We start from the raw sequence: 140,089 nt of genomic DNA, 5'->3' as shown, positions 1-140,089 counted from the left end.
GCTCTGGAGGGATTTAAACCTGCGAACCCGAGGGCCAGAACAGATAGGGGAGTGGTTGCGGGAAAATATATATTGTTAAGACAGAAGTAGGAAGCTTGATCTTGGAGGGAATAATGTTCTAAGTTGCATCTATTTCAATGTAAGGAATACTGGAGGAAAGGCGGATGAGCTTAGAACATGGATTGGCATGTGGAATAACAGGCACGTAACCTTTTATCCGAAATTCTGGAAAACTGAAAATCTCCTAAAATGGATTTTTTTTTAAAAACTGCATGTACAGTCTATTTTCAGGTGTTTATCTCAGTTTGAGCCTCTTTAAGATTGAAGTTTTATGTATGTTTTACTTAATAATACAGGATTGTCCTCCAGCAGAATTTGAGCATCCCCTCTGGAAGGGTATTTGACAGAGGGAGTGGCTCGTGGGGGGGGTGGGGGAGAGGGTGGCAGGGCGGGTGGGGCAAGTGAGTGGGGAGAGAGTGGTCTATCCTTATCTTTCTTCATTTACCACCCCCCCATCCAATGCCACCGCAAACCCTTCCCCCCACCCCCCAAAATTACTTAAATTAGAGCCCTTTTAATATTATTCTGTTAACCAAAAGATTCCGAAATCCAAAATTTGTCTGGTCCCAAGGATTTTGGATAAAAGATTAACCCAATAGTGAGACTTGCTTGCAGGAAGGATAGGGCTGGCAGCTCAATGTTCTTGGATTCTTTTGGTTTAGATGTGATAGAGAGTAGGGATGCAGTGCTAATTTCTTAGGTGCCGGAACTCACCAGTCACGGTGACAAACCAAAATTAATTCTCACCTTCCTCTCATCATGTCCAATTAACAACTTGGGTCTGGCTTCCCCCTCTCCCATTCTTCCCCCTTTCTCTCCCCAGTCTTTCTTCAGACACCTGCTGCTTTTTGCTTGTAGCTCCTACTCAACACTGGCCGAGTTCCTCCAGCATTTCTGTGCGTTTCTACTACAATTACAGCATCTGCAGACTTTTGTTTTTCACTGAGAAACTATAGACCTCCTGATCAGTATAGCGATGTTGGCCAAGGTAGAAATGAGGAAACTAGAGGTCCATATCAAAGAGGGACTTTCATGTAATGTAGACAAACCAAATTATATATATATATAGAAGATGAATTCTTGGAATGTACAGGACAGACCTCAATATATTGGGGAACAACTTGTTTTAGATCCAGTACAGTACAATGAATAATGTTCTTGTAAAGAGCTCCAGGGAAAGAGTGGGCATAAAATGATGGAATTTCACATTAAACTTGAAAGTGGTAAAGTTTAATCTGAAACCAGGGATTTAATTCCAAAGTAAACAAGGTAGATTGTAAAGTACATTCAAGGGTATGGCAGTAGACAGGTAGCAACACAAGGTTAAATAATAATGTCCAAAAAATATCATTTCCTTAAGGCACAATGACACCACAGGAAGAATAATCAGAACATGGAATAAAAGAGAAATTAAAACCAAAGAGAAAGTTGCTGAAATAGCAGCAAAGTTGGGGACTGAGTGTATTTATAATCTGTTGTATTTATTTATTTATTTCTATTTAATTTACCGTGTACTATTGTGGTTTGCTCTTTTTAATACGAGTACCAGCTTGGCTGCATCATAACACGTACCTAAACAAAGATCTGGACCCACTGCAATTCGCCTATTGTCACAATCGCTCCACAGTAGATGCAATGTCGCCGGCTCTCCACTCAGCTCTGGTCCACCTTGTAAACAGTAGTTCATGGGTACACTGCTCTTCATCGACTACAGCTCAGCCTTCGGCACCATTATTTTCTCAGTACTGGTCAAGAAGCTCCAAATTCTAGGCCTCTGCACCCCACCACCCCCCCTCCACCCCCCCCACCCGACCCTGCCCGCTGCAACTGGATCTTTGACTTCCTCATCAAAAGACCACAGTCAGTATGAATTAGAAACAATGTCTCCTCCTCACAGGTGGACCTCAAAGATGCGTGCTCAGCCCACTGCTCTACTGGCAGAATCACAAACGGCAATGAGGAAGCGTCCAGGAGGGAGATAGATCAGCTCGTTGCATGGTGCAATGATAATCACCTTGCACTCAACATCAGCTAAACCAAGGAGATGATTGTGGACTTCAGGAGGAAGTCAGGGGAATACGACCCAGTCCTCATCAAGGGCTCAGTAGTTGAGAGGGTCAAGATCTTCAAATTCCTGGGTGTCAACATCTCCGAGGATCTGTCCTGGAGCCTCCATATAGCCGCTCACTCGCGGCTATACTTTGTGAGGTGTCTGAGCAGATTCGGGTCTGTCATCGACGACTCTAGTAAACTTCTACAGGTGTACCGTAGAGAGTATTCTGACAGGATGCACCAGTGCCTGGTATGGAGGCGCCAACTCTCAGGACAAGAATTAACTCCAGAGTGTTGTTAACTTGGCCTGCAACATCACAGACATCAGATTTTACTCCATCGAGGACATCTACATGAGATGGTGTCTTAAAAATGCAGCCTCTATCCTCAAAGGCCTCCACCACCCAGGCCAGGCCCTCTTCACTCTGCTACCATCGGGAAAAAGGTACAGGAGCCTAAAGATGAGCACTCAGCGGCACAAGGGCAGCTTCTGCCCCACTGCCATCAGATTCCTAATGATCAATAGTTTTGTGAACCCAAAGACACTCTTACTTCTCATGCACTCACAATGATGTAGTGAGGTGATATAAAATGAATGTACAAGTATGATGCTGGCACACAACACATAGAAACATAGAAACATAGAAGATAGGAGCAGGAGTAGGTCATTCGACCCTTCGAGTCTGCTCCGCCATTCAACGAGATCATGGCTAATCTTAAAGTTCAGTACCCCGTCCCCGCCTTCTCTCCGTAACCTTTAATACCCTTATACTGAAGAAATAGATCTAATTCCCTCTTAATATATTTAATGAACCTGCCTTTACTGCCCTCTGTGGCAATGAATTCCACAGATTCACCACCCTCTGGGTCAAGAAATTCCTCCTCATCTCGGTCCTAAATGGTTTGTCTATTATCCTCAAACCATGGCCCCGGGTTCTGGATTTTCCCATCCTTGGAAACATCCCATCTGCATCCATTCTGTCCGATCCTGCCAGAATTTTATATGTCTCTATGAGATCCCCTCTCAATCTTCTAAACTCCAGCGAGTACAATCCCAATTTGCGCAATCTCTCCTCATAAGTCATTCCTGCCATTCCAGGTATCAGCCTGGTGAATCGCCTCTGCACTCCCTCCATTGCAAGAACATCCTTCCTTAGATAAGGTGACCAAAACTGCACACAATACTCCAGGTGGGGTCTCACCAAGGCCCTGGACAGCTGCAGTAAGGTATCTTTGTTCCTAGACTCAAACCCTCTTGATATGAAGGCCAACATACCATTTGCTTTTTTAACCGCCTGCTGTACCTGCATGCTCGCCTTCAGAGACTGGTGTACAAGTACCCCTAGGTCTCTCTGCACTTCCCCATCTCTTAATCTATTGCCATTCAAATAGTAATCTGCCCTCTGGTTTGTATTATCAAAGAGGATAACCTCACATTTATCCACATTGTAGTGCATTTGCCATGTATCTGTCCAGTCCCCCAATTTACACCAAATTTCATCACTAACTCTCGACTAGAAATTATGATTTTGATTCTGACTTTGAATGTTGGTGCATATGTACATTGTCTGATGTGCATGACAATAAACTCATGTTCATATGATGGGTTTAGATCGGTTGTTTTTTCCACTCACATACCACCTTAAATAATCCCTTACTAACCACAGAGCACACGTGGAAAAAGATGCCATAGGTATTCTGTGGTTAGTAAGGGGTGACTTAAGTTGGCATGTGAGTGGGGAAAAAAATGTTGAGGACCACTGGTGCAGATAGAACAAATGCAAGTGGGCTTTTTCCACTGAGGGTAGGCGAAATACAAACCAGAGGACATGGGTTAAGGGTGAAAGGGGAAAAGTTTAGGGGGAACATGAGGATGAACTTCTTCACACAGAGAGTGGTGGGTGTGTGGAATGAGCACCCAGCTGAATGCGGGCTCAGTTTCCACATTTAAGAACAATTTAGACAAGTGCATGGTTGGAGGGGTATGGAGGGCTATGGGCCGGGTGCAGGTCAGTGGGACTTTGGCAGAATAATAGTTCGAAACAAACTAGAAGGGCAGAAGGACTTTTTCCTGTGCTGTCAAGTTCTAAAATTTAGCAAAGGTCGTGATTCTGCTGGAAAGGGTGCAGAGGAGATTTGCCAGGATGTTGCCTGGATTGAGGACTTCAATTTCAGGGAGAGATTGGTTAAATGAAGAATTTACAGGCGCAAACATTGCTATAAATTACATTAAAAATAGAAGAAGAAGAAGAAGAAGGAAGAATGAAGGAAAAGATGAAGATGAAGGAAGAAGATAGTGAAGGAAGAATTGCCTTGCAATGAGCTGCTATTGTCTACAGCCCCCTCCATTTGCCCTTCTGCTTCTCCCAGGTCTGAGCAGGTTGCTGGATCCTGCCCTGCCACTTTGCGTGAATGCATGTGCACACCAATTTAAATTTAGGCATGAGATCATTGAACAGTCCCAGATTTCCCGCATCCGGCAATTGGAGCATTCCACTGCCCTAGCTGTCTCCATTAACTATTCTTTGTTTAAATACAAAGATCTTACCTGGCTTTACCTTATTGGGAACAAGCAGGTCCTCATGAGCCAAAGCCTCTAAGTCCCACACCTACCCTGAGCCACTCACACACTAGCTACTCTGCTTGAGCTTGCCCTCCTTTGATTTGCCACTGCCCCTTATCTGTAGTGCTCACTCCCACCAATCACTGTTCTGTTTAACCCTTAAATTGCCCTCCACTCCCTTTTTAAATGCACTCACCAAAAGCTGATTCCTGACACTAACAGTTCCCCTGAGTCCCTCGCTCCTCCTCTTTCAGCGATGGTTCCGAAATTGTAACGACCCGAGCCCCCGGCTCCACTCTCTTTTTAAATACACTCACCAAAAGCTACAGTGATAAATGAACTTGCCAGGCTGCAATCTTTTGGAGTGTGGGAGGAAACCAGACCATCTGAAGGAAACTCATGTGCTCTTCTCTCTCAGTCTCTTCATTTGACTTTACTTTCCCTCTTTACAGTTATAGAAGCTAGTCTTCCATTTTATTTTCCCTTATTTTACCATTTTCATGGTCATCGTACAGTCTTGTAGTCACGGAGTTGTATTTTATAAAATTGGCCCATTTTTTTCCCATTTATACTGAACTCCTTTGCCCACATTAGGAGTGGAACATGAGAGTCCGCAGACACTGTGGTGGTTGTGGGAAAAACGTGGAAATGCTGAAGTAACTCAGCAGGTCTCGCAGCGAGCGTCCATTGAAGGTAAAGATATACCACTTGTGCTCCAGGACTGAGCCTATCTTCAAGGTGTGAGCAAAAAGCAAGCAGGCACCTGAATAAAAGGGAGAAGTGTGGAAAGGGAGGTGGGGAAGGGTGGGGGAGGGGGGAAGCACAGGACAACAGACAAAAGGCGATAAAACCCCCTATTTCCCCTTTCCTTCAGCTGTCTCTCTCCCTATTTCCCTTTCCATCTGTCTCCTTTCCTCCAGCTCTGCCTTCACAGAGCCAACCCTCCCCCAATCAATTCTCCCCTTCCTCTCCTGTCTTCCTATCCATGTTCAGTTATCACCTTTTGTTTGCTGGCCTGTGCTCCCCTGCCCCACCCTTTCCTCCCTTCTCCCCCCTAGCCCACCCCCACCAGCCTTTTTATTCACCATCTGCCTGCTTTCTGCTCAAACCTTGATGAAAGACTCAGTCCTGATACGTTGGTGATATCTTTACTTCCGGTAGATGCGGCAAGACCTGCTGTGTTCCGCCAGCATTTCTGTAATTATGTAATTACATCACTAGGTCACCAGGGGTGATCCCAGTGACCTTGTCTATAAAGCAGTCCAGAGCTACAATCTGGCCTTCCAGGTTTGTCTTGCAAAGAGACAATACCTCTTAGTGCACATATTAGTTTATTAAAGCTGTCTTATACTTGCACTGTTGTTGTGGTTATTGTCAGTACAATTTAATAAACTAATATGATAGCTACTAGGATGGAAGCTGCTTCTGCTCCAACGTGCATTCCTGACCACCTGGAGACTCTTCCTGAGGAATGGAATCCGGGAACGACTAGCACGCACGTGCTTCCGAGGACAGAGACGGTGAGGAACCGCTGTACTGGAATCGTGGTGGAATGCAGGGAAGACCACAGAAGTACGATAGGGCAGGTAAGAAACAGCCAAGAGCCCTGCCTGTCTGTGGGTTCTCTGGTACAGATGCCGCCAACACTAAACCCCGGTCCAATCAGAAAGGGGCCACTACAAGTACAGGTGGAAGGATCTCCACAAGTTGTGCTCCCAATCACCACATATGTGCAGAATTCAGGGAAAGCAGACACCGCTACCGTCACTCCCCCAGCAGCAGTTTCCCCATTACCATGGAGACCTGATGCTACTGCTGGGATCCCCCCCCCCCCCAAACCTGCTGCAAATGTCCCAAAGCGAGAGACTCGTCCAACAGCCCCAGGCACCCAGGTTACTCCTCCAGCACACACAAGCCCCACAGAGGCTCTACCAGCAGCTCCCAGTACCCCAGGGTCCACCCTTGCTACACCTAAGGTACCAGAGACTGCTGCTTAGCCACGTGCTGCGACCAGACAGGCTGGAGCTCGACCCCAGAAATCCTGGAGCCGGCACGCACTTCGGCCGCTTACAGAAGCTTTTTCTGTGGACAAAGAAAGCACCCCAGAGCCCTCTGCCCTGCCAGAGAAAATGTCTGTTCCAACTGTGGAAAACGTGGGCATTATGCAAAAGTCTGCAGAAGCCCCAAGGCCACAGCCAAGGCCCATTTTCATGCTAATGAGAGGTGGGAAAGCTCTTCTTTCTCCACAGACAACAGAAGAATTACGTGGAGGGTGCTGAGGCATCGGATAAAGAGCTATTAATGCTGCTGTTAGCCCAGCTGGGAGACCACCCTTACTTACTCCCTTATACAGGATGCCAGGTCCTACCAAGAGGCAATGAGCACTTTACAGAGGCAATTACAGTGCACAACAAGTAAGGGAGTCTGCCAGATACTTTATACACTCTGTCTGAAAGACCTGGCGAGAGGCTGCAACTTTAAAGCTCAGGAATATGTGGAGGACCTTATTAGGGACAGAATTGTTGTGGGCATACGGTCCACTGAGATGAGACATCGATTGCTGGAGAAAGGAATGGTGGGGCTAGATGAGGCAGAGACTATTGCAGAAGCTTTTGAAAGCACTAGGAAAGAATTGGAGGAGTACTCACAGGAACCTGCTGCTTGGACAAACGTCACACTGTTGGACTCTCTAGCCCCACAAAAAGAAAAGTATGCTGCCTCACAGGAATTCACACCTTGAGGGTCCCAAGTGTTTTTTCTGTGGACAAAGAAAGCATCCCAGAGCCCTCTGCCCTGCCAGAGAAAATGTCTGTTCCAACTTTGGAAAACGTGGGCATTATGCAAAAGTCTGCAGAAGCCCCAAGTCCACAGCCAAGGCCCATTCTCATGCTAATGAGAGGGGGGAGAGCTCTTCTTTCTCCACAGACAAACAAAAGAAGAAGAATGCCATGTGCAGCCAACCATCTTGGACAAATGCTACAAAGCAGAGGACACAGTCTTCAGGAGATGAATATGATGCCGAGTACTATTGAATGGAAGGACACGAAGGACACACCAGACTTGCTTCCCTACGTATGAATCAGACGAGTCCAAACAATTTATTTGACACCACTGTGTGCATCAAAATTAATGATGTGAGGTTAAATTACTTAATAGATAGTGGAAGCACTGAAAATTTTATTGACCAGGGGTTAGCCAATCGCCTTGGCCTCCCCACATGCCCGAGTGAGCACCAGATCCTGTTAGCAGCCAGCAGCCTTGCGGCTGAGGTAAAACAGTTTTGCAGGGTTAGAAATCTAGAAATCCAGGGCACAAAATACAAAGGGTTCAAATTACTAGTACTCCCTCATCTCTGTGCCCTGGTACTATTGGGGTTAGATTTTCAGTGCCAGTTAGAAAGCATTACAATAGTGGACAACGGGCCTCACCCCCCACTACGCCTTAGGAAGAAACAACACTGCAGCCTGTCTGTCCTGAACATAGAACCGCCTCCGCTGTTCACACACCTGACCCCAGAATGCACACCAATAGCCGCAGAGAACAGGAGATAGAGCCCGAGGGATAGAGCCTTCATTAGGACAGAGGTCCGCAGGTTACTTCAGGAGGGCATCATAGAGCAGAACACCAGCCCCTGGAGAGCCCAGGTGGTTGTAGTAAACTCAGGAGAAAAACTGAGCATGGTAGTGGATTACAGCCACACAATCAACAAATTTAGACAACTAGATGCCTACCCCCTGCCACACATAGCAATAACATGGTCAATAACATTGCGCTGTATAAGGTGTTCTCCACCATAGACCTGAAGGCAGCATACCACCAACTGCCCATGAGAAACAGCGATAGCATTTACACGCCATTTGAGGCAGACGGCAGGCTATATCAATTTCTGCGACTCCCCTTCGGTGTCACCAATGGAGTGTCCCTGTTTCAGAGAGAAATGGACCAAATAGTAGATGAGTTCCAACTGAAAGCAGTGTTCCCCTTCTTAGACAACGTGACAATCTGTGGCCACCCTCAGGAGAATCATGACACAAATTTAAAATGCTTCTTCCAGGCAGCTGAGGAAAGGAGCCTAACGTACAACAGGGACAAATGCGTCTTTCGCGCCAGGAAGTTGCCAATCCTGGGCTACATAGTGCAGAACGGGGAAATCAGCCCAGTCCCACCCCGTATGCGCCCTCTCCTAGACCTCCCAGTGCTGAAAGCACTAAAAAGGTGTTTGGGGCTGTCCGCTTACTACGCCCAATGGGTCCCCAACTACGCCGACAAGGCCCACCCTCTTATAAAAGCCTCAGCTTTCCCACTGTGCCCAGCAGCCACCTGAGCATTCAGGGACATTAGGGACAATATCGCTAAAGCTACCATGCGGTCGATAGATGAGTCAATCCCGTTTCAAGTAGAAACGGAAGCATCCGATGTGGCTCTGGCAGCCACCCTAAACCAAGACGGATGACCGGTGGCCTTTTTCTCGCGAACCCTACAGGGGTCAGAGGTAAGACACTCAGCAGTAGAGAAGGAGGCCCTAGTCATTGTGGAAGCAGTAAGGCACTGATGACATTATCTGGCGTGCAAACATTTCACCCTCGTCATGGACCAACGGTCTGTGGCTTTTAAGTTCGATAACCAGAGCAGGGGGAGAATTAAGAATGACAAAATCCTGCCCTGGCGGATAGAATAGTCTACATTTAACTACAGCATTCTATACCGCCCCGGGAGACTCAACGAGCCTCCGGACGTGCTGTCCAGAGGCACTTATGCTATCCTTAACCCCACATCCCAGTTGCAGAACTTGCACAATGAGCTGTGCCACCCAGGGGTCGCTGGACTGTTTCACTTCATTAAAAACCAAAACCTCCCATTTTCAGTAGAGGAAGTGAGGTCAGTGAACGGAATGGAAACGCAATTTTACCGGCCAGACAAAGCCACCCTGATAAAAGCTACCAAACCTTTTGAGTGCCTCAGCCTTGATTTTAAAGGCCTGCTCTCATCCAATAATAGAAATGTCTATATCTTAAACGTAATAGATGAATATTCCCGTTTCCCCTTCGCAATCCCGTGTTCTGATGTATCAACAGCCACTGTTATAAAATGCCTCCAACCCATCTTCAGCATATTTGGGTACCCGAACTACATACACAGACAGGGGGGCTGCATTCATGAGCGCAGAAGTACAGCAGTACCTGCATGAGAGAGGGATTGCTACCAGCCGCACTACGAGTTACAATCCCAGGGGGAATGGACAAGTCGAAAGGGAAAATGCCACTATCTGGAAAACAGTCCTCTTGACTTTAAAAGCAAAAGACCTGCCTGTTACTAGATGGCAAGAGTGTTCCCAGAAGCCCTACACTCTATACATTCTTTGTTGTGTCCTGCCACTAACATGACCCCACATGACCGTATCTTTTCTTTCACAAGGAAAGCCACGGCGGGCACAGTGCTGCCCAAATGGATGATGACACCAGGACCTGTTCTCCTTCGTAAGCACTGCAGACCCCACAAAGTGGACCCGCTGGTGGATCAAGTGGATTTGAGGCATACGAACCCTCAGTACGCCTTCGTCACATTCCCAGATGGAAGAGAAGACTCGGTGGCCACCAGGGATCCCGTGTCGGCCGGATGTGTGAACAACGCGGAGGAAACACAGATGTCTACGGATCAACAAGGAGCGCAGCAGCAGTCACTAGAACAGTCGTCCATCGAGTCTACCCAGAGGACTCTACCACCCACCCCGGAAATCAGGACCCTGGGTACGCCCGCCCCACAAAATATCACTACCCTAGACTTGATGGCAGGACCTAATCCCATACAAGAGGATCCCCAGCCCATACGGCCATATGACCAACCAGTACTTCCCACTCCCACACCTCCACCAAGAAAGGCCGAAAGGCAGACCGCACTCCCCACCCCATACCACTACCGAGGAGGTCCAGAAGGCAATGGAAACCACGAAAAAGTTTGGACATGAACTTACAAACAAGGGAAGGAGGTCAGGGTGGTGGGGGGGGGGGGGGAATAACATTTTTTTAAGGGGGGGTGAATGTGGTGATATGTAATTACACTACTAGGTCACCAGGGGTCATCCCAGTGACCTTGTATATAGAGCAGTCCAGCCTTCCAGGTTCGTCTTGCAGAGACAAGACCTTTTAGTGTACATATTAGTTTATTAAAGCTGTCTTATACTTGCACTGCTGGTGTGGTTATTGTCAGTACAGCCCACATTAGGACATGTTTTGTCCATTGAAGTGCCTGTCTTTTAAAGTAGTAATTGGGAATGAAGACTCCACTCCTTTGGTAATTTATTCCAGCTATCAAGCACCCTGTTTGGAAAAATATACCCCTCAGATTACCATAAAACCATTCCCTTTCATTTATTTTTAATGGTAGAAAATCTTGATTATCTACCTTATCTTTGCCTCTCATAATCGTATCATATATACTTCCGAGATGTCACCTTTCAGCCCTCTTCTTCGAGAGCCAGGGAGAGGAACTTCAACTACACTTAGCTTAATAATAACCTCAGGGCATCAAAATCATACGTTTTTTCACTGATTCTGAGATTCCTAAAAAAAATGGCATCTTTGCCAATGGAATTTTTTTTAAACAATTCTCAGATCTTTTCTAAATCAAGAATTTGATCCTTAATTTACCATCATCAAATCAATGCTGCATTGACAAATATGGCGTTTGTTGCATTTTAAAGTTGACCTCAGCAGGAAATATAGAAGCGCTTTTATGTTAATACTGTTTGTACCTGCATGGCTGGCCCACCCCTTACTGATTGTTCCCGTGGCTCCACCCCTCTGATTCCCCAAATAAAGGTGGCAACTTCATAACCCGTGCCCCAGGACAACCTCAGGTCTCGGGTCAGCAACATGAGATGTACTTTCTGTTTATGGTAATAAAAGCCGATCAGTTTAGTCTTTGGAGTTATTGATAGCACAGATCTGAAATTATTCAAATCTTTCTATCCTGAGTTGTACATCATTTTAACTTAATATACTGCAAGATTTAAGTGAACTAGATTGAGATATCAAAGTGTCAGTAGACTGTGTAGATCATATATCTAAGAGTTATATTGGGGCAGCACAGTTAACATAGCAGTTAGAGCAATGCTGTTGCAGCTCCATTGACTGGGTCTGGGTTTCAAATCGTGCAGTGTCTGCATGAAGTTTGTATGTTCTACCATGTCTGCTTGGGTTTCCTCCAGGTTGCCTCCCACCCTCCAAAATGCACTGGAGGCTATTGTTCGTGTTCATGTGGGTCCCACAGGTTAAGAACCAGACCAAAGTGCAGGTACAAAGTGCACGTTTATTTTAGGGAATAGAGCTGTAGACAACAGGGTCAATATGCCAAGGAAACTTCTATACATACACAATCTTCTTCTTTGGCTTGGCTTTGTGGACGAAGATTTATGGAGGGGGTATGTCCACGTCAGCTGCAGGCTCGTTGGTGGCTGACAAGTCCGATGCGGGACAGGCAGACACGGTTGCAGCGGCTGCAGGGGAAAATTGGTGGGTTGGGGTTGGGTGTTGGGTTTTTCCTCCTTTGCCTTTTGTCAGTGAGGTGGGCTCTGCGGTCTTCTTCAAAGGAGGTGGCTGCCCGCCGAACTGTGAGGCGCCAAGATGCACGGTTTGAGGCGAGATCAGCCCACTGGCGGTGGTCAATGGGGCAGGCACCAACAGATTTCTTTAGGCAGTCCTTGTACCTCTTCTTTGGTGCACCTCTGTCACGGTGGCCAGTGGAGAGCTCGCCATAGAACACGATGTTGGGAAGGCGATGGTCCTCCATTCTGGAGACGTGACCCACCCAGCGCAGCTGGATCTTCAGCAGCGTGGACTCGATGCCATCTCGAGTACTTCGACGTTAGGGATGAAAGCGCTCCGGTGAATGTTGAGGATGGAGCGGAGACAACGCTGGTGGAATACACAATACGCAGGGGGTAAATATACACTTTCGGATGGCGAGGGGTAACCGACAGACACTGGGAAAGTTACAAGAGCATACCTATTCAACAATAATATCAAGGTGATATTACCTGCCCCATACTTGACTGGTATGGACACGGCTCTGCTACCTAGCCTCGAGATTCACCCCAACCCAGTACAGAAGGTGATGCTTACATGCCATGAGGAGTCCAAAGAGGCAGAACAAAGGGTCACATGGTCCTTTCTAGTTCTGGGGGCAAATCTGGGGGGGGGGGGGCAATCGTAAGAGTCAATGTGGGCCCCGTTGGTTACTGTGGCCAATGGCTCGAAGCCAAGTGCAGGAGATCAGCCGGGATGAACTGAGGTGATTTACCTGGGCCAATCATAAGGGTCACCTTGATGGCTTGGGGTGTGTCTTCGACCTTGATTGGCAGGTAGTGTGTCCTCTGAACAGGAGCGCAGCAGCGCCACTCGGTGGTTGAGGCTGCCTCTCCATTACAGAGGCTGTAGGTGAATTGGGCAGCAAGGGCTCATGGGCCGAAAGGGCCTGTACAAGGTTCAAGATTCAATTTACTGTCATGTAATAAAAACAGCATCATATTACACAAAATTGCTTTTGTCTGCCTGAAGTGCCTCTTACAATCAGAGAAAGAGAAGCAAAAGAGGGTGTCCCCCCTCCCCCCGAGCGTCCATGATTTGCCTCCAGCCCTCCCGCAGCCACAAGCAGTCCAGTCCAAACCATTGGCAACCTGAGTTCCTGATTCTAACCTCCAGTACGATTAGGAATCCTTCAGCGCCCTCGGCACCCTCTCACACCCCAGTTCCAATGCCTGGTACTCATTTAGCTGATCTCAAGGCGATCTCCAGCAATGTTCAGCCTGGTGCGAGTTCCTTGACTGCAGCCTCCAGCAATCTGCAGCCTCCGTGGGTTCCTCGCCTTCAGTCACCAGCAGCTCGCGACCTGTGTAGGTCCTTCGGCCACAGATCCCCTCACTGGTCCACCACCGTAGCCACCATCCAGTGGGTCATCTCCTCTGCTTCTCCTTCTCAGAAATGGTGACCTGCACAAGAAAAATCCACTTCCCTGGTGTCTGCAACCCCTCGTGGCACCTGCCCACCATAGGCGACGTCATCTCAGGACGCAGACTCGGCGTTTGGGGATTTTCAATAAAACTATTGTCGGCTCCTTTAATGGGACATTCAAAGCCTGTACGGAGCTGACGGAAGATGGACTGGGTGGTTGGACCCTGCAGGAGTGATACGTCTCTACTCCCCTCTCTCCGTGGGTCCGCACCCTTTAGACATACAGCTCTGTTACCATAAGACCAAAAGATATCAGAGCAGAATTTTTTTTAAATTTTTTTATTTTTCACACTATAAACCACATTAATCAAGATACATACATTTTCCCTCTTGAACATATAGTGTCGTTTTCTCACCCCCCTCCCTCCTCCCCTCCCTCCCTCCCTTCCTATTCATTTAAAGTTCAGAAAATAGGATACATTAAACCCGTCAAACAATGTTGTCACTCAATAAAAACAAACAAGAAATTCCACTGAGTCAGTTCTTTTCATTCTCTTCTCCTTCTGTCATTTTAGGTGGTAGATGTCCCTGGTAGGTTTTCTCTATTATGTTTCATGTATGGCTCCCATATTTGTTCAAATATTGTAATATTATTTCTTGAATTATATGTTATTTTTTCTAATGGAATACATTTATTCATTTCTATTTACCATTGTTGTATTCTCAAGTTATCTTCTAATTTCCAGGCTGACATAATACATTTTTTTGCTACAGCTAAGGCTATCCTAACAAATCTTTTTTGTGCACCATCCAAATCAAGCCCAAATTCTTTGTTTTTTATGTTACTTAGGAGGAAGATCTCTGGGTTTTTTGGTATATTGCTTTTTGTGAGTGTTCCCCACTAATTAATTATGAGCTGATCCATTCTCCCACTCATCCGCACTACCCGGCCTTCTCCCCATTGTGGTGGTACACCACCGGCCTACTGCAGGGGGCAACCTCTGTACCTGCAGAAGAGCACGGGGACAAGACAACACCAGGCCGGCTGTCAATCAGCCGACCTGAATGGACCAAGCCCCACCAGTCGGCTGTCAATCACCCTCCGGGATATAAGCCAGAGCCGGCCCTTCAAAGACAGTCTCAGAGCTTGCAACACCATTCCTCACAGTTAACTCTGTGGAAGTTTATGTCGAATAAAGCCTGTTGAACAGACGTTATGTTTTGTGTGTTTGCTTCTGTTCGATAGCGCACCACACCCACAACTTTTGATGCCCTGGCTAATCAGGAACCTATAGAAGAATGAGAGATGACTTAATGGAGATCCACAAGATAATGTCTAAAAAAAATTAAGAGAGGCATAGATAAGGTAGATAGTCAGTACCCTTTTCCCGGGGTAAGAGTATCAAACACAGGAGTATCGAGGACCTACACAGGTCGCGAGCTGCTGGAGACTCAAGGCGAGGAACCCACGGAGGCTGCAGAATCTGTACAAAGTGAAGGAAGGAACATTTAGAAGAGACATCAGGTAAGTTTTTTACAGAGAGTTGTGGGTGTCAGGAATGCATTGCCAGGCAGGGGTCATGGTGGAGGCTGGAACAATAGGGGCATTTAAGAGACTTTTAGGCAGCCACTGTGGATTGTCTCCTTGTCGTGGTGGAGAAGGTTGTGTGGCCCGAAGATCCTGAGAATAATGCCATCTGGAGCTAAGCTCCTGGTGGGGCCACCCATGGCGGTACGGTCGAGGGGGAAGTCCCTGACAAAGAACAATCCAACCAGGTCCTCAACAGTGGAAAAGGCGGGTGAAGTATCTTCGAATTCAACGGCTGCAACAAATCCACCAGCTCCGATTGTCATGGTTTCCAGGCCATTGGAACTAGTTGGTCGATTTGTGAAGTATCGGGTGCTTCTTGGAGTGCAGCATCAAGTGCACATTAAACAAATAGACGCACAGGTGTCTTTGCTCCATGGATCAACGGAACTAAGATCATCACCCTCAACCGCGAGGGCATAGCCATGACCGAGGCAGGCACATGGATGAAAAGAATATAGAAGGTTATGAGGTAGGGAGGGTTTAGTATTTTTTCTGGAAGGTATATACTGTATAGGTCAGCACAGCATCATGGGCTGAAGGGCCTGTACTTTAATGTTCTATCCCTCTCCTAGTCTTATGAATCTCCATTAACTCATCTCTCATCCTTCTACAGGTTCTTGATTAGCCAGGGCATCAAGGTTGTGGAGATGAGGCTGGGCAGTGGAGCTGAGTGGGAGAATGGATCAGCTCATGATTAAATACATCCAACAACCTGTCTCCACAACCGACTGTGGCAACAAATTCCGCAGATATTTCACCATCTGGCAAAAGAAATTCCTCCACGTCTCTGTTCTATCACACCTTCTATTGAGGGGGTTGGAATCTGTGTAATAAAACTCTCAAATATCACTCATCAAATGTTTGTGCCGAAAAAAAATTTGCTGACACCGTGTGTGGAATGTAGTCTTGAAGAGTACTCGATGGAAAGTGAACATCATATAAAATGAATTTTGTCAGAGAGAGTGCACATTTGTTTAGGAAATCAAATCAATGAGTTTTAAAACCTTTACCAAACTAGATTTATTCAGCTGTTGCAAAACAGAGTCTTAAGGCACTTTCAAGCCAGGAAAATATATGTCTGTGTGAGAGATGGGAAAACTGATCTAAAATTACGAACATGAAGGAAACTAAAATTCATACATCAGTTAATGGCTGTAACCAGTACAAGCAGGATGAGCTTGGGAATTAGGATGCAGGAAAGCAGAGTCAGCATGATTAACATAAGAATCTTCTAGTCTTTGTGACAAGAGCCACCATAAGACTAAGATAAGGAGTGGTAAGGAACAATAGAAAGTAGGAAGTTGAGGTAGTTTGGATCCTAGCCCTAGACAGAAGTACCAAGTCCTACATATCTAATTAGTTAACCTTTCACAGATTTATACATATTAAATTAGCCAACCCTAGACAGGATGAGCCAACTCTGCATACCAAGAGGAAGGTGTGAATAAGGACAATAACATGAAGGGACACCGACAGGATACCCCCAGGTCCTCCAAGTATACTGAAACTGCATGTAGGCAGGAAGGATTGCCTAGGCCAAACTCATCCAGGGGGCAGAAGAATGTAAGGGGGAGGGTATTCTGATACTGAAATTGACTGGTATAAAAGTTGGGTGAGCCCCAGTGTATGTGTGTATTCCCAAGGTAAGGGGAAGCACCCAACTTTGCATTGTTATTATAATAAATGTTCCCTGTTCTCAATTTTTGTCTCGACCAATTTCTTTAAAGGTAAATTCTGTTTCTAACATCTGTAAAGACGGAAGTTCTTCGCCTTTAAGCCTAAAGACTTACCTTTCTGAATGTGCCGTGGCTGGCACCAATTCCAAATCTTCTCGAGGAGCACTGTGCTCCGCCGCCTGACCTGAATGTACAGCCGTTGCAAGCGGCTGGTTAGGGCTGGAATGATTACACTGTCACCCCACGACTCATAACCCCACTCACCCCTCTCCCTCCATGAAACCCACAAGGCAGGGGCGGTGGGTGGGAGTTGTCAGACAGCAGGGGCCATCAGGGCAATGGGGGCCATCAGGGTAGCAGGGGCTGGCGGGAGCCGTTGGGGCAGCGGGGGCCATCAGGCAGTGGGAGCTGTTGGGGCAGCAGGGGCCTTCGGGCAGCAGGGGCCATCAATAAAACACAGAGTGGTTCCAGCTATATGGGGGATTATGGGTAGGGAAGACGGCCATTGCTCTGCCATGTTTTTATGATGGGTGGTGCCTTGGCACCTGTCGCCCGCCTCCGTCAGATCTGGAGGCCACTACGAAGCACCTCTCGATATGAATGCAATGCTGGAGCAGCCTTTTATGGCTGCTGTCTGAAAGGTAAGTTTTAAGTTTTCAATCCGCTCTTGTAGCCGGTCTCCAGGCAGAGGCCTGACATGAAATGGCCTTTAGACAAAGATCTATCCTGTTGGCTTTTTCATTTCAATGTGCTCTTAATCCATCAAACGTCTTCTCCCTGCTTCTGCATTCCATCTCCCCTCATTGCATCAGAATTCTTACTGCCATGTCCTCATTTTATGTGCAAAAACATCTTCAGCCCAATTTGCATAAGAACAGAAGAAACAGGAGCAGGACTCTGACCGGTCGAGCCTGTTCCACCCTCTTCAGCAAGATTGTGGCTGATCTTACTGTCAACTGAGCTCCACTGAACTGCCTTTTTCCCATAACCTTTAATTCTCCAATTATGCTTAAGTCTAAATACATTCAACGAGGCAGTTTCTACTGCTTCATTGGGCAGAGAATGACACAGGTTACCTACCCTCATCAATTCCTCCATATCCCTGTTTTAAATCTTCTCACCTCGTATCTTGAGGCTATATCCCCTCGTTCTAGTCTCAGCTGCCAGTGGAAACAGCCTCACTATTTTCATCTTATTTTTCCCTTCATATTTTTTACAAATTTATGAGAATATAATCTTATGAGTTTCGTCCCCGACTTTTCTCATAGACTCGCCCCTCATTTCCGGAATCAACCTGGTGAACCTCCTCTGCACTGCCTCCAAAGCCAGGAGGTTCCTGGAGCTCAAGCAACCATCAGCCTCGAGCAACTGGCAAAAGGATCGTGGAATGCAGAAGTTTAAAATTGGCACCCTCCCCCTCCCTCTAGAGGTCACGCAACACGCAATCTCAAGCAACCAAGAGATTCACTTATCCGGCATCTACCAAGGTGCTGAATATGGGGGGGGGGGGGGGCGGGGGGGGGTGGAATTTATCCTTTCTCAATTAAGGATACCTGAACTGCCAACAGGTGAACTCCAGGTGAAGCCTGCACAGTTATCAGTAGAACATTCCCGTTCTTAATTTCAATCCCTTTATCAATGAGGGTGAATTGGCTTCTTGATTGCAATACACAGAGACATTAGAAACTGAGCAGGTCTCCCACACCATCCAATAGGAAGTAAAAGCCAATGCTTGGCTCCTTGCTGCATCTATAAACAAATATGCACAAGAGCTCTCACGTCCCTCTGCACAACAGCAGGCTACGATCTTTCACCGCTTAAAGATTTATTATTTTTCCCTTCAGAGGGTGTGAGTGAGCCATGCCAACCAAGCTGTTCCTCTACCACCTACCCCTTCCTCCCTCTTCTTCTTTCCTTCCCCCGTCTTTATATTCAGGCAACCAGTCTCATTCATTTTAGAAAAGTACCTGTCTCGAAATCTTCCATTTGCATTGAGGAGGATTCAGAGATTTTACATCAGTTCATTGTACCACTTATTTTCCTCTTGATGTTGTTCCATGTGATCCCTCTAGAAATGTCATCTGCTTTCATTTTAATGCCTTGAAACAGTTTCATGACATGGCTGACAAGCAAAATTTGGGTGTGGTTCCAAAAGGCTTTTGATGGACATCTATTTATTGCTTCATTGAGTAGTGCGTCAGAGAACAACTCTATTTCACCTGCAGTCTCCCAGCCTCCTCAGTTAGCCAGAACCAACAAACCAGCCAACACAGAACTTGCCTACACGTCCACAATTCCTGCTCAACGAGTGCCCTGATTGTGGAGCGTGGGCTTTGGTGAGTAGGAGGGTAATTTCATTCATTACTTGTTGAACTGGGTTTCACTTTCTATTCTTTGTTAGCAGTCATTTGCCCATTGAGTTTTTCCTGCACTAGATCAGAGAGGGTAAATCTGAACTCATCGGGGATTACGCCACAGACCGTTTCAAAGGTGTGAAGTCATAACAACATAAACTTACCCTGACTATTGCAAGAAACCACTGAAGATTATTTGCTGCAAACTTCTATGGAATAATCCGTCCTATATTTTATCCCTCCAACAGTCCACCTGTAGTCCTGGAGCATGGTGGAGTATATCTTCAGTTAAACTTCAGAGGAGAGAAAAGAGGCCAAGAAATCAACAGCCCCTTTTCCACTGGAACCTTATCCCAGGAGTTGATGGCTAATTTACCAGTTAATGGTCCAGTGGAAAAGGGAAACAATAAGCAAGCTGGCGTCAAGTCACGCCTGCTCGTATCCCCTGCGTCAGCTGACGCCAGCGCGCCGTTAAACCAGTGGGAAAAGGACCAGTTGCATCCCTGGACTATATTGTTGAAGGTAGACTCTCCTATCCCCGGGCATGACTTATGGTCAGTGGGAGAGCAGTTTATGTCTTGGTTAAAGATGGCCCAGCAAAATTGGCTTCTTTAACCAGGACACTGCATGGCCAATTAACTGGGATGGAAAAAGGGCTGAAAATAGAGATAAATGGGATTTGATGGGTCGATTGTTTTGCACAGAGAATGATTGCTATATGGAGGCTGGAGGGGGAAGAATCGTTTTTTTTTCACTTTAATTTGACATCTTGTTTCGTACAGACTGTCTGTTCTGTGTTCAGCAAATCACCATTGCAAGGTGGCCAAGGTCGAGAAATAAATATTTCAGGATACTTATCTTTTGCGGAGGCGTGTAGAGTGAGAATACATTGGATAAGTAAACATGGAGAGAGCGAGGATGTTGGCTCAAAGTTTCAGCAGGTCAAAGTAGCTTGAGTGGCGTTAAGAGGCTCAGGAGCATAAATGATGAGCAGCAGATCAGTAAAACTGCAAGCAGACACGTAGTTCATGGTCAAAGGCTTTAATGCCCTGAAACCTCCAGTACATAATGACATGCTTCTGGCCCGGATCCAAGGCTGGAATTGAGGGAGGAGACTAGGGCACTCAGCCTTTATTAGGGCACTACGGGGAGGAGTTACCAGATCAGAGGTGGGCCGACCTGATCAGTCCCCACCTGAATTACCGTGTTCCACTTACATTCGCCCCTTCCTGCGGGGTGAAGTGGGACAGTGTCCATCATCTCCGGTAATACAGTCTAAACCAGTTCGGTCCGGTGGCTTTATCTGCCGCCGCGATTGTCGCAGTACCGGTGGTGTCGTCATCGGCTCCTGTGCTCTGGCGACCTGTCTGGCGGGCTGAGTGTCCAGGGGCTGAGCTGTGGCAGTGTGAACTGCTTGTGGGGGGGGGGGGGGAGTGGGGGTGGGAACGTCGGAGGTTCTGCTGGAGTTTGCAGGGGTGTTGGGGGCAGAGGCCTGAATGGTGGTGGTGGTGGTTGTAAGAGATCATTTACCTGGATGATACCTGGGGCCGGCTGGTCACTGATTAGTGCTTCTTGGTGCACCTCCCGTGCCGGGAACGCTGCTCAAGCCAAGTCCCGGGCGGACACTGTGTCTCCCCGCCCATCCAGATACTGTATGTGGGCATACTGGGGGTTGACATGCAAGAGGTGCACCTCCTTGACCAATGGGTCTGCCTTGTGGGTCCTAGCATGTCTGTGGAGAAGCATCAGCCAGACTGGCAGTGTGGTTCCTGATGCCATCCTCATAGGGAAGGAGAACAGTTTCTCCTATGGGGTGGTGTTCATAGCCATACAGAGTAGAGACCTAGTGGCGTGTAGTTCTTCTGGGAGGACCTCTTGCCACTGGAAGACAGAAATTCCTTTTGACTTGAGGGCTGACGATTATGCTCCAGAGAGTGCCATTCTACTTTTCCACCTGCCCATTCCCGTAGGGTTTGCAACTGGTGGTTCTGCTTGTGTCTATACCCTTGAACAGGAAGTACTAATGCAACACTTCACTCATGAATGAGGACCTCTGGTCACTATGAATGTAACTGGGGTATCCGAACAAGCTGAAGAGGTTGAGGAGGGCTTTAACGACCATGGGAAGCAGGAGTACTTGCCCACGATATTGAGAAGGTACACATTCCTGTTTGTGAACGGGAAGGGGCCCTTGAATTCAATATTGAGTTGTTCAAAGGGGCAAGTAGTCTTGATCAACAGAGCTCTCTCCGGCTGGTAGAAGTGCAGCTTGCACTCCGCGTAGACCTAGCAGTTATGAGTCAACTCCCTGATCTCCTCCACCAAATAGGGGAGGTTGAGGACCCTCACAAAGTGGTAGAGCCTGGTGACCCCAGGGTGGCAGAGGCTATTGTTGAGGGCTTGAAGGTGATCTACTTGTGCTCTGGCTCAGGTTCTCATAGACAGAGCATTGGGTGGCTCATTGAGCTCCCCCAGCTGATACAAGATCTCGCAATTGAAAGTGGACAGCTCAATTTTCTACCTAATGATCTTGTCAATTTTGATTTTTTTCCCTGTTGTTTATTGTTAAACATAAAAGCAAAGGCTCTCTGGTCCATCAACAGAGTGAAGGGCCTGCCAGCCAAATAGTGCCTCCAGTAGCACACTGCCTCCATTATAGCCTGTGCCAGAGTTCGGGGCCCTGGAGGGTTCAGGAAAAGAATGCCATGGGTCTGCCTGACTGGTTCAGCGTGGCGGCCAGGGCAAAGTCAGAAGCATCGCTCCCTATTTGGTAAGGGATGGATTCATCAATGGCGTGCATGGCCTCCTTGACAATCTCCCCCTTAATGCCTTAATGCCCTCGAATGTTTCACGGGCTTCTGCCGACGGAGGAAAGGTAGTTGTTTACACCAGAGGGTGGGCTTTGTCCATGTAGTTGGGGATCCACTGGGCATCTTTGAAAGCCTTGGGGTTCTGGGGCAGTGAGAGTTCCAGCAGGGGGCGCATGCACTCAGGGGTGGGGGGGCAATTACACCATGCTCCACCATGAACCCCAGTTTTGTCAGCCATGTAGTACTGAACGCACTTCTTCTGATTGTTATGTTAAATTCAGTGTTTTTTGCTTGGCCAGGAACTTTTGCAGGTTCTCATCGTGCCCCTCTTGGTTACAGCCTCAGATGGCATCATTATCTAAATAGGGATACGTGGTTTTCAATTTATTGTCATCCACTATGCAATCCATTTCTCTCAGGCACTCCATTCATGAGGCCGAATGGGACCTGCAGAAATTAGTAGAGGTGGTTGTTGGCCTCAAACGCCATGTAGGAACAGTCTTTCTGGCAGATTGAGATCTGGTGTATGCCGACTTGAGGTCTATGGTAGAGAAGACCTGGAACTGGGTGATATCATTCACCATGTCAGCTATGCAGGGGAAGGGATTGGCATCCATTAATGTGAACCTGTCTGGTTCATATTTATTAATGTGAATAGTCTGGCTTCTCCCCACTCTTAACCACCATCACCACCACCACCTGTGTCCTCCAGGGGCTGTTACTGGGTTCTATGATGCCTTCTTCTAGCAGCCACCCTACTTCGGCCTTTATGAACTCGCTGTCCCTGCTTTTTGCGGCAACAGGTTTGCAGTTAGAGGTTCTAGAACAGGGGGGAAGAGGAGGCCAGCGGGTGGCCAGCCCACAGATCGGTAGCCCTCGACAGAGTGCCAGTGTGTGATTGGCCACTTTCGGAAGGGAGGGCGACCCTTCCAGGAATTGGCTATTTCTGACTGTGATTGGGGAGTGGGGCCAATCAAACTGCTTTTAAGTCGACACCGGAAATCTAGTCTCAGTATGACTGGCGTACAGAGGTGGGGAAAAGTTTTTATATTTTGTGCCCCTAATGGTTTGGGTAATGGGACAGCACACATGGATTTCTAATTGGATACTAATTCTACCCTACACTTGGAAGGGGACACCACATGGGAATAAAGTTGGACTCTGCCTGGGTGTATGAAGCTCTCGGTACTCCCCGTGCCAAATAGGCATCCAATGGTGTGACCATTTACTTTGATGTCCATCATCAATCGCACCAGTTGGTGTGGCTTATTCTGGTCCAGCACAATGGAGGCTTGTGTCAACTTGTCAGAGTTGCTACTACTGAATCATTTGGACAGCTTCCTCCAAGATGGTTGCCCCGAGGAGCTCAAATATGGTGTGATCCTGAAGAGACGCCAGAAGTGATGTCATCCCGTATCGTCTGTCTCCCGTTCATGCCGTTTGCTTCTCGACTATCAGAAGTGATGCCAGAAGAGGGTCGACCCAAGCTGGCGATATGGGTTGCAGCCCGCAAGTGGCGCTGATGGAAGTGGGTTTAGAGGGGCATACCTTAGCACAGTGCCCCTTCCTTGAGCAGTTTGAACAAGTCACACTATGGGCTGGGCAGTACTTACTCAGGTGTTGGGTTTGGCCGTAGTAATTGCACTTCATGTTCTCAGTGGCTGCAGGGTCCAACGATGGCATTAAGGATGAAATAGTGAGGCATTTAGAGTGAAGGGTTTCCATTAGGGAGACGCAGCATGGATTCAGAAAGGGCAGGTCTTATTTGACAAACTTGTTGAAGTTCTTTAAGGATATAGTAGGTGCGGTAGATAGAGGGGAACAGGTTGATGTTGTACATTTGGATTTCCAGAAGGCGTTTGATAAGGTGCCACACAAAAGACTTGGCAATAAGATACAGATGTATGGAGTTGGGAGAAGTAAATTGGCATGGATTTTTAAAAAAAACTTTATTTAATATTTTCAAAGCAAAAACTTTTACAAAATCCATAATATAAAAATGAAAACTACAACTATCCCACCCCCTCACCCCACCCTCAACAGACCCCACAAGGGAAGCATTGAAAAAATAGAAAAAAATACATACAGCAGTTTAAGATATTACTAAATTCATACATTTCAAATAAGATGACCACATCTTAACAAGAAAATCATAATTATCATGCAAATTAAATGTTATTTTCTCCACTCATTATGCCAATGATTTACATTTATCTCAACTTCGTCTTTCCAGGAAATCGCGACATATTTATGCGCTACAGCCAATGCTAAATGTAAAAAATGCTGTCTGAAACTTACCTAACCCCAAGTCCATAAATGGAACAGTATTACCCAACAAAAAATTTTTGGAATCTAATAAGAATTGAATTTTAAACAAATTTTGAAGAAATTCCCTAATTTTATACCAAAATGATTGACCTTTATCACAAAGCCAAACAGAATGTAAAAATGTTCCAACACATGATCCACATCTAAAACACGACTCTGAATTACTAAATCCATATTTTCTCAATTTCTCAGGGGTTAAATAGAACTGATGCAAAAAATTATAATTAATCATATTATATCTTACATTAAACAATTTATTCACACCATCAAAACACATAATCTCCCAGTCAGCCTGATTATTACCACAAATTAAATAATTTTCCCATTTAATCCTGGATTTATCTAAATTTATTTTATCCATAGTATCTTGTAACAACACATACATCTCTGAAATAAAACCCTTATCTGAAAAATGAGAGATCATAAACTCAAATTTCGTTAACTTAGAAATTTTAATTTCTCTTCCAAAATAATCTTTCACTTGTGCTCTAATTTGATAATAAACAAAGAATTCACTGAAATCCCAAATTTCTCTCTGTTGATTAAATGATAAAAATTTGCCCTCTTCAAAACAATCCTGCAATAACTTTATTCCTTTAATCCGCCATTTTCCTAAAAATCTATTATTCAATGAAAAAGGAATCAATTTATTTTGATATATTGGGATTTGAACCGATATTTTACCTTTTGAGCCTATTAATAAATTCCTTTTGGTCTAAATCTCTAACAAATGTTTCAAAATCGGTACATTGTATCTCTGTAAATAAAACAGATTTCCATTTAAATACAAATTGATGTGGACAATGTTCCAATATACCAGCCAATTCTACCCTGGCCCAACTCGGGGGGCACGAAACACCCAGCATACGATTAATAAATCTTAATTGAGCTGCTTCATAATAATTTTGAAAATGGGGTAATTGCAAACCTCCCAAAGTGTATTTCCAGGTCAATTTATGTATCGCTCCAATGGCTAATTTTCCCTTCCATAGATATTCTCAAACTACTTTATTTAAATCTTGAAAAAAAGATTTTGAAAGAGAACAAGGAATCCATTGAAAAAGATGCTGAATTCATGGAAAGATATACATCTTAATACAATTTACTCGACCTATTAATGACAGAGGTAAATTCTTCCATTTAATCAAATCAGCTTTAATCTTTCTCATTAACGGTACATAATTTAAATTATACGATGATTGAATATTTACATCAAACATTATCCCTAAATACTTAATTTTATCAGTTCAACGGAGTTTAGTAATTTGTCTACACTGGTCATAATTTGCCTCAGAAATTGGTAATATTTCCCTTTTGTCCCAGTTCACTTTATATTCTGATAATTTTTACCATATTGTTCTAAACATTCTTGCAAGTAAATTAAAGATCATTCTGGATTAGTTAAATATATCAAAATGTCATCAGCAAATAGATTAATCTTATATTCATCTACTATCCTTATACCTCTAATATTCTCATTCTGCCTAATAGCTTGACTAATGGTTTAATGACCAACACAAATAGAGCTGGCGACAAAGGACAATCTTGACGAGTTGAACATGATAATTTAAAGAAAGAAGAGGTTTGACCATTTGTTGCCACCTTAGCAACAGTATTATTATATAATGCCTTGACCCAACCAATAAAAAAGGGTCCAAACTTATATTTTTCCAAAAAAAAATTCCATTCAACCCTAACAAAAGCTTTTTCAGCATCTAATGCAACTACCATTGGTAGGTTAGGTTGCTGATGTGAAGCATTGATCAGTAAAATCACTCTAAGAATTTTATCAGAAGCTTACCTATTTTTAATAAAACCAGCCTGGTCAGCATGTACCAATTGTGGTAAATACTTAGCAAGTCTATTCGCTAATAATTTCACTATTATTTTATAATCCACATTTAACAAAGAAAGTGGCCAATATGAAATTACATTCAAAGGATCTCTATCTTTTTTGGTATAACCGTTGTTATTGCACTTAAACACGAGTCTGGTGGAGCTTGTTCCTGCATTACCCGATGAAGAACATCCTCAAATAAAGAGGACAGATCATCATAAAAAACCTTATTAAAATTCAACAGTGAACCCATCGTTCTCCTGGAGACTTCCCATTAGGCATTTGTTGAATAACATCCTTTATTTCTAAATCTGTAAAAGGAGAATCCAGTTTTCTCACATCATCTTTCCCTAATATTGGCAAATTTAATTCTGACGAAAAAGATTCAATGGAACCATCATCTTGATCTCCCTCAGAAGCATATAATATCTGATAAAATGATAAAAAATTGGTCATTAATTTCCTGAGTTTTAAAAGTAACTGAGTTATCCTTCCTCACAGCGTTAATAGTTCTTGATGCTTGTTCTGTTTTTAGTTGCCACACTAAACTTTTATGGGCTCTGTCCCCTAACTCATAATATCATTGTTTAGATCTTTGGATCAAGCATTCAAATTGATATGTTTGTAGTGTATTATATCGTAACTTCAATTTAGTCAAATCTCAATTCCTCTGAGATTCTTTTTTCCAAATAACATAACAATTACAGTACGGAAACAGGCCATTAGGCCCTTCTAGTCCGCACCGAACCAAACACCCCTTTCTAATCCCACCTCCCTGCAAAATGCCCATAACCCTCCATCTTCCTCTCATCCATATACCTGTCCAACCTTTTCTTAAATAATACAATTGACTCCGCCGCCACTATTTCTCCCGGAAGATCATTCCACACAGCTACCACTCTCTGAGTAAAGAAGTTCCCCCTCATGTTACCTCTAAACCTCTGCCCCTTAATTCTTAACTCATGTCCTCTTGTTTTAAACTTTCCTCCTCTTAACGGAAATAGTCTATCCACATCCATTCTGTCTATCCCTTTCATAATCTTAAATACTTCTATCAAATCCCCTCTCAACCTTCTACGCTCCAAAGAATAAAGACCCAATCTGTCCAATCTCTCCCCATACTCCAGATGCTTAAACCCAGGCAACATTCTGGTAAACCTTCTCTGCACTCTCTCCACTCTGTTTATATCCTTCCTATAATTAGGCGACCAGAACTGCACACAGAACTCCAAATTAGGCCGCACCAACGTCTTACACAATCTCAACATCACCTCCCAACTCCTATATTCCATGCAATGATTGATAAAGGCCAGCATACTAAAAGCCTTCTTCACCACCCTATTCACGTGAGTTTCTACCTTCAGGGAACGATGTACCGTCACTCCTAAATCTTTCTGCTCTTCTGTATTCCTCAATGCTCTCCCATTTACCACATATGTCCTATTCTGATTCTTCTTACCAAAATGAAGCACCTCACACTTATCAGCATTAAATTCCATCTGCCATTTTTCAGCCCACTTTTCTAAGCAGCCCAAATCCCTCTGCAATCCTTGAAAACCTTCTTCATTATCCACTATTCCACCTATCTTAGTATCGTCTGCATATTTACTAATCCAATTCACCACCCCATCATCTAGATCATTAATGTATATAACGAACAACAATGGGCCCAATACAGATCCTTGAGGCACACCACTGGTCACCGGCCTCCAACCTGACAGACAATTATCCACTACCACTCTCTGGCCTCTCCCTTTCAGCCAATGTTCAATCCATTTGACTATCTCAAAATTTATACCTAAAGACTGCACCTTCCTAACTAACCTTCCATGTGGTACCTTATCGAAGGCCTTACTGAAGTCCATATAGACAACATCCACTGCACTACCCTCATCCACATTCCTAGTCACCTCTTCAAAAAATTCAATCAGATTGGTCAAACATGACCTTCCTCCCACAAATCCATGTTGAGTGCTCCTGATCAGACCCTGTCTATCCAGATGTTTATAAGTACTATCTCTAAGAATTTTCTCCATTAATTTACCTACCACAGACGTCAAACTTACAGGCCGATAGTTGCCAGGCTTCCTCCTTGAACCCTTTTTAAATAACGGAACCACATGCGCAATGCGCCAATCCTCCGGCACTATCCCCATATCTAATAACATTTGAAAAATTACCACCAGAGCCTCTGCTATTTCCTCCTTCACTTCTCTCAATGTCCTGGGGAAGATCCCGTCTGGTCCCGGAGACTTATCCACCTTTATATTCTTCAAAAGCCTTAAAACTACACCTTTTGTAATCTCTATATTCCCCATATTTACCCAATTTGCTTTTTTTATCCCACATCTCCCAATATCCTTCTCCTTAGTGAATACCGAAGAAAAGAAACTGTTCAATATCTCCCCCATTTCTCTAGGTTCCACACACAGTTTTCCACTCTGATTTTCTAAGGGACCAATTTTGTCTCTAGCTTTCCTCTTACCATTAACATATTTGTAGAACTCTTTTGGATTAGTTTTCACCCTGCTTGCCATAATTTTCTCGTACCTTCTTTTAGCTTTCCTAATTCCTCTCTTAAGATTCCTCTTACATTCAATGTATCTTTCAAACATCTCCTTAACTCCATGCTTCTTATATCTAATGTACGCCTCCCTTTTTCTTCGAACCAAGTTTCCAATATTCCTTGAAAATCACGGCTCTCTCAAACCTTTTGCCCCTCCTTTTAACCTAACAGGAACATAAAGCTTTTGCACTCTCAAAATCTGATCTTTAAAAGACTTCCATCTCTCTACTACATCCTGCCCATAAAACAAATTGTCCCAATGCACACCCTGCAAGTCCTTTCGCATCTCCTCAAATCTAGCTTTTCCCCAATCAAAAACCTCAATCCTTGGCCCTGATTTCTCTCTTTCCATAATGACATTGAAGCTGATGGCATTATGATCACTGGACCCGAAGTGCTCGCCAACACTAACCTCCGTCACTTGACCCATCCCATTTGCCAACAGTAGATCTAACACTGCTCCTTCTCTGGTCGGCACCTCTACATATTGTTGTAAAAAACTATCTTGCACACATTTCACAAACTCTAACCCATCCATTCCTTTCACAGAATGTGTTTCCCAATCTATATGTGGAAAATTAAAATCTCCCATTGTTATTAGTTTAAAGTAAAAACAAAATAAAACTGCTATCTGTTTATCCAAAAATGCCAAAAATGTCTTCTTTTCCTTTGACGCATAGCTAATAATTTGACCACGTAAAAATGCCTTCAATGCATCCCATAAAGTAAAATTACTCTGAACTGTATTCCTATTCAAATCTAAAAAGTAAACAATTTGATCCTTAATGAATTATACAAATTCCATTTTTTTCAATAACATTGCATTAAACCTCCACCGAAAGGTTGATTGAATAACTTCCGGCCCAACACAAAAATGAATAACAATGAATGATCAGAAATTATTCTACTCTTATATTCAGCTTGAATAAAATGAGATTGCAAATGTCCTGATGCCAAAAGAAGTCAATCCTTGAAAATGAAACATGATGCAAAGAATAAAATGAAAAATCTTTCTCAGTAGGTTTTAAACTTCTCCAAACCTCTATCAAATTTGAATCTTTCATCAAGGAAACCAACTGGACCGCTGCTTTTGATTTTTTTCAAGGTTTTCGGAGATTTATCCAATAATGGATCTAATACACAATTGAAATCTCCCCCAATCAAAATATTTTCTTTAGCTTGACTTAAAGTTAAAAAAGCTTCAGACACAAACTGTTCACCATCAACATTAGGTGCATACACATTCAACAACGACCATGACTCAGCAAACAATTTACAATTAATCATTAAAATTCAGCCAGCTGATTCCACCAAAGATTCAAGTTCAAATGGTATTTTCTTATGAATCAAGATTACCATTCCTCGTGCTTTCAAATTGAAAGAAGATGAAATTACATGACCGACCCAGTCCTTCTTCAATTTCAAATGGGCTTTTTCAGTTAAATGAGTTTCCTGCAAAAAAGCAATATCGACTTTCATCTTTTTTATATAGGCTAAAACATGTTTACGCTTAATCGGGTTATTTAAACCTTGCACATTAAATGTTGCAAAATTCAAACTAGAGATTGTTATTAGATTAAAGTAAAAACAAAATAAAAACCCCCTCCTTCTATTCCTTCTATCCACAAACGCTCCAATAAGAAAAATTAAAGCTCCCCTTGCTAAATAGCCGCTAAATTAAACAGCTGCTAAACCCCTCCCTAAACAAAGTAAAACCTACACAAATAAAAAGGTGTTTTTGAACAAAAAAAGTAGAAACTACAAAACTAGTAACTCCCCACTTAACTGGGTGTGGAAAGAAATAAAAATCCTCTGGTGGCGGACGACTTCCGAAAGCTTCAGCAACAACCATCCCCCCATCCAGACTTATAAAATTATAAGTCTAAATCAGCTCACAGCCCCAATGAATTCAATCCCAAGGCTTGTTCCGGATCATCAATATCAATCAAGCTCTTTGACATATTTGCCTTCCCGTTCCCATTTCTATTCTTCTTATCAGGTCTCTTCCTCTTAGGTGAAGAGTGCCTTTTAGTAGCCCTGTCTGGCAAAGAATTGGTGAACATTAAAGCATCACGATCATTCTCAAAAAACTGTGATTGGAAATTACCATAAAAGATCTTCAAAACTGCAGGGTTTCTAACCCTTCCTCCAAATATAACCCTTCCTCCAAAGCACCACTTTAGCAGAATTGAATTCTTTACGCCTTTTAATAATTTCTTGAATTAAATCCGGATAGAAGAAAACCTTATTTCCATGTACCATCAACGGAGACTGATATCTACGTGCATTTTGGACTGCAACTCACAAAATAGTTTCCCTATCTTGGTACTGCAAACAACGAATCAAAACAGCTCGTTGACGTTGACTTCTTAAGGCTCTGTGTGCCCTATCTAATTCCAAGCCTTCTGGAAAAATTCCGATCCCAATGCTTCAGGAATCCATTTTTTAAAAAAAAATTATTGGATCCAAACCCTCAATTCCTTCCAGAATTCCGACTATTTTGACATTATTCCGGCGGTTTTGATTTTCCAAAGAATCTATCTTCTTCAATAAGTCCTTCTTCTGGATTTCCCATCCAACAAAAGAATTTTCCACTTTTTATATTTTTTCTTTATTACGATCCACTTGTTCTTTAGAAACTTGAAATGCGCCTTCCATTTTCTTAAAATTGTCTTGAACTGTATCCCCCATATTCAAGCATCTATAATCTTTATCAGCTTTAACGACAGAAATATCTTTCTTAACATAAGAAATTTCTTCACAAATATTATTCATTTTTTCACTCATATTCATAAATCCATGATCAATCTGAGTGGACATTTGTGTTGACATATCACCCATTTGATGAACTATAAATTTCAAAATTGTAAAAATAGCATCAAATGTAGTGTCACGAGTCTCTCCTTGAGGCCGACCTTCTTTCACTTCAGTCAATGATTCTTCTTCCATTTCTTCAATTTGAAAAGAAGTTTTTCCTTGTTGTTCCTTTGATTCTGCCATCAATTTCATCACCTTTCTTCTGGTCTGCATGCCTACAGACCCAGACCCGACGCGTTCAGGCTGTTGCCGGCCGACATCACTGACAGCCCAGACCCTGTCCAAAAGATCACGGATTCGGGACGCACCGCGCATGCCCAGCAGCACCGGGGCCTGCACATTCACATCTTGCGACACACTGCCTCGGGCCTCTGCGCCACCGGGACCCACAGCAGTGTTGCGCATCAGGCCTGACACTGTACACTCCAGCAACTCTACAGGCCCGACATCATGGGCTCACTGATCAAGATAAGAAGAAAAAATTGGAAGCCTGGCACCATCTTGCGAGGACGCCAGGGGTAATACTTAAGCGAGCTGGAGTGCGTTGCTGCTTAGGTGGCTGTCCAATCGATTCCGTGGATTCCACTTGGTAAGTAGGCCTCTATTAAAAGGAAGTTTCTTCCAAATCTATGTTTTTGATTTCTTTGTATTAGCAGCCATTGTCCTTCTTCTTTCTTCTTTGGCTTGGCTTCGCGGACGAAGATTTATGGAGGGGTAACTGTCCACGTCAGCTGCAGGCTCGTTTGTGGCTGACACCTTCTTTTCAATCTTCTTCAGCATGATGCTGAACCAAGCCATGAAAGACCTCAACAATGAAGACGCTGTTTACATCCGGTACCGCACGGATGGCAGTCTCTTCAATCTGAGGCGCCTGCAAGCTCACACCAAGACACAAGAGCAACTTGTCCGTGAACTACTCTTTGCAGACGATGCCGCTTTAGTTGCCCATTCAGAGCCAGCTCTTCAGCGCTTGGCGTCCTGTTTTGCGGAAACTGCCAAAATGTTTGGCCTGGAAGTCAGCCTGAAGAAAACTGAGGTCCTCCATCAGCCAGCTCCCCACCATGACTACCAGCCCCCCCACATCTCCATCGGGCACACAAAACTCAAAACGGTCAACCAGTTTACCTATCTCGGCTGCACCATTTCATCGGATGCAAGGATCGACAACGAGATAGGCAGCCATTGTAGTCTTTATTTCTTATGTTGCAGGTACAACAGGTTATTAAGAATGCAAATGGAATGTTGGCCTTTATCGTGAGAGGAATTGAATTCAAGAGCAGGGAGGTCATGTTGCAACTGTACAAGGTACTGGTGAGGCTGCACCTGGAACTGTGCGCAGTTCTGGTCTCCCTACTTGAGGAAGGATATACTGGCCTTGGAGGCAGTCCAGAGGAAATTCACCAGATTTATCCCAGAGATGATGGAGTTGACCTACAAGAAGAGACTAAATCATCTGGGATTATACTCATTTGAATTCAGAAGAATGAGAGGAGATCTTAAAGAAACATATAAAATTCTGAAAGATATAGATAAAATGGAGTCAGAAAAAATTGTTTTCACTGGTAGGTGAAACCAGAACTAGGGGACGCAGCCTCAAAGATTCTTTGGAATAGATTTAAGACGTGGATGAGGAAAAACTGTTTTTCCAAGAGAGTAGTGAATCTGTGGAATTCTCCACCCAGGGAAGCAGTTGATATGACTTCATTAAACATATTTAAGGTTCAGTTAGATTTTTACATAAAAAAAGAATTAAGGGATATGGGGAAAAGGCAGGTAGGTGGATTTGAGTCAATGATCAGATCAGCCATATTCTCTTTGAATGGCGGAACAGGATCGATGGGCCAGATGACCGACTCCTGCTCTTATTTCTTATGTTCTTGACTGAGCCTTCATGTTGATGCAATCATGAAGAAGGCTCACCTGTAGCTATGCTTCATGAGGAGTTTGAAGAGATTCCGTATGTCACCAAAGACTTTTGAAACTTCTATAGGTATACCATGGGGAGTATTCTGGCTGGTTGCATCAGTATCTATTACAGAAGTGCCAATGTTCAGGACAGGAAAAATCTCCAGAAAGTTGTTAACTTGACCTTGACATCATGGGTGTGGTTTCTTTTATTGTCATAAAGAAACTTGTTTTTTTAAATAATAACTATACTTTATGAGCTACAGTGCTCATGATCTCCTGGAAGCATCCAATTTGAAACTACTTCTCATTGCACCAACTCATCTTTGACTCCCTCTAGTGGCCAGGATTATCCCCTTTCCTTGAGATGTTTAATCTAACAACATGATACACTAAGACAGTCAATGTCAGCATTTATTCCTGGCTAATAAACTACAGTTAAGGCCCTCCTCTTGCATTTTTCTATTCCAAGATGCCCCTAATACACCCTTTTCATCATCTCTTGTTGCAGTGATTAAGGAATGATAATTCTGCTCTGTCCAAGTAGAAGCCCATTGACAACACTCAGCTTAGCTCTGATGTTGTCTGATGTTGTCTAGGCCATTGTTCAATCAGATTCTTAATGAATGTCTGTAGAACTTTGTCCTTTTCTGTTTCAGCTGTGATCTGCTTGGATTTCATGCCAGATACGGGAAGAGATTCAACGATCAGCTTCACATGGAGATTTACATCTGTCACTGTGGAACTCTCATTGTCTGCTTCACTCTGCATCATTGCCCTGGATAATGCATCAGCTAACACAATGTTTCCCTGGTGTGTACATCAATTCAAAGTCATAACGTTGTAGCTTCATCATCAGTGTTTGGATTCGCAGCAACATTTCACTGAGATTTTTCTTGATTATCGCTATTGATGGCTTGTGGTCTGTCTTTGCCATGAATGTTGGTCGACCATTCACATAACTGTGGAATTTCTCAAGTCCATAGACCAGCCTTAGACACTCTTTCTCGATCTGTGCATATCGACATTCAGATGTTGTCATCGTCCTTGATGCGTCTGCTAAGGCCTCCAATCTCCCACAGCCTGAAGTAGTACTGCACCTATTCAATTTTTTTAAGCGTCCATGGATATTTTCATCTTTCTGGATGTGTCAAAGAATGTCAAAAACACTGATTCTGTAGTTAGAATGGTCTCCAGTCATCCCCATTCTTCCTCGTGATTGGCTGTCCACTTGAATTCTCATTTGTCCTCTAACAACTTCCTTAGGTACATTGTTTTGGAAGACAGGTTTGGTATGAATTTACCCAACACTCTCAATATGCCTTTCCTGTCAGTGGGTCTGGGCATCTCCAGAATTGCTTTCACCTTGCTCTCGTCTGGCTCCACATCTGCCTCTGACAGTTTATCTCCTAGAAAGGTGACTTCCTTCACACCAAACTGACATTTCTCTCTGTTTAACTTTAATCCATACTTCTGGATGAGTTGTAGCATTTTGACGAGGCCTCTGATTGTGTTGTTTTCATGTCATCCATGCACACCCATACCCCGTTTATGATGTGCTCCATTGTCCTGTGGAACACTTCCGGAGCTGAGGAATTTATTCCAAAAGGCATTCTCAGGCAGCAGGATCAGCCCAACAATGTATTAAATGTCCAGCGCTTTGCGCTATCTTTGTGCAGTTTTATTTGCCAGATACCCCGGGCTACATCCAATTTAGTGAAAAACTTTGCACCGGCCATTTCACTTGTAATTTCATCCCTGGTTGGAATCTGATAATGTTTTCTCTTTACTCGGGTCAACGTCATGGGGTGGTGGGGCGGGGGGGGGGTGAAATTAGTTATTGTGCTACCCCCACCCACCCACAGCACTAGCATCACCAATGGTTTGCAGACCGCATGGGTGATGCCATCTGAGGTTGTGTCACCAAAATGAATCTCGCACATTTGTCTGAAAAGATGGAGGGAGGGGGAAGTGTAAACATGCAGCAGTCAGAGGAGGTCCATCATGGCACATATGGCACCCACTCATTGAGTGAGTTCTCAAATGGCAGTTTGTGACCCCTCCATGGTTATCCTAATACACTCCTCCCCCCCCCCCCAATTATATCTTTTTTGATGCCGACTTTGCTCTTTACATTGTCATTCAAGTTTTTTGGGTCCATGCACATGTGTAGGTCACCATTAATTTCACCATTTTGTGGGATACTCCACTTTCTTTTCAGTTCCCCAGTACCATTATTCAGTTGAGTTAATGCTTGAGCTTTAATTTTAGTGGTGCTCGATCCCTCCTCAAGACATGAACTACTGGTTGTGCGTCCTCTTTCAATTGTATCTTATAGGTGAACGGTAGAATTCCAAATCCCTTCAAGATGTCTGGAAATTGATCCAGTATTTCCTCTATGTTGTTTTGTGCATTGGCGCTGTTAATGTGGAATACCCTCTTGACTCGGCTTAAGTTTTCACATGCTTTGCACCAAGCAATGATTCATGTCTATCTGGGACTACCGCAAACCTGAGCTGGTGCTCTTTATCTTTAACTTTCACCTTGAGTTTACATGTACCTTTCGTGTCTGTCCATTGTATGGTTTGAGCTGCACAGGATTTGCATGGATGTATGGTTTTAACTTCATTGGCCCAAAGTCGTGTTCATAGATCAAATTGATCTTTGCCTTTGTGACCAGCTTGAAAGGAATATTTGTTTCATTTGTTTGCATTGATTCAATCCTACTAATCCAGTTCGACTCTACTCACTCTTAACTGTTAGCTTAGAGGTACAACATAAATTGTTGTTAGAACAACCTCCACTCATGGTCGACATTTCCAGTTCAATTTACAGCATCTTGTCCTTTACACTCTCCATGTTTTCCACTGTTATTGACTGATTCTCACTCTGTACACTACTGGTGTTTCTTCCACTCCTGGTACCATGTGATGTTTCTTTTATTATAATAAAGGAACTTGGGTTCTTTCATAAAAATTATACTTTAAGAGCTAAAGTATTCATGACCTCATGGAGACATCCATTTTGAATCTATTCTTTGCTGCAATAACTCATGTCTGACTACCTCTAGTGGTCAGGATTATAACTAGCACTCTATTATTACAAAGGGCACCAGTCTTCACTCCATCGAAGGCATCTATAAGAGGCGGTGTCTAAAGAAAGCAGCCTCTCTCCTCAAGGATCTCCACCATCCAGGCCTTGCCCTCTTCTCTCTGCTATTATCAGGATAAAAAGGTAAAGGAGCCTGAAGACAAGCACTCAGTGGCACAAGGACAACGTTTTTCCTGTCTGGCATCTGATTCCTGAATGAACCATGAACCACAGATACTGCCTCACTTTGACTTTTTCTTGCACTTTTAAAGAAAATTATTTTGTAGAAATGTTTGCACTCTGACATGGTGCCACAAAACAACAGATTTTGTGACCTGTTAAGGATGATAAATTCTAATTCTATCTTCCACCATCAGTACGAATTGCAAACAACGTCTCATCCTCATTCACGATCCACACAGGTGCACCTCAAGGATGCATGCTTAGCCCACTGATCTACTCGCCCTACATGCATGACTGTGGCAAGGCACAATTTCAAAGCCATCTGTAAATTTGCCCATTACACCGCAGTCATCAACAGAATCACAGATGGCAGTGAGGAAGTGTACAGGAGAGAGATAGATCAGCTCGTCGAGTGGAGTTACACCAACAGCCTTGCTAGCAAAACCAAGGAGCTGATTGTGGGCTTCAGGAGGAAATCAGAAGAAAACGATCCAGTCCTCATCAAGGGGTCAGAAATGGAGAGTATTAGAACTTCAAATTCCTGGATGTCAAAATCTCAGAGGATCTGTCCTGGGGTAGGACAAGTATTTTATCTATAAAATAAATAAATAAACACATAGTTTTGTTTTGTTAGTGTGAGCAGTTCCTCTGGGCGTTCCTCATTCTCCCTGCCCGTGGGAAAAAGCTGTTTCACAGCCTGGCAGTGCTGGCTCTGATCCTCCTTTGTCTCTTCCCCAGTGGGAGCAGCTGGAAAATACTGTGTGCAGGGCGGAAGGGGTCCTCAAAGATTTTCCGCGCCCTCTTCAGACAACAATCCTGGTAGGTCACGATGATGGGGGGTGGGGGGTGGGGGGGGGGAAGGAGAATCCAGTGATGCTCTCTCTGCTACTCTTGTGGTCCCATGGATTGGCCTCCCATCCATTTCTCTGCAGCAACCGTACCACACTGTGATGCAGCCGGCCAGAGCTCCTACAGAAGGTTGACGTAATAATGGCCGGTATCCTTGCCCATGTCTGTCTTCTCAGAAAGTGCAGTCACTGTTACGCCTTCCTGACGAGTGAGGCATTCTTGGATATTTTTTGGATACATAGTTGGTGGAAACGACCTGTGTAAAGTCCATCCAAGATGAGGAAATTCCAGATCACCAGAATGAACACAGCAGGAATAGTCCCGATGTTACATAATTTTAAATTTAAAAAAAATTAGAGATACAGAACGATAACAAGCCCTTTCGGCCCATGAGCCCGTGCCACCCAATTACACCCAACTGATCTACAACCTCTGGTACGTTTTGAAGGGTGAGGGGAAACAGGAGGAAACACATGCAGACACAGGGTGAATGTACAAACTCCTTGCAGACAGCGCCGGATTCGAACTCTGGTCACTGACATTGTAACAGCGTTGCACTAACAGCTACGCTCACCATGCCACTGTCAATAAGGCCACTTCACTCTTGGCTCAAAAGTTCCTTCCGAAAAGACCAACTAAACATTTCCCTTCTTAATCACCTGCATGCATTGAAACCACCGAATGTCAACATTTATTTCAAAACACGCTCAACTCCTCTTTTCCTGCCGAAGTTGATGGCTTTGCATTTTTTTTCCAGGCTTAGCATGTCTTGCTTTATTTAGTTTGCCTGCCTCCTTATCTCCCTGAAACTTTTCTGCATTTTTCCTGTACTGCCACACAGGTTTTTTTTTTGCAGTCAACAAATTTTGAAATAATAAACGTGACCTGAACATCCACACCATTTATTGTAAACAGCTGGGACACGAGCATCAACCTCTGCGGCCTTCTCGACATAGGAGAGACTGGGCGCGGACTAAGAGAACACTTCATTGAGCACTTTCACTCTGTCCGTATCAGTGACAGGGAATTCCCAGTGGCCAACCTCTTTAATTCTACATTGTACTCCCATGCCAACGGACTGTGCCATTGATATCACCTGCAAATTGAAGGAAGCAACACTTGATTTTCTGGATGCGTGGCATTAACATCAACTTCTCCTTTTTCTGCCAGATCACTCTTTAGTTTTCCTCCCTTCCCTTTCTCTTTGTCCTTGTTATAAGTTATATTATATATTATACTATATATAAATATGTTTTTAAAAGAGATAGATTGTGGAGGTTTACTTTTGGTCACCACAAACAGACAGTAACAATTCACAAACGAGATCTAATTTAAAATGCAAGAGCTTTGCTGAAAGGCTTCATGTCCACGATGACTTTACAGAAACTTTGAAGAATGCCTATGGAGACTTCACACGTAGCTGTTAATTGGAGTGGAGTAAATAGACAATTGTTTTGAAAGTAACAGATGCCCAGGCAGAAACTGATTCTGGTGCCGACAATCTGTCTGGTTGCAGGTTGCTGTTCCAAGAGGGGTCATGTGGTAAATGTGGTAAGAGAGAGAGAGAGAGAGAGAGAGAGAGAGGGGGGGGGGGGGGGCCAGTTCGGCAGTGGCTTTTGGAAGCTGCATCGTGGCAGGCTGGCAGGCTTGTGGAAACCCCATTTGGAAGACAGGTTGTGAGTTCAGCCTATTCAAAACACTTGTGCTCCTTACAAGACGAAAGGGCTGGCTAGAGTGTTTCTCCCAAAATAAGGGAAACAAGAGGACTCTGTGCTGACCTCAAATAAGAGGTTATCATTTGGAAAACCCATGATGGAGCAAGTTTCTTGGGCAAGACACTGAAGTGGCTGATCGGAGGAAATCAGTTTGTGTGTGTCCAACAAACAACAAATCTCTCTCTGAAATCAACAAGAACCTTCCTGAGCAGTAACCATTTATCTGTAAGCATCAGAGCCTGGTGAAAATTCATAAATGTTAAATTCTGTGCACAGTATAAGAATTGCCTGATACTAGTGAACTTGGAGGAGTGAGAAGTGAGATTGGTCCGTGAATCAAAGAACTTTCCTGAACATATGCACATTACATACATGTGCTCTTAGAATTAGAAGGGCATTAAGTGAAGTTAAGTTAATAGTAAGAAGTTCAAGTTGATCCTGTTTAAAGAAAATTAAAAGCAACTTTTGTTTAAGTAACCATTTGTCTTGGAGAATTTCTATTGCTGCTGGGTTTTGGAATCCTCTGGACTTGTAACAGTCTTCTTTCCTCCATCTCCAACTCCTTCCCTCTCCATTCACAGAGCCATCCCTCCTCATGTTTACTAGTGTGCCCTCCCTCCCTTATCTATTTATTACTTCCTGCCTGAGAGGCTGTGCTCCTCCCGCTGCCCCTTCCCTCCCACTGTTCTGTTCGGGTGCCGGCCTGGAGTTTTTCATACCTTGATGAAGGGCTGAAACATTGGTTATGTAAACTTTATCTTTACCTTATAAAGTCCATTGTTTAACCTGCTGAGTTTCTCCAGCAACGTGTTTTTACTTCAACCACACTGTCTGCAGATGTTCATATTTTATTTTAACCTCTGAAGTTCAGTCTGGTCATATCATTACATGAAGGCTGCAGATGCTTTGGAGAAGCTGCAAAGGCAATTTACCAGGATGATGCCTGGATTGGAGAACGTATCTTATGAATGAAGATTAACAGAGCTGGGGTTTTTCTCTGTGGAGTGACATAGATTGAGAGGTAAAAGAAGATTTTAAGATTAAGAGAGGCTTGCCAGCATTTTTTACCTGGAACGACAAAAGCAAGTACCGGAGCAAAGTGCTTTAGGATGAGTGGTGGAAAGTTTAGGGCAGATGAAAAGGTAATTTTTTTAAACTCAGAGGTTGTAGGTGGTGAAAAGCATTGCCGGAGGTGGGGGGTGGGTGGTGATGGAGGCTGGTACAATAGGAAGATTCAAAAAATTGATATGGGGGCCACCAATACCTTTGAGTAGAAAGCCCTGCCAAAGGTCATGGACAAAGCCTAGTACATCACAGGCAAAACCCTCCCCACCATTGAGAGCATCAACAGGGAGCACTGGTGTCAGAGAGCAACAGCAATCATTAAGGATCCACAGCACACACTCTGTTCTCACTGCTGCCATCAGGAAAGAGGTGTAGGTGCCACAAGACTAGCACCATCATGTTCTGGAACAGCTGCTACCGCTCCACCATCAGACTCCTCAACAATAGACTCAATCAAAGACTTTTTTAAGGATTCTTACTTTGTAGATTATTTATTAATGTATTTGCATAATCAATCTGTTTAAATGTCTTTAATTTACATGTCTTTCTTTTGTACACATTTCTTTCTTGTTGAGTACAGTGTACAGTTACTGTGACAGAGTATACAGATATTTTTTGGGAGATAAATTAGGAAAGGTTTGTTTGAGTAGGTTACATACAAACAGTTTAAAACAGATCTTATATGAAATACTTGAGCTCTGCTAAAGCTAGACATATTGGCTCCACAGCTTTTGCAAGAGCTTCGAAGAGTGCTGAAGAGACTTCACTAATGATTGTTCTTTACAAAAGGCAACAGATGAAAGATCTTTTGACTGGAGTAGAGCTTGCTGTTTTAAAAGGATCATGTGGTTTTGCAAGCAGAGAGAGTCAAACATTTTTTTCTATCCAAGAGAGGGAGAAAGAGAGAGAGAGAGAGAGAGAGAGAGAGAGAGAGAGAGAGAGAGAGAGAGAGAGAGAGAGAGAGAGAGAGAGAGAGAGAGAGAGGGGGGGGAGAGGGGGAGAGGGGGAGAGAGAGGGAGAGAGAGGGAGAGAGAGGGAGAGAGAGAGAGAGAGAGAGAGGGAGAGAGAGAGAGAGAGAGAGAGATCATTCTATAGTGCTACAACCAGCAAAGACAGCTCGGACTGGAACAGGACAAGCTGGGAAGCTTGTGGAAAACCCCATTTGGAAGACAGCCTGGTCAAAGCCCTTGTGGTTCATGCAAGAGGAGAAGACTGGCTCTCTAATGTTTCACTTAAAATAAGGGAAACAAAAAGGAACTCAGTGGTGACCAGAAAGAAAGAGGTTATCATATGGAGAACCCTGAAGGGGCAAGTTTCGTCAGCAAGACACTGAAGTGGCTGTTGGAAGTTCATCAGTTGTGGATGTCCTGGAACAACAAATCTCTCTCTGAAAACCGACAAGAACCTTTCTGAGCGGTAACCATTTACCTTTCAATCACCAAAGCCTGGTGAACTTTATAAATGTTAAATTCTGTGCACAATATAAGAATTGGCTACAACCAGTGAAGTTGGAGAAATGAGAAGTGAGATTAGACAGTGAACCAAAGAACTTTTCTGAACTTACACACACATTACACACATGTGCACTTAGAATTAGAAGGGGGTTAAGTTAGGTTAGTTAAGTTAAAGTGTGATTCTATTTTCATGTTTAAAGATCATTAAAAGCAACTTTTGTTTAACTAACCATTTGACTTGGTGAATATCTATTGCTGCTGGGTTTTGGAGTCCTCTGGGCTCGTAACATTACTAATAAATAGAAATTTGCCTGGCCGCAGGAAAAAGATTCTTAGGGACGTATTTGATGTCACGTATGTACTCTAACAATAAATTTGAACTTTGAATGTTGAGATAGGCACCTGGATATGAGAAAAATAGAGGGTTATGGGTGTGAGTAGAGAAAAATTAGATTGTTGTGGAATAGTTTTACATAGGTCAGCACAACATTGTAAGCTGAAGGGCTGTAATGATCTATTACCTGTGTTCTACACAGGGCAGAGTGTTTCAACCTGAAATTGGCCTATTTATACCTGTTGTTTCCTCTCCATTAACCAATCCCCAATCCACACCAAGATATTGCCTCACTACCATGCCCTTTAACTTTGTGCAGTGTCTTGGTAGTTTAGCAAAATTAGAAATACAGTGCCCCCCATAATGTTTGGGACAAAGACACTTTTCCCCCCCTTTATTTGCCCTGTGCTCCACAGTTTTAAATTTTTAATCAAATAATTTACATATGATGAAAGTGTACATTCCAGATTTTATTCAAGGTTATTAGCACACATTTTGGTTTGACTATGTAGAAATTACAAAACGTTTTATACATACCTGTAATTGCCTCATTTCATGAAATCTTCTGTGGACAGTAGTCATTGATATATCCATACCTGCCTCCTGAAGAGTATTTCTGATCTGTTGGATGTTTGTTTGGGGACTTTTCTTCATTACGATGAGAATTCTTCTGCTTCAGCAGTGGAGGTCTTCTTTGGACATCAGTCCCTTTGCGATGACTGAACTCACCAGTACCCTCTTTCTTCTTAATGATGTTCCATACTGGTGACTTTGGTAATCCTCAGGTTTGGGTGATGTCTCTTATTGTTTTATTCTCGTTTTTCAGCCTCATAATGGCTTCTTTGACTTTCATTAGCACAACTCTGGTTCCCATGTTGAAAAATGGCTTCTACAGACCCCAAAGGTGATCAAAAGCTCAGAAGCAAGTCCAGTTCTTTTGTGCCTGAACTAATTAAGCAATTGAACATAACTGAGGACTCACAAATACCTGTGAAGCCAAATGTCCCAAACATTACGGTACCCTGAAGTGAGGAGACTATGTATAAAAAGTGCTGTAATTTCTACATGGTCAAATCAAAATGTATACTGATAACCTTGAATAAAATCTGGCATGTGTACTTTAATTACATGTGAATTGTTTGATTACTAATTTAAAACTGTAGGGCACAGGGACAAATAAACGAAAGAAGTGTCTTTGTCCTCAATATTATGGAGAGCACTGCATACTATGGTCATGTGATGTGCTCTATCCATTCTGATAGTTATCACCTCACAACTCTAACCGATGAAACTTTTCCTTTTTCATTTCCATGTTGACTCTGCGCAATCCTATTACTTTTTTCAAAGCAATCTTTTATTCCTTCATCAATAATAGATTTTAGCACTTTTCTTGCCACTACTGTCGAACCATCTGCTTCAAGGCATCTGCCCCAGTTTTCTCCCTCTCCTTCGTAAATTGCATTTGCCAACTTTCAATCTCTAAGAATTATTCGAGCGTCCACATGCATTTGATAGGAATCTGTGATGCACTGTCTTGCATCAAAAGCTGAACCACAGGCTTTATTCAGCTCAAGTCTCTGCTGTGGGTAGCTGAACCCTGTTCCTGAGTGACAGACCTCAAGAGGGGCCGAATTGGGCTTATATCCCGGGAGGATGATTGGCAACCGGCAGGGTGGGGTTTGGTCCATTCAGGTCGACTGATTGACAGCCGGCTGGGTGCTGTCTGTCCTCCAGTGCTCTGCCTGAAATTACAGTGGTCGCCCCCTGCAGTCGGCTAGTGGTCTATCACCACAGTATCAACCAGTGTAACTGGTATCTGCAGAGCCTTTGGATGCAGGTTACTACCATGTATTGGCTTAGGTCCTAAAACAGAGGACAGTACGGCTCAGGAACAGGCCCTGTGGGCAACATGTCTATGCCAAAAATGATGCCCAGTTCCCTGCAGATTCATGTTCCCACCAAGAAGCGTCTTAAAACACTACTACTGCATCTGCTGTCAACCTGTTCTGGACATCTACCAATCTCTATGTAAAACAACTTACACCGACCGCACATCTCCTTTGAAGCCCGAGTGAAACTTGAAAGTCTGCACACACTGAGATTGTAGTAAAAAACAAACAGAAATGCTGGGAGAACTCAGCGTCCACAGGAGGCAAAAATATATTACCGGCGTTTCAGGCCTGAGCCCTTCTTCAAGGTACAATAAAACTCCGGTTTTCTGGTTGCTTGAGATTCACTATTACAATGCCTAGCTCATACACTAGCATTAAGAATATTCAATTTAAAAGAGAACATGCAGTGCAAAATGTAATCAGTATGTGGCCATTAAATTAAAGTTCACTTTAATCAGGTCATTCCCATAACTTACAACATTTAAATTTAAATTTGAATCCCGGACGCTGGCTCTGTTGCGCTAACTGCTACGTCATCATAAATACAACCCCTCCCCCCATAAATTTACAGATAAAGCATCTGACTGGGGTGGCTCTTACTAAGCAAGTATTAGTGAACGGCATCAATCGGCTCTTCATCCTGGGTAATGCCATTTTATTCAAACACAACTTTATTCAAACTTTATCCAAACAGCTGCTCTGAGCAAAGGATGACAATGGCTGAATACTTGGTCCCATCTTCACCAAAGGTGCTTCAGAGGAAAACTTACATTTAAAATTTTAAACTTTAATTTATTATTTATTGCAATTTCTTTCAATTGTTTTTGTTTATTTATTTACCTTGATTTCTGCTGGTTGCTTGAGGTTGCCAATGGGTTGAATTCCAGATTACAGGGGTTTGACTGGATAAGCAAAAAGCAGGTAGGCATTTTAATTAAAGACTAGAGATAAAGGGAGAAGAATGGAAGGGGAGGAGTCCAGACCAACAGCCAAAGGGTGTTAATTGGACACCATAAGAGGGAAGGTGGGAATTGATTTTGGCTCTGTGAAATGAGACAGAGGGAAAAGGAAGAGAGGGAGAGAGAGAGAGAGAGTGGAGGGGGGGGGGAAGGGAAGAGTGAGAGAAGGAAAAGGGAAAAGAGATAAAAAAGGGGAGATGGAGGGAAAAGGCAGGGGGAAGGTAAGAGTGAAAGAGAGGGAAAAGGGAGGGGAAGAGAGAGAGTGGGGAAAAGGAAGGCGGAAGGGAAGAGAGAGAGAGAGAGGGAAAAGGAAGGGGGAAGGGAAGAGAGAGAGAAGGAGCTAGAGAGGAGATGAGGTAATAGAAGGGGAGTGGGTTTAACAAAAAATTGAAGTGGAGCCATGCCCTGTCGATGTATGTGACATTTTTATTTAGGAAGAAAAAATTCTGACTGTCAGAATGACTGACAAAGGGCTCAGGCCTAAATTTGCATGTTTCACTGGAGCCCGGCATCTTCAGACTTCCCATATTTTCCTGTTTATAAGGGACCCAATCAATTCATTTTTAGACATCCTTAGAAGCATTTGCAATCACTTACATATTCTTCATGCAACTCCTGTGCTCTTTATCCTTGTTCCTCATTCATGGCCTCAGTCCTGTTTTTCTTAAATTTTCAAACACTTGGGATTAGAAATTTTGTTTTGCTCATAATCTAAGCCTTTCTTTTTGATCTAATATTAAATAAATTTTCTTTCTTGATATCCTATCTTGGCTGAGCCCTTCTTTTCATTTGTTATTTTCCCTTCAAATGATGTACACTATATATATTGGAGACAAAGGATGTTTTAATTCTTTAAGTCCTGACTGTTGTTTGCTTGATATAACCTTTGATTGTAACACCAGTCCACCTGCACAGATTTCTTTCCTAATTTTTGTCCTGCACTGTGGTAATCCCAAAGCCATTATTTTCAGGGAAGCTGGACAGTCTCAGAAGTATAGGGATGATCCATGAGAGACATGGACCGTTGATGTTTTGGATTGAAACCCTCACTCGAGACTTGTTGTTCTTTTATTGTCATGTAATAATACATTAAAAATGTAATATACATGATACACATCAGTCCCTACAGAGACACTGAGTGTCCATGAATTCACCTTTAGTGCTCCCACAGCCTCTGCCACCTCAAAGACCCCTATTCAGACCTTCAACAACCAGCGCTCGAGATACACTTCAGCTCGAGATACACTTCAGTGCCTGAGGGCTTTTTTGGGAGCCCTTCTTGCCCTCAGTTGCAATACCTGGTTCCCATGAGTCAGTCTCCAGCTGCCCTCAGACTCTGTGGGTCCCTCGACCACAAGCTGCCGACAGACTGTGGGTCTTTCAACTGTAAGTAGACAACTCAAACCCAACACCCAACCCCAACCAACCAATTTTCCCTTGCAACCGCTGCAGAGTGGGGAAAATTGTCAGCCACAAACGAGCCTGCAGCTGACGTGGACTTTACCCCTCCATAAATCTTCGTCCGCGAAGCCAAGCCAAGAATTGAGACAACAGCCTGCATGCAGGCTGTTTATTGAAGCTGTCAGCAGCTGAGTGCCTCGCTGGTCTGCTGCTGTGGTCCCCTTCCCAGTAGGGTCGTCTCCTATGCTTCTTCTCAAGGCCGGGGTGGGTGGGTAAAGGGAGTTGTCCTTCCCATTTCTGGTGCCCTGCGCTGGTCCGCTGCTTCCCTAGAGTCTGCCACTACTTGAGATACATTGTCCAGCACAGGCTCAAACCCATGGTTTCAGGATTTTTAAAAAAACACAAACTGTCAGCTCCTTTAATGGGAAGTGGAGTGTTTAGCATAAAAAGAGAGTAGTGGATGAGGAGAGGGCCATTATTCTCACTCTGAACCATCACATTATCACTGATTCCACACTTTCCCCAGTCAGTGGTGCAAGTTGAGCTACATTTGTAATTCAGCTGTAGGTTGATTCTCTAACTCAATGGTTCTCAACCTTTTTCTTTCCACTCACATCCCACTTTAAGTATTCCCTATGCCATAGGTGCTCTGTGATTAGTAAGGGATTGCTTAAAGGTAGGATGTGGGTGGGGGAAAAAAAAGGTTGAGAACCACTGTCTAACTCCCTATCCGGTCTCGAGAGTGCTGGGGAAACTCAGCAGGACAGGTGGATATCCTGAGGAAGTTAAAGGAAGTGGATGTTTGGGCCCGAACCCTTCCTCAGGAGGGCCGAAAGTCAGGAAGATGCTTGAATAAAAAGGGTGGGGGAATAAAAAGGGTGGGGGGGGGGAGAAGGGAGGAAGGGGAAAGGGAGGAGCAAAGGCCAACAGGTAAGAGGTGGAAACAAGCATGGGGGAAGAGGAGAAAGAAACTGAGAAGTGATGGGGAGAGGGCAGTGTACTGACAATAACCACACCAGCAGTGCGAGTATAAGACAGCTTTAATAAACTAATATGTCCACTAAGAGGTCTTGTCTCTCTGCTGTAGCTCTGGACTGCTTTATAGACAAGGTCACTGGGGTGACCCCTGGTGACCTAGTGGTGTAATTACATATCCACCACATTCACCACCCTTAAAAAATTATTTCCCCTCCTTCCCTTGTTTGTAAGTTCAAAAGTCCAAAATTTTCGAGGCTTCCATTGCCTTCTGGACCTCCTCAGTAGTGGTATAGGGGTGGGGAGTGCAGTCTACCTTTCGGCCTTCCTTGGTGGAGGTGTGGGAGTGGGAAGTACTAGATGCCCATGTGGCCATGTGGGCTGGGGATCCTCTTGTATGGGATTAGGTCCTGCCATCGTCTAGGGTGATATTTTGTGGGGCGGGCGTACCCAGGGTCCTGATTTCCGGGGTGGGTGGTCTAGTCCTCTGGGGTGACTCGATGGATGACTGTTCTGGTAACTGCTGCTGCGCTCCTTGTTGATCCGTAGACATCTGTGTTTCCTCCGCGTTGTTCACACATCCGGCCGGCACGAGATCCCTGGTGGCCACCGAGTCTTCTCTTCCATCTGGGAATGTGACAAAGGCGTACTGAGGGTTCGTATGCCTCAACTCCACTTGATCCACCAGTGGGTCCGCTTTGTAGGGTCTGCAGTGCTTCTGGAGGAGAACAGGTCTCGGTATCATCATCCATTTGGGCAGGACTGTGCCCGTTGTGGATTTCCTTGTGAAAGAAAAGATACGGTCATGTGGAGTCATGTTAGTGGCAGGACACAACAAAGAATGTATAGACTGTAGGGCTTCTGGGAACACTCTTGCCATCTAGTAACAGGCACATCTTTTGCTTTTAAAGTCAAGAGGACCGTTTTCCAGAGAGTGGCATTTTCCCTTTCGACTTGTCCATTCCCCCTGGGATTGTAACTTGTCATGTGGCTGGTAGCAATCCCTCTCTCATGCAGGTACTGCTGTACGTCTGCACTCATGAATGCAGCCCCCCTGTCTGTGTATGTAGTTCGGGTACCCAAATATGCTGAAGATGGGTTGGAGGCATTTTATAACAGTGGCTGTTAATACATCAGAACACGGGATTGCGAAGGGGAAATGGGAATATTCATCTATTAATTTTAGGAAATAGACATTTCTATTATTGGATGGGAGCGGGCCTTTAAAATCGAGGCTGAGGCGCTCAAAAGGTTTGGTAGCTTTTATCATGGTGGCTTTGTCTGGCTGGTAAAATTGCAGTTTGCATTCCGCACAGATGGGCAGCTCTTGTTCACTGACCTCAATTCCTCTACCGAAAATGGGAGGTTTTGGGTTTTAATTAAGTGAAACAGTCTAGTGATCCCCGGGTGGCCCAGCTCATTGTGCAAGTTCTGCAACTGGGACGTGTGGTTAAGGATGGCAAAAGTGCCTCTAGACAGCACGTCTGGGGGCTCGTTGAGTCTCCTGGGGTGGTATAGAATGTTGTAGTTAAATGTAGACAATTCTATCCGCCAGCGAAGGATTTTGTCATTCTTAATTCTCCCCTTGTTCTGGTTATCGAACATAAAAGCCACAGACCGAAGTATTTGCACGCCAGATAATGTCGCCAGTGCCTTACTGCTTCCACAATGGCTAGGGCCTCCTTCTCTACTGCTGAGTGTCTTACCTCTGACCTCTGTAGGGTTCGCGAGAAAAAGGCCACCGGTCGTCCATTTTGGTTTAGGATGGCTGCCAAAGCCACATCGGATGCATCTGTTTCTACTTGAAACGGGATCGACTCATCTATGGACCGCATGGTAACTTTAGCAATATGGTCCCTAATGTCCCTGAATGCTCTGGTGGCTGCTGGGCACAGTGGGAAAGCTGAGGCATTTATAAGTGGGCGGGCCCTGTCGGCGTAGTTGTGGACCCATTGGGCGTAGTAAGCGGACAGCCCCAAACACCTTTTTAGTGCTTTCAGCGTGTGTAGCACTGGGAGGTCTAGGAGAGGGCACATATGGGGTGGATCTGGCCTGATTTCCCCGTTCTGCACTATGTAGCCCAGGATTGGCAACTTCCTGGCGCTAAAGACGCATTTGTCCCTGTTGTACGTTAGGTTCCTTTCCTCGGCTGTCTGGAAGAAGCGTTTTAAATTCACGTCATGATCCTCCTGAGTGTGGCCTCAGTTTGTCATGTTGTCTAAGTAGGGGAACATGGCTTTCAGTTGGAACTCATCTACTATTCAGTCCATTTCTCTCTGAAACAGGGACACTCCATTGGTGACACCGAAGGGGAGTTGCAGAAATTGATCCAGTCTGCCATCTGCCTCAAATGCCATGTAAATGTGATCGCTGTTTCTAATGGGCCTTCAGGTCTATGGTGGAGAACACCTTATACTGTGCAAAGTTGTTGACCATGTCTGCTATGTGTAGCAGGGGGAAGGCATCTAGTTGTCTAAATTTGTTGATTGTCTGGCTGTAATCCACTACTATGCGCAGTTTTTCTCCTGACTTTACTACAACCACCTGGGTTCTCCAGGGGCTGGTGCTCTGCTCTATGATGCCCTCCTGTAGTAGCCTGGGGACCTCTGTCCTAATGAAGGCTCTATCCCTCGGGCTGTACCTCCTGCTCTTTGTGGCTATTGGTGTGCATTCTGGGGTCAGGTGTGTGAACAGCGGGGGCGGTTCTATGTTCAGGACAGACAGGCTGCAGTGTTGTTTCTTCCTAAGGCGTAGTGGGGGGTGAGGCCCGTTGTGCACTATTGTAATGCTTTCTAACTGGCACTGAAAATCTAACCCAAATAGTTCCGGGGCACAGAGGTGAGGGAGTTCTAGTAATTTGAACCCTTCGTATTTTTTGCCCTGGATTTCTAGAGTAACCCTGCAAAACTGTTTTACCTCAGCCACAAGGCTGCTGGCTGCTAACAGAATCCGGTGCTCACTCGGGCGTGTGGGGAGGGCAATGTGGTTGACTAACCCCTGGTCAATAAAACTTTCAGTGCTTCCACTATCTATTAAGTAATTTAACCTCACACCATTAATTTTGATGCACACAGTGGCGTCAGATAAATTGTGTGGACTCGCCTGATTCATGCGTAGGGAAGCAGGTCTGGCGTGTCCTTCCATTCAATAGTACTCGGCATCATATTCATCTCCTGAAGACTGTGTCCTCTGCTTCGTAGCATTTGTCCAAGATGGCCGGCTGCACATGTCATTCTTCTTCTTCTGTTTATCTGTGGAGAAAGAAGAGCTTTCCCGCCTCTCATTGGCATGAGAATGGGCCTTGGCTGTGGCCTTGGGGCTTCTGCAGACTTTTGCATAATGCCCACGTATTCCAGTTGGAACAGACATTTTCTCTGGCAGGGCAGAGGGCTCTGGGGTGCTTTCTTTGTCCACAGAAAAAGCACTTGGGACCCTCAAGGTGTGCTGCTTCTCCTGTGAATTCCTGTGAGGCAGCATACTTTTCTTTTCGTGGGGCCCGTTTGTCCCAGCCCCAGGGTCCTGTGAGTACTCCAATTATTTCCTGGTGCTTTCTAAAGCTTCTGCAATAGTCTTTGCCTCATTTAGCCCCACCATTCCTTTCTCCAGCAATCGATGTCTCATCTCAGTGGACCGTATGCCCACAACAATTCTGTCCCTATTGAGGTCCTCCGCATACTCCTGAGCTGATACTGCTTTAAAGTTGCAGCCTCTCACCAGGTGTTTCAGAGAGAGTATAAATTCTCTGGCAGACTCCCCTACTTGTTGTGACCTGGCCATGAGTCTGTACCGGGAGTGGAGTTCACTCTGCCCCTCACTGTAATTGCCTCTGTAAAATGCTCATTGTCTCTTGGTAGGACCTGGCATCTTGTATAAGGGAGTAAGGGTGGTCTCCCAGCTGGGCTAGCAGCAGCATTAATAGCACCCTCCACGTAATTCAGAAAGCATCTCTGCCAGCGGCCGAAGTGCGTGTTGGCTCCGGGATTTCTGGGATCGAGTTCCAGCCTGTCTGGTCGCAGCACATGGTTAAGCTGCAGTTTCTGGTCCTTTAGGTAATGCGGGGACACCCCGGGGGTTGTTCTCAGTCTCCACGTGGTCTGGGTCTAGGTGTAGCTAGGGCGGACCCTGCGGTGCTGGGAGCTGCTGGTAGAGCCTCTGTGGGGCTTGTGTCTGCTGGAGGAATAACCTGGGTGCTTGGGGCTGTTGGCTGAGTCTCTGGCTTTGGGACATATGCAGTGGGCTTAGGGGGAATCCCAGCAGTAGTGTCAGGTCTCCGTGGTACTGGGGAAACTGCTGCTGGGAGAGTGACAGTAGCAATGTCTGCTTTCCCTGGCTCTGGATTGGTTGGTAATTCTGCACATACATGGCGATTGGGACCACGACTTGTGGAGATCCTTCCACCTGCATTTGTAGTGGCCCCTTTCTGATCGGACCGGGTTTAGAGTCAGCAGCTCCTCTACTGGCGAACCCACGGAAAGGCAGGGCTCTTGGCTGTTTCTTACCTGCCCTATCGTACTTCTGTGGTCTTCCCTGCATTCCACCATGATTCCAGTACAGCAGTTCCTCGTCGTCTCTGTCCTCGGAAGCACGTGCATGCTGGTCGTCCGCGGATTCCATTAATCAGGAAGTCTCCAGGTGGTCGGGAATGCACATTGGAGCAGAAGCAGCTTCCATCCTAGTAGCTATCATATTAGTTTATTAAATTGTACTGACAATAACCACACCAGCAGAGCGAGTATAAGACAGCTTTAATAAACTAATATGTCCACTAAGAGGTCTTGTCTCTCTGCAAGACGAACCCAGAAGGCTAGACTGTAGCTCTGGACTGCTTTATAGACAAGGTCACTGGGATGACCCCTGGTGACCTAGTGGTGTAATTACATATTATCACAGGCAGAGGGCCAAGAAGGTTGGTTCTCCAACAGGAGAAGGAAGGGGAGGGGGTGGTGGTAGGAGCTGGAGGAAAGGAGTCAGAAGGATAGGGAAATAGAGAATGGGGAAGAGGATGAACAGAAATTGGAGAAGTTGGTGTTAATTACTTCTGGTTGGAGACTGGCGAGATGGAATATGAGGTGTTCTTCCTCTAATTTGCTGGTGGCCTCAATTCAGGGCATGACAAAAATGTCAGTGTAGCAATGGTGTGTGGAATTAAATTGGTTGGTCACTGCGTGGTCCTTGATATTGCTAAATTAAAACAAAATTAGCACAACAAACTCCCAGTAATACACCAGATCCCAGGATCTAGATATTCCTGATAATACCTTACCTGAGCACTTCACTTGAATCTGCCTCAGCCTCAGATCATCCCCAACCAAGAATGCCCAGCATTCTAAACAGCCTACCATTTCTGAATTTCTGCTCATCCCTGGCTTTCCTGCCTGTATATTGCACCATGCCTATCCCCATTTTAAGTGGCTGACCTGAATCTTCATGGCCAATTTAAAATGATCTCCCTTGCTTTGTGGTTGCAGGAGTTGGAACAGGAGTGAACGAGAGCCGGCCTGTTTAAAAGGGTGAGAGGTAGAAGCAGAGTGGCCATTGTGGGAGCTGCCATTGCACGAAGGTCCACAGTTAAACTGCTGAGTTGAGGCTTCACTCAAGATAAGGTAAGGCTCGAGAGAGAATTTATTATTATTTATTCTTTAACCTTGTATTAGAGCCAAGGTGGAATGATCAGAATTGCAACAGGGTTAGTGGAGGGCCCATCTTGTTAGATGTGGGAAGACTGGTAGACTTGCCATCCCCCTGATAGTTACATCTGCACAAGGTCCGTTGAGTTGCAGCTCAGTGATCGTACAGATTCTATCACCAATGTGTATATGTACATATGTACAGATGGTCATGTAGGATGACTGTGATTGGCTGAGAGTGTAGCCACACCAACTGGCAGGTCTTAAAGGATTGCTCCTAGCCAGACCAGGTCATTCTGGACAGGTGATATGCTCCAGTCTTTTAGTTAATAAAAGCCTTGGTTTGGATCAACAAGTCTTTGGTTCTTTCGACGCGCATTACAATTTTATTAACTAAAAAAAAATGTTGAAGGGATGGAGCGTATGCTACGGCCGGAACGCCTCGACATCGAACCACAGTCAAATACAGCCTTGAATGACTTTAAGCACTGGGTGAGATGCTTCTAAACATACTTACAGCTCTCTGCTCCTGCCGTGATAGAGGACGACCATCGACTACTAACATTGATGACTATGATGTCCCCAAGAGTCTACCAGAGTGTCCAGGACGCGACCACTTACGCTGCAGCCATGAAGGTGCTGAAAGGGCCCTACGAGCGACCAGTGAACAGGGTCTATGCTCAGTACAAACTTGTTACAAGGAGGCAACATCCCAGTGAGTCCTGTAAAGCTTATATTCAGGCACTAAGGGTAATGGGCAGGGACTGTGCCTACACAGACAGAACTGCTGTGGAGACCACAGACGATCTCATTCAGGATGCCTTTGTGGCTGGGGTTCGATCGAATGAGGTGAGGCAGCACCTGCTAGAGCACTAGGGAGGAAACCTAGAGGACGTGATCCAGATGGCATAGACGATGGAGGCTGTCTTAAGTATGGACATGTACTCTTGGGGCTGGACCCCACACTCTGATGTGAGTAGGATGCCCTCTCTCTACCCTACTACTGCCGCCACGCTGCCCGATGCAACTCCAAAGTGTTATTTCTGCGGGAGGAACAGGCACAGCAGGTCCCAGTGCCCAGCGAGAAAAGCCAGGTGCCAGAAGTGCCTTAAAAACGGCCACCTTGCTGTAGGCTGTCGCTCCAAAATGGCCGCCGTCAAACACAGTGTCTCGTGTGAAGCCAAATCGCCACTCTTCATTTCAAACACTTCTTCCTCAGAGCTCTCGTCCAACGAGAGCAAGGACTCCACCATGCGGCTGCGCCTGATGTTAAGGGGCAGACGCCAAGCGCTCAAGGTACGAATTGGAGCTGCAACTCGATGGCCTTCATGGGAGGAAGAATGAGTTCATAGAATGCAGAGACAAGGAGGAGGTCACATCAAGGCTGTAGGAGGCAGGTAGCTGGGTGATAGTCAGGAGAAGGAAAGCAAAAGCAAGCAGACAAGTAGTGCAGGATACCCCTCTGGCCATACCCCTCAATAAAGTAGAAGGTTGAGGGGGTGGATCTGATAGAGGTATATAAAATTATGAGGGGAATAGATAGATTCAATGTGAATGGACTCTTCCCCTTGAGGGTAGGAGAGAGTGGAATGAGGGGTCATAAGTTGAGGGTTGGGGGAAGAACTTTAGAAGTAACATAAGAGGAGGCTTCTTCACTCAGAGAGTGGTGGCTGAGTGAGATGACCTTGCGGAAGAGGTGGTACAACAGGGTCAATTTTGTCATTTAAGAGGAGGTTGGATGAGTACATGGATGTGAGGGGGTTGGAGGGTTATGGTAGGTGGGACTAGTGGAGTTCACTTAAATCGGTGCGGACTAGAGGGGCCTATTTCCGTACTGTAATTGTTATATGGTTATATAATAATAATAAGTATGTGGCTTTGGATACTGTTGGGGGGGATGTCTAAGGTACCGAGTCTGGCCCTGTGGCTCAGAATGGAAGAAGGGAGAAAAAGGGAGCAGTAGTGATAGAGGATTCAACAGTTAGAGGAGCAGACACGAGATTATTCTGTGGACGTAAAAGGGGCACAGGGATGGTTTGTTGCCTCCCAGTTGCCAGGACCAGGAACATCTCAGATCGGGTCCATGGCATCCTGAAAAGGGAGCATGAGCAGCTGGAAGTCATGGTACATATAGGGTATCAATGACGTAGGAAGGAAAAGCGATGAAGAGAGAAAACAGAGAGCTAGGTAGTCAAGAGTAGTCATCTCAGGATTGCCGCCTGTGACATGCACCAGAGAGGGTAAGAATAGGATAACATGACAGATGAATAAAGTGTTGTATAATTGGTGCAGGGGGCAGGGTTTCAGGTTTTTGGATCATTTGGGGAAGGAACAATCTGCACAAAAAGGATGGGTTACACTCGAACTGGAGGGGGACCAATTTTTGTGTACTGGAAAAACTATAGTTTGAAGTTCCAGTAGGTAATGTACACAGAGGCAATACACACACATGACTTAATAGAATGAAAATCTAAAACTCAAATGGGTTATTTACTTATCACATGGACCAAGCGGTCGGTGGTCAAATCACATTCCAAGGTGGTTCAGTCATCTTAGATTTTACCATATAACCATATAACCACTTACAGCACAGAACAGGCCAGTTCGGCTCGACTAGTCCATGCTGTAACAAATCCCCACCCTCCTAGTCCCACTGACCAGCACCCGGTCCATGCCCCTCCAGTCCTCTCCTCTCCATGTAACGATCTTCTTCTTCTTTGGCTTGGCTTCACAGATGAAGATTTATGTAACTATCTAGTCTTTCCTTAAATGTAACCAACGATCCCGCCTCGACCACGTCTGCCGGAAGCTCATTCCACATCCCCACCACCCTTTGCATAAAGAAATTTCCCCTCATGTTCCCCTTATAATTTTCCCCCTTCAATCTTAAACCATGCCCTCTAGTTTGAATCTCCCCCACTTTTAATTGAAAAAGCCTATCCACGTTTACTCTGTCCCTTTTAAAATCTTAAACACCTCGATCAAGTCCCCCCTCAATCTTCTACGCTCCAGAGAAAATATCCTTGGATATTGGATACTAATTATTGCAGCAGATTATTGACAGGTCATTAACATAAAACAATGAGGTTAAATGACTTTGAATAATTGCATTCATGATATCAAGCAAGGGTGCTGACTTAACACTAAAAACTACCCTGCCAAACAGGTTTGCTCAAATTGTAGAGGTGAGTCTAAACTAATTCGGCAGGGGGATGGGAAACAGACTGATCGAGCAAAGACGAGAGCAGATGGTGGAAAGGTTGATGCAATGTGCAGTCAGATTGAGAGGAAGGACAGGCGGTGGAAGGCGTATAAATGTAGTCAGTTGGAAAGGTTGAAATGTGTTTACTTCAGCGCACGAAGTATTAGGAATCAGGGAGATGAACTTAGAGCATGAATCAGTATGTGGAATTACGATGTTGTGGCCATTGGAGGGACTAAGAACAGGATTGGATGATGCAGGTACTGGGGTTTAGATGTTTCCAAAGGGATAGGAAGGGAAGTAAAAGGGTGAGGGTGAAGTAGTATTACTAATCAGAGATGGTATTTCAGCTCCACAGGACGATGTGGAGGGAAGGTTGACTGAGTCAGTGTGGGTGGAAGTCAAAAAACAGGAAGAGAGCCATCACTCTGTTAGAGTAGTCTTTAACAGAGGGTGCAACGCTATTACAGTACCAGTGACCTAAATTCGAATCCAGGGCTGTCTGTAAGAAGTTTGTACATTCTCCCAGTAGGTCCAGTTTTCTCTCACCCTCCAAAAATGTACGGGGTTTGTGGGTTAATTGGGTGTATTTTGGTGGCATGGGCTCGTGTGCCGGAAGACCCTGTTACTGCGCTGTCTGTCTAAATTTAAAATAAAATCTCGTCGTGGTCCTGCACCCTCGTTGTCTTTGAAACTTCCTGCAGTTCCTCCATTTCCAACTCTCTAATCCATGCTGAGTGCAGTTAAAAAGTTTTTAAAAAAAATTAATGGAGTTTGCTTAAATTCTGCAGAGGTATTGTAAATTAATTTTTAATCACTCACATAAAATTGTAGCAACATCTGAAATCTTGTTCGGCCTAAATCGCATTTGTATTAGACTCCACTGTAGGAAGCGTCTACTTTCCAGATCCTAAACTCCATTCCCTTTCCATGCAGCGAACTCTCCTCCTGGTCCCCACCCCCTTCCCTCCCTCGTTAGAGAAAGCTACCTCAGTTTTTTTTTCTCTCCAGTACCCTCCCACCTGTATCTCTTGACTGTTGGCCTGACCACTTTCCCTGCTTCTTCCTCCCTCCTCCCTCTTACTTCACCTGCATTTTGCTCATAGAGTGATGATGGTCTCATGACATAGAACATAGAATATAGAACATTACTGCACAGGCCAGGCCCTTCAGCCCTCGATGTGGTGCCATCCCACGTATTCCTTAAAATTAAGTACTAAACCCTCCCTACCCCATAACCCTCAATTTTTCTTCCATCCGTGTGCCTGTCTAATTAATAGTCCCCAAGGTTTCAGCCTCCACCACCAACCCAGGCACTGTGGTGGTTTTTGATGTCCAAAAATGTGTCAGGAAATGTGTAGTTCATGTGGTTTATTTTCCATAGCATCCTCAACTCTCTGTGTAAAAAATGCATCCCTGATACCTCCCCTAACCTTCCCTCCTTTTCACTTTTTAAGTATGTCCTCTGTTTCCTACTCCTGCCCTGGGAAACAGGTGCTGGCCGTCCACCCTATCTATGCCTATATCTATGTAGACCTCTATTAAGTCTGCTCTCATCCTTCTATGCTCAATAGGGAAAAGTTTCAGCTCTGTTAACCTTGCCTCATAAGACTTATTTTACATCCTGGTAAATCATCTCTGCACCCTCTCCATAGCTCCCACATCATTCCTGTAATAAGATGACCAGAACTGAACACAATACTTTTTAAGTGTGGTCTCACCAGAGATTTGTAGAGTTGTACCATGACCTCTCTACTCCTGAACTCAATCCCCCTTTAATGAATCCTAGCATCCCATAGTCCTTCTTAACTATCCTATCAACCTGTGCGGTAACCTTGAGAGATGCATAGATTTGGACCCCAGGTCCCTCTGTTCATCCACACTCTTAAGAAACTGACCATTAACCCTGTACTTAGCCTTCTGGTTTGTCCTTCCAAAATGCATCACCTCCCACTTATGCGGATTGAATTCAATCTGCCACTTTTCCGCCCAACTCTGCATCCTGTCTATATCCTATTGCAATCTTCAACATACTTCCCATGCTGGCCACCCCAGCCCAGTAGTCCTGTGCCGGCTGCCTCAGCCCCGTAGTCCTGCACTGGGGGGCTATCAGGCAGCGGGAAGGGGGCTGTCAGGTGAGGGGAGTTGGGTCACTGGCTAACTGTAATCAGCCTGACTCCTGCTAGGCACCTGAAAGCTGCTAGTTGCTTTGCCTTGCTGTTTTCAGGTGCCTAGAGGGAGCACTCAGAAGCAGAGAATATACCTCCCTAAGATGGGTTGAGTAAGTGCTCCTTGGGGACGGGTTTTCCGCTTTCAGGTGGCCTCCTGGCAGACGCATTCGGGTATTTTAGGCAGCTTTACATTCGGGTGTTCTGGCCGCCTGAAAACGGCTTATCCCTTTTTATCCCTTTGTAACCCTTTGCTTCCTGCATGTGTTTCTCCATCCAATTTATGTATTGCACTTCAAACACAGCATCGCCAGACTTGCCTGTTAAATTAAGTTTGTGTTGTGTGCTTTTGCAGCCCTCCCTTTATCTGTCTGGTCCCATTTTAAAATCTGTTTTGACTTGGCGTCCTTCACTGTTTGATTTTGTTATGTGAAATTACTTGGAACATTTGACAACATTAAAAGCATTGTATAAATGGAACATTTTTTTAACATTTTTCCCCTTTAGATTGGTGGAATTCATGTCCCAGAAACGATTTAATCTAAATTGGAGTTGAATCTTTCTTTCTTATAATGGAGCTGTTTTCAAAAAAAGGTGATGTGAAAATTCTTTTCAAATTGAAACTTCTCAATATTCTTCTCTTGTATAAGAAATGTTAAAGTCCCCTTCACTACCATCAGGGTTGCTGTGCACAATATTTATCAAGAATTTGGGCCATTCCTCCAAGAGGAGGATTAAAACAAATTTAATTTCAATTCGAAGAGTCTTTAATGGATGTGGATGATGTTATGAACCATATATAACAAGCAGCAATAGACAATAAACAAGAGAGTGTTTAATTTTAAAAGGCTAATTTTGTTTCTTACTAAAAACTATTACAGTCCAGGCCAAAATCTAGAAAGTTACTTCAGTCTTTCAATTTCAGTGTTGAAACGTAGGCCTTTGAAATTTGTTGCCCAGAATTAATGTTGAACTGATGGAAAGATTGGAGTTGTGGTTGCCACAGACTCATGAATTCTCTTTGCATTGCCTTTGGAGAAATGTTCATCCCCACGAGCTGTGGTTACAACACTCCTGGTCTTTTTGTAGGCAAGACTCGAACTGGGTGGCGACCACAAAGCTTCCAAGAACCTGGCACCGGTCTCTCCAAATAACTTCACTCCTAGTCACATTTGAAATGAAATGGTCACTCCAAGTGACCTTCACTGTTGGTCATCATCGAAATGAAACACTTTGCTACCCAAAAGACCCTCCTGGCACAGGTCAATCCACCCAAAAGGCCCAATGATACACAGAGGAGGTTTTGCTCTGAATTCCACCAAAATGGCTGGGCACGAGAGCTGCTTCAAGAAGCTGTTTTCTCTTCAGCCGTCAGAATGGTTCTCCCTTTGCAAAATCTCAATGTCTTCGCAAATGGATCGAATCTGGAACAGACTGACACAAACTTTCCCTCATTTCTTCCAAATTATCGAATTATCACTGGGCTGTGACTTGTGTTGTGCTTGTGTGAAATGTTAAATGTTAGCTGTGACCATTCAGTACCTCCTGTCTATACTATCCCCTACAGCAATAATCCCACTTTTCTAAAATGGGAGTTCATAATACTAGGATGTATGATCTTTTGTTTATTCTTCATTAGTTCTTGGCAAATGTTCAGAAAAAAGTAATGGCAAAATACAGTCAATTACCTACCATAATACGTGTCAAACATTCCCAGCTGGTGACGTCACTGAGGCGTCGATTCTTTTCAGGAACAGACATGGTGTCGAGCAAATGGCAACTGTTAGCTTTGTTTGCTGTGCTGTTATTTTAAGGTAGGTGAGACAGGTTCATATTTTATTTTTATTGTTTTTATGCAACATCAGTATTAAATCCAGCTTCCCAAATGTAAACTTCAGTTGAAAAATATTTAGTGGTCAGACCGTAAGAGTTATGCAATCACCTTGAAGGGCACTCTAAACCATAGGATATTAAGGTTTGGGTCTTATACTTGGTATATGAAATGACCCCTGGCTTTTGGGTGAAATTTTTAAGATTCAAATTCCGTCTTATATGCTGAGATTTACGGTAAATACGTGCCAGAACTGTTCCTCCTTCTTAAGAAGTCACTCTCCTCATTACTACATTACAACGTTGGTCCAAACATAGACAAAATACCCGAACAGAAGTGAGGTAAGAGGAATGGTCCTTGACATTGAGGCAACAGTGGAGCACACTTAGCATCAAAAAGCCCCGGCTCAGCTGGAGTCAATGGGCTGATTAGAATCATAGCCAGTGCCAAAGATGACGGTTGTGGTAATTGGAAGTCAACCATCTCAGCCACAGGGCATCTCTTCAGGAGTTATTAAGAGCAGGAATATTTGCTGATAGGTGCAGAAATAGGCTATTCAGCTCACTGAATCTGCTCCACCATTTAATCATTTTGCGACTCCTCAATAATGAAGCAGGCAACATCTAAACACAGCAAGATCCAAACGATATCAAAGTCTGGGATGATGAGTGGCAAGAAACATTTGGAACCACACAAATGATAAATTTCCATTAGGTTTATTAAATGTTCATGACCCTTTCATGAATCCATGTTGACTTTGTTTAACATTTGCTCAAGCAAATCAAAGGGTTCATTTGGAACTCAGTGGGTCAGGCAGTATCCATGGGTAGAAAGACTCAGGCAACATTTAGGGTCAAGACCTTTATGGAGACTCTGGTCCCAATCCAAAATATTAACTGACCGCTTCGACCCATGGATGCTGCCTGAACAGCTGAGTTCCTCCAGTAGCTTGCTGTCGATTCCAGCCTCTTCAGGTTTTGTGGGCTATTTTTAAAAATATTGTAGATTCTTCAGGAATTTTATGTCTACCTCTTTCCCAAAACCTGCGGGGGAGGGAAAATCCTGTTTAGTCCCTTTGTTCAATATTCAGAGTCTAAATTTAGACGAAGTTCTGCTGAAATAGATTGCTCAAAGAGCTTCTCTTTTCCAGAAAAGCACCTGGGTTTTGCTGTCTGATGCACCATCAACTATTCAGGTTGAGAAACCAATAGGCTTTTATTCACTGAAGAATAAAGGCACATCCGTACTGCTTGACTGTCCTGCACTGAGGAGGGGGCTGTGGAACAGAGGGGCCACAGGTATAGCTGGCCAGCGGGTGTGCCCGACCAGACAAATACATGCAACAGTGGTTTACCACAATGTCCTTATGTGCAAACCCCTTTCATCAGATGTCCGAACCCCACACTTTGAATTGCTTCCCAATATCGTTTTGCCACTTCTTTAATGTTGACTGCATTGGCTTGGTGGCCCTTATGGGTTGGATGCAGTTAACATGGAACATTTTGAAATGTAAAGTGCGGTATATCAGTCCAACTTGGAATAATTGGAGGTTTGCCAGCAGCTATACTTCGTTCGGAGTTTGAAGAGATTAGGTGTGTCACCAAAGGTTCTTTCAAATTTACATAGGTGCACCATGGAGAGCATTCTGACTGGTTGCAGCACTGTCTGGTATGGAGGGGCCGATGCACATGACAAAAAAGGGCTACAGACGGTTGTAAACTCTGGAGCACCATCAATGGCATTAGTCTTCACTTCATTAAGGACATCTACAAGAGGTGGTGCTTCAAGGAAGCAACCTCTATCATCAAGGACACTCACCACCCAGTCCTGCCCTTTTCTACCATCAGGAAGATGTTATAGGAGCCTGAAGATGAACACCCGACTTTAAATAGTTTTAACCCCCCCCCCCCGCCATCAGATTTCTGAGTAGACCAGTCGTGCTCCACGTTTTTCCATCCATGCTCATACCACTTTAAGTAATCCCAGTGGCATCGGTGCTCTGTGATCGTAAGGGATTGTTTAAGGTGGGCAGGAAGGGAAGGCTGAGAATCACTGCTCTAGACCCAATTTTGCTGGAGAAAAATTTGTAATTGGCCCATTTCCTTTGGCGTTATGAAACCGTGCACGTAATGAGTCAATTAGGTACGATTAAAACAGTGGTTTTCAAACTGTTTCTTTCCACCCACATACCTCCTTAAGCAATCCCTTACTAATATCACAGAGCACCTATGGCATAGGGAATACTTAAAGTGGTACGTGAGTGGAAAGAAAAAGGTTGAGAACCACTGCCACCTTACCTTTCTTTCTCTTTGCTTTGTTCTCATTGTTTATTTTTAAAAATCTTGTATTTACAGAATTGTAATTTATTGTAATTTGCACCTGTAAATGCACCATACTGCTGCCACAAAGCAACAATTTTTTTGACACATCTTCATGGCAATAAACCTGATTCTGATATTAAACCTTGATTATTTTCACAGATTGGAAGGATTTGTTGAAGACATTCATCCAGACCAGTTGTATTCAAGTTGCAGCTGGGTTTTTCTTTCATGTTGTCATGGAGCTGGTTTCAAAAGCAGGTAATAAAACCCATTTTATATATTTGGTCTTGTCTCGATGGCACAGCACCTTCTTTCCTTAAAGCCATCTTTATTCTACACAGATAAAATCTCCTTGAATGTCACCATTAGATAACCTGTTGAATCATCCTGGTTAACTGATCAATTGGGTGGCCATTTTTGGTACGCTCAGCTCATGTGACCTTACAGAGCTGATTGACATTTTAATCCTTGCCCTTGTCCATAAGATGTAGTAAGGTAACAAAAATAAAGCTGGATGAATGGGGTGTGAGAGCGAGAAATTGTACCCAGCATGTAGAACTTGCTGAGAGTAAGATGAAACAAGAAGAGTATGTGAGTAGTTAAACTGAGCTGAAATAATCTGTAGGCACAAAATGAATTTCGAGGGGAAGGGTGAACCTTATGAACATTTGTTCAAACTGCAGGCTCCTGAGAATGGAATCAAGATTTAAAAAGTGGGTGTGAAGAAGCTTGAATCGCGTCAGTGGTGCACAGATGGAATAAAGAGATGAATAAATGGAGAATTTTAAAGTGATAAGAAGGAAAAAGAATCAACAGTAAATTGTTTCAGATTTAATTATACAGTTTTTCTAATTATGTACAGAAAAAAACCCACCAACTTAAAGGGCCGGGGCCATTCCAAATATATCTAGATATTTGTGCAATAGAAAATAGGAAGATATCAGAGGGACTGAATGAATCGTCTTCAAAATGGGGAGAGAAGGTACAATGCCAGAGGGATAAAGAGGAAGAGTATCAAAGGGGAAAGTAATATCACAACTATTGAAATGAATCAAAGAATAATAGAATTATGAAGGCCCCGAGAGAGGCCATTCAGTCCACTGACACTGGCAGTTCCCACTAGAGCCCTCCCACAGTCTCCTTCTGGTCAGTAGACATGCAAATTATTGGCCCACAATCCTGCCCAAAACACTTGAGGAAGGAGTGGCTGATGCTTCACGTCACACTACAGCAGTGGCTGATGCTTCACGTCACACTACAGCAGTGAGTTGCAGATTACACTGTATACAGAAAAATAATTTCCTTGAATTTTTAACTCTGAAGTCTTAAGAATCTGTACCTTCTAAATCTTTGCCCAAATGTCAACGGGAACAACTTCCCGCGGCCCATATTTCTTTGCCCTCTCTGGATGTTCTCCTTTTCCACCCTATTGAGCCATATTTTAATTTCGAGGACCAAGTGAATATAAAAGTCAGAAATTCATGTGGCAGCAGGATAAAACTTTAGTTTGGCTGCATTTTGAGTATTTCATACATTTCTAGTCACCCTATTTCAGGAAAGATGTGGTGACTTTGGAGAGGGCACAGACGAGATTCACCAGGATTTTGGCTGGATTGAAGAACGTTAGCTGTAAGGAGATGATGGACCAACTTGGATGGTTTTTTTTAATGAGAGGCTGAGGGGTAACCAACTAGAGACAGAGAGATAGGGTAGGCAACCAGAGTCTTTCTCCCAGAGTGAAAATTCAAATATACACCAGTATAAAATGAGACGGGAATAGTTTTAAGGAGCGTAGATGGGGGAAGGTTGCTTCCCAAGGATGGAGAGTCCAGGACAAGAGGACACAACTTTAGAATTGAAGGTCATCCACTTAGAAGAGAGATTAATTTCTTTAGCTAGAGGGTGGTAAATCTGTGGAATTTGTTGCTTCAGGTAGTTGTGGAGTCCTTATCATTAGGTATATTTCAGGGAGAGGTTGATAGGTTCTTGATTAGTCAGGGCATCAAAGGTTATGCGGAGAAAGCCGGGCAGTAGGGCTGATTAGGAAGATGGTTGAATGGCAGGGAAGGCTCGATGAGCTGAATAGCCTATTTCCCTGCTCCTGTGTCTTGTGGTCTTATGAAGATTTACACGGCAAGTTCTACACAGAGATTGGCAGGCTCCCAGATCAAGCTGTCAAATGAGGTGGTAGAAGAAGATACAATAACAATGCCCAGGCTGAGACATGAACAGACGGAGACCATATGTAGGCAGATGAGATCCACTTGTTAGCATCCTGGCAAACACAGACATGGTGGGCCAAAAAACCCGTCCTTGAACTGTACTGTTCTATAGCCAGTTGCACTCAGTTTTGTTGACATCATACCTTTTCATTAAATCAGGTTCTGGCAATAATCCCTTTGAAATGAATCCTTTGAACCATTAATTGCAGATCCACCCGTCTTGTCCTTACTTCCCTCACTGGCAAATTGAATGGCCCAATGAAATCTCAGTTTCCCTTGTGGTGAACCATTTTTGTTAGTCCAATGTACATTGCAAAGTGTCAATATAAATTGGAGGGAAAATACTTACAATCACCCATGAAACACGTGGAATGATTTTCAGAATGTTTCTTTAGGGAAAGAAACCGTCGGTAACAAACATTTACAAGCTACCGATGAGTGCAGATTATAGGAACAATTTCAAGATTAAAGATTAAAAGATTTATTTATTATCATGTAATAGAGCAGAACATGTAATATTACACAACATTGCCTTCTGCTTGCTGTAAAGGCAGACAAAGTGTCGTACAGTATGTGAGAAAGTGAACCAAAAGCGAGTCCCTTCAGTCACTCAGTGTCTGTGGTTTTTTATGGAAGTACCACAATTGTGAATGTGGCTATCTCCACGAGAGGGGCTTCAGGAGGAATTCTCTGATCAATGAAAAATTTTCTGAGCATTTGGTCGGTGGCTATTCACCGGTGATTGAAGTGCTCGTCCAGAATCCCTACTCCACTTACTTTCTGACACCCTTTCTCACACCTTGTTTGAAAACCATTCACTCAGAACAAAGTTAAAAGTGGTGCTGATATGGGAGTCGTACTAAAATCTCTTTCAACCTTATATTTTGTACAGATTGGCATAACTTATTGACAAAGTTCGCCTGTATTCAAGTTGGAGCTGTTATTTTTTTTCTTGTCATAAAAGGAGCTGTTTCAGAATCAGGTAATGTCTTTCATATATCTGTTTAAAATTTTGGATAAGACAATTATTTGCCTTGAATCCTTTCTGTGCTCCTCAAAAGTAGAATGTGAAGTATTCTCCACAATGCCACAACCAGTAACACTTTAACTAACAAAAGACAATTTACTGCTCCTTGGACAAGACCAGCAGATTCATTAGTAAAATATGGAAGACTGCAGGCACTGGGAGAAGTTTGCATGTTCTTACTGTAGCTATGTGGGCTTCATAGAGTCAGGGAGTGGTATGGCACAGAAACAGACCCTTCAGCCCGCAATGCTCATTCTGACCATCAAGGGTCTCTCAGTACTCATCAAGTTTATAATCATCTGAGTGTTTGCAAAGAACGAGATGAAACATAATTTCTCTGGTCCACAGAGTGCACGCACGCACATTGAAGGAACAGCAGATAATAATTACATACTGTATGTACAACAAAATGCAATATAATGTTATGGCTACTACGGTAGAGCCACTAAAGTTATACAAATACACCACCAGATTAGTCAACTCAAGACTGATTTATTCCAGACTTTATGAGCTTCTTTTATATACTGCATGTCCTGGGCTCCACGGGACAAGGTGGGACGTCACTACGAGTTTGCTTCCGATCTACGGGACCAGCAGGTTTAAATTAAGCCTTGTAAGTGTCCTGCACCTTCCAGCAGGAGACTCAGCAGATCAACATGCCATTCCTTGGCACTCAGTTTCTCTCGTGTGTGGACCATTAGGTGAGTATTCAGCTATCCATATTATGGTCCCGCACACCTGCAGAACAGTGCCGGCAACAGTTCGCGATACCGCACTGTGCGCCCACTCGGCCCACTACAATAAAATAATTATGTATTAATATTTCAGATACTAATCTCATTTCCCAGCACTGCCCCTTCGCTACCATGCCTTGACGATTCAAGTGTTCTTCCAGAGGGTACCTACCTCCAGGGAGTACTACTCCTTTGAGTTTTCTGCATTAACAACTTATCACTATGACGGTCCTGGCCTCACCCTGGCCACAACCCTAACTCATATCCTAAAGACACCACTGTAGACAATGGGCGACATGGTTAGCGAGGCGGTTTGCGTAACACTATTACAGCGCCAGTGACCTGGGTTTAATCCACTGCTGTCTGCAAGGAGTTAGCACGTTCTCGCCGTAACCTGTGTGGGTTTTACCCCAGGTGCTTTAGTTTCATTCCACCCTCCAAAAAAGTACAGAATTGGTAGGTTACTTGGGTGCAGCAGAGGTTTCAATGGGCGGAATCAGCGTCGACCATGTTGTAAATAAATTTAAAATTTAATTTAAATTTAAATTCCCTCTTGTGTCTCGGTGAGAAGTATAATTGTAGTGAGGGTTGATGGGAAGGTGAGGAGAATATATGTGGGATTAATGCACTCTTGGTGCAAATAGATGTTTGACGGTCAGAAAGGGATCAATAGACTGAACGGCATGTTCTACCACCATAACTTCTTCCAGCTTTTCATGGAATAACACAGAATAATCGATTTGTGCTGCACAGTGTGACTTGTGACATCAGTATCACAGATGATCCGCAGTGACTGGGCAGGATTAGGGTGAGGAATCAGTGGAAGTAAAGTCTGTAGGAGCTTCCTTGCAAGAAACACTAAACAGGGGGAAACTGTGGAAGATTAAACTGTCAGCTGGAAGACGCTTGCTCCAAAACAAAATTAAATGGGAAAGGTGCAGGTGTGATTTCATCACGGCCTCTTTGAGTGAAACACGAAAGTCTACAGATGCTGTGATGGAACAGTTAAAGAAGTGGGTTTAATGCTCTTAATCATCTTTTTGGTGGGTGATGGAACAAGTAATGATGGAGAGGGACATGAGGATGGAGCGAGGACTTAATTTACTTCACCAATCTTCTCTGTATCCTCATTCAAAGGTTTAGTTGAACACAATTTGCCTTTTATAAATCCGGTTAGTGGCATGGCTAACGTAAAAGTTAGCACGACGTTCTTACAGCACCATCAACCGCCACTGTCTTTAAAGAGTTTGTACCTTCTCTTGTGTTCGTGTGGGTTTCTTCTGGGCACTCTGGCTTCCTCCCACGTTCCAAAGACACATGGGGTTAGTAGGCTGATTGGTCCCTGGCCAGAAGGGCTTGTTATCATGGTGCAAAAGATCAATTTAGGTTCATTAACACAGATTCTCCAAGTGCTTATTGATATTCTTCCTGATTATTGTTTCCTATATTTGTTACTTTTAAGCCTTTTGACCCTTTCTCTGTGTCTTCATTGAGTGGGAGGAACCTTCCCAGACTATCCTAGACTTCTCTGGAACCACCAAAAGACCTTGGTGAAGGAGCAAGGGGTGGAGGGGGCAAGGGAAGAGGACATTTCCAGGTGGCAGGAGGGAGCCTGAACTCCAGACCAATCACCATGGGAGCCCTGGCGGTGGCTCCTGAGTCACAGCAGCAGCTCATTTCCGCTCCACCTCTGCCACAAGTCTGAAATGGATCCAGAGTCAGCACTTTGGAGCCGCTAATGGAACATTTATGAAGGTCAGGTCTGCCACATGAGGGCGGAGAATCTCCGCCTTTGTGGTTGCATTTTCTTACTCTATAAAGGCCCTTCTCTCTCTCTTTCTCTTCCTCCTATGGAAGCTGCAAGACCTGCTGAGATCTTTCAGTATTTTTGAATTTTTACTGCAATCACAACGCCTGCACTTTCGGGTTTCTAAATTCTTAAATGTAGACCTACAGCACAGTAACAGGCCCTTTCTGCCCATAAGCCCATGCTGCTCAATTACACCCAATTGACTTACACCCCCTGATAGATTTTTTTGAATGGTGGGAGGAGAGTGGAGCCCCCAGGGAAACCCAACACAGAAACAGAGAGAACGTACAAACTCCTTACAGACAGTGTGATATTCAAACCCCAGTCTTGATCACTGGCTCTGTAACAGCCTTGTGCTAACTGCTTCACTCATGTTTGCAGTGACCATTGGTGAGGTATCGTGGAAAGGGTATCATTTTGGGTGTGATTTCGCAGTCAACCCATGAATATGTTTAGCAATTTGGATTAGGCATTGGCTTTCAGGGGAGAAGCCAGAGAGAGTGGTAGCAGATGATTGCCTCTCTAACCGGAAACCTGTGTCTAGTAGTGTGGCTCAGGGATTGATTATGGGCCACTGTTGTCTATATCAAGGATCTGGATGCTAACGTGGTCAATTTGATCAGAAAGTTTGCAGATGACACAAAGATTAGAGGCATTATGGAAAGTGAGGAAGGCTTTCAAAGCTTGGAGCGGGATCTCGACCAGCTGGAAAAATGGGCTGCAAAATGGCAGATGGAATTTAATGCAGTCAAGTGTGAGGTGTTGCCTTTTGGAAGGACAAACCAAGGTAGGGCAGACATGGTGCACTGTGGAGCATAAAGGTGTGCGGAAGAACAGAGGGATCTGTGAATACAGATACATAATTCCTTGGAAAGTGGAGTCACAGATAGCATTGTAAAGACAGCTTTTGGCATGTAGTCCTTCAAAAATCAAAATATTCAGTATTGGAACTGGGTTGTTGTTGTGAAGTATGGTGAGACCATATTGTGTGCAGCTTTGGGCACCTAGAGATTTACAAGACATGAGGAACTGTGCTACAGGAAAAGGTTAAACAGGATCAGAATTTATTCCCTGGAGAATAGAAGAATGAGGGGAGATTTGACAGAGGTATACAAAATCATGAGGAGTATTGATAGACTAAATACAAGTAGTCTTTTTTTCTTCTGAGGGTGTGTGATAATACAGATTCTATCACCAATGTGTATATGTACAGATTGTAGTGTAGGATGACTGTGATTGGCTGAGAGTGTAGCCACACCTACTGGCAGGTCTTAAAGGATTGCTCCTAGCCAGACTAGGTCATTCTGGACTGGTCGACCTACTTGTGATATGCTCCAGTCTTTTAGTTAATAGAAGCCTTGGTTTGGATCAACAAGTCTTTGGTTCTTTTGACGTGCTCTACAATTTTATTAACTAAAAAATTTTAAAGAAATGTCGCCTCGACATCGACCCACAGTCAGCTACACCCTCGAATGACTTTAAGTACTGGGTGAGATGCTTCGAAATACACTTACAGCTCTGATCCTGCTGTGATAGAGGACAACCATTGACTACTAATATTGATGACTATAGTGTCCCCAAGAGTCTACCAGAGTGTCCAGGATGCGACCACTTACGCCGCAGCCATGAAGGTGCTGAAAGGGCTCTACGAGCGACCGGTGAACAGGGTCCATGCTCAGTACAAACTTGCTACAAGGAGGCAACATCCCAGTGAGTCTTGTAAAGCTTATATTCAGGCACTAAGGGCAATGGGCAGGGACTGTGCCTGCACAGACAGAACTGCTGCGGAGACCACAGATGATCTCATTCGGGATGCCTATGAGGCCGAGGTTCGATCAAATGAGGTGAGGCAGCACTTGCTAGAGCACGGGGGAGAAAACCTAGAGGATGTGATCTGGATCACAGAGACGATGGAGGCTGCGGTCTTAAATATGGACATGTACTCTCGGGGCTGGACCCCACACTCTGATGTGAGTAGGATGCCCTCCCTCTACCCTACTACTGCTGCTACGCTGCCCGATGCAACCCCAAAGTGTTATTTCTGCGGGAGGAACAAGCACAGCAGGTCTCAGTGCCCGGCGAGAAAAGCCAGGTGCCAGAAGTGCCTTAAAAACAGTCACTTTGCTGTAGTCTGTTGCTCCAAAATGGCCGCTGTCAAACACAGTGTCTCGTGTGAAGCCCAATCGCCACCCTCCACTTCAACACTTCTTCCTCAGAGCTCTCGTCCAATGAAAGTGAGGACTCCACGTTTGGCAGAGCCTGATGTCACGGGGCAGACGCCGAGTGTGGAAGGTACAACTCGTGAATCTTGCCGCAATGACGTTCACCCTACCTCACAAAGCAACGTCTGACCAGGCCCCAGCCCCGACCTCAATGGCCGCCGCCGCTGCCGACCAGGGACCCACTGCCGCTGCCGACCTGGAATTTGCTGCCGACTGGGGACCCACCGCCACTACCGACTGGCGACCCTCCACCACCCAGACAGCTGTCCATGTACCTGCAACTGCGACCGACGCTACCAACCGGTACCCACTGATGCTGCCGAGCAGGGATGTGATAGCACAGAATCTATCACCATTGTGTATATTTACAGATTGTAGTGTAGGATGACTGTGATTGGCTGAGAGTGTAGCCACGCCTACTGGCAGGTCTTAAAGTGTTGCTCCTAGCCAGACCAGGTCATTCTGGACTGGTCGACCTACTTGTGATACGCTCCAGTCTTTTAGTTAATAAAAGCCTTGGTTTGGATCAACAAGTCTTTGGTTCTTTCGACGTGCTCTTCAGGGTAGGTGAATTAAGAATTGGAGGGCATGGATTAGGGTGAGAGATGAAATGCTGAAGGGGAGCAATTGGAGGAACTTCTCGGAGGGAGTGGTGAAATTGTGAAACGAGCTGCCAGCTGAAGTGGATATGAGGGCTCCTTTCAGGATCTGAATCAGTTTTATGGTCATGAACATGTGTCGTGAAATTTGTTGTTTTGCAGTATTGTGCAGAACAAGGTGCGAAATTACATTTCGTAAGTACAAGATGGAAAAGAAAATTACCAGTGAAAAGAAAGAGAAAATGTGAGCTGGTGTCCACAGGTTCATTGTCAAATCAGAAATCTGATGGGGAATTTTGACATTGAAGAACAATTTGGATAGGTACATGAATAGGAAGGGTTTGGAGGTCTGCGTGCAGCTCATTGCGGACAAGGCTAAATAATAGTTGGACAGACTTTTATTTGAAAATTTTATTTGTTATTCATGATAAAAGATTCAATGGAAAAAGACAACTTAGGAAAAAAACAAAATACGTACATGATTTTTTTTGTGACTAATAACCTCTGCAACCCCACCCCCTATCCTAACCCGCCCATCTTTCCAATCCCCGCCTCTAAACTAGCCCCAAAGCAAAAAGAAAGAAAAAAAAGGAAAGAAAGAGGACATCACATAACATAAAACTCATCAATTAGTTGCCATGGTTCGGAACAACACCACTAATGTGTGGAAAGGGGATTAATAATTCAACCCCATGTAATATAAATAAGGGCTCCAAATTATAAGAAAAAAGGAATAATTATTACTTATATTATATGTTAACTTTTCCAAAGGAATACAAGATCTCATTTCCAAAGGCCATCTCTGAATACTCAAATTAGTCTTATTTTTCGAAGTAATTGCCAAACATTTTCAAGCCACAGCTAAAGCCAATCTCAAAAAAAGGAATTTGAAATTTAATTAATTTTAACTCCAAACTCAATCACTTAATGTAACCCAACAAAAATACTAAACAATCAAGTGGAACCTTCAACTTAAAAACAGCTTCTAAAAGTTCCTTAAATCTATTCCAAAAAGGTTTCACCGTCTCACATAACCAAGTAGAATATAAGAAGGAGCCGACTTCCTTATGACACCTAAAACATAAATCCAAAGAAATAAACTTTTACTTCCTTAATTTCTCCGGAGTTAAATATAATTGATGAATAAAATTATAATGAACCTGACATTTATAATTTTAGTCATATTATCCTTGCATAAATTCCTCCAATCATCCTGGGAAATAGATACAGCTAAATCTTTCTCCCATTTTAATCTAGATTGATAAACATCCAGCTTAAGCATTTTATTCTCTAATAAAGCGTACACCTCAGATTTTGATCAGAAGAATAAAGAGTATTTGAAGATATATCATATTTCTCTTTCATTCTTTGGAATGAAATAAAATATCCTGCTTCATAATAATCTTCAACTCATTTAATACCTTTCTGATCCCACAACTTTAAAAGTTGATTATTAAGTCTAAAAGGAAAAAAAGCTTATTTTGATATAAAGGAGTTTCACATGAAATGTTACCTTCATTTTTTTATACCATAAATCCATGAAGTGTTTCAACACAGGTAATTATAATCACTCAATAATTGAGGATTCCATCTACAAATAACCTCATCCATCTTCCTCCCACCTATCTGAGATAACTCAATATCAGCCCATATCAAAGGTTTATTCACTTCAAACATCCTATTAATAAATTTCAATTGTACTGATTCATAATTTTGAAAATTAGCGAGTTTCAGACCTCCTAATTCATGCTTCCAAGTTAATTTCTGTAATGATACCCTTACCATTTTATCTTTCCATAAAAAATTTCCTCATCGAAGCATTTAAATCTTGAAAACAGTTTTGAGGAATTTTACAACGGATAGATTGAAAAAGATATTGAATTCGAGGAAAAATATAAATTTTAATATGTTATATTTTGAGTCATAAAACACCACAGCATAGAAGCAGGCCCTTCAGCCATCAAGTCTGTGTCAAACAAATGCATTATGGAGTGCTGAGTTACAGAGAGAGATCAGTAAGAATGGAAGAAGAAGATTATTTCACTGACACAAGGTTTATTCCGGAGTCTGATAGTTAGTGGGAAAGAAACTGTCCCTAAAATGTTATTGCGTGATTTCACACTCGTGAATCTTCCTCCTGTTAGGAGGAGGGAGTAGAGAGTATAAATAGGGTGGGATAAATCTATTAATATATTGGCTGCTTTTCAAAGGCTTTGGCCAATTTAGATGAAGTTGATGCAGGGTTGGGGGGTTGGTGGTGGGTGTGGGGGAAGTATGCATTCCGCATAAGAGGTTAGTTAGGAAGGTTCAAGCTTAAGCTATTAATGTTGAAGTAGTGAAATGGATTCAACAATGGTTGGATGGGAGATGCCAGAGAGTAGGGTGGAAAATTGTTCATCAACTTAGAGGCCAGTGACTAGTGGAGTGTCTCAGGGATCAGTACTGGGTCCATTGTTGTTTGTCATTTATATTAATGATCTGGATGATAGGGTGGCAAATTGGACTAGTAAGTATGCAGATGATACTAAGATTGGTGGTGTTTTGGACAGTGAAAAGATTTTCAAAGCTTGCAGTGGGATATAGGCCATTTAGAAGAGTGGGCTGAAAGATGGCAGATGGAGTTTAATACAGATAAGTGCGAAGTGCTACATTTTGGTCGGAATAATTAACTAAGGTCATACATGTTAAATGGGAGACAATTGAGGAGTGCAGTAGACAAAGGAATATAGGAATTCTGGTATATAATTCCCTGAAAGTGGAGTCACATGTAGATAGGGTGGTGAAGAAAGCTTTTTGTAATCTTGCCTTCATATGTCAGAGTATTGAGTACAGGAGTTGGGATGTCATGTTGAAGCTGTGTGCAGCTTTGGTCACTGAATTATTGGAAGGCTATCAACAAAATAGAGAGGGTGCAGAGAAGATTTACAAGAATGTTGTCTGAGTTTCAGGGGTTGAGTTACAGTGAAAGGTTAAACAGGCTGGGACTTTACTCCCTGAGGGGTGATTTGATAGAGGTATTTAAAAGTATGATGGGGTCAGATAGAGTTAATGTGGGCAGGATTTTTCCATTGAGAGTGGGGGAGATTCAAGCAAGAGGACATGGATTTAGATTGATGGGGGGAAAGTGTAGGGGAAACATGAGGGGGAATTTCTTCACTCAGAGGGTGGTGGGAGTCCGGCTCAAGCAATAGATGCAAGTTCGATTTTAATATTTAAAGAAAAGTTGGATAGGTATACGGACAAGAGAAGTGTGGAAGGTTATGGACTGTGTGCGGGTCAGTCGGGTAGGTGGGAAAAACTGTTTGGGATGGACTAGAAGGGCTAAACTGCCCTGTTTCTGTGCTGTAATTATTATATGGTTACATGGTCTGACTTAAGTTTGGAAATCTCTGCAGTGTCTTGCAGTCTAGGGTGGAGCAGTTCCCATACAACACAGTGACGCATCTGGACAGGATACATTCAATGATGCATTTGCAGAAGTTGTTGAGGGTCACAGGTGACATGTTGAGTTTGCATTGAATCATACCAAAGGAGATGAAAACTACTGGAGAGAGTGCAGAGGAGACAGAGCTAGGGCTTTTGGAGTGACAATGACTTAATAGAGGTATATAAGATTGTGAAGGGCTTAAATATGGTGGGCAACCAGTACCACTTTCCTGGAGAAACAATAGCAAATAACAGAGGCCATCGGTTTGAGGTGAGTGAAGGAAAGTTTAGGGAAGATGTCAAATTTATATTTTTTTACTCAGAGAGTGGTAGGTACCTGGAATGCTTTGCCAGGGGTGGAGGCTGGTACAATATGGATGTTGAAAAGATTCTTGGAGAGGCACATGGAAGCAAGAAAAATAGAGCGTCATGTGTATGAAGTAGGGAAAAATTAGATTGTTTAACTTGGAGTAGATTTTCATGGGTTAAAACAATATCAAGAGCAGATCAGCCTGTTCTGTGCTGCAATGTTCTATGTTCTTAAAATCTTAATTTCCCTGCAGCTGAATTGGGTCCATGTTGTGGATTCTCTGTCCAAATCCCTGTTCCTCCTTTATTAGGCTCCTCCTAATATATTTTCTTCATCTCGGGAGACAAACCTTCTCCAGACATTTTTTACTAACTCACTAACTTCAACAGCTCCCTCGACTACATCTCGACACACCATGTCCCCTGTAAGGATTCCATTCCTTTCTCTCAATACCTCCATCTCTGTTGCATCTGTTCCCAGGACATAGTCTTCCATTCTAGTTTATCCAAGATGTCCTCCTTCTTCAAAAAAGATGTGGCTTCCCCTCTACCAACCTTATCCATATATGCCCCATTTGACACGCATCTGCCCTGGCACCATCCACCCCTAGACGCACGTGAATTCCCCTTGTCCCCACTTATCCACCTCCACATCCAACATATTACCTTACACAATTTCTGCCACCTACAACATGATTCCCACCACTAGGCACATCTTTCCCTCTCTTCCCCTCTTTTCCTTCCACAGGGACCACTCATTCTGTGACTCCCTCGTCCACTTATCCCTTATTACTAATCGGCCCTTTGATAACTACCCTTGTGACTGAAGGAAGCACCACACTTATAACCACACCTCCTCAGTCACCACCATTTGGGGCCCCTAGAAGTCCTTCCAAGTGAAGCAACACTTCACTTGTGATCTTCAGGGGTCATCGGCTGCATCCAATGCTTCCATTGTGGCCTCCTCTACTTCGGAGAGGCTGGTCTCAGACTAGGATATTATTTCGCTGAGCACTCTGTCCGCATCAATAGCAGGGATCTCCCAGTGACCAACCATTTCAATTCTGTGCCCCACTCCCACACTGAAATGTCTGTTCATGACCTCACGCACTGTCAAACCAAGGCGGCACGCAAAATATCTAATATTCCATTTGGGCACTCTCAAACCAGATGACATTAATGTCGATTTCTCCAGATTCAATTAGGCCACTTCCCCGTCTTCCTCTCTTCCTCATCCCTCTGTCTTCCTTCTTCCAGCTCTCCAACCCATCCATCTTCACACTGAGAGCTATTCCTTACCCTTTCACTTCTCAGATTTGTTCTCTCATGCCCTCCCATCAATATCCTTCTCTGCCGCTCCCCACCATTTTATTCAGACGCCAGCCTGCCTTTTGCTCATACGTTGATGAAGGACTCCGACCTGAAACACTGGTGATGCATCATTTATCTTTGCTGCATAAGGAATTCTCCAGCATTTTTGTGTCATCTTCCTAATCTTTCTTTAGCTTGGCACACTTCAATATTTGTTCTATTATTTGAGGTAATTTGACGATGTCAAACATGTGTCCTTGAATGAACTGAGAATAATTTTTAACTTTACTTTTTCCTTCAGGTTCGAACTTGTTCAAGTTATTATTCCATATCGGTTATATTCAAGTTGGAGTTGGGGTTTCATTTCTTTTAATAACAGAGTTGGTTTCAATAATAGGTAATGTAAATCTTTATTTTTTAAATTCTAACAATGAAGCAAAATTAACAGCCTTGAAAACTTTGTGCATTCATCAGATATGAAATCTCCAACATTACATAGCTTGGCTTTTCAACCAGATTATTCCATAAATTAGAGGCGCACGAGAGTCTGCAGACCCTGTAATCTGAGGCAAACACTATCTGTTGAAGGAACTCAGTGGGGTCGAGCAGCATCTGTGGGAGAAAAAGAATGGCTGATATTTCGGCCGGAATCCCTCATCAGAATGATTCTCAGTAAAACACACAGAGAAATGTTGGAGAAACTCAGCTTGTCTAGCAGTGCCTGTCGGATATAAAGATACCGACATTTCGGGTCTGAGCCCATCTACAAAGTATAAGCAAAAAAACAGGAAAGTATCTCAATAGAGACGGAAGAATGGCAGGGAGAGGAGTCATACCAATAGCCCAAAGTTGTACATAGGAGAGACTGGCAACATCTTTCGCGTGGGCAACCATTTCAATTCCCCACCTTATTCCCTTGCTGACATGTCTGTCCATGGTCTCATGCACTGCCAGACTGAGACCACACAAACTGGAGGAACGACTCCTCATCTTCTGATTGGTCACCCTCCAACCAGATGCCATTAACATCGACATCTCCAGTTTCCATTAAACCCCTCCTCCCCTTCTTCTTTTACCTGTCACCTTTTCCACCAACTCATTCTCTCTTTCTCTTTCCCCTTTGTCTCCTTTCACAGAAATAAAATCAATTCTCAGCTCTCCTCATTAAATCCAATTAACTTTTGACTGTTGGGGTCTGGGCTCATCCCCCTCCCATTCTTCAGTTTTTATTCTGTTACCTTCTTGTTTTATATTGCTTATATCTTGAAGAAAGGCTCATGCCCCAAACATCAGTGATATATTTTCTATGGACGCTGCGAGACCTCCTGAGTTCCTCCAGCTTTTCTGTGTACACCAGCGAACTGCCATGCTTCACTCAGTCTTGATAGAGGATCCCAACCTGAAATGTTCTGTCTCTCCCACTGATTCTACTTGACCTGCTGAGTTGTTCCTCCAGCAGATTGTTTGCTGCTGTGAAACCATATAACCATTTACGGAGCAGAAACAGGCCATGTCGGCCTTTCAAGTCCGCACCAGTTCACTAGAACAACTCCACTAGCTCAACCCTCCTGCTCTCCGCCCATAACCCTCCGACCCCCTCACCTCCATGTACACATCCAACCTTCTCTTAAATGACAGAAGGGACCCTGCCGCAACTATCTCATTCAGAAGATCATTCCATTCTGCCTCCACTCACTGAGTGAAAAAGCATCCTCTAATATTTCTCCTAAAGTTTTTCCCCCTTACCCATAACTCATGGCCTCTTGTTCCAACCTCCCCTGCCCTCAGGGGAAAAAGTCTGTTTATGTCTAGTCTATCTATTCCTTTAATAATTTTAAATACCTCTATCAAGTCTCCTCTCTGCCCTCTACTTTCCAATGAATAAAGTCCCAGTCTTCTTAATCTCTCCCTGTAATCCAGATGCTGTAAGCCAGGCAACATCCTTGTAAACCTTCTCTGCACCCTCTCCACCTTATCTATATCCTTTCTATAATTTGGAGACCAGAACTGAGCACAGTACTCCAAACCTGGCCTCACCAATGCCTTAAACAGCTGCAGCATCACCTCCCAGCTCATATATTCTATACTATGATTTATGAAGGCCAGCATACCATATGCCTTCTCAACCACCCTGTCTACATGGGAATTCTCCTTCAGTGAACTCTGTACCATAACCCCCAGGTCCCTTTGTTCCACTGGGTGCCTCAATGCCCTCCCCTTAATTGTATATGTCCTATTCAGGTTATTTTTACCGAAATGCAACACCTCACACTTGTCTACATTGAATTCCATCTGCCATCTTTCAGCCCACTCTTCCAAACAAATCAAATCCTTCCGTAATCCAAGAAAATCTACCTCACTATCCACCATTCCCCCTCTTTTCGTATCATCCGCGTATTTGCTTACCCAGTTGACCACACCCTCCTCTAAATCATTAATATAAATGATAAACAACAAGGGACCCAGCACCGATCCCTGAGGCATCCCGCTTGTCACAGGCTTCCAACCTGATATACAGTTGTCCACCAAGATTCACTGCTGTCTATCTCCCAGCCACCTCTGAACCCATGTCACAATCCCTACTAATCCCTAGTGACTGAACCTTCCTTATTAACCTTCCATGCGGAACCTTATCAAAAGCTTTACTAAAATCCAAATAGATCACATCCACCGCTCTACCTTCATCCACCTTTTTAGTCACTTCCTCAAAAAACTGAACAAAGTTCGTCAAACATGACTTTCCTTTTACAAACCCATGCTGGGTGCCCCTAATCAATCCCTGCCCATCCAGATATGAGTGTATACTATCTCGAAGAATACCCTCCATAACCTTCCCCACCACCGAAGTCAAACTTACTGGCCGATAATTACTTACTGCCATTTTTGAACAATGGAACAACCCTCCAATCCTGTGGTACCTCCCCCTCCTCCAGTGATCTTTGAAAAATCACTATTTGTTCCCTGACTTGGGAAACCAGTTTTATTTTCAGTAATGGAATGTGCAAGGCAAGGAAATAAACAAAGGGGAGGGTTTCCCCAGAAAATCCTCTTAAAGAATGGATCTATGAATGAGATGAACAAGGCAACACCTGTGAGGGTTGAGCGAAGGGTATTAAACAGGAGGGCATGGCAATGATTGAACTTTGAGCTCCGATAGTTGGTGGAGTGAAACATGGAAGTCAGCACACACAGTGATTTTAGTTTAAAATCAGAAATGATAGAGGAACTCAGCCCGTCTTGCAATATCCATAGGATATATTACTGATGCTTCGGGCCTGAGTATGAACAAAGAACAGGAAGGCATCCCCAACCAGATAGCATTAACATCAATGTCTCCAATTTCCATTAACTCCCCCGTTCTTCTTCCCCTGTTGCCTTTTCTCCTTCTTTCTCTCTCTCTTTTCCCTCCATCTACTTTCACATAGGCATAATCAATTCTCACCTCTCCTTTTATCATGTCCAATTAACACCTTTTGTTTGCCTGGACTCCTCTTTCACCCTTCCATCCTTCAGTCTGCATTCTGACACCTTCCTGTTCTTTGCTTATACCTTGAAGAAGGGCTCAGGCCGGAAACGTGGGTGATATATCATTACTTCCAATGGACGCTGTGAGCCTGGCTAAGTTCCTCCAGCATTTCTGTGTGCTTCTGATAGTTGGTTGGTCCATCAAGAGTGTGGAATTATTATTGAACCCCAGATGACTGAGTAAAGTTGAAGAAGTGGAAGGAAATGTGAGCAATGGCATTTAACGAAACTTGCGGGAGTCAGCAGTGAAGGGGAGGGATGCGAAGACAGAATGAAGAGTGAATCATCTTTGAAAGTAACAATTAGAGAATGTGAATGCGATATGGAGGCAAAGAGCTGGCACGAAGAAAAGCATATTGTTCTTCATACGTACAGAGTAAAGAAATCAGGAAGAGGGATGGGACACACTTACTTGTTATCGCAGTAGAGAGTCAAAAGCTGCCAGAAAGTGCTCAATGAACAGACAACAAAATAGGACAAAGGATATAACGCAAGATGCACAGGGAGCACAAAAGGTGAAGTGAGCACAGTATCACTGATCCAACACACAATCGGCTGGAGGAACTGAATGGATTGAGCAACTTCAGTGGGAGACAAAAGATCTGTTCTGATGAAGGGTTCCGGCCCTCAATGGTCATAATTCTTCTTCTCCTGTTTCCATTAAAGCTCTCCATCCCTCTTCTTCTTCCCCTGTCACCTTTCCCCAGGTCTCTTGCTCTCTCTCTCTCTCTCTCTCTCTCTCTCTCTCTCTCTCTCTCTCTCTCTCTCTCTCTCTCTCTCTCTCTCAGTCTCTCTCTCTCTTCCCTTTTCTCTCTGACTCCTTTCCAGAACCAAAACTAATTCTCACCTTTCCTCTTTTCATTTCCAATAACACCTTTTGTCGCTCTGGATTCGTTCCCCCTGTCATTCTTCATTCTTTATTCTGACACCTTCCTGTTTTTTTCTTGCACCTCGAAGAGGGGCTCAGGCCCGAAATGTCTGTAATTTATTCTTAATGGATGTTGTGAGACCAGTCGAGTTCTTCCAGCATTTCTGAGTGTTTTTACTGCAGTCACAGCTTCTGCAGACTTTGGTGTTTCACTCCCTGCACGATTCATTTCTTTCTCCCACTCGGCCCTCTCAAACTGCCGTGTAAAAGGTCCCAGGCCTGAAATTGTTTCTCTCCCCATTAATGCTGTCTGACTGGCTGAGAATTTCATGCATTTTCTATTTTTAATTCCAGAATTTGTTTTGCAGGTTCAGAGATTGGCTGGCTGCTTTGCAGAGAACCTCTGTTAAAGTCCGCTCCTTACCTGTCTCTTCATCTCACTCACCTTCCTCTATCCATTTTGCCCTCACCTCAGCCCCTCTCCTTCCATTGCCCACTTGTTTGTCTCCTTTTATAGACTTGCTATCTTCCCCCCCCCCACTTTAGACTCCAGACCTGAAACGTTGACTGACCATTTCTCTCCTTAAGACCATAAAAGCGACGTAGGAGCAGAAATAGGCTATTCAGCCCATCGAGTCTGCCCCACCATTCATTCATAAGCTGATCCATTTTCCCACTCAGCCCCTCTGCCCGGCCTTCTCCCCATAACCTTTGATGCCCTGGCAAATGCATAAAATGACCTGGCCTCTACAACTGCCTGTAGCAACAAATTCCATAGATTTACCACCCTCTGGCTGAAGAAATTCCTCTGCATTCCTGCTCCAAATGGATGCCCTTTAATCTTGAAGTTGTGCCTTCTTGTCCTAAATTCTCTCAGTGTGGGAAACAATTGATGTACATCTACTCTGTCCATGCTCTTCAACATTCAAAATGTTTGAATTACCATAAATATTTGAGTATAATGCGAAAAATTTTGTACTGAAATTTGAGCTCAAAGTAGGGGGGGACGCATTATACATGGGAGTAAAATTAAAAAAAAAATTCTGTCAGGTGTAACAATCAGTAAGGTTATCAACAGATGTGTACATTGACTGATTTACCACGTGATTTTGTTTATATTGGTGGTACTTGGTCACATGAGACCAAGATGTTTTTAAAAAGACACCGATTGCTCACTTATATAAACGAATGTTAAATGGGAACCTGCAAAACATATTCTGGAATTAAAAATAGAAAATGCATGAACAGTTATTCTAGATATACGTATTTTGCTGTTGTTCTAATTTCTATCCGTGATGTATTCTCCTGGAATGAAGAGAAAACGCAGTGCTTTTGATGCATCATTTAAGCTGAAAGTGATCAAGTATGCAGAAAGAAATAAAAACTGTGCAGCCTCCAGAGAATTCGGCGTGGCTGAGAGTAACATCCGGCTTTGGAGGAAGCAGAAATCAGAGATAGCCCAGTTGCCCACGACCAAATGTGCTCGTAGGGGAAAGCAAGCTCTGTATCCAGATCTGGAGAAGATCTGGGTAGAGAGGCGGAGAAAGGATGATTACATTATCACCTGTTTCCATCTCCATCTTCAAGCTAGGAAACTGCAGAAAGTTCGCAAATATGGAGTGAGTGGCATATTCAAGGTGTCAAAGGGTTGGTGTCAGAGGTTTATGAAGAGGCATTCCCTGGCCACACGACAGTGAACCAAGATATCACAGAAGATTCCCAGTGATTTAGATGAAAAGATAATTAGTTTTCACGATTTTGTGATTCAGTTAAAGACGGAGATGACTTTGATATGAATAATATCGGCAATATAGGTGAAATTCCCTTGTGTTTTGATATGCCTGGTAACAGAATTATTGACAAAGTGGGTAGTAAAACGGTTTATGTAAAGATGACAAGTCATGAAAGGACCCATTTCACCGTAGTTTTGTGCTTCTTAGTTGATGGGTGTGCCCGATGGAGATGTGGGGGGGCTGGTAGTCATGGTGGGGAGCTGGCTGATGGAGGACCTCAGTTTTCTTCAGGCTGACTTCCAGGCCAAACATTTTGGCAGTTTCCGCAAAGCAGGACGTCAAGCGCTGAAGAGCTGGCTCTGAATGGGCAACTAAAGCGGCATCGTCTGCAAAGAGTAGTTCACGGACAAGTTTCTCTTGTGTCTTGGTGTGAGCTTTCAGGCACCTCAGATTGAAGAGACTGCCATCCGTGCGGTACCGGATGTAAACAGCGTCTTCATTGTTGAGGTCTTTCATGGCTTGTTTCAGCATCATGCTGAAGAAGATTGAAAAGAGGGTTGGTGCGAGAACACAGCCTTGCTTCACGCCATTGTTAATGGAGAAGGGTTCAGAGAGCTCATTGCTGTATCTGACCCGACCTTGTTGGTTTTCGTGCAGTTGGATAATCATGTTGAGGAACTTTGGGGGACATCCGATGCGCTCTCGGGCACACAAAACTCAAAACGGTCAACCAGTTTACCTATCTCGGCTGCACCATTTCATCGGATGCAAGGATCGACAATGAGATAGACAACAGACTCGCCAAGGCAAATAGCGCCTTTGGAAGACTACACAAATGAGTCTGGAAAAATAACCAACTGAAAAACCTCACAAAGATTAGCATATACAGAGCCGTTGTCATACCCACACTCCTGTTCGGCTCCGAATCATGGGTCCTCTACCGGCATCACCTACGGCTCCTAGAACGCTTCCACCAGCGTTGTCTCTGCTCCATCCTCAACATTCATTGGAGCAACTTCATCCCTAACATCGAAGTACTTGAGATGGAAGAGGCCGACAGCATCGAATCCACGCTGCTGAAGATCCAACTGCGCTGGGTAGGTCACGTCTCCAGAATGGAGGACCATCGCCTTCCCAAGATCGTGTTATATGGCGAGCTCTCCACTGGCCACTGTGACAGAGGTGCAGCAAAGAAGAGGTACAAGGACTGCCTAAAGAAATCTCTTGGTGCCTGCCACATTGACCACTGCCAGTGGGCTGATATCGCCTCAAACCGTGCATCTTGGTGCCTCACAGTTCGGCGGGCAGCAACCTCCTTTGAAGAAGACTGCAGAGCCCACCTCACTGACAAAAGACAAAGGAGGAAAAACCCAACACCCAACCCCAACCCACCAATTTTCCCCTGCAACCACTGCAACCGTGTCTGCCTGTCCCGTATCGGACTTTTCAGCCACAAACGAGCCTGCAGCTGACGTGGACATTTACCCCTCCATAAATCTTCGTCCGCGAAGCCAAGCCAAAGAAGAAAGAAGTTGATGGGTCCAAGTTACAGCAAATGGTGATCTTTAAGTGTAAGACCATTGCAAAAGGAGAAAAGTTCCCACCAGGCATTCTTGTACACTGCCAGCCCAAAGGGTGGATGGATGAAGAGGGCGTCAAACTGTGGTTGGAGAAGGTGTGGAATAGAAGACTTGGATCTCTTTTAAAGAAACCGTTAATGTTAGTGTGGGACCAGTTTCAAGCCCATCTGACAGAAGCAGTAAAGAAACAGCTCAAGCGATTCAAGACACACCAAGCTGTTATTCCAGGTGGCTTGACAAGGGTACTGCAACCCCTTGATGTCATGCTTAATAAGCAATTTAAGGACCATGTTAGAAAAGATTGGATTTCCTGGATGGCCTCAGACCAAGTGGAGAAAACAGCTGGAGGAAATCTCAAGAAAGCAGGCCTATCCACTATGGTTTCCTGGTGAAGGAGGCCTGGGATTCACTTCCAAGTAATATGGTCTCCCTGAGTTTTTCAATGACAGGAATCGCCAACAAAATGGATGGGACTGAAGATGATGTTTTAGGGGCCAATGCAAGTACCACCACTACTTCAGACTATGAACGTGAATCTGAAGATGAAATAACAGACACAACAGGCCTGGACACAGATGAGAGAAGGTCAACAGAGAAGAATGGGATGCACTTTTGGGATCATCTGATGATTATGAGTCTGATTTTGATAGATTTAAAAATAAATAATGTTTTTCTTTTTATTTACGTATATATTTTGAACAATAAATTGATTATGTTTATTACGATAATTTTGTCATTTCATTTAGCGCAACACCACTTTTCTTCCACAATCTGACAAAGTGGTCCTTCCATGACGATTTTGGGCCAATAAAAAGGAGGGGTCGTACTATACACGGGGGTAAAATTTTTCTCCATTTTTCCCCGCAAAAAAAAAGGTGGGTCGCATTATACACGAATATTTACTGTAGTCCCTTCTCGTTCTACTAAATTCCAATAAATGTAGGTCAATAATTGTCAAACGTTCCATGTATGACAACCCTTTCATTCCCGTAATCATCCTAGTGAACCTCCTTTGAATCCTCCACGGATGCTTCGTGTCCCACTGACTCCCTCTTACCTTTGTCCAACCATGGTCTTCTGTCTAATTCTCCATCCCTCTCCCACACTGAACTCTCTCTGGCTTTTTCAGCTGTTTCCACTCAAACATAACTCGAGTAATAACCACTGATGGCTGTTTACAACCCCAGGTCTCAACTCTGAATTCAACAGTTTCAGATAATTAGTCTTTTTTTCCTGTATGTAGGAAGATGGAATGGTTGTTTTAAAATTCTATAACATGTATTGATCTTTTCTCCTCAGTTACTACCTGGCCTGCTACATATTTCCAGCATTATCCTTTATTTCAGATTTCCGGCAACCTCAGGGTTCGAGATCACTCAGTTCAAGCGAGGCTTTCCTTTCTCTTTCTCCTCTCCCCTAATTTACATTTCATAGACGTGTGGAGTCTAACAGCACATGACCAAGCCCTAAGGCTGTCCCTGACCATGTGGCATGGTTGGCATAAAGCTATTGCAATGCCAGTGGCCTGGGCTCGAACCTGGCACTGCCTGTAGGGAGTTTATACGTTCCCCCTGAGACCAGCATGGGTTTTCTCCATTTGCTCCAGTTTTAAGATTTCAAGATCATTTTTCATGTAATAAAACAGATGTGATATTACATGAAATTTCCTTTTGTCAGCAGAAATTGCCCAATGCCCTTACAGTCAGAGAAAGAGAAACAATGAAGAGAATGTCCCCCCCACCGAGAGTCCATGGCTTCACCTCCAGCACTCCACAGCCTCTGCAGCTTCAGTCCAAACCATCAGTAACCCATGCTCCAGATGCAAACCTCCGACATGATCAGAAAGGCTACAGCTACCTTCGGCACCCTCTTGCATCTCGGTTCCTATGTCTGGAACCCCCTCAGCCAGTCTCGACACAGTCTCCAGCAGTCCACCGCCTGGACTGCAAGTCGCCAGAAGGGTCTTCTACCGTGCTGTATATTTTAAAAATTAAAAACCGTGAACACCTCTATACCAATTCCATTACTAACATTCAGTACGTAGTCTTCCATTGACTTGAAATTCAAGTGCTTGTCAGAGCGTTGGAGAAACTCAGCAGGTTATGCAGCAAATCTATAGGAGTAAAGGCAACAAATGTTTTGGGCCTGAGCCCGTCGTCAGGAATGTTCAGTTCTCTGCCTCCACCACTTCCTCAGGCAATGCATTCTAATTTCCAACCACCTTCAGAATCTTACATCCCCATCAAACCTGTTATTAAATCTATGGCCTCCAGCTTAATTTGCTTCTACTCTGGAGAAATGTTTCCCTCCCCCATTCCTTCTCCGCACAGTGCTCGAGCCTTATTTCAGCTTCCTTCACTTCAAGAGCGCCTCGGATGCCCACCAAAGTTCCTCAACATGGTTATCCAACTGCACGAAAACCAACAAGGTCATGTCAGATACAGCAATGAGCTCTCTGAACCCTTCTCCATTAACAATGGCGTGAACCAAGGCTGTGTTCTCGCACCAACCCTCTTTTCAATCTTCTTCAGCATGATGCTGAACCAAGCCATTAAAGACCTCAACAATGAAGACGCTGTTTACATCCGGTACCGCACGGATGGCAGTCTCTTCAATCTGAGGCGCCTGAAAGCTCACACCAAGACACAAGAGCAACTTGTCCGTGAACTACTCTTTGTAGACGATGCCGCTTTAGTTGCCCATTCAGAGCCAGCTCTTCAGCGCTTGACGTCCTGTTTTGCGGAAACTGCCAAAAAGTTTGGCCTGAAAGTCAGCCTTTTTTTAAAATTTTTTTTATTTTTCACACCATAAATTACGTTAGCCATGATATACACTTTTTCTTTTTCACACATATACAGTGACTTTTTCTCCCCCCCCCCTCCCTCCTCCCAAGCCACCCCCCCACCCCCCCACCTCTCATCCATTTTAGGTATACAATCTAGGTTGCATTAAGCCAGTCAGACAATGTTGTCATTCAACAAAAATACACCAGAAATTCTACTGAGTCCATTCTTTTCTTCTCTTCTCCTTCCATCAACTTAGGTAATGTTTGTTCCCGGTAGGTTTTCGCTATTGTATTTAATGTAAGGCTCCCATACTTGTTCGAATATTTCAATATTATTTCTTAAACTATATGTTATTTTTTCTAATGGAATACATTTATTCATTTCTATATACCATTGTTGTATTTTCAAATTATCTTCCAATTTCCAGGTTGACATAATACATTTTTTTGCTACGGCTAGGGCTATCTTAACAAATCATTTTTGTGCATCCTTCAAGTCAATTCCAAATTCTTTATTTTTTATGTTACTTAGGAGAAAGATCTCTGGATTCTTTGGTATATTGTTTTCTGTTATTTTATTTAATATCTGATTGAGATCATCCCAAAATTTTTCTACTCTCTCACATGTCCAGATTGCATGAATTGTTGTTCCCCTTTCTTTTTTACATCGAAAACATCTATCAGATACTGTTGGGTCCCATTTATTTAACTTTTGCAGTGTAATGTATAGTCTGTGTAACCAATTATATTGTATCATACGTAGCCTCGTATTTATTGTATTTCTCATCGTTCCAGAACATAATTTCTCCCATGTTTCCTTTTTTATCTTTATATTTAAATCTTGTTCCCATTTTTGTTTAGTTTTACCATTTGTTTCCTTATTCTCCTTTTCTTGCAGTTTAATATACATATTTGTTATAAATCTTTTGATTAACATTGTATCTGTAATCACATATTCAAGGTTACTTCCCTCTGGTAAACTCAAATTGCTTCCTAATTTATCTTTCAAGTAGGATCTCAGTTGGTAATATGCCAGCGCTGTATCTCTAGTTATATTGTACTTATCTCTCATTTGTTCAAAGGATAAGAATCTACTTCCTGAAAAACAATTTTCTATTCTTTTAATCCCTTTTTTTTCCCATTCTCTAAAGGAAAGGTTGTCTATTGTAAAAGGGAGTAGCTTATTTTGCGTCAATATTAGTTTTGGTAATTGATAATTTGTTTTATTTCTTTCTACATGAATCTTTTTCCAAATATTGAGGAGATGGTGTAATACTGGAGAAGTTCTATGTTGTACCAATTTTTCGTCCCATTTATATAATATGTGTTCAGGTATCTTTTCCCCTATTTTATCTAATTCTAATCTCGTCCAGTCTGGTTTTTCCCTTGTTTGATAAAAATCTGATAGGTATCTTAATTGTGCGGCTCTATAATAATTTTTGAAGTTTGGCAATTGTAAGCCTCCTTGTTTATACCATTCTGTTAATTTATCTAGTGCTATCCTCGGTTTCCCCCCTCTCCATAAAAATTTCCTTATTATTTTCTTTAACTCTTTGAAGAATTTTTCTGTCAGTTGTATTGGCAATGCCTGAAATAAGTATAGTATCCTTGGAAAAATGTTCATTTTAATACAGTTTATCCTTCCTATCAGTGTTAGTGGTAGCTCTTTCCAATGCTCTAAATCGTCCTGTAATTTTTTCATTAGTGGATTGTAATTGAGTTTATATAATTGGCCTAGATTTTTGTTTATTTGTACACCTAGGTATCTTATTGCCTGCATTTGCCATCTGAATGGGGATTCCTTCTTAAATTTTGAGAAATCCGCGTTATTCATAGGCATTGCTTCACTTTTATTTACATTTATCTTGTATCCCGACACTTCTCCATATTCCTTCAATTTCTTATATAATTATTTTATTGATAGTTCTGGTTCTGGTTCTGTCACATCATCCGCAAATAGACTGATTTTTATATTCCCTGTCTTTTATTTTTATTCCTTTTATATTATTATCTATTCTTATCAATTCTGCTAGTGGTTCTATAGCTAGCGCAAACAATAACGGTGATAGTGGGCATCCCTGCCGCGTTGACCTGCTTAAGTTAAATTGCTTTGATACATGTCCATTTACTGTCACTTTCGCTAACAGTCCCTTATATAATGCTTTAATCCAATTAATATACTTCTCCGGTAAACTGAATTTTTGCAATACTTTGAACAAATAATTCCATTCTACTCTGTCGTAGGCCTTCTCTGCGTCTAAAGCAACTGCTACTGCAGGTGCTTTATTTCCTTCTACTGCATGAATTAAGTTAATAAATTTACAAATATTGTCTGTTGTGCGTCTTTTTTTGATAAATCCAGTTTGGTCTAAATTTACCATTTTTGGTACCTGCTCTGCTAATAGTTTAGCTATTATCTATATGATGCTGGTGAGAGTGGATCTTTCCCTTGTTTTAGTATTACTGTAATTATTGCTGTTTTACATGAATCTGGTAAGCTTTGTGTTTCATCAATCTGGTTGATTACATCCAGGAGGGGCGGAATTAATAAGTCTTTAAATGTTTTGTAGAATTCTATTGGGAGTCCATCCTCTCCTGGTGTCTTATTATTTGGTAATTTTTTTATTATCTCTTGTATTTCTACTGTTCCAAATGGTTCTGTTAATTTATTTTGTTCCTCTATTTGTAGTTTTGGTAGTTCAATTTTAGTCAAAAATTCATCTATTTTCCCTTCTTTCCCTTAATTTTCAGTTCGGTATAATTGTTCATAGAATTCTCTAAAGTTTTCCTTAATTTCTTTTGGATTATATGTAATTTGTTTGTCTTTTTTCCTTGATGCCAATACCATTTTCTTAGCTTGCTCTGTCTTAAGCTGCCATGCTAGGATTTTGTGCGTTTTTTCACCCAGTTCATAATATTTCTGTTTTGTCTTCATTATATTCTTCTCTACCTTATATGTTTGTAATGTTTCATATTTTATTTTTTTATCCGCCAATTCTCTTCTTTTAGTTGTATCTTCCTTCATTGCTAATTTTTTTTCTATGTTTACTATTTCCCTTTCCAACTGCTCTGTTTCCTGATTATAGTCCTTCTTCATCTTGGTTACATAACTTATTATTTGCCCTCTAATGAATGCTTTCATTGCATCCCATAGTATAAACTTATCTTCCACTGATTCCGTATTTATTTCAAAATACATTTTTAATTGTTTTTCAATAAATTCTCTAAAATCCTGCCTTTTACGTAGCATGGGGTTTAATCTCCATCTATACATTCTTGGAGGGATGTCCTCTCGCTTTACTGTCAGTATTAAGGGTGAATGGTCCGATAGCATTCTCGCTTTATATTCTGTTTTTCTTACTCTATCCTGCATACTAGCTGATAACAAAAATAGGTCTATTCTTGAGTATGTTTTATGTCTAGTCGAGTAGTATGAGTATTCCTTTTCTTTTGGGTTTTGTTTCCTCCATATGTCCACAAGTTTCATTTCTTGCATTGATTTAATTATAAATTTGGTTACTTTGTTCTTCCTGTTAATTTTTTTCCCCGTTTTATCCATATTTGGATCCAAATTCAGATTGAAATCCCCTCCTATTAGTATGTTCCCTTGCGTATTAGCTACCTTCAAAAAGATACCTTGCATAAACTTTTGATCTTCTTCGTTAGGTGAATATATATTAAGTAGATTCCAATGCTCCGAATATATCTGACATTTTATCATAACATATCTCCCTGCTGGATCTATTATTTCCTCTTCTATTTTAAGTGGCACATTTTTGCTAATTAATATAGCCACTCCACTTGCTTTTGAATTATACGATGCTGCTGTTACATGTCCTACCCAATCTCTCTTTAATTTCTTGTGCTCCAATTCAGTTAAGTGTGTTTCTTGGACAAATGCTATATCTATTTTTTCCTTTTTCAGTAAATTTAGTAGTTTCTTCCTTTTAATTTGTTTATGTATTCCATTAATATTGGCCTGAAAGTCAGCCTGAAGAAAACTGAGGTCCTCCATCAGCCAGCTCCCTACCATGACTACCAGCACCCCCACATCTCCATCGGGCACACAAAACTCAAAACGGTCAACCAGTTTACCTATCTCGGCTGCACCATTTCATCGGATGCAAGGATCGACAATGAGATAGACAACAGACTCGCCAAGGCAAATAGCGCCTTTGGAAGACTACACAAATGAGTCTGGAAAAATAACCAACTGAAAAACCTCACAAAGATTAGCATATACAGAGCCGTTGTCATACCCACACTCCTGTTCGGCTCCGAATCATGGGTCCTCTACCGGCATCACCTACGGCTCCTAGAACGCTTCCACCAGTGTTGTCTCTGCTCCATCCTCAACATTCATTGGAGCAACTTCATCCCTAACATCGAAGTACTTGAGATGGAAGAGGCCGACAGCATCGAATCCACGCTGCTGAAGATCCAACTGCGCTGGGTAGGTCACGTCTCCAGAATGGAGGACCATCGCCTTCCCAAGATCGTGTTATATGGCGAGCTCTCCACTGGCCACTGTGACAGAGGTGCAGCAAAGAAGAGGTACAAGGACTGCCTAAAGAAATCTCTTGGTGCCTGCCACATTGACCACTGCCAGTGGGCTGATATCGCCTCAAACCGTGCATCTTGGTGCCTCACAGTTCGGCGGGCAGCAACCTCCTTTGAAGAAGACTGCAGAGCCCACCTCACTGACAAAAGACAAAGGAGGAAAAACCCAACACCCAACCCCAACCCACCAATTTTCCCCTGCAACCACTGCAACCGTGTCTGCCTGTCCCGTATCGGACTTTTCAGCCACAAACGAGCCTGCAGCTGACGTGGACATTTACCCCTCCATAAATCTTCATCTGCGAAGCCAAGCCAAAGAAGAGACTTCAAGGAAGCAAACCTGCCTTCTTTTGTCTCTCATAGGTGAACTATTCCATTCCATTCTGTTAATCTCTTCTGTCCCTCTCCAGCACAGTTGTGTCCTGCCTATAGTGTGGTGAAATGTACTCAGTACTCAAGCAATAGTTTTATTAAAGTTCTATGATCTCGCTAATCTCACATTCTATTCCCTGGATAATGAAGGCAAATGTTTCTTTTCCCTTATTTAACACCTTACCAACCTAGGCTGACATTTTCCTGGTCTCTCTATTCTTCTCAGTTCTCTGGGGTCAATGGTCAATGGTTCTCAACCTTTTCCTTTCCACTCACATCCCACTGTAAGGAATCCCAATGCCATCGGTGATCTGTGATTAGTAAGGGATTGTTTACAGTGGGATGTGAGTGAGAAGGGAAGGTTGAGAATCCCTGCTCTGGACCCAATTGTTACTGAAATATTTTGCTTGAGAAAAATTGTTATTGGCCCATTTCCTTTGGAGTTATGAAACCGTGAACATAACGAGTCAATTAGGGACGATTTTCAACCTTTTTCTTTCCACCTACATGCCACCTTAGGCAATCCCTTACTAATCACAGAGCACCGATGGCATAGGGAATACTTAAAGTGGGATGTGAGTGGAAAGAAAAAGGTTGAGAACCACTAGTGTATGTCTTATACTTGTTAGTCCTTCGAAAGTGCATCACCTCAAAATTATCAGGATAAAATTTCATTTTCCATTATTTTGTCTTTCAACCAACCAAACAAGGTTACCTGTCACTTTTGGCTGTTCTTTCCATTATCTGCAGTTGTCATTTGCAAATTGACAGATCATATTCCTCTATTAATGAATCTAACAACTGATCTACTTAACCCTTAGCATAATCTTTGCCTTTGGATATCTGCTTCCTTCAACTTCAATTCCTTTTTCTCATATCACTAGGAAACTGTTTAAATGGATGGTTCTTTGTCAAAATAGTTTTTATTGTTTGATTCTCAAGTTCAAGTTTAATTATCATTCGATTATACAAGTATAATCTGACCAAAAAGCGTTCTCCGGTCCTCGGTCCAAAACACTGCAATCACAGATACAGACATGACACACACAGTCAAACAATACATATCCACAGTACATATTAAAAGAAATAAATATTATTGCTAAATTAATAGTAGAGTCACGGAGGGTCCGTATGAACAGTTCATCAGTCGTTCACCATTCTCACTGTCTGCGAGAAGAACCTGGTGGTCCTGGCTCTGACATTCCTGTATATTATACCTGGCATGAGTCGCCAAAAGATGCTGTGTGCGGGGTGGTAGGGGTCCTCGATGATTTTGCGGGCCCACGTCAGATGACGATTCTGGTAGATCACGTGGCTGGGTGGTTGGGGGGGGTGCGGGAGACTCCAGTGATTGTCTCTGTCACCCTTATGGTCCCTGTGGATTGACCTCCCATCCAATTCTCGGCAGCGACCGTGATTCAGCCGGCCAGGACGCTTTCAATTGAGCCCCTGTGGAAGTTTGACAGGATGGTAGCTGGTAGCCTCAGTGCAGTCACTTTTGCGCGTTCTGTTTTGTTAGGTGACATTTGACTGAAGCAATTTCACTGAATAACTGCTAATTGGAACAATCTCAATCCTTTTCTTCAGATTGGAAGGAATTTTTAAAGACCTTCATCATCACCAGTTGCATCCAAGTTATCGCTGGGTTTTCCTTTCTTCTTTTCATTGGAATAAAATCAAAAACAGGTAAAGGGAATCACTTTCTATTCTTTGAATTGATGAAGAAAGAGATTTGCTAATTTGAAGCATTTTCTGATCCTTATATTTCAAACCTGCTCCACTTCCGGCAGGTTCACTGTTCTGATCAATCCTTCATTAGACTGTATTAATTTAATTTTAATTCGAGATACAGCAATAGTAACAGGCCCTTCTGGTGATGGCCCTGTGCTGCCCCTATTACACCAACAGGATCTACCAGCTCCATGCTTCTTTCAGAGCGTGGGAGAAAACAGGAGCACCCGGAGGAAACCCACGCGGACATGAGGAGAACGTGCAAACTCCTTACACACCGCTGTGGATTCCCACCCAGGGCACTGGCGCTGTAATAACATTGCGCTACTATTGCTAAATGCGCTGCCCTTGCAGTGAGAGTTTTACTGCAAGTCTATTGTATAGAGCTGGTGCATATTGCAGTCATCACTCTGGCCCTGTGCATGACGCAGAACACTGGTTCATTTTCAACTGGAGCAAAGCATAAGCAAAATAATGTTTTGTTGCACATAGGTTTGAATCCAACACTATTTGTGCATTTGTATGCTCCTTCTCACTCTACCCCAGATTTTGATAAAGCAACTTCCCTAGTGTTTAGATATAGGCTTGACCAGCACTGTTACCGCCGCTCTTCATGCACAACGTATTCCCTTGTTATGCTTTCCCCCTATAATTTAAATCAATACCTACTAATCCTTTAACTACCTATTGATGGAACCATCTTTTACTGACGACAAAAGGCAGCCAAAATACTAAAGGCCCCTTCACACCACAGACACACTCGCTTCTTCCTCCTCTCATTGGGGAGAAGATTCAAGAGTGCAGAAGTGTGTACCAACAGACCTAAAGTCCGTTCCTTCCCCACAGCCATTAGGCTCCTGAATTAACCCCACGGCACGGCTCTCATGCTGCTAGTGAGATGTAATGAATAATGCTGTCACAGTAACATGATGCATTGTAAGTGTGCCCTTGCTCTTCTACTTTGTATAGGTGTACGTATGTTAGAGTTAGCTTGCTAGACTGCTCATAAAAGAACCTTTTCCCAATCTATCAAGTACAATGGTAGGATAAACTTGAATTTAAAGACCCTTTTGGATAATCTCTTCTTCACTATTTACCACTGTCCTGGGTAAATTTGTACCTTTCACTTTGCTTGTTTTAGATTGGTCACAGTGTTTGAGCTACCGAAAGAAAACAGAGACACACACTGAGAGCAGTTCAGTCCACACAAATGTTTATTACAAATTCAAAGCAGGTTTCAAACTACAATATGCAAGCCCTGCCTAATCATACTTAACAACACCTGGACTGGTCCCAACTGCCGAAGCAGGCAATGACGGCACACTTGTAGTAGGTTGCTGGGGCGCCGGTAGCAGCTTCTTCACCTCCCCTGACCTGGACGTTGCTCGGACTCTGGCTGTTCTTCCTTCTTGACAAGGGGTGTTCCCATCCCTCGGAGAGTCTAAACTTCAGTAGCGGGACCACAGGCTTATATACCCCAAAAACAATTAATCATGCATCCACTCCTTCTAACATTTGTCAGTCAAAATCAAAGCTGAGCATACTATTCTACAATTTAGAAGATTAATTATTATGGAACCAGGATGCTATGATTTCCTGGTTTATCTTGTAGATACAAAGACTCATTAAAACTTCTTGAGCGAGACAGGTTGTGACCAATTCGTCAATTTCAGAGTGTCGTATTTGACAACTGCTTTCCCTGGGCCTCACAGTGGAATTCCTTTTCAAAGTGTATCTTCAGATAAATCCCCATGGCTGAGTTTAATTACATCTGCTAATTCTGAAAGTAAGGTGACCTGAGTGTGGCCCCAGTGTCATCAGTTTCACATAAGCAAACATGCATCTGAGCACATGGTTTTAATCCTCCATTACAACCACTAAATTTCTGCTTGGAGTTCTCTTTGTTAATTTCCCAGAATTTGCATTGAATTCTCCCAAAGCAGTTTGTTCAGTGAGTTTCTCTCCTCCAGGGTATCCCCACCCTTCAGATGCTCAGCTCCTACATTCTGCATTCTCTCCCCAGTCCCTTTTACTGCCCTCCTTTAAGAACTCTTTTAATATCTGTTTGGCATTTTTATTGACTGGAAACTGTTACGTGAAGGAACTTGAGAGATGTAACGATGTTAAATTTGATGTACAAAACTTCAGGGAACTTTTTTTTTATCTTTAGCTGAAAATAATGTATTGGAAACATTCGTCCAAACCAATTGCATCCAATTTGGAGCTGGGTTTCTCTTTCTTGCTGTAACAGAACTGGTTTCAAATACAGGTAGTTAAAATCATCTAATACTTTTTCTTTGTATTGACTCTAACTTTCAACCTATTTTCAGCCTTCAATAAAATTTTCCTCTGCTTTCAGCATTGCATGAACTGATTGTTCAACCAAATAATCTGCAGTCCAGGCACCATTATAAGATGTGGATTTCAGGTGAGTTTGCAGAGCAGCTTTGTGTGGTAAATGTCCAATGAATACCCTGTGCTTGACTCAGAGCTCTGGTTCAACTATGGTTTAAACCCGGACTCCTCCCCCTGTCAGCCTTGTCTTTATTCTGACATCTTCCTGTTCTTTGCTTGTTCACTGAAGAAGGGCTCAGGCCTGAAATGTCAGTCATATATCTTTACCTCCTAGTGACCACCCATTTCAATTCCCCATCCCATTCCCTTGCTGACATGTCCATCCATGATCTCATGTACTGCCAGACTGGGACCACCTGAAAACTGGAAAAATAAAACCTTATGTTCTATTTGGGTACACTCCAACTGGTTGGCATTAACAAAGACTTCTCTGGTTTCCGTTAAACCCACCCTCTTTCCCCTTGCCACCTTTCGCCCAGCTCTCTCTCTCTCTTTCTCTCTTTCTCGCCTTTTCCCTCTGTCTCCTTTCACAGATCTAAGCTCAATTCTCACCCTTTTTCTTAACCTATCCAATTAACTCCTTTTGTGGGCCTGGACTCCACCCCCAGCCAGTCCAGTTTTTAATCTTTTTTGAATATTTTATTATAATTTTTCCAAGACTCATATAGAACATTATTACATATGATAGTATTTTAAAATTACAGTCTCAAATGGTGGCCCAAATCTCACCCCTCCACCCCCTCCCAACACCAACCATTGCTCAGATGTCTCACATTTTCCCACACATTAGGTCAAGTAGACGAGGCTGTCCGTTATCTCCAGCTCTATTTTAGCAATCGAAGCATGAGCAGAATTTGTTTGACAGGATCCCAACAGGAAAGAACATAAGATAAATCGATGTGCTGACAATGTATTAATATATTTGACAAATTCAAATTCAATGGAATCCTGGAAGATTATGGTAAAGTTTCTGGGTATAAAATAAATGTTGATGAAAGCCAAATTATGCCCCTAACAAAAGGAGATTAAAGACAGTTGCATCAGAGGAGTAAATTTGATTGCCCACAGGGGATATTCAATATTTTGGGATAAGGATAGACAATAAACTGGCAGAATTTATATAAATTGATTTACCTCCTCTTGCTTGGAAAGATTGAGGAGGATTTACCTCAGGGGTCAGCAAAGCGGTAAAGTACAGAGCTTTCGATAGAGAGCTACTGGTGCTGTACCTAGCCATTTGCCACTTCCGGTACTTCCTAGAGGGAAGGGCTTTCACAGACCACAAGCCACTGACGTTCACTCTAGCCAAGATCTCTGACCCATAGTCAGCCCTCCAGCATACACACTTGTCTTATGTCTTGGAGTACACCACTGACATAAGGCACATCTCGGGCGGGAAAAGACAACATGGTCGCAGACGCCTTGTCGAGACAGAGCATCCACTCTCTGGCTAACAGACTGGATTTCATGGCATTGCTGGAGGCACAGCAGCAGGACAATGCGATACCTCAGTACAGGACCGCCATCACAGGGCTGCAGCTTCAGGACATCCCAGTCAGCAAAGGTAACACTACCCTCCTGTGCAATGTGGCCACCGGACAGGTTCGACTTATTGTCCCAATGGCATGGAGGCAACCAGTTTTCGACTCCATCCATGGGCTGGCACACCCATCTATCAGGACTATGGTCTGATTGGTTGCCAGCAAGTATGCGTGACATGGGTTGCAGAAACAATTCAGCGGATGGGCCAAGACATGCATGCAATGCCAAACAGCCAAGGTACAGCGGCACACCAAGGTCCCCCCACAGCCTTTCGAGCCAACAGAATGAAGGTTTGACTACATTTACGTGGACATAGTGGAGCCCTTACCAGTCTCACAGGGTATCTTCTACCTGTTCATGGTGGTCGACCGTTTCACCTGGTGGCCAGAAGCAATCCCCTTTGCCGACACATCCACCAGGTCCTGTGCCAAGGCATTCATCTCGCCCTGGGTAGCAAGGATCGGGCTACCATACCACATAACTTCCGACAGAGGTGCACAATTTACCTCCAACCTGTGGACTGACGTTGCCAATCTGTGGGGCGCTCAGTTACACCACACGACAGCATACCACCCGCAGTCTAATGTGCTAGTTGAGAGATACCTCAGGCACCTCAATGCCGCCCTTATGACCAGACTTGGGTCCAAACTGAGTGGACGAACTGCCATGGGCACTGATGGGGATCCTACAGCCAACGAAGGAAGACCTCCTCACATCCACTGCCGAGCTCGTCTACGGAGCTCCACTCATGGTTCCCAGGGATTTTGTCCCACTGGCCAGAGGTCAACAGGAGGATACAACCATCTTCCTGGATGGACTGCAGGAAAAGGTTGATAACCTGGCTCTGATCCCACCCTCAGACAAGGGCTAACCAAGTTCAACATCCCTAAAGAACTCCAAGACTGTGAGTATGTGTTCGTGAGCAGAGGGCCACACTGTCCACCGCTACAAAAGCCCTATGAAGGCCCTTTCCGAGTCATCCAGAACACCTTTGAACTGGACATTGGTCGAAAACCAAAGGTCTTCACCACAGACAGGCTCAAGCTGGCACACACGGACCTGACACAACCCGTGGAGACGTCAGCACCTCGACACAGAGGCAGACCACCAAAAACATTTGGGACTGCATCCAAGAACACTATGAACTGTAATGCCGGTTCTCGGGGGGCGGGGGGGGGGTGTCATGTGGCGGCCCGCCACCATGGAGATCGAGCCAGCACATCACGCAGCATGCGCGGTTGTAAACAGCAGCATTACACATGATAAAACGTCCCTTAACACAGCAAACCGGTGCGGATGAAAGCTGGAGCAGTACAAGACCAGCAGCCCTAAAATGGCGCTGGCCAAGCTGCCCAGCTGACAGATCAATATCAGGCTGGGGAAGAAGGGTATTCACATCCAAGAATGTTCCCGCCCGCTATTGCTATTTATGCGGCTGACGTCAGCCAATCAAACAAATAGTGGAAACTCCAACTGTTTAAAAGGAGCCTTTCTAGCCTTAGTGGACGATAAGGTAGAGAGGGTGCAGTGAAAATTTACTAAAATGTTGCCTGGATGGCAGTATCTAGAATACAAAGAAAGATTGAGTAGACTGGGTCTTTATTCATTGGAGCTTAGAAGATTGAGGGGGATAGATAGAGTAGATGTGAATAAGCTCTCCCCTTGAGATTAGAATGAGGTATCATAAGTTAAGGGTTGGGGGAAAAAGTTTAGAAGTAACATGAGAAGGGGCTTCTTCACTCAAAGAGTGATGGCTAAGTAGAATGACCTTCTGGAAGAGGTGATGGCAGCAGGGTCAATTTTGTCATTTAAGAGAAGGTTGGATAAGGGTATGGATGTGAGGGGATTGGAGGGTTATGGGGCAGGGAGCAGGTAGGTGGGACTAGAGGAGATCACTTAAATCGGTACGGACTAGAGGGGCCAAGATGGCCTGTTTCCGTACTGTAATTGTTATATGGTTATATTTCTGCTCTTATGTTTTCACATTTTCTCATCCACAGACTGGAAGAATATGTTGCAGACTTTCATCAGTACCAATTGCATCCAAATTGGAGTCGGGTTTTTCTTTCTTATAGTCACAGAACTGGTTTCAAAAACAGGTAACGTAAAGTTTTGCAGAACATAAAATACTTTGGAAATAAGACAAAGTATTCAGCAAGGTGGAGAAGGAGGAGCCCAATGGGGATGTGAGGGGCATGTTTAGTGATGCATGAAACTGCAGACACTCTGATCGCAATAAAAACACAAAAAATGCCGGAGGAACTCAGCAGGTCTCGCAGCTTCCATGGGATGTAAAGATGTATATCCAACATTTCAGGTTTGAGGCCTCCTTTAAGGGATGAGAGAAAAAAAAAACAGGCAGTGCCTGAATAAAAGAATCGGCAGGGTGGGTGGGGGGGGGGGGGGAGGGGGGAGTACAGGCCAACAGGCACATTGAATATGGAGAAGAGGCCAGGAGAGAGCAAAGGAATGAATTGATAGGAGGGAGGGGAGGGATTTGGCTCTGAGCAAAGGAATGAATTGATAGGAGGGAGGGGAGGGATTTGGCTCTGTGAATGCAGAGCTGGGGGGAAAGGAACAGAGGGAAAAGGGCAGACAGAACCACAGGAAAGAAGACATGGGAGCAGTGACTAACAGAAATTGGAACTCGATGTTTATGGCATCTGGTGAAAGGGTACCCAGATGGAAAGTGAGGAGTTGTTCCTGGTAGGTGTCTGGTAGGAGTCGTAATACAAACAGGCACAATAATAGCACTTAAGAGGCTCCCAGATAGTCCCATGTGCAGGAATAGGCAGGGAATGAAGAGGTATGGATCAGAGATTCAGTATAATTTAGCATCATGTTCAGTGCAGACATAATGGGCCAAAGGATCTGTCCCTGTGCAGTTCTGAATGCTCAGTCAGGGCTGAACTAACTCAAAACCATTTTTCTGTCCTATTTCTCCTTCACTCCATTACTCCAGTATCCATAAATCTATTACAGTAAAACTCCCAGTATCTGGCACCTAATGGGATTGGTAGATGCTGGATAAATGAATTTTCTGGTTGCTTGAGATTGCAAGTAATGGTGAGACATGCCAATGTTAAACTTCTGCATTTTTTACTTATTTATTTTCTGCAATATTTTTGCCAGTTGAAACATTGAAACATAGAAAACTTACAGCATAATACAGGCCCTTCGGTGCACAAAGATGTGCTGAACAAGTCCCTGCCTTAGACATTACTAGGCTTTCCCATAGCCCTCTATTTTTCTAAACACCTGAAGTCTCTTAAAGGTCTCTATCGTATCCACCTCCACTACCATTGCCGGCAGCCTATTTCATGAACTCATCAGTCTCTGTATAAAAGATTCACCCCTGACATCTTTTCTGTACCTACTCCCCTACACCTTAAACCTGTGTCCTCTGATGGCAACCATTTCAACCCTGGGAAAAAGCCTCTGACTATCGACACTATTAATGCCTCTCATCATTTTAGGCACCTCTATCAGGTCATCTCTCATCCCCTGCTGCTCCAAGAAGAAAATGCCTGTTTTCATAAGGCATGCTCTCTAAACTAGGCAACATCCTTGTAAATCTCTGTACCCTTTCTATGGCTTCCACATCCTTCCAGTAGTCAGGTGACCAGAACTGCACACAGTACTTCAAGTGGGGTCTGACCAGGGTCCTATATAGCTGCAACATTACCTCTCGGCTCCTAAATCTAATTTCATGATAATGAAGGCCAATTGTGCCACTGTCTCCCAGCTGCAAGCGGTCAGAAGAATCCCTTGTCCTGCCGTCATCAAGGAGAGTGGCCTTCTAGGCAGGAGTGGGAGCTCAGGCTCAGTGGCCTTCCCTCCCTCCTCCCCTTCCCTCCCTCCCTCCTCAGCACAAAGGACTCCCGACGATGACTCTGAACCCTCCCCTTGGACTACTATTGCCCACGCCCACCGATTTCCCAGTGTGCGTGTACGTTAGGCCTAGGGGAGGATTTGGAGTCGGAACTCCGGCGTCGGGAGCTTCAGTGACTGGGGAGACAGGAGCCCACTGACTTTCCAGTGAGTTTTCCACCAGCCCAGGAAACCTCCCTGGAGACAAGCGGGAGCGGGGAGTGGGGGTGGGGATGTGTCGGTGGGGGGAGGAATTTGGCAGTGGTGATTGGCAGCAGCATTAGGTTTATGCCGTTGACTGGCGGTGGGGGTTGGGAGCTCTCAGTGATTGGTGGCAGCCAGCATTTTCTGGTGGGAATGAAACATTATTTAATGCTTAAGAAGCCTTCCCTTGTTGTTTAAATACTGTTACAAGTGATTTGCTGTTGCTACTGGGTTGTATTAAAAAATGACCAGTTCTACGAAAAAACTGTTTATCTGACATAGGCCTGGCCCGACCATTTCGGATAATCGGAGTTGTGCTGTACTAACCCATCCCTCCACTTCCTCATCCAGGTCATTTTGCTTTAGGATGTTGGTCACCTGAATTCCAGATAACAGGAATTTTGCGGCAATCTGTTTCAAATGAAACCAATGACCAAGCCTCTGCAGATCTTCAGAATAGCAAATACAAAAGATTTATCATCTTCATCCTCCCACCAAGACCACCCATAAACTGATGGAACAACACTTGACTTTCCATCTGGGCACTCTCCAACCGAACGGCATTAACGTCAGCTTCTCCAGTTTCTCCTCGTCTATTCTCCATCCTCTATCCCTTCTCTTTCCCTTCGCCTTCTTTCCCCTATCTTTCCCCCCACTTCCCTCTTGATTCCCAGAGCCCTCCCTCCCTTATCCACCTGCCTTTGGGACCGTGATAAAGGGCTCGTTTGAAATGGTGGTTACGTATTTGCTTTATAAAGAACACTGACCTGCAGAATTTCCCCAGCGTTGTGTTTTTACTTCAGCCATGGTGTCCACAGACATTCGTGTTTTATTCTAACATTTTAATTTCACTCCTAAATGGTTTCATTCTTCTTTTGTAACTGTGATCCTGAGAAACTTTAGCCAGAGGAATTATCCTCTGTGAGCCCTGAACTTTTTCGTGGAACTCACAAAGATCATCATAAGTTTCAGTGAACCTTAACCCACGTCCTCAGGTCTGTATCTCGCCTACCCTCAGTGAAAAATTGCCTACTTCCATTTACACTAATAGACCTTTAATTCATTAACCTTTCATTCCTGCACTTTATTCCATCCATTAATCATCTTTTAATTGGATCATTAACTACAATTCTGTGTGCTTTACTGCACAAAATGCTGGAGAAATTTAACGGGTCTTGCAACATGCAAAGAAAGTTCAAATGCTACGTTTATCATCATGTAATATTACTTAAGGGAGAAAGAGAAGCAGAAGAGAGTCCCTTCCGCGGATTCGCCTTCAGTGCCCTCTCAGCCTCTGCACTGGCACACACTCCATTTCAAACCATCGGCAACCCAAGCTCCAGATCCAAACCTCCAATATGATCAGGAAGCCTTCAAAGCCTGAGGCCCTTCTTACCCTCAGCACCCTCGCGGTTTGCATGAGACAGTTCCCAAAGTTGCCAACCGTTCGTGTGTGTGTGTGTGTGTGTGTGTGTGTGTGTGTGTGTGTGTGTGTGTGTGTGTGTGTGTGTGTGTGTTTGTGTGTGTGTGCAGCCACTCCAGCTGAGGGAAAAGTCAATCAATGTTTTGGGCCTGTGCATCTATCATTTTATCCTCCACAATATCCACCACCTACAACATGATCCCGCCACCAGCCGTATCGTCCCTTCCCTTCTCCCTTTCCGCAGGGACTGTTCCCTCTGGCACTCCCTCATCTATTGGTCCATGAATCTCGACCTCAGTACCTACCCCTAAGACTACGCTTGAGTCCACACCTCCTCGCTCACCACCATTCGGGGCCCCGAACATGATACCCAGTGAAGGGCCCAGGACAGAACGTTCATTACCCTTTACTGCCTGCAGGGTGACACAGTTGGTGAAACTGTTAGCACAATGCCTTTGCGATCGGGACGGGGATTCGGCTCCCACGCTGCGTGTAAAGAGTTTGTGTGCTCTCCCCGTGTCTGCGTGGATTTTCTCCGTGGGATTCGTTTTCCTCCCACCGTTCAAAACGTATCGGGGGTGTAGGCTAATTGGGTGTAAATTGGGCGGCGCGGACTCGTGGCCCAAAATTGGCTGTATCCGTGCTGTATGTTTAAAACTGAAATTTAAAATTCCTATGGATGCTGTATTACTCGCTGAGTTTCGCTCCATGCTCTTTCCGTCAAAATGTTTTGCTTCATTATTCTCGACTAAATTCCACCCTGTCAGTGTTTTTTTTTGCTGTCTATTTACGGTACTCCTCCCATACTTCTAAACTTGGTGTCATCTACAAATGTTAAAGCTTGGCCCACACACTCATTAACATCGATCCAAAGAAAATAGAGTCCCAGCACTGACCCTGGGGAAGAACTGTAGCCAATCTGAAAAACTAATTACTTCCAAACAGACAGAAAATGCTGGGGAAAAAAAAAATCAGTAGTTCAGGCATCATCTATGTAAAAAGAAATATTGAAGGATTGTTCAATCGAGCCAGAAGGATAGAGATTAGATTTCAGTCATACAGGGTAGGGGAGGGAAGAGATTTATGGGCTGTTCCCGGAGATGCACACAGAATCAGACTTCCAGAGCTGCTGCAAGATCAGTATTCGGTGTAAGACGCCCTTGGGTCAGCCCAAAACCTGTCACTCTCTCAGCACACGGTGATGTCAGTGAGGGAATGCTGCTGACTGGCACATTACAAGCTGCAAGAGAATGTGCTTAGGGACGCATTGAGGCTTGGTGCAGTCAATGCAAAGGTCCTGTGGGGAAGGACCAGGCAGTGAGGTGCTGCAACCAAGAGGAAGCCCCTCAAACAATAGAGGGGTGGTGGGTGGTGGGGAGCAACAGCAAAGCACCACAGTGGTGGCAATGGTGCTAATTCAGTGGTTTCCAAACTTTTTTGTTCCACTTATATACAATCTTATGTAATCCCTATGCCAATGGGTGCTCTGTGATTAGTAAGGAATTACTTAAGGTGGTATGTGAGTAGGGTAAAAAGGTTGAGAATCATTGCTCTAAACCCAATTGTTACTGAAATACTTTGCTTGAGAAAAATTGTCATTGGCTCATTTCCTTTGGAGTTATGAAACCATGCACATAACGAGTCAATGAGGGACGGTTAAAACAGTAGTTTTCAAACTCTTTCTTACAAAGCAACTTCTATCACTGCATCTTTAGTGCATTTGACAATAAACTTGGACCTGATCAAAGGGCTGAATTTCAGAAGCTAACTGCAATGTGTAGGGAGAACACAGTAGGTCAAGCAGAATCAGTGGAAGAAAGAGAGTAGTCAAGGTTTCAAGCTGAGGCGCCCGCATTGGGCTTCAAGACGTACTTGTGGATGAGACCATGGACAGTCATATCAGTGTAGGATTGAATAGGGGAGTTGAACTGATTGACTACAGGAAGCTTAGGCTTAAACCAACAGAGTGCAGATTTTCAGCCTTCTGCATTTGGTCTCACCGATATGGCTTCGTGCAGAGATGTGGGTGGGATTTCGTTAGCCAGATGGTGGTAAATCTGCAGTATTTATTGCATTTAAGCCAGGGAATCAAAGGTTATGGGGAGAAGGCCAGGCAGTGGGACTGAGTGGGAAAATGGATCAGATCATGATTAAAGCAGGAGCTGGCATGTTGTATTTGGCTTGTTGAGAGCGAACGGTAGGAGGAGAAAGGGTGAGCGGAGCAGAGAGAAGGAAGTGGTGTGTATTCATTGTATGAGGGTAGGGAGGGAGCTAGCAGTGCTGGCCAGGGGCGAAGAGGGGGAAAAAAATCGAACTCTGTCTAGGTGGATCGGGCCTCCGTCTACACTAATTGTGCCTCCAACTTACCGTGGTCCCTTCAATGCGCCGCCGCTTCTAATCACCAAATGCGCCACTTTTGGCGCATGTGCCATGGGTTGGCCATGCCTGTCTTATGGCCACACTGTGCTCACAGAGTGTGATGGATTAGTTTGAACAATCCTTTCCTCATAATTCCAGTGTCTGCAGTTTTGTGTTTCTCCTGGCTCTTCATATCGGGCCATTAATGGTAAGATGGTGACACCTGTCCAGAGGGTGGAACTTAGTGTGGAAGATCTAAAAACCTGAGCCAGCAAGATGAAAGAAAAGAAACGGGGAAATAAAGAAGCTTAGAAAACCAAACAGGGCAGGCACTAATCCTCATAACTGTCCATTGTGATGGAATATTTGGAAATGTTTGTGGGAGATAAATTGGTAAAATTAGAGTAGGTTACATACATAAACACATTTTAAAACAGATCTTATTTTAAATAATACTGAAGAATTCATATTAAGTGACTTTACAGAAACTATGGAGAATGCTATGCAGATTTCACAAGTAGGTGTTAATTGAAATGATGTCATGAAATGAATAGACCATTATCTTGGACTGAAGTGTGGTCAGCTGTGTTGGACATTTTCTGATCTCTCTGCAAAGTGCTCACTCAAAGGTCATTGAGAGGTTTGTTTACCTAAAACAACAGATGGGAGCAGAAGACTAACTCCTATTGTTGACTGAAGAAGGAGGGGATTTTGCAAGTAAGGGAGAGAAGGACATGTGGCTGGCATATGGAATCTCAGATGGAGAGAGAGAGAGACGTACAGCTGAAACAATGTCAGCCAGGAGAAACTTGTCAGAACTGAAACAGAAGCTCCAGAGTGGCGGATGGCTGGAAGTGCTATCTGTCTGATGTTTCTCTTGGAATAAGTGGAACAAAAAGGAACTCCGTAATAGCCTGAAAGAAAGAGGTTATCATCTGGAGAACCCTGATGAGGCAAGTTTCATCAGCAAGATATTGAGGTGACTAATGGTGATACCTCAGTTGTAGAAATCCTGGAACAACAAATTTCTCTCTGCAAACCCTACAAGAATCTTCCTGAGCGGTAACCTTTTGAGCACCAAAGCCTGGTGAACTTTATAAATGTTAAACTCTCCGCACTGTATAAGAATTGCCTGCAACCAGTGAACTTGGAAAAATGAGAAGTGAGATTGAACTATGAACCAAAGAATTTTTCTTAAATTTACACACACATTACATACACATGTGCTTAGGATTAGAAGGGGGATAAGTTGGGTCGTTAAATTAATAGTGATAAGTTAAAGTTAGATTCTGTTTACGTTTAAAGTTAATTAAAAACAACTTTTGTTTATTTAATTATTTGCCATGATGAAGATCTATAGCTGCTAGGTTTTGGGGTCCTTTGGGCTCATAACACCATAGCCTCATGTCCCTGACAGTTCTATCCCAAGCTGGAAGCTAGAATGATAATTGTAATAGCAGTTCTGGTTTTGGGAGTAGATTTAGGACAGAGATGAGGAGGAACTGCTTTGCCCATAGTCTGGTGAATCTGCGGAATTTGCATTAGGACAGAGATGAGGAGGAACTGCTTTGCCCATAGTCTGGTGAATCTGCGGAATTTGCATTAGGACAGAGATGAGGAGGAACTGCTTTGCCCATAGACCGGTGAATCTGCGGAATTTGCATTAGGACAGAGATGAGGAGGAACTGCTTTGCCCATAGTCTGGTGAATCTGCGGAATTTGCATTAGGAGAGAGATGAGGAGGAACTGCTTTGCCCATAGTCTGGTGAATTTGCGGAATTTGCATTAGGACAGAGATGAGGAGGAACTGCTTTGCCCATGGTCTGGTGAATCTGTGGAATTTGCATTAGGACAGAGATGAGGAGGAACTGCTTTGCCCATAGTCTGGTGAATCTGCGGAATTTGCATTAGGACAGAGATGAGGAGGAACTGCTTTGCCCATAGTCTGGTGAATCTGCGGAATTTGCATTAGGACAGAGATGAGGAGGAACTGCTTTGCCCATAGTCTGGTGAATCTGCGGAATTTGCATTAGGACAGAGATGAGGAGGAACTGCTTTGCCCATAGTCTGGTGAATCTGCGGAATTTGCACTAGGACAGAGATGAGGAGGAACTGCTTTGCCCATAGTCTGGTGAATCTGCGGAATTTGCATTAGGACAGAGATGAGGAGGAACTGCTTTGCCCATGGTCTGGTGAATCTGCGGAATTTGCAGTGGAGGCAACCTCAAAGACATGGTTGGATAGATTCTTACAAAGTTGGGGAATGAAGAGATATGGGGAACAGGCAGGTGGAGATGAGCCCATCATCATATCGGCCTGAATGGCGGAGCAGGCTTGATGAGCCAGATCGCCTACTACCGCACGTATTTCTTATGTTCTAACGTTCCTGCTAAATGTGGATTAATTTTTTGGACTGCTTTATGTTTCCTGACCACACCAGCCAAAATGTTCCAGCCATACTAGTCCCACCTACCTGCATTTGGTTCATAAATGAATGCATCTAAAACATCCAAATATGTCTAAAATATCCATGTATCTGTCCAATTGTTTTCTTAAAAGTTTACCATAGTACCTGCCTCAACCAGTAGCCTGTTCCAAATACCCACAGCCCTCTATGTACTTAAAGTGACCCCTCAGGTTACTGTTAAATCTCTCCCCTACCCCTCACCTTAAACCTATGTCCTTTACCCTGGGGAACAAAAAAAAGACACTCTGTATTCACCCGATTTGAATTACTTATTGTCACATGCTCAGTGGTAGATGGTGAAAGGAATAATTACATTAAGAAAAAAATAATTCTTCTCAATTTTCCAGGAAATACCCTGGCCAACTTTCAAATCCTGTTCCTGAAATGGATAAAGCAGTCAACAGCATACATGACAGAGCTGCGAATGATTGCCAACTTCATTGAAGATTATCACAGGGGCGCCACCATTGTGAACATTGCGGCCTCTTCTGCAGGGCTTGCAGGGGGGATTCTAAGCATCATTGGTTTAATCATTGCTCCTTTCACAACGGGGGACTCGCTGGTGCTCACTGGGGTGGGACTGACACTGAGTGCAGCTGGAGGGGTCAGTAAAATCATAGCCTACGTTACCGATAACATTATACAAAAGAGAAAGCAAATAAGAGTGAATGAAATTGTGGGGCAATATGTGAAAGAGACCAAGCATCTGACCGACGAATTAATTCTGATCAACCGAGCCATTCAATACACAATCAAAAATAAAGAGAGAGATCTGGTTATGAATGTATTTTTGAATGCATCTCGGACTCTCACAGATAACTTAACCTGCATTTCGGCAGTGACGTTAACAGTGATGAGAAGTACCTCAGGAACTTTTGTCGCTATTTCAGGAGCTCTGGCCAGTCTGATTGTCATGTGGGATATATTTTGCATAGTACAAGGAGCGCAGGAATTTCACAGAGGAAGGAGGACTGAAATTGCCCAGTTGATCCGACAGATAGCTCAACATATGGAAGATGAGGTAGAGTATATAGAAAATGAATTCTCAAAATGTGAAAGTGATTATAAGCACCTCTTTACATTTCTCAGTGAGCACGGAACTCAAGGTGGCCATATTTTTCATCATTGTTAGTCTGTGGCCTTCATCACCTCCTCAAGAAACAATCAGATTTGTAAGGTATAACCTGTCCTGCACAAAACCATGCTGACCACGTCTGCTTTCTTGAGAATAGGTTTCAGTCACCGATAAGTAGAAATTCTGCATGCCCTATAGGAAAAGGAATCTCATTGTTGTATGTGATGTCATGTATGTACTCTGACAATAAATGTGAACTTTTATTTCCCCTATTTTGACCATGACTTTGCATTAATTATTCTCTCCAACAGCTTCCTCACCATTGATATAAGGCTCACTGGTTTACAATGTATGAGGTCATCTCTATTTCCCTTCTTGAATAAAGGCACAGCATTGGCTACTCTCAGTCCTTTGGGACCTCGCCTGTTGTTAGGTGAGGATGTAAAGTTCTTTGTCAAGGCTCTAACAATCTCCTCTCATGCCTCTTTCGATATATCCCATCCCAGAAACCCAACATACCTCTTTCGTTATCTTAAAATGCCCTCAAACGTTAGTATTCTCCATAGTTCTCTCACTGTCCTCTGTTTCCTTTTTGAATGCTGAAGTAAAGTACTCATTTAGTGCATTTCCAACTTCTTCTGACTCGAAGCATAAATTTGCTCTTTTGCCCTTGACTGGGCCTTTCATCTCCCTTGTTATCCTCTTGTTTTTCATATATGAATAAAATGCTCTTTTATTATACTTGACAAGTACATCTCATGGGTCCATTTCACCTTCCTAATGCCCTGCTTCAGTACTTTCCTGTAAAATTTATATTCCTCAAGGATGTGATTAAGCTAGATTCACAAGGGTGTTGGCTGGACTGGAGGGCAAGAGGTACAAGGAGAGATTGGATAGGCATGGAGAAAAGTGGGGACCTTATTATATTATGGTGGGTGGGGGAGGTTGGGTAGTAGTCATAGTCTTTTTTTTTTTCGAATACTTTATTTATAAATTGTTAAACCACAATAAAAGTTACATGACATTCAGTTCTAAAAATTATTTCAAAAGAAATTATACATGTAGTATATATCAGCCCATCCCACCCTCCCATCTCCCACTCCCCACCCCAAAAGAGAAAAAAAAAGAAAAGAAGAAAGAAAAACTGGTGGTTGCCAAGAAAATTAAACATTGACACAATAAAACCTGCTGGAGGTTAATCACGAAGTGAGGTCTTCAGAGAATCAATCACACATGCAAATCAGAACTTTGTGAATATGGCCTCCTCGCACATTATGTAATTTCCTCTGTTGGTATACAACTGCATACACCAGGCTGAACTCAGAACTCACAACCCCATCTTCAAAATGGGGTTTTCAACAAGCCTGCCAGCTTGCCATGTTGCAGCCTCAAAAGCCACTGTACAACTCTCTTTCTCTCTCTCTCTCTCTCTCTCTCTCTCTCTCTCTCTCTCTCTCTCTCTCTCTCTCTCTCTCTCCCTCTCCCTCTCCCTCTCTCTCTCTCTCATTCTCTCTCTCGTAAAAACCGTATCACTTCTTACAGGGCTGCAAATCCAATTCCTGAAAGATCTTTATCAGCACTTTAACCAGGAATTTTCCATTTGCAACTGCTTTTGAAACTGTTTCCACAGAGCCTCCATTGTCTTTTGCAAAGCCTAAATGTCTGGCTTCAGCAAAAAATCTTGAATTTTCAATGAGATGTGAAGTGTAAGTATCTGTTTGAGAAGTGACCTACACTAAACCCCACAATCTATCTCTTTAAAAAAAAATTATATATAATATATTATATAATATAACCTGTAACAAGTCAAATATAATTGACGTAAAAAAATTACATTGAACTAACTGACATCTTACATTTACAAGTTTTGGCATATTATTCTTGCACAACTGCATCCAATCCACTTATTTATGTTTTTTAATCTATTTCCCATCTTAATCTTGATTCATGCACCCCAATTTTTGCGGGGCTTAATTTGAAATAAATTATACATTTTTGAAATAAATTTATTTACAGCACCATTACAAATCAGTATTTCCAATTCACTTTAATTATAACCATATAACAATTACAGTACGGAAACAGGCCATCTCGACCCCTCTCGCCCTTACCGATTAGGTAACATCAAAATAGGACCTATTTTGCCAAATAAAAAAGCTTAAACTGGATAGTAACAGAATAAATAATTTTTAGATACATTAAATGTTTCCCTCATTCTTTCGAATGTTATAAATACCCCATCCTCAAAACAATCTTCAATCCTCTTAATATCCTTCTGTCTCCAGATCCTCAAGAATTGGTTATCCATTGAAAAAGGAATAAGCCCATAGAGGCATTTTACTCAATATTAACCCCAACCAACCAATTTTCCCCTGCAACCGCTGCAACCGTGTCTGCCTGTCCCGCATCGGACTTGTCAGCCACAAACGAGCCTGCAGCTGACGTGGACTTTTTATCCCCTCCATAAATCTTTGTCCGCGAAGCCAAGCCAAAGAAAGAAGCCTTTCATGCCAATTTCATTATCAATATTGTTCCATAACTCAATCAAACATTTCAAAATAGATGATTCCGCATTTCAAAAAAGCAATTTAGAATTCCATTTATAAATAAAATCCTGGGGATTCATATCCACTATTGCATTAAATTAAATAGAAGCCCAAGCTGGAATATTATCTAAATTAAAGAATACATTTATAAATCTTAATTGAGTTGCTTTATAATAATTCTTAAAATTAGAAAAACATAAACTCCATAATTCATACTGTTACGAGCCCAAAGGATCCCCAAATCCATCAGCAATAGATATCCTCCATTACAATACTCCTAAGTCAATTTTTTGAAAGAGACCCTCAGCATTCTGACTTTCCATTAAAATTTCCTAACCACTGCATTTAAATGCTTTAAAAAATTGAAAGAATTGGAATGAAAATTGATTGGAAAAAGATATTGCATTCAAGGGAAAACATTCATTTTAACACAATTTACTCTTCTAATTCAAGTAATAGGTAAATTGTTTCACTTAAAAAAAATTGCAACACTTCTATTAAGCAAAAATAAATATTTCAATTTATATAATTTTTTCAGATCATTATCAATTCTAATACCTAAATATGTAATACCTATGTCAGGCCAACTTAATTTTGTGACTTTTTTTACAATCTGTATAATCACCCACAGCTAAGGGCTTCATCTCACTTTTTTCCCAACAACTTATAAGTTTTTCATAATTTATATTAATGATTTGGATGATGGGGTGGTTAACTTGGTAAGTAAATACGCAGATGATACAAAAATAGGGGGAGAGGTGGATAGCGAGGAAGGTTTTCAGGGATTACAGAGGGATTTGGTTTGTCTGGAAAATTAGGCTGAAAGATAGCAGATGGAGTTTAATGTTGAAAAGTGTGAGGTGATTCATTTTGGAAAAAAAATTCGAAATAGGACATATGTAGTAAAGGGGAGGACATTGGGGAATGCACAAGAACAAAGAGATCTTGGAGTTATGATGCAGTGTTCCTTGAAGGTGGATTCCCATGTTGACAGGGTGGATAAGAAGGCATTTAGTATGTTAGCCTTCATAAATCATAGCATAGAGTATAGGAGCTGGGAAGTGATGCTGCAACTGTTTAAGGCCAGGTTTGGAGTATTACGTTCAGTTCTGGTCTCCAAATTATAGGAAGGATATAGATAAGGTGGAAAGGGTGCAGAGAAGATTTACAAAGATGTTGCCTGGCTTAAAATACCTAGAGTACAGAGAAAGAATGAAGAGGTTAGGACTTTATTCATTGGAACATAGATGGTTGAGAGGGGATTTGATAGAGGTGTTTAAAGTTATGAAGGGAATTGATAGACTCTTCCCCCTGAGAGCAGGGGAGGTTGAAACAAGAGGACACAAGTTGAGGGTAAGGGGGCAAAATTTTAGGAGTAACATTAGAGGATGGTTCTTCACTCAGAGAGAGGTGGCTGAATGGAATAATCTTCTGGAGGAAATAGTTGAGTCAGAATCAATTCTTTCATTTAAGAGGAGGCTGGATAGGAGAGGGTTGGAGGATTATGGGCGGAGAATAGGCGGAGGGATCTAGCAGAGTTGTTTGAGTGAACCAGCGTTGACTTGAAGGGCCGAGATGGCCTGTTTCCATGCCATAAACTGTTATATGGTTTATATCCTGAAACTTCCCCATATTCCTTCAATCTAATCTGTAATTGGAACAAAGATTTTATAGAATCAGCTGAATAAACCAAAACTTCATCAGGAAACAAATTAATTTTATTTTTTTTCTGATTCACCTTAATTCCTTTCATCTTAGAATCTTGTCTAATAAATTCAGCTAAAGGTTCTGTGCAAAAATAAATAAAGCCGGGGACAAAGGACAACCTGGTTGACTTGATCTAGTTAATGGAAAAGAGGCAGATATTTGTCCATTTGTAATAACTTTTGACAAAGGATTTTTTATATAAAGATTTAACCCAATTTATAAACGTAGAACCAATAAAAAACGTATCCAGTACTTTAAACAAAATAAATAATTCTATCAAAAGCTTCTTCTAGATCCAAAGTTACTGCTACATTATGATCCCCTTTTTTTGAACTAAATTAATTAAACTAATTAATCTTGAAATATTTTCTGCAGAGTACTGTTTTTTTTAATAAATCCTGTTTGATCCATATGAATTAAATCTGGCAAACATATAGATAATCTATTTGCTAAAATTTTTGCAACAATTGTGTACAAAAATATATTGGACGATAAGATGCAGGATTTAACAAGTCTCAATCTTTCTTTGGTATAACTGTAATTATCGCTGTTGAAAAATAATCTGGTAAAGAATGGGATTCTGTCACCTGCTTTAACACCTCCATTTCTTATAAAATTCAGACAAAAAAAAAATTCTGGAGATTTACCATTTGGTAATGAACTTAGCACTCCATTAATTTCTCTTATTGTAAAAGGAGCATCTAAATTTTTCTAATCTTGATAAGTCAAGCTCGATAAATTTATCTGAGATAAAAAATTTATCAATCTTAACTTCATCTCGGGGGGCGTGACAAGATGGCGTAAGGAACAGACGTGCCTTCCAGTCCTCTCCTGACTCTAACTTATTGTTTTGTCTTTAAGTGCCCATTAAAACTTTTTTAAAAAGTTTATAAATAGTATGAGGTGTTGAATTAATACCTAATGGTACATTTGTTAAAAAAAAGTAAAAGGAAACATCAACAGATTGTTAAAAAATTTATTTTCCGAAATTATCTGATCCTGCTTGTTTACAAAAAGCCACGACTCAGTGTGAAATAGATCTAGGAAAAGAAGCGAAGAATTCGGCCTTGGAGCTCCGTTCTGATTCCGTAAGTCTTTCTGAAGGTCGTTTTCAGCTGCCTTTAGAACAAAGGGCTGGCCGGATGCCAGTATTTCAAACAACGTCTACTGAGACTTTGACTACCGAATTAGCTGGGGCGCCACCAGTTGGAGAGTTAGAGAGTTGTTATTTGACTGCTATACCACCAGTTATAACAGCTCTTCCAGATACTGATGTAACGAAGCTTTTAAAGGAGGTTTGGATCAAAGATAACCCTGATCATCAGTCTCCTGATACTTCTGGGGGGTCTGTGACAGGGGGTCTTACACGGAGTCAAACTGCAAGAAAAGCTACTAAATTAAAAGAAGGGATAGAAGGTCCTCTGATTCCACAAGAACAGCAGGATCCCACCATGTCTGGATCTACTGATGTTGATATACTTTTCAAGAGTCTTGAACATAAGATATTTTCTTCAATGATGCATTTAGGAGATTCTATGAATAATTTTACTTCTAAGATTAATGCATTGGTGGATGTCAATACTCAACAGATGGCTGATTATGGAGCTTTTAAAGTTGAAACTATTGAAAGACTTGAGATGTGTGATCAAGGATTATCTGATGTACAAGATCAATTGCAAGATGTGAATAAAACAATTGAAACGTTACAGATTCAGAATAAAAATTTAGCAAAAAAGGTTGATTATTTGGAGAACCAATCCAGACGGAATAATGTGAAAATTGTTGGCTTGCCAGAAGGCATAGAAGGGCCAGATCCAAGAAAATTTTTCACTGAATGGATTCCACAAGTGTTGGGACAAGATAAGTTTCCTGAAGGTTTAATATTGGAATGGGCTCATAGAGCTTTGAGAAGGAGACCTTTCTCAGGACAGAATCCAAGACCTGTTCTGGTTCGCTGTTTAAATTACTGTGATAGAGAGACTATTTTACATATGGCTATTAGAAATGCACAGCAAAACAAATCTCCTTTGATGGTTCAGAGTAATCATGTTTTCTTCTATCCGGATTTGAGTCAGGAAATTATGTTTCAACGACGTGAATTTAATTCTGTGAAAGAATTATTGTGGAAAAAAGGATATAAGGCAACATTTAGATACCCTGTGGTACTGAAGATTTTTCAGGATGGATATCAACCAAAGTTCTTTGATAATCCTAAAGAAGCTATGGATTTTGCTCAGTCTTTACCAATTACGCAATTCCAGGAACGACGTAGTCCTCCACGGTCTCCAAAGAGGGCAGAGCTGCAAGAAGGGAATTTGATTTCTGGAAGAAATGGAAGAAACGGTGGTCGCAATGGCAAAGTTGATTAAAAAAATTTTTAAAAATTTTTAAAAATATATTATTTTTGTTGAGAAGATTTTAAATAGTGATGGGAGTTGGGAGAGGGAACTGGGTGGGCACCAATTTCCAGAAGTCATCAGCTGTGTGTGAGTTATCTCACACCCTATATTTTGGGGGAGTTACCGCATTAGGCGGTTTAAACAGGAGGAGGTAATTGTGACCTCCGACCTGGTTTTTTTTCTTTTTAATTTTTGGGTTAGGGAGTGAAGCTTTTTTTAATCTTTTTTAAATAATTAAATTTTTTTATATATAACTTTTCTATTTTTTTTAGTTTTTGGTTGTAATTTCAAAGGGGAATTAAGGGTTTTTTTTTTCTTTTTTTCTTATTTTGGGGGGTTTCTTTTTTCTTCTTTTTTTTCTCTCTTTTTTTCCTTTTTTTGTTTGTTTCTTGTTGTTGTGTTTTATTGAGTGTAAGAAATGTCTAAATTGAAGTTTGCTTCTCTTAATGTTCAGGATTTAAATAATCCTATTAAGCGTAAGAAAGTACTTGCTTATTTAAAAAAATTAAAAGTTGATGTTGCTTTTTTACAGGAAACTCATTTAACAGATAAGGAACATTTGAAACTCAAACGTGAATGGGTTGGGAAAGTTTTTTATTCTTCATTTAATTCTAGGGCAAAAGGTGTGGCAATTTTGGTACATAAGAATCTACCATTTCAGTTACAGAATGAAGAGAAAAATGGTGGAAGATTATTAAAATTAAATTGTACAATCTTTAATGAGGCATGGACTTTGCTTGATGTTTATGCTTCTAATGTTGAAGATACAGGTTTTGTTGTGGATATGTCTTTATTACTTGGACGATCGAACTCTAATGTGATAATTGGGGGAGATTTGAATGTGGTGTTGGAGCCTTTATTGGATAAGTACCCAAGAGTAATTAAGAAGTCTAAGATGGCAATCCAAGTGATTAATATGATGGCAGATCTGAATTTAATTGATATTTGGAGAAGAGTTAATCCTACAGAGAAAGATTTTTCTTTTTATTCCTCGCGACATAATTCTTTTTCTAGAATTGATTATTTTTTAATATCAGCACATTTGCAGGATTGGGTTAAATCTGTGGAGTATAAGGCTAGATTGGTTTCGGATCATTCATTATTATTATTAGAATATTTGAGTTCACAAGATGTTCAGAAAGCTTCAAGATGGAGATTTAATACTATGCTATTGCAAAAACCAGAATTTATTAGTTTTTTAAAACAGCAAATTGAAATTTTTATTGGTATTAACTGTAATTCTGTTTCTAGTCATTTTGTTTTATGGGATGCAATGAAAGCTTTTTTGCGAGGTCAAATTATCAGTTATGCCTCTAAAGTAAAGAAGGAGAGAATTAAAGAGATTGAAGACTTAGAGGAAAAGATAACTGCTACTGAAAAAGAATTTCAAAAACATGCTACCGAAATGCAAAAGAATCAGTTAACTAATTTAAAATTTAAATATAATGAATTACAAACATATCGGTTTGAATGTTTAATGAATCGAAATAAGCATAAGTTTTATGAATGGGGTGAGAAAGCTCATAAAGTTTTGTCATGGCAATTAAAAAAGGAACAATTATCTAGGATTATACCAGCGATTAGAAAGAAATCAGGTATTACTTTTAATCAAAAGGAGATTAATGAGGAATTTTGTAATTTCTATAAACAATTGTTCTCCGCCAAGTGCACTCCAAGGAACTTAATACTCTTGATGACCTCAACAGTGGAGCCGTCATTGGTCAGTGGACTGTGGTTCCCCCTGGGCCCTCTTGAAGTCAACAACCATTTCTTTTGTTCTTTTGACATTCAGATACTTCAACTTCGATATTAGGACTGTCATATGGAAGAGTTGAGAAAATAGTTTTAAAAATGTTTCTTTATTATTGCAGTTAAACAGGAAAGTCTGCAGATGCTGTGATTGTTTACAATATACAAAAGTGCTTGAGAAACTCAGCAGGTCACGCAGTTTCTATAGTAGGGCTGGCCAAACTGTGGCTCATGAGCCACATGTGGTTCTTTGATGTGAATGTATGGCTTGCGGAGGTATTTTGGCTGTTAGTGGGTGTGGCTTGCAATCGCGTGACTGTGGTGTAAATTGCCGTGTTGCAGGCAGTGGAATTAGCGGAGTGATCCCGGCCTCCCTCCCATCCGAGCTACCAAACCCCCGACCACAGATCCTAACCTTGACCGTATGTCCATCGGAGGACCTAACACCCCGGCTGCCAACCATCTGAACTCCCAAGGCAAAGGGGAACTAACGTTTCGGGCCTTCATCAAGTTTTGAGCAAAAAGCAGGCTGAATAAAAAGGAGGGGCTAGCACAGGAGTGGAAGAAGGAAGAGGCAGGGGGAGGAATACAGACAAACAGGTAAGAGGTCATTGATGGGATGATAGAAGATGTGAAAAATGACAGGGTGGTGAGCTCTCTGAATGGAGAGGGAGTCAGTGCAGAGCAACCCCTGTGGCCATTCCCCTCAGCAACAAGCCTAGCCTTTTGTATAGTGCTGAGGGGAATGAACAATCTGGGCAAGGCAGCAGCCAGACCAAGAGCACTGTTGTCAGCTCTGAACCTCAGAAGGGAAGGATGAGGTCAGGCAGAGTAATGCGGACAGATGGGTGATTCTGCGGAAGAAGAATCTCTAGGATAGTGTGTCACCTCCAGTCCAGGCTGCCTCTGAGAATATTCCTTCTTTTTCTAAATATATTATTTTGATTTTTTTACAGATTCATAAAGTAATTTCAACAATCAATGCAATCTTTTTCAACACTCACGGAACGTGCAGAGTCTGTTTTATTCCACCTCCCCTTGCCCACAAACACATCACCAGACCAATTATACATTATACAAATACAAATAAATACATGTGGGGGTTCAGAGCCCCCACCGAAAACCTAAAAAAGTAACCAGCTAATTAACTAAATAACCCAAGTAAGAAATTTAAAAAAAACTAAAAGAAAAAACAAACTAAAATAAAACAAACTAAAAGGACATCTACTTTGCCAGGTTTCATTTCCATAACTCCAATCCTTTCCCTACTGGTACAGGTTTTTATAATATCCAGCGAGGGGAGCTGGCCCATGCATTTCAGATATAGCTGCCACACTTTATTTAAGACATGTATCATGTTCCCCCTTAGATTGTAAGTGATTTTCTCCAATGGAATGCAACTCTGCATTTCCATATTCCATCTTGTAGTATTTAACTGGGATTTGGACTTCCACGTAACCATTATACACTTCCTGGTTACCACCAAGGTGACCTTCACAAACTGAATTTGCTATTTGGACAGTCAAAAACTCACCTTCCCGATATCTCCCAAAAGGTACGACTGGATCAGGTGGAAAATTCACTTCTTGAATTTGTTTCAGAATGTCCCCCAGGTCTTCCCAGAAGGGTCTCACCTTTGTACATTGCCAGGTGGAGTGGACAAAGGTTCCAATTTCCACACCATGCCTAAAGCCCATTCCTGAAATTTTCAGCTTTGATTTATGTAATTTTTATGGTGTGAGGAACAGCTGGTGCAGAAAGTTATATGGGCACCAACCTCTTCTCTCACTAATGACCAGTCTTGCCTACTAGACCTACTCAATGGAAACTCTGGAAACATCTGCCCATTTTTAATCATTTTTGCTTGGAGTTTATGATATAATGTCTTCACCCAATTAACAAATGGTTGACCCAATCCGAATTTCTCTGGTACCTTAAACCAAATGTCCCACTGCAGTCTGTCGAAGGCCTTCTCCACATCCAGAGATATGCCCCGACTGTGCCAGATGTACTATATTAAGCAGTCTAACTACATTGTTTGGGGACTGTCTCATTTCTACAAATCTGGCTTGATATGGATTTGATAATATCACAAGTATTTTGGTAACCCATTAGCCAATGCTTTTGCAATAATTTTGTAGTCTGTATTTAATAACAAGATGGATCCATATGAGGCAGAGCTCAATGGATCCCTGGCTTTTTTGGGTATCACCATAATGATTGCTGTTGAGAAAGACTCTGGGAGGGTATACTTCATTAATGCTGGTCCACCACCTTCATAAGAAGGAGAATTAGCAAATTTTTATAAAAATTGGCAGGGAAACCATCCTCTCCCAGTGATTTGTCAGTATGCAAGGAGCTCAGAGTCTGAAACTTCCTCTTCAGAGAAGGGGGCATTCAGCCCCTCTTGTTCTTCCTGGTCCAGATTTGGTAAGTCCAATGAAAGCAAGAAACTATTTTGTTGGAAATCACCCTCTGATTCTGATTTATACAAATCCTTCTGAAACCTTCTAAATGTACCTTCTATTTATTTGGTTTATAGAAGATCTTGCCTTCCCCTGTCCAAATCACATTAATTGTTCTTCCCTCACCTGCCAGGTCAAGACGTTGTGGACCTTCTCCACCAGTTCATCATATACTGCTGTCTAGATCGTAAAATTAACTCTTCTGCTGTATATGTTTGTTTGAGCTTTTTGTTCACCAAGTTCCTGTATTTTTCTTCTGAACCTGCTCTTTGTTAATCTTTGTCCAATTGAGCTATCTCTGCCCTAGGGCACTAACCTCCTTCTTGTGTCCCTTTTTAATGCTTCTGGTATATCCAATGATCTGGCATCTTTAAAGTGTCCCAAATTAGGAAATTGTTTTCAATAGAAGGGCAATTCGTTTCACACAAAAATTCAATCTGGCCCTAACAAAAATACAAAATTCTGGTTTTCCCAACAGCAGCGTGTTTAGACACCATCTGAACAGTGAGGCTACTTATCTGGCATTATAATGGATAAAGTCAAGGGAGAGTAGTCCGATAGTAGCTGTGCTGAATAATCAGTTTTCATTATCCTACCTTCCAATTGGGCAGATGCCAAAAGTACATCAATACAAGTCTAGGGGTCATGTTGTCTCAAGTAAAAGGAGTAATCCCTTTCTCTTGGGTTCAGCCTTCTCCAGACATCCATGAGATTCAATTCTTTCATAGAGGTCAGGGTAGACTTAGCCACATTGCCCTTGTTACTTTCTTTGCTGACTTGTCCATAACCAGATCTTGACAAAAATTGAAATGCCCTCCAATTAAGACATTCACACACACTTACGTTACTTTCAATAATATATCTTGTATGAACATTTTGTATTCGAAATTTGGGGCATATATTCAAAAGTGTCCATGATTTTGAGTATATTTGGCAATTATGAATCTCCCCGCTGAGTCCACAACCACATCCTCGACCACCACTGGAAGATTACTTATCAAAATGGCCACTCCCCAGGCCCTGGAATTGAAGGAGGTCATCACCACCAGACCCACCCACCCCATCTTTAATTTTAAATGCTCTTGTTCTATAAGGTGGGTCTCCTGCAAAAAAAAAACCATATCCTCCTGCATCTTTTTAAAGTGAGCCAAGGCTCTATTTCTCTTAATCAAACCGTTTATCCCATTTACATTAAAGCTTGCAAATTTAATTGACGTTCGTTATGCTCAGACCATTCCATTATGTTTATCCCCCTTCTTCTTGTCCCCTGACACTTGATCTCCATCCTGATTTTCTTCCATAGATCTTTGGCACAGGGATCATGCTCTAAGCAAAAACTAAGTTAACGGAACTAAAACCCATATTTTAAAACCAAACCTCTCTGTAAAAAGCCCTATTTTTCCTTTCCTCACCCCCCCAAATTACCCTTATCCCCCACCCCCCAGAACCAACAACCAAACTATTATTGCCAATCTCCCCTATTTTGAAGAATACCCAGCACTCCCATCTTTCGATTTTGCTTCCCTCCCCTCCTGTGAGCTCCCGAGATCACTTAGTTATTTTATATATATAATCCACTTCAAACATTTACACTGTAAAAGAAAACATGCCCCCCCCACACCACTTTCAATATGTATAATCCATTCTTTCCCCAGATCACTCTTTTCCCTTTATTTACATTTATTGTCAGTCTCATAGCAGTGGCAGGGTTCTTACAAAGTCCATGGCTTCTTTTGGGTCCTTAAAAAAACTTCTTTCCCCTCCCGCCCCTTACAATCTTCAACATTGCTGGGTGAAGGAGGGTAAATTCAATTCCTTTTTGTTTCAGACTTTTTTTTTACCAAATAAAACTCCCTTCTGCACTTCAACAATGCTGCATTTGTGTCTGGGTAGAATAGGATCCCCCCCTCCCCCCCATATTCTGCCAGACCCCTCCCCTTGCTTTTGCCTCCACCGCCGCCAGCCTCAAAATTCTCTGTCTATCCTGATAGTGCAGGAGTCTCACCAGGATAGAGCATGACCATTGGCATGGCCCCAGGCGTGAGGCGAGAGACCAGTGGGCCCACTCTATTTCCAAATTATTTCCTACTTTACCCCTCCCCAGTATCTCCGGTATCCATTTTTGCAGGAACTCCACTGCGTTTCTCCCCCTCCTTACCCTCCTTCACCCCCACAATCTTAATTGCATTCCTCTTATTAATATTCTCTAACATATCTATTCTGTCTCCTCTCACCTGCCGGTTGGAGTAGTCTTACCAGGTGAGAGTTAACTTTCCCTGGCTCCTCTCTTTGCAGCCCTTGGACTCCTACTCTCTGCCACTGCTGCCATCAAACTCCCCGGTTTCCGCGCATCCTGGTTTCCCTCAGCCATTTCTGTCGCTGCCATCCCAACCTTGACCTGGCTCCGCCATCTTTGCACTTCCTTCTCTGTTGCTGCCGATGTCTGACTCCCTGGGTCCTGTGCCTCACGGTTTCCTCCGCCGCTGCCATCACTGACATCCTGACCTTGGTCTTCACGCCTCCACTCCTCCAGCCGCCACTGGCATTCTCCCTCTCAGCCCGGGTCCCCCTACCTTGAGCCTCTGAAGTCCTTGCTACCGTCACTGCTACCATTTCGTCTATATCTACTCCCATCTTCTCCATCCTGGCCTGACCGCCTCCTTCCTGCACTGCCAACACTCCTGTGCCTGACAGTACTCCCGATCCCACAACTGACATCCTTGCTGAGCCCCTACCTGGCCTAGCCTCACACAGGCTGCCCACGCTCACCTCCTCCTGTACGCTCTCCTCCTGATGGGAAGGTCCCTGTTCAGGTGCCAGCATTGCGACCATCACCATCTAAGCTTTTGCATAGGCCCCTCCTGGATTACACTCTCTCTGCCACATGATATGGTTTCTTCATTTTCTCCTCTTGTTGCCTTTGCTTTTTCTCCCATTCTTTTATCTCTTTACCGTTCCCTAAACTATCCTATCTCTCGTCTGTGGGTTCCACTTAACTACTTTTTAAAATAACTTTTTATGGGGAGCTTTCCAACCTCACTACGCATCTACTGTCACCATTTCATCCCTCCTCTCTGAGAATATTCTTAAGGCCAAATTTGGAGTACTGTGTACAGTTTTGGTCACCAAATTATAGGAAAGATATAAACAAAATAGAGAGAGTACAGAGAAGGTTCACGAGAATGTTGACAGGATTTCAAGGTTTGAGTTACAGGAAAAGGTTGTGCAGACTAGGGCTTTTTTCTCTGGAGTGTAGAAGATTGAGAGGGGACTTGATAGAGGTGTTTAAGATTTTAAAAGGGACAGACAGAGTAGACGTGGATAGGCTTTTTCAATTAAGAGTGGGGGAGATTCAAACAAGAGGGCATGGTTAAAGATTGAAGGGGGAAAATTATAAGGGGAACATGAGGGGAAATTTCTTTACACAAAGGGTGGTAGGGATGTGGAATGAGCTTCTGACAGACGTGGTTGAGGCGGGATCGTTGGTTACATTTAAGGAAAGACTGGATAGTTACATGGAGAGGAGAGGACTGGAGGGGTATGGACCGGGTGCTGGTCAGTGGGACTAGGAGGGTGGGGATTTGTTACGGCATGGACTAGTAGGGCCGAACTGGCCTGTTCTGTGCTGTAAGGTTATATGGTTATAGAAGGTGAGCACCCAGAGGTCATGGTACATATTGGTACCAGTAGCATAGGCAGGAGTGGTCCTGCAAAGTTTAGGGAATTAAGGAATGAGGTTGAAAAGCAGGACCTCCAAGGTGGTAATGTTTGGATTACTCCCAGAGCCATGAGCTAGGGGAGGTCAGGACAGGAAGATAGCATGAGCCAATGAGTGCAGGGAGGGGGTAGGATTTCCAATTCTTGGATCATTGGAACCTTTCTTGGAGAAGGGCTGACCTTTACAAATGGGATGGGTTGCACCTGAACTCGAGGAAAATAGTATTCTGGCAGGGAGGATAACTAATGCTGTTGATGTGGGAAGGGTGGGGGTTGAAACGAGATTGGCAGGACGTAGGTACCAATATAATGAGGCAGAGGAAGAACCGATTGGCCCACAAGGAGGGATAGGCTGTAGGACATTTGTGTGGAAGGACATGCAGAGAAGGCAAAAATGATTTTCATAGGGATGTGGAGTCAAATAAGTAACAATAGAGAGCTAATGGTTTTGCATTTAAATGTTCGCTGCGTAAGAAATAATGTAGATGACTTGGTATTACAGTTAAAGATTGGTGTGATAGTACAGATCTATCACCAATGTATATAGTGTATATTGTTACAGTATCTAGACTGTGCTTACAGCGATTGGCTGAGAACTAAGCCACGCCTACTGTCTGGGCCTTAAAGGGTTGCGTCCCTAGCCAGGTCGGATCATTCCGGACTGGTCGGCCACCTGTGAAGAGCTCCTGTCTTTTGCTAATAAAAGCCTTGGTTTGGATCAACAAGTCTTTGGTTCTTTCGACGAGCTCTACAATTGGCAAGTCTGATGTTGTGGCTTTCATGGACTCAGGGGTGTGTGGAAGTCAGCCCACACCTCTGAAATGAAATCAGGCAGCAATGGAACACACAGCAAAATATTTCTTTAAAGCATACGGATCTTTATTATACACGAACTGATCATGAGTAAGACTAATCAGAAGAGGTCAATTTCTAACACCTCTCTGAAGCCTTTAGCTTTCATTTGAAAGCTAATTCTATATTTATACAATTTCAAATGGGTAAGGGGTAGAAATGACCCTCTTCCCACTTTGAATTACACCATTTAATTATAAAAAGCCATGTTCTCAGCTCTGTTTTCTGGCGTTTATCTTCCACAAAATAATGGTACCTGTTTTTGTCTGGTGAATACCAACACTACCTTGAAGGATTCAATATTAATGATGTTTATGCCAGCTTTATTTCAATTTTAATTATGCTTATGCAAGCCATTTCTTATCTCTGTCTTAGCAAGGTCTACAACCTGTTTTCTGCAGAGTTTGCAAAATGAGGGCAGGCAGTTTATGACACATTTTATGATTTTAGCCATTCTGTAATTAAGAGCTTCCTTCTAATTCTAATAGCAAAAGATTTAAGCATTGAGATATAAACGACACTTACCGTTTAACTGAACATGGATGTCCAGTATCGCCTTAGAGATATTAAAGGATTCATCTGTGACCTTGTTATCTCCGACAATGGCGCATACACCACCCTGGGTAGCTAACTGGTAATCCACCACATATCGGGTTTGTTGTCTGAAAAGTTTCAATTCCACCAGCTCTCAATTAACAGGCTCCGGCCCTGCCATAGTCTCATTGCCCAACACCGTTAAGCCACAGACAAGATCATTGCAATTCTTCGTAGCCATCGTCCCTGAAAATCCTCCAATTGATATGTCGCTGAGCACTCCCCATCCAATGTTGGAGCCAAAGGTTTTTGGAGTATGATAGTCCGCACAGAACTCAATTGTTACTCCTCGGGTGATGACCTGTCTTCTGCTTGCGTGTTCTCAGGGCACGGGACAACTCGAGATGCTAATGTTCCTATGGCAAACAAGGTGAGGAGACGGTTTCCTCCAATTGAAGTAATCAAGGTGCCATGAAGAAGAAATACATATCCTTTCTTTAACCAATAACAGGTGGTGAGGTTTCAAAAGCTGACAGGTTATACCCTGCTGCCCTCCACAATTATATCCTTGTCTGTAGTCTGTTCTCTCTCAAAATCCATTCTATCACTTTCTGTATGGGGTAGGGGCTGGGTCTTGAGGGGATACCTCCTGTTAAGTTTGTTGAAATAGAGGGTAGATTCAATAGCTATAAACATTCATCTTATCCACATATTCTGTCAGTCTTTTCAGTCACGGCTCCAGTCTTCAGTTCAAATGTCAAGGCCACAAGAGGAATAACAATAAAATTCTCATGTAGTAGGTGGGCCTTATTTTTCAGTCTGTAATAATAAGTCTGAATGTCTGAAGGCCTTTGACCTTAAATTAGTTTGGTGTATCTAGTGAGGCTGTTTTGCAAGCTTTGCTGCAGTCAATCTTATTATCGGCACCTGGAATGGCCCTTTCCAGCAAGTTCCCAATTTCTTTTGATGCCAATTCTTAACCCGAATGGAATTTTCAGGTTTGTCATTAGGATATTCACCACAGTGACCACCCTTCTTTAGGTGTGCTGTGAATGCACCTCTCGAAAAAAAAAATTACTCAAATACTTGCTCATGTCACTGCCTAATGATAATAAATCCATCCCTATTGGTGGTGTGGGCTTTGATCCCCAGGGTGTCCGTATTGGCTGTCCGTGGACCATCTCTGCAGCAGATAGCCCCGATTTAGCCTGCGGTGTCATCCACATTTTAAACAATGCTAGGAGAGGCACCTTTTAGCCAGTTTTAGCCCTGTTTCCTCAGTGTGAGAGATGAGTAACACTGATCTAAAACAAAAGTGAGGATTGTGAGGGATGAGTAAAACTGATATAAAAATATGAAGATGAAAAAACTAGTATAGATATATGTGTAATGAATAAAGCCAGTATGAATAGGATAAGAATAGAAAACCAACAAGGTCGGGTCAGATACAGCAATGAGCTCTCTGAACCCTTCTCCATTAACAATGGCGTGAAGCAAGGCTGTGTTCTTGCACCAACCTTCTTTTCAATCTTCTTCAGCATGATGCTGAACCAAGCCATGAAAGACCCCAACAATGAAGACGCTGTTTACATCCGGTACCGCACGGATGGCAGTCTCTTCAATCTGAGGCGCCTGCAAGCTCACACCAAGACACAAGAGCAACTTGTCCGTGAACTACTCTTTGCAGACGATGCCGCTTTAGTTGCCCATTCAGAGCCAGCTCTTCAGCACGTGACGTCCTGCTTTGCGGAAACTGCCAAAATGTTTGGCCTGGAAGTCAGCCTGAAGAAAACTGAGGTCCTCCATCAGCCAGCTCCCCACCATGACTACCAGCCCCCCCACATCTCCATCGGGCACACAAAACTCAAAACGGTCAACCAGTTTACCTATCTCAGCTGCACCATTTCATCAGATGCAAGGATCGACAATGAGATAGACAACAGACTTGCCAAGGCAAATAGCGCCTTTGGAAGACTACACAAAAGAGTCTGGAAAAACAACCAACTGAAAAACCTCACAAAGATAAGCGTATACAGGGCCGTTGTCATACCCACACTCCTGTTCGGCTCCGAATCATGGGTCCTCTACCGGCACCACCTACGGCTCCTAGATCGCTTCCACCAGCGTTGTCTCCGCTCCATCCTCAACATCCATTGGAGCGCTTTCATCCCTAACGTCGAAGTACTCGAGATGGCAGAGGTCGACAGCATCGAGTCCACGCTGCTGAAGATCCAGCTGCGCTGGATGGGTCACGTCTCCAGAATGGAGGACCATCACCTTCCCAAGATCGTGTTATATGGCGAGCTCTCCACTGGCCACCGTGACAGAGGTGCACCAAAGAAAAGGTACAAGGACTGCCTAAAGAAATCTCTTGGTGCCTGCCACATTGACCACCGCCAGTGGGCTGATAACGCCTCAAACCGTGCATCTTGGCGCCTCACAGTTTGGCAGGCAGCAACCTCCTTTGAAGAAGACCGTAGAGCCCACCTCACTGACAAAAGGCAAAGGAGGGAAAACCCAACACCCAACCCCAACCAACCAATTTTCCCCTGCAACCGCTGCAACCGTGTCTGCCTGTCCCGCATCGGACTTGTCAGCCACAAACGAGCCTGCAGCTGACGTGGACTTTTTACCCCCTCCATAAATCTTCGTCCGCGAAGCCAAGCCAAAGAAAAAAGAAGATATTTAGAATGTAGGCAGTAAAGTTAGTCCGAATAAGATAAGGGTCTTCTAGCCTTTTAGACAGAATCAGCAAGTTCACCAGTATGAATAAGATAAGGATAGATAATAGATAATAGAATGAAGTTAGTCTGAATAAGATAAGGGTCTTCTAGCCCTAGACAGAATTAGCAAGTTCCGCATATATAATTAGACAGAATTAGCAAGTTCTGCATATGAAGAGGTTGTAGTGGAAGGTGTGAATTAGAACAAAGGCAGGTTTGGTGAATAAGGACAATGACATGATGGGACACCGACAGGATACCCCCTGGTCCTCCAAGTTCACAGAAACAGCATGTAGGCAGACAGGATTGCCTAATGCCAAACTCATCCAGGAGGCAGAAGAATGTAAGGGGGAGGGTACCTCTTTTTTTTTCTTTGGCTTGGCTTCGCGGACGAAGATTTATGGAGGGGGTAAAAAGTCCACGTCAGCTGCAGGCTCGTTTGTGGCTGACCAGTCCGATGCGGGACAGGCAGACACGATTGCAGCGGTTGCAAGGGAAAATTGGTTGGTTGGGGTTGGGTGTTGGGTTTTTCCTCCTTTGCCTTTTGTCAGTGAGGTGGGCTCTGCGGTCTTCTTCAAAGGAGGCTGCTGCCCGCCAAACTGTGAGGCGCCAAGATGCACGGTTTGAGGCGTTATCAGCCCACTGGCGGTGGTCAATGTGGCAGGCACCAAGAGATTTCTTTAGGCAGTCCTTGTACCTTTTCTTTGGTGCACCTCTGTCACGGTGGCCAGTGGAGAGCTCGCCATATAATACGATCTTGGGAAGGCGATGGTCCTCCATTCTGGAGACGTGACCCATCCAGCGCAGCTGGATCTTCAGCAGCGTGGACTCGATGCTGTCGACCTCTGCCATCTCGAGTACCTCGACGTTAGGGGTGTGAGCGCTCCAATGGATGTTGAGGATGGAGCGGAGACAACGCTGTTGGAAGCGTTCTAGGAGCCGTAGGTGGTGCCGGTAGAGGACCCATGATTCGGAGCCGAACAGGAGTGTGGGTATGACAACGGCTCTGTATACGCTTATCTTTGTGAGGTTTTTCAGTTGGTTGTTTTTCCAGACTCTTTTGTGTAGTCTTCCAAAGGCGCTATTTGCCTTGGCGAGTCTGTTGTCTATCTCATTGTCGATCCTTGCATCTGATGAAATGGTGCAGCCGAGATAGGTAAACTGGTTGACCGTTTTGAGTTTTGTGTGCCCGATGGAGATGTGGGGGGGCTGGTAGTCATGGTGGGGAGCTGGCTGATGGAGGACCTCAGTTTTCTTCAGGCTGACTTCCAGGCCAAACATTTTGGCAGTTTCCGCAAAGCAGGACGTCAAGCGCTGAAGAGCTGGCTCTGAATGGGCAACTAAAGCGGCATCATCTGCAAAGAGTAGTTCACGGACAAGTTTCTCTTGTGTCTTGGTGTGAGCTTGCAGGCGCCTCAGATTGAAGAGACTGCCATCCGTGCGGTACCGGATGTAAACAGCGTCTTCATTGTTGGGGTCTTTCATGGCTTGGTTCAGCATCATGCTGAAGAAGATTGAAAAGAGGGTTGGTGCGAGAACACAGCCTTGCTTCACGCCATTGTTAATGGAGAAGGGTTCAGAGAGCTCATTGCTGTATCTGACCCGACCTTGTTGGTTTTCGTGCAGTTGGATAATCATGTTGAGGAACTTTGGGGGACATCCGATGCGCTCTAGTATTTGCCAAAGCCCTTTCCTGCTCACGGTGTCGAAGGCTTTGGTGAGGTCAACAAAGGTGATGTAGAGTCCTTTGTTTTGTTCTCTGCACTTTTCTTGGAGCTGAAATCAACTGTATAAAAGTTGGGTGAGCCCCAGTATGTGTGTGTATTCCCAGGGTAAGGGGAAGCACCCAACTTTGCATTGTTGTATAATAAATGTTTTTTGTTCTCAATTTTTGTCTCGGGAGCAATTTCAAGGTACTTCTGTTTCTAACATCAGTCAATTTCACCAGCTTAGTGTTTTTTTTGCACATTCCACTATTCCTGCTGCCTGAGGCAACTGGAACGACTGTAAAATCCCCATTTGTTATACAATTCTTCATTTATCTTGACTACAAAGTGAGGATCATTATCTGAACTTAATGTCTCAAGCAATCCATAGCAGGGAATTATTTCTCTTAACAAAATTTTAAATGAATCATTAAAGCAGTAAAACAAAATCTTAACTAACAGTCAAGTTAGTATTGTCTTTAAATAAAAAGAAAAATGGCTAATAATAAACACAAAAAATGGCGTTCTTGCAAGAGGTACATACCTGCTGGCCTGGTGTTCCTTTACCTAAAATTTGGATGGCACCCTGTCTGCAATGAAGTATTTACATTAAGGTATTTATCATTCCCTCCTTGCCACTGCATACACAATCAAGTAACAAAGCTATCAAGTACTGGATGGCATAATCTTATAGCTGAGTATTTGCATACAAAATTTGCTGTTTGCATTTTATTTTTATTCATTATTGTCTCTGTGGCTGAGTTGCTGCATTTCAATGCATGCAGAATCATATGATCTTGTCAATTTTCAATTTAACCACTTATTGATTGCATTATTTTTGACGATTTGCATGATAGGCTTAAAGAGTTGTCATGGTTTGGCCGTCATGGTGCAGATTCAATAATTATCAAGCATTGCTCTACTTGGGCTGGAGGAGGGGCACCTGTTTGCCACCAATGGGTTTTCTCGGGATGCCTGTGCGTCTCTTACACCTGTGAGTGTTGGACTGACGGTGCTTTGGTTAGCTGACCATTTTGTTAGTTAACGGATGGAAATCTGAAGTAACGTCACGCCACTTTTAGGATTTTAACCCTGTACGCATTTCAAATAGACCCCGCGGCAATACCTTTATCCAATTCAAAGTAGTTTCTTCTGACAACTTAGCCAAATTATTCTCTTTTTTTTTTTTAATTTTATTTAAGAATTTTGTAAAATATTACAAGGAAAGAAATTACAAAGATACAAATACAGATATAAAAAAAGAAAAGAAAAATACAAAATATGATAAATAATGATAATATTCCCCCACCCCTTCCCTCCCTCTACTAGCTACACTATCTTAAATCTCTCCCCCACCTCTCGGAGCCTTACAAAAATTTATACATTTAAAATACATTAAATTTATACATTTAAAATTAATTAATCAATGTGCCAACTATTTACATAACTTTTATTTATGATCAATAGCCAAATATAAACTCCACATTTTAACCAAAAAAGAATAATTATTTCACAAATTATAAGTTATATTTTTCCAAATATAAACATGAATGCCGTTCATTATGCCATCTTTATATATTCAAATCCACATCATTTTTTCAAGTTATCACTATACATTTTCTTGCAACCGCTAACCCTAACTGCAAAAATGCCAATTGTGGCTTATCAGCGATCCCAAAGTACAACATTCATGTAACCTGTTGGAATCTAGGGGTTAAAACAGTATGAAATAAATGATTAATCAATAAGTTTATTTGGACTGCATGAGTCAGGGAAAGAGGAATGTGGCTAAGTGGCTGTCACAGCATGGAGCAAAGTTGGCTGAACAAAATTGGCTGCTCCCAAGATACAGGGAGAGGATATGCATAAAACGATTTAGGAGGAATGCTCAACTGAAGGAGGTGGGAAGTAGCACAGGAGACACAGGCCAGATCAGAACAAAGAATGGCCCGCAAGAATCAAAGGGAATGGAAAACCAGTCTAGGAGGAAGATTAAGGCACGAGGAGGTGTTAAAGAGAACAGCAGAAATTGGCCAGACAGGGTGATTAGAAATATCTGGGGATGAATTAATTTCAGATCTAAACAACAGGATAGTCTGGCCTGGAGGATTAACATGGGAATGCTACACCCCAGAAATCTGCAAAACAGGAGATGACTTGTGATAACCCTTATGCAAAAAGATCTAGCAGGGAAAACAACTTTTGTTCTGTGTGATAAGATTGATAAACTGTGCCAACTGGACAATAGGGGTCAGTCTTGGGGAGTAGCTCACTGTGCAGGTGACCTATGAACTAATGAGTGACCCAGAGCTCTGTTAAGTTTTATTCTTGTGCTGTGTAATAAATTGACTGTTGAACCGAATACCTTCTCCTATCACTTCATTCAAAGAACGCGCTGGACTCAGACTACACATAGACTAAATTAAGAGTAAGTTAAAGCCAGAGTCCGACAAACCCAATAAACACATCATTGGATCCATTTGCAAATCGATTGTAAATAAATCTCTCAAAAATTTAATAATTTTTTCCAAAAAGGATTTAACTTTCTTACATGTCCATACACAATGTATAAAAGTACTTGTCTTTTCTCCACATCTAAAATGCAAATCTGTTGGACTGAATCCATATTTCTTCAACTTCTCAGGAGTCAAATATAATTGATGAATAAAATTATAATTAACCATACTATATTTCACATTAATTAATTTTGTAACACTATCAATACACATATTTGACCATTCCTCCCAAGACAATTCAATATCTAAATCTTTCTCCCATTTCACTTTTGTCCTATATAGCCCAACTTTATCCATCTTTTCTTGCAACAATCTATACATATCCAATATAAATCCTTTTGTTCCCTTGTCAACCATTAAAATCTCAAACTTAGATTGACTTGGTAAAATTAAATCCTTACCAAATTGTATTTGTAAAAAATCTTGAACTGGATAATAACCAAAAATAGAATTTGCAGAAATACCAAATTTATCTTATAATCTATTAAATGTAGAAAATTTACCCACCTCAAAACAATCTTGTATAATACTAATTCCTTTCAGTTTCCAATTTTTCCAATAAGGATTATTTAAAGAAAACGGAATTAGTTTATTCTGATACAACGGTGATTTAATCAAAATTTTCCCTTTAGAGCCTATAAGTTGATCCTGCTTATACCAAATATCCAATATATGTCTTAATACTGGTCATTTATATTTTTGTAACAATAAAGGATTCCATTTATAAATAAATTGACTAATTTCTTTTTCAGAAATTTGATCCAATTCAACTTTAGCCCAGACAGGTGGTTGTTGAACATCAAACAACCTATTAATGAATTTCAACTGTGCCGCTTCATAATAGTTTTGAAAATATGGTAATTGAAGTCCTCCCCATTCGTATCGCCACATTAATTTATGCATAGAAACCCTAGACAATTTACCCTTCCATAAAAATAACAGAATTACTTCATTTAATTCTTTAAAAAAATTCTTCGGGATCACACATGGAATAGATTGAAAATGATATTGTATACTAGGATAAATATTCATTTTTATACAATTTACTCTCCCAATTAAAGTTAATGGCAAATTTTTCCATTTCTGTAAATCAATTTTAATCTTATTCAACAAAGATATATAATTCAAAATATTTAAGTCCTGATATTCTTTATTAACTATAACTCCTAAATATTTAATCTTATTGGACCATTGAAATTTAGTAACATGTGTACAATCTAAGTAATCTTCAATTGATATCGGCAATATTTCACTCTTCTCCCAGTTAAGCTTATAACCTGACAATGTGCCATACTGATTTAATAAATTTTGCAGCTCCCTCAAAGATTCTTTAGGATATGTTAAATATATTAAAACATTATCAGCAAACAAATTAATCTTATATTCTTGTTCACCTACTTTAATACTTTTAATATCCAAATTTTGCCTAATAGCTTGAGCTCAAGGTTACATTACCAAAGCAAACAATGCTGGTGAAAAAGGACAACCTTGATCGAGATAATGTAAAAGCCGATGAAATCAAACCATTTGTCATTATTTGTGCTGTTGGATTAGTATATAAAGCTTTAACCCAGGTAGAAAAGAGTGATCCAAATTGAAATTTTTCTAAAACCTTAAATAAAAATTTCCACTCAACCCTATCAAAAGCCTTTTCTGCATCCAACGCCACTATCATTGGTTGATTAGCTTTTTGGCTAGCAGCATTAATTATAGAAATCAATTGAGTGACATTATCAACTGAATATCAACCTTTTATAAATCCAGCTTGGTCAACATGTACTAGTTTTGGCAAATAATTAGCCAATCTATTAGCTAATACTTTTGCAACAACTTTTATAATCTACATTTAATAACGATATTGGTCAGTAAGATAACACTTTTAATGGATCTCTATCTTTCTTTGGAATGACAGTAATCAACGCCCTCGAAAACGATTCGGGAAATGAACCCATCTCAGTTGCCTGTTTCAAAACTTCCATATAAACTGGAAACAACGTTATTAAATTCTGCTGTAAACCCATCTTCACCCGGGGACTTACCTCCCAGCATTGATTGCAGTGCTTCCTTTAATTCCAATTCTGTAAAAGGACTATCTAAGTCATTAATATCCTTCCCAGTCAATGATGGCAAATTTAAATTAGCTAAAAACAAATCAATTTGGTCAGTCTACTTTTGGATGTGTAAAGTTCATTATAAAATCTAAAAAATATCCTCATTAATTTCCTGAAGTTTATAAGTAATCTCTGAATATTTTCTAAAGGCATTAATTGTTCTTGATGCTTGTTCCATTTTTAATTGCCATGCTAAAACCTTATGTGCTCTTTCACCTAACTCATAATAATGCTGTTTCAATTGTTGAATCATTTTTTCATATTTATATGATTGCAAAATATTATATCGTAATTTTAATTTAGATAAATGTATCTTATTATCTTCAGTAGAATTCTTCTGAAATTCTTTTTCTAACCTTTCAATTTCTTTTTCCAAATTCTGACTTTCAATCAAATATTGTTTTTTAATTCTAGCTGCATAACCAATGATCTCACCTCTCAAATATGCTTTTAAAGCATCCCATAAAACAAATTTACTCTGAACTGAATCTTGATTCATTTGTAAATAAAAAGTAACTTGTTCTCTAATATATTTAATTAACTCAGGTCTTTTTAATAACATCTCATTAAATCTCCAATGGGGCATGTCAAGATGGCATAGAGACAAGACAAGGGTTCTGTCTCTCCCTGGAAGGGCTGATTAATACCTGAGTTATATAAACTGTTTAAAAGTTAAAAAGTCCATTAGTGCTGGGGCTGCAAGAAATGAAGAAAGGAAAAGGTCAGAAGCAGAAGAAATTAGTTATTAAAGTTGTTGGAAAAACTGAAAAATCTGGGCCTACCAAGCAGAAGAAGCACCAGGATCAATTAAGCATGGAACCCAAGCCACAGAGGATGTCCCTGGATCAACTTGAAAGAAAATCGACGTTCCCGGGGATCCAACCAATCAAAGATTGTACCAACGTCAGCCAGGACGCCCGTGGAAGCAGCGCCATCAGCGTGGCTGGGGGGGGGGTGAGTCGAGTGGAATCGTGCAGGTGAGCAGGCAGGATAACGCTGTAAGTAGCGCTTCAGTGTATACTGACGTGCCTGCGACCGCCCGCTACTACAATACGAGCCCAATGAGCATGTGTCCAACATCGCATCTCCGTGAGATCCTGGATCGATTTCGTGCTGCTGGGGGACCTGCTCCATGTCAAGCTGATGATGTCGACCTGACGTTGGATAGGGTTCAAACGCACATCATGGCGACTAGAGAGGACATTTTGGTACCTGAAGATGATGAAGAAGAACAAATTGAATACCTGGACGAAGAAGATCAAGAGTTGTTATTGATGGCAGCTGAAGCAATGGAAGGTAGGCCCAGAACTACAAAAATGGCTTCTCCTTTTAAATCTGTTACTTCACCTACTTCTAATCCTTTACCTGGACCTGATGTGGTTACAATGTTTGAGGAGTTAACAAAACAGAATGGAAATATTATGACTTATATAACTACTGGTTTTCATAATGTCGATGAACAATTTGTGGATGTGAAAAGTAAAATATCAGATGTGCGTGGAGAAATTGCTGCTATGAAAGAAGATCTTAATAAATGTTTGATTTCGGTGAATGAAGTACAGGAAAGATGCAAGAATATGGAAGATAGGATGGATCAAATGGAAGAATCAGTATCTGGGTGTGATATGCAAAATAATTTGTTTTAGTAAAAAATTGATTTTTTGGAAAATCAAAGTCGAAGGAATAATGTAAAGATAGCTGGACTTCCAGAGGACTTTGAAGGTCAATATCCTAGAATTTTTTTCGTAAATGGATTCCAGAAATATTAGGGGTGGAAGCATTTCCTGATGGATTGGAATTGGAGAGGGTTTTCCAGGAAACCTCCAAGAGCAGTTTTAATTAGATGTTTAAGATATCAAGATCAGGAGACGATTTTGCATCTTGCGGCGCAGAAAGCTCAAATTGATCAGAATCCAATAATGGTTCAAGGTAGTAGAATTTTCTTTTATGCGATTTAAGTCAGGAGGTTATACAACGGCGTAAGGAGTTTAATCAATCTAAGACAGTGTTGTGGAAGAAGGGTTACAGGTCGACATTTAGCTAACCAACTTATTCTTTAAGGTTTCAGGTAAATCAATAATAACAGGATTCTATAAAATCAATCTATGTACTCTCAAATAGTAGCATTCATATCTGTCTCTGAGGACACTTAATTTCTTTACCAGAATTATTTTGCTGATAGATGATACACTCAGATGCAACATTTAAATTAGGGTGCCACCATGTCAGTAGTGCCACTTTCACCATTCCTTCCTTTCCAAGGTGGTCCTAGTATGAATATAATTAAGCAACACAGGTTACACAGATTCGTCCAGCGAGAGTAGTCCATAAATGAGTTTCCTGATCTTTTATGCATTCATTTATGATACATTCCTGTGCCTATATTTTTCAAATCAGTATGTGTCACTCCGACCATTTCCTCCTTAGTCAAATATATTATTGCATATATATAATGAAGCAGTGCAGGTTAAAAAAAATGCATCAGGTACAGAAATTGTCCAGCAGGGGTGGTTCATAATCCAGTGTCTGGATTTCTGTCACACCCCCCTGCTTAATGAGCTTAATTAGCAGGGCAGAGGCGTCCCCCTGAAGCTATCCCCATATCAGGCAAGACCATTCTATTTTCAAGAGCTTTATTACTTTCTGAATAAATGGTGAAGGGACCATTTATAACAGCAGCTTTTGCAGTCATGTAAGCATTCCCAAGGGCTACAGGGTTCTGGTATGGGCATAAATATTACTTTCCCTATCATGTAGGCTCTAATAAGAGCAAACAATTCAAAAGCTGGGAAAACTGGATGTTAGAAGGCAGCCTTCCTTATTACTCTATTTCTGTATTTCTGTATTGTTCACAACCTGCACAGTGTAGACCTCCTGTGTACAGCAAGAAAGGCTGGCCAGTCACTAAACCAAGTTGTAGTTTCATCAATTGAGCTATCTATTAAATCTTGTCATGCCAGAAGTCAAAATATAATTTTTGCTGATTTTTCAAGTTCATCTAGAGGCAGTGTTAAAAAGGCTGTCGGGTTAACAGTAATGCAGTCATGGAAAGTCAGATGAATTCGCTAAGGGACAAGTTCATAGTGCCTCGAAAGTGCATGAGTAGCCTGTTTGATTGGAAGTCAGAAGAGTTGCCACCGAATGCTAATGTATTTCACTCTGGGTTTCAAAGGTCTTCAACTCTCCCTCTTTATTACTCGTCCAGAAGGCCATCACCATTCTTCTAGGTCAGTGATTCTCAACCTTTTTCTTTCCTCTCACATGCCACTGTAAGTATTCCCTATGCCATAGGTGCTCTGTGATTAGTAAAGGATTGCTTAAGGTGGTATGTGGGTGGAAAGAAAAAGTTTGAAATGTCTTAATCGTACTTGATTGACTCATTATGTGCATGGTTTCATATCTCCAAAGGAAATGGGCCAATGACAATTTTTCTCAAGCAAAATATATCAGTAACAATTGGGTCTAGAGCAGTGATTCTCAACCTTTCCCTTCCCACTCACATCCCCCTTAAACGATCCCTCAGTAATTTCAGAGCCCCAAAGGTATAGGGATTGCTTAAAGTGGTATTTGATGGAAAGAAAAAGGTTGAGAACTACTGTTCTAGGTTGTTCTTTGATTTAAACAATGATGCAGTTTTTTTCCTGGTAAACATTGCAATCAATGTCTGATCTGCAGCATAAGTAGGGCGTGCTTCCAAAATTCCTGTGCATTGTCTCTGGGGAGGGACTTAACTTGAGATTAATTGTCATTGATGTCCAATAGCTGTGAAGCTGCGAGTTTTTTTAAACCATTTCTTCCTCATTCATGCACAGTCTCACAAACAAAAGTGATCCAAGGTGGGAGGCAAACTTTTTTTAAAGTTTCTTTTCTTCCAGAATAAGCAACAATCCTCCATCAGAGTTAAGTCTGAAACCTACTTCTTTATTGTATCTAGTGAGACACAGGACTGGCAACTCTGGCTGCTATGGTACATATGGGGAGTGGCCTTGCCTACAAGGGGTCTTTTGATTCCTCATTCTCTTCATTCATCTTCTGTTTGTTAACAATTTGGCACCTGATTTCTTACCTCTCACATTCAGCTTGCATGACTTCTCAGTTTATAATTTATTTGCTGAATCCTTGTCTGTCCCTGTGATCACATGATTTTATGTCTCTTAAGTTACTCCCTTTGTCTCCATTCCCTTTGTAGCGCGATCAATGACCACCCGCAGACACGAAGCAAGCAGTCAAAGGCTTCATAATCAGAAAACCCAGGCTGCTGGCTCGCGTCCAAGGCAGGTGTGAGGGAGGAGACGAGGGCTCTCGGACTTTGTTAGGGGATCTCATGGGGAGGGACTACAGGTACAGAAGGTGGGTCAGCCTGGTGAGGATATACCTGGACATGCCAATGGTACCGTGTTCCACCACACCCCTCTTATTGTTTATTTTTGAAAAAAGAGTTCAACTTCTGGAAGCAATAAGTGTCGACTATTTTAAAGGGAAAATAAAAAGTTGCACAAGAAAAAGACTCAGGGAATGGTGTTTCCATTCTGTAATGGATAAATATTGGGAGGATTTGTAAGATGAATGGGTTACATACATACACACATTTTAAAACAGAATTTTTTTGAAATACTGCAGAATTCATATTCAGTGATATTGCAGTTTGGAGACTTTTATGCACATTTCACAAGTAGGTGCTAATTGAAATGACATCATGAATTGAAGAGCCATTGTTAGTAGGAGAGTACTTGCAGTGTGCACTGTTTTGTTTATCTAGGACAACAGCTTGACCAAAGGGGAGAACTGGTTGTTTTGTTTATCTAGGACAACAGCTTGACCAAAGGGGAGAACTCGTGTTGTTTGCTGAAGGTGGTGGGGGTTTTTTGCAAGTGAGAGAATCACATGGGCTCTCTGGCAGTTGGAGAGAGAGAGACACACAAGTTAACAAGTTCTCCCAGCGAGTGTGTGAGACACTGAAAAGCAGCTGAACAGTGCAAGCCAGGAGAAGCTGGATGAAACTGATGAAAAGCTCCAGAGCAGCGGATGGCTGGAAATGGCATCTGTCTGATGTTTCTCTTGGAATAAGTGGATCAGAAAGGAACTTTGTAGTGCCCTTGAAAGAAAGATGTTACCATCTAGAAAACCCTGATGGGACAAGTTTCATCAGCGAGACATTGAGGTGACTAATGGTGGTACCTCAGTTGTGGAAATCCTGGAACATCACATCTCTCTCTGCAAACCCTACAAGAACCTTCCTGAGTGGTAAACATTTACCTTTTGAGCACCAAAGCCTGGTGAACTTCATACATGTTAAATTCTGTGCACAGTATAAAAATTGCCTGCAACCAGAGAACTTGGAAGAAGGAGAAGTGAGATTGAACTGTGAACCAAATAACTTTTCTTAAAATTACACACACATCACATACAAATGTGCTTAGAATTAGAAGGGGGTTCATTTGGGTTAGTTAAGTATAGAGATAAGTTAAAGTTTGATTCTGTTTTCATGTTTAAAGTTGATTAAAAATAACTTTTGCTTTAAAAACTACTTGTCTTGGTGAATATCTATTGCTGCTGGGTTCTGGGCTCCTAACAATTCTAACATGTTGAATCAATGTATGGAAGTTTCAGAAGTGAGAAAAAAATGGGCACTTGATAACTCAATTTGTTTTATAGGGCCTAAAAGACTTTGTGCTTGTATTTAAAAGATCTGCTAATTACTGGCTTGTTTTGGTCCATGAGGTGCTTTATCTTTGAAGAGTTTCAAGTAGAACATTTAACGTGGACTCAGTGCTGTTTTGAAATCGCTGGAAGCATTGGTGCTTAACGTGGTCTTAGATTCTCAGACATCCTGGTCATCCAACACAGCAAGAGACATCTCCAGCTGTAACGGTTGTCTGCGCCACTGGATCAAGGTCTCTTCTGCCGAGTGAGTGAGATCACCCCGTGCAACGGTTGTTCCACTTAAAACTCAATCATGCCCAGGTTTCTGTCATGTGATTCATCTCAGTCGTGTCTTCTTCAAACTGAAGGGTGACCCATAATGCACCAGAAGCAATTAGAGAGATTAGGGTAGTGGTTCTTAACTTTTTGATCCACTCATATACCACCTTAAGTAATCCCTTACTAACCATAGAGCACCTATGCCATAAGTTTTTTCCACTCACTCACTGAGTGGAAAAAAATGTTTGAGAATGACTGACTTAGGGTAATGGAACCATCAGGGAGCAACAATTGCAATACGATCGAGTTCAATTTGAGATTTAACAAGCATTTAACGAAGAGAAGCTGAAGTCAGATGTGTCAGCATTTCAGTCAAGTAAGTGAAGAGAATTATAGAGGAACTGGCCAAAGTAGATTAGAAAAGGCGCTCGTAGGAAAGACAGCAGAGCCACAATGGATGG

At 42.8% G+C, this 140,089-nt stretch overlaps 1 protein-coding gene across 9 annotated transcripts; it reads left to right on the top strand.

Annotated features, from left to right (window-relative positions):
- Nucleotides 1-19,107: 19,107 nt before the first annotated feature.
- Nucleotides 19,108-108,953, top strand: LOC138756979 (apolipoprotein L5-like). 9 transcript variants are annotated; one of them, XM_069923516.1, is made up of 12 exons: nucleotides 19,108-19,226; nucleotides 37,519-37,599; nucleotides 58,929-59,015; nucleotides 60,173-60,235; nucleotides 62,733-62,831; nucleotides 65,688-65,777; nucleotides 76,535-76,630; nucleotides 93,244-93,342; nucleotides 95,558-95,656; nucleotides 95,747-95,815; nucleotides 99,285-99,383; nucleotides 107,954-108,953. In XM_069923516.1, exons 5-12 carry the CDS (start codon nucleotides 62,810-62,812, stop codon nucleotides 108,736-108,738), a joined length of 1,359 nt encoding a protein of 452 aa, XP_069779617.1. In that variant the 5' UTR covers nucleotides 19,108-19,226; nucleotides 37,519-37,599; nucleotides 58,929-59,015; nucleotides 60,173-60,235; nucleotides 62,733-62,809; the 3' UTR covers nucleotides 108,739-108,953. The 9 variants fall into 9 exon arrangements, with proteins under 9 accessions (XP_069779617.1, XP_069779616.1, XP_069779615.1 ...); XM_069923515.1 differs by having other exon boundaries at nucleotides 60,139-60,235; XM_069923514.1 differs by having other exon boundaries at nucleotides 60,061-60,235.
- Nucleotides 108,954-140,089: the final 31,136 nt, after the last annotated feature.

The sequence above is a fragment of the Narcine bancroftii genome, chromosome 3 (assembly GCF_036971445.1).
Source record: "Narcine bancroftii isolate sNarBan1 chromosome 3, sNarBan1.hap1, whole genome shotgun sequence".
Taxonomy (NCBI): Eukaryota; Metazoa; Chordata; class Chondrichthyes; order Torpediniformes; family Narcinidae; genus Narcine; species Narcine bancroftii.
This window is presented reverse-complemented; position numbering and strand designations above follow the sequence as displayed.

Excerpts from the sequence above, each read along its gene's own strand:
- LOC138756979 (XM_069923513.1), top strand. The coding sequence starts at position 58,994 with ATGGAGCTGTTTTCAAAAAAAG. Across the intron at positions 62,832-65,687 it reads GGAGCTGGTTTCAAAAGCAG|ATTGGCATAACTTATTGACA; the intron begins GTAATAAAACCC and ends TATTTTGTACAG. Across the intron at positions 99,384-107,953 it reads AGAACTGGTTTCAAAAACAG|GAAATACCCTGGCCAACTTT; the intron begins GTAACGTAAAGT and ends TCAATTTTCCAG.